This window comes from Narcine bancroftii, chromosome 11, assembly GCF_036971445.1.
Source record: "Narcine bancroftii isolate sNarBan1 chromosome 11, sNarBan1.hap1, whole genome shotgun sequence".
NCBI classification, from domain to species: domain Eukaryota; kingdom Metazoa; phylum Chordata; class Chondrichthyes; order Torpediniformes; family Narcinidae; genus Narcine; species Narcine bancroftii.
This window is the reverse complement of record NC_091479.1, coordinates 35,692,547-35,836,725: the sequence shown is the minus strand read 5'-3', so window position 1 is coordinate 35,836,725 and position 144,179 is coordinate 35,692,547. Positions and strand designations below refer to the sequence as shown.

Below are 144,179 nucleotides of genomic sequence, written 5' to 3'. Positions count from 1 at the left end.
CAGCTCCATGACACTCTGGTGAAAGAAGTTCTTCCCAATCCCAGTTTTAGATGGATAACCTCTAATTTTCTTGTCCTGGATTCACCCACCAAGGGAAACATCTTACCCGCATCCACCCTATCTAAACCTTTCAAAATACAAAATGTCTCCATGAGCTTTCTTCTTTAATTTACGATACCCCAATGAATACAACCCAAGAGCTGTCAAACACTCCTTGTGCATTATATTTTGCATTCTGGGAATCATCCTCGTCATACTCCTCTGCACCCTCTCCAACAACATCACATCCTTTCTCAGATAGGCAGCCCAAAACTGCACACAGTACTCGAAATGAGGTCTCACCAGTGCCCCATAGAGCCTCATCAACACCTCTTTACTCTTGTACACTATTCCACTTGAAATGAATGCCAACATAGCATTCGCTTTCTTCATGACCAATTTTACCTGCTCATTAATTTTTAGGTTTCCTTGCACAAGGAGAGCCAGGTCCCTTTGCACATCCAAGGTCTGAATTTTCATCCCATCCAAATAGTATGCTTCCTGTTTATTTCCACTGCCAAAATGTACAACTGTACATTTCTCGGTGTTAAATCTCATCTGCCATCATTTTGCCCAGTTTCCTAATCTGTTTATATCCTTCTGCAACTTTACGGTTTCTACACTTCCTACTCTGTCCCCTATCTTGGTGACCTCTGCAAATTTGGCTACAAAACCATTTTAACCACTATCCAAATCTTTATTTTTCCTTGGAATATATCTATCCTGCAATCCTTTTATTACTGCCACATGCCATTCTTGAATCGATCATCACTGAACCTTAACATGTTTATTGTGATAAACATCTTCTAATAAATGTTCTGGGTTTAATTTTTAAAAATCTTGTTGTGGTTCCTCTTTGGAAGCTGAATTCACAAAATTTTCCAAATATCTTTTCAGCAATAATTCTATGGTACAGAGGATTACTCATCATTCCCCGAGGTTAAAAGTTGCATTTTGTTTTTCTTGTCTCAACTGGACATTGTACAAGGTGAAGGCTGATTACAATGGATTCAGTAATGATGGCCTTCAAATTTTGGAAGATTGAGAGGGGATCTTATAGAGACAGATAAAATTCTGGCAGGACTGGACAGAATGGATGCAGATGGGATGTTTCCAAAGATGGGAAAATCCAGAACCCGGGGCCATGGTTTGAGGATAATAGGCAAACCATTTAGGACCGAGATGAGGAGGAATTTCTTTACCCAGAGGGTGGTGAATCTGTGGAATTCATTGCCACAGAGGGCAGTAGAGGCAGGTTCATTAAATATATTTAAGAGGGAATTAGATCTTTTTCTTCAGTATAAGGGTATTAAAGGTTACGGAGAGAAGGCGGGGACGGGGTACTGAACTTTAAGATCAGCCATGATCTCGTTGAATGGCGGAGCAAGCTCGAAGGGTCGAATGACCTACTCCTGCTCCTATCTTCCATGTTTCTATGATAAACTGCTGTTTCTACAGGGAATTAACTCATGGAAATGTTCTAAATACATTCATTGTAGATAGACCTCTGTGAAAAGTTTACTGCCCATCGGCAACAATCCTTGAAAAGAGATGAATCATCACCCAACAGAGCAGCCCAGGAATAGGACATTTGGTGAACAATGTCTGTGGTGACCATGATGCTCATTTAAATTAATCCCATCTGTCAGCACATGGTCCATACACATCACCCATTCCCTCTTGTTCATGTGCCCAACCAAAACCCTCTTAAATCGTGGTGATTTCACCACTATCCTGGCAGTGTGGGCCATACCCCCACCGCACTGTGCAAAAACCTGCCTCACTTTTCTCCTTTTCCCCCTCTCATGTTCAATATAGGCATCGTAGTATTTTTACATCTCCCACGGGGGCGGGGGAAGAAGAAATCTACCTTCTCCAGGACTACAAAAATTGGATAAATTTCAACCAGGCCATCACTCAGCTTCCAATGCTCCAGAGAAAACTATCCAAATTTGTCCAATCACTCCTCAGAGCCAATGCTCTATACCAAGCAACCCCCTGATAAACTCCTTTTGTCATGCAGCAACTAGAATTGCAGAAAACACTCAAAATGTGGCCTAACCACATTTATACTTCATGCCCTGCTCAATGAAGAATAATTTCTTTAACGCTCTACACTTGTGTTGCCACTTTCAAGGAGCTCGTGCTTGCACCCCAAGATCCCTCATTGCAACACTACTACAAGTCCTCTCATAGTGCAAGGCACTTGTCCCGATTAAACTCCATCTGCCATTACTCTGCCCACTTTTATAAGTCATCTGGTTTGGAAGGGAAAATACAAGGGGAACTGGGTGAATTAACAGGAGAGAGATAAAAATATGGGGGGGGGTGTGGGCAGGTTACATGAACTTGGAAAATTCCATATTCATACCATCGATTCAAAAATGCAATAAGAGATGGTTCCTCTGGAATTGACCTCACCCAGACAATGGAGGAGGCAGAAGACAAAGGTCAGAGTGGGAATGGAATGGAACTTAAAACAGCTTGCGACCATGAGCCAAGATGGCCATTGTGATCCAAGTGGAGGCACTCAGCCAATCTGTCATTTACTCTGGATTGGTTTCCTGCCACAGAGTGCAAGGACATGGTTGGAGGAGGTGATTGTGAAACATTACCCTGCATGAGAATCCCTGGATGGTGGTAACTGATGTAGATTGCAGGAGAAAATGCCCGAGGACTGGGAGGAATTAGGAATCTGTAATTATTTGAAAGATCTTACTGTAAGATTCATCACCAATGAGTAGGAAAGCAGCTTCACTCTATTCTCCCTCTCAGAAAGATTTAGTTGATAAAAAAAACAATCTTTCAGCACAGCCAGGGGCAAAAGGGCTCTTAATTTAGTCTTGCAATCAACAGACTTTGAAGATACCCACCATAAAAGACTCATAATTCAATTCTAGATTCACTTCTGGTGGATGTATGAGAGCCAGTGGCTTGCTTAATCAGATTAGCCTTATTCTGAGTTTCCATTTTGACTTTCACACCATCAAATACAAGCCCCAGTTTTTGATCCCCAAGTATTTTCTATCCTTACCCACTTTGCAACCACACCTACCTGAAATTGGAACAAAAAACAGCTAATTTTAACATGTATAAATCATATACAAAATAATTTACCCACATTTTCACATCACTGTAGCCACTGAGGGATAACTTGTGCCCATCAGGAAACTTCACCAGCCACTAAAGGGTGATATTTACCTTGGTATTAATGACTCTGTTCCAGTGTTACTTTCAGACATAAACAATATTTCTTTTCTTACTGACCAGACCTAGAAAGCATTGTGTAAAAATGTGAAAATATCAAGTCAACCAGGAGATATAAACTTCTGACTGCAATGTTGTTGTGCAAATTTGCTACATTACTGAAGTCTCACAGAGCTTACTGTCAGTTTACCTGATAAAACTTGTGTTTGATGTTTTATTAACTTCACATTTCGGGCCACAAATGTGACATTGGCGACGAGGATGGGATCCGAACCCACGTGTGCACAGCACAAAGGATTACCTGTTACATTATACTCAGACAATAGTCCACAATTCATTTCAGAGACATTTGCGGAATACATGAGGACCACAGGTATCCACCATCATAAAGTAACTCCGAAATGGCCACAAGCCAACGGAGAAGTAGAGAGACAAAATCAGTCGATTGAAAAACGATTGAGGATTGCACACGCAGAAGGACAAAATTGGCGAGAAGCATTGCTATCTTATGTGGCTGTCTATCGAGCAACGCCTCATGCAACCACTGGAAAAAGTCCTGCAGAAGCATTTTTTGGGAGAAAAATCCGCACAAAATTGCCAGAAATAAAGGAAATCCGAGATGACCAGGAGATGAGGGACCACGATGCTGAAAAGAACGGTGCAGCAAAGCTGTACACAGATTCGAAACGTGGAGCCAAGTACTCAGACATCATGCCAGGAGATAATGTTCTAGTGAGGCATGAAACTGGTGGTAAACTAGACACACCTTATTACCATCAACCCAATACTGTCGTATCCAGAAGTGGCAGTATGGTGATAGTCAATTCTCCGACTGGAGTCCAGTATAAGAGAAATGTATCAGGTGTAAAAATGTACCAGTCCAAAGATACATCGAGCGAAGAGGTTGAAAGGCCAATACGAGATGCTGAAACTGAGAGACCTGATGATGTTCCAGAGGCAGTTACCAGCACTCCTGATGAAGTGACTAGAGCGCCAGAAACACCCGAAGCCGTGGCGAGCAGTATTTCCGACGCTGAGAGTGAACAACCGAGAAGCGACGACAATATCGCAGGCAGGCCGAAACGAAACCGGAAAGTGCCCAAACGATACGAAGACTTTGTGCCATAGTTTTAATTAGAACTTTGGGACAGTATTTTAATCTTATATCATAAAGTGCATGTATGAGTGCTGTAGGAAGTAAATTTTATGTAGTTGAGTTATAGTATTACCATTAGTTACGATGTTTGTATGTTTCCGAGGGATATTGGTAAGTGAAGGTAAAGTTTATTTCTGATTAAAGGAGGGATGTCATGATAATGAATATGTATGAGATGTACCGGACGTCACGTGGTATGAGAGGGAGATAAGAGCACAAACAGGAGAACAAAGGAAACAGGAAGATAAAGACACTGAGAAGTTTACCTGATAAAACTTGTTTTTGATGTTTTATTAACTTCACATTTTGGGCCACAAATGTGATACTTACAACAGATATTCAAAATCAAGCAATAACAGAAATAACAGAATATTACAGCACGGTACAAGCTCTTTGGCCCACGATGTTGTGTTGATCTTGATATTTCTAACAAAAAAATAATACCCTGTAGCGGCTACTGCGGTAGATGCTACTAAATAAAGGCAAACACATACAAAGGTCGTCAACTCAAGACTGGTTTATTGCAGACATACACAGACCTTTTATTCCCTGCCTGTCAATAAGAAAATTAGTGAACACCTTCCGGTCCACAGGACCAGCAGGTTAAAGCTAGGAGCCATTAGTGCCCCGTGCCTTTAGGCAGGGGCTTCATCTGATCCACTCACTGTACTTTGGTGCCCAGCACTGTTAGCCCGCGACGTGTCAGGTAAGTCTGTGAACTGATGGTGGTAGTTTGTAATATCGCGCTGTGCTTCCGCTACAACCCTGTTTTTATTTCACCTATGTATGCCTGTCTAAGAGTCTCTTAAATGGTCCTTACATGATATTGTAATAGATAAATATATTTGAAGAATTTGGTAATATTAGGGATTTTGGTAAGATTTAGAGTAGGTTGCATACATACACACACATACATTTTAAAACATCTTATTTGAAAGACTGAAGAAATATTGAAGATCTCTGGAGAATGTTATGCACATTCATAAGTAGGTGTTAATCGAACTGATGTCATAAAATGAATGACCATTGTCTGGAAATGGAGCCAGGATGGCTACAAGTACCTTTCTTCAGGCTGCTTCCAGGAAAGTCACTTCTCGGTTTTGTTTATCTACCACTAGGTTAAGCAGAAGAAAGAATTCCTGTTGTTTGGAATAAGAGTAATGGAACTCTGTAGTAGCTTGCAGAAAGACGTTACCATCTGGAAAACCCTAACGGGGCAAGGTTCATCAGTGAGACACTGAGGTGACTAATGGTGGTACCTCAGTTGTGGAAATCCTGGAACAACAAATCTCTCTCGAAAAACCCTACAAGAACTATCCTGAGCGGTAAACATTTACCTTTTGAGCACCAAATCCTGGTGAAATGTATACACATTCCATTCTGTGCACAGCAGAATTGCCTGCATCCAGAGAACTTGGAAGAAGGAGAAGTGAGATTGAACTGTGAACCAAAGAACTTTTCTTAAATTTAAACACATTACAAACATGTGCACTTAGAATTAAAAGGGGGTTAATTGGGATTTGTTAAGTATAGAGTTAAGTTAAAGTTTGATTCTATTTTCATGATTAAATTTGATTAAAAATAACTTCTGTTTAAAAAAACCACTTGTCTTGGTGAATGTCTCTTGCTGCTGGGTTTTGGGATCCTTTGGGCTCTTAACAATATCTGTTTGGATAATGATATTGGGCCTGTTCAAAGTAGGAAATGGCTTCTACCAGCAGGAATTTCTATTTGATAAAAAAAATATTGATAGGTGGCTGGCCACATACGTTTCCTAAAAATTAATACCCTCTCCCTCCCTAAACCACATTCAGCCCTGTGACATCTTTCTACGTTGCATTACTGGGAACACCAAGGACCTGACCCATTTCCCATCTCTCCTTGCAATGCCAATATGGCAGCTGCCATAAGAATTAAAATCACATTTTAATTCAGCAAGTAACATGAAGGTTATCCTGACATCCTGCTTAAAAGGAAGGGTCAAAAACCTTCCTAATTTTGTCACTTCATTTTTATTTCGATTCCCATGGGGCATGAGCAAAAAATGTCCCATCCATTGGCTAACCAAATTATGAGTAAAATCATGATCCCTGTTCATAAAAACCCATTACTTTCAATGTTACACAGATATACTAGGAATAATTCTGTAATAAAAGTGAATAAACATTGAAAGAATTTTCCCCTTATCAATGCTGAGATTGTAGCGCACCAGGTGACCGGGCAAGCATAAAAGGCCAAATCACTGCAACACTTGGACAGTCCAAGATGGCACAGAGTCCCCTTTACCACTGAGAAGGAGCCTGGGCCTAGCACCATGTGCGGGCTGAGATGCCCTTGACTTCCGCGTAGCGACCAGCCAGCTGGAAAGTGATGCCACAATACAATGACGTCACTGCTGGAAGTCAGGGGCACGTCACCAGAAGTGGGTGGGCCAGTGAGCACACGTGGGGAATTTAAACCAGTAAAGCCAGTCTTTGTTTTACACTCACCTTGTGGGGACGTCTCTTTATCTGGTTGCGCTGCTGCAGCGGATGCTACAAATCGATAACTTCTTACTTGCTGCAACCAAACAGGTCTGCAAGATACACCAACCGAAATAGAAAACATGACCAGAAATCCCAGAGATCATAAATTCAAAAGGATTGGTGAAATATTGACTCTGTATTGTTAACACCAAAGTCCCTATATTTTTAAGGCATTCGGACTAGTAACTGAGAAACATTGCATTTTAAACACATGGTATGTCAACTTTAAAAAAATAACATCTAAGTTTATGAAGAATGTGATACTACAAAAGGAAAAACGGATGGAATCAGACACATTCTATGAGCATTGGGAAGCAAAGAAAAATGGATTGGTTTTCCATCCCTTCCGAAGCGACCCAATGACACCGACAGGTCCTCCCCGACTTGCGACCGTAGTGGAGTCCAAAGGTCCCACAATGGTCGCTTCGGGGTGGGGGAGGGTCCACGATAGTCGCAAGTCGAGGTTTTGACCCCGTGCGAAGAGCCCTGAAGCCTTAGAGCCTATTTTTAAAATAAAATGATTTGACAAAGGAGAACAGAGACACAGGGCACAAAAGACCCAAAATGTCCGGATTGACTTTGTGACTCAGGATCCATTGGATGGGGGCAGCCATCTTAATTTCTGTGCGCATGCTCCAGTCATCACTTGGCGCTTGCGCAAATGCTTCGTTGCCCTCAATCGGCACATGCGTATCTGCAACATATTCGCGAACTCACCACGCATGCGCCAACCAGACTTGCCAATCACCCGCCCCCGACACCTCCCGCCGCAAGTAACCCCCGCGGCCTCCAGCCTCGCCCTGTCGGCGCCATCAGGCCTCGCACCGACGCCTGAGCTCCACCCAAACACACCGCCGGTACCGGCCGCTCCCGGGTTGGTCCCACCGGGCTGCTGGTCGCCCGTTTTCCCTGGACCGCGCGGCTGAGGATCCCGGCGCCGCCGCCAATTTCTTCCCGTTGGGCAAGCGGGGACGCGACGGACCCTGAGCAGACGATGCCGCCGCAAACGTCCCGCCTCCTCACAGCACGAGCCAATCAGCCCACGAAGCCGCCTGTCAATCCAACCCGAGTTCAGTGTCCAATCAAATAGCGGCCTCACCGAATCAGCCCATTGGCTCACGCAACTGAAGCAACCAATCAGCGAGCGATCGAACACACAGCGCACCCAATCAGCATCGCAAGACAGAAGACAGGCAGTCGAAGGAGCAGGAGACCCTTCGGCCCTTCCATTTCCAGCTACCCCAACAACTCAATCAAATCCTTAGATTTCATTGGATCACTTTGTCTTGGCTCCAAGATTCCTCTGATCTCAAGAAATACATTGTACCCCAAATACAAGGGAGACTATTTATTCTCAATCTTTCCTCCAAATTTATTACCGCTTCCAATTTAATGTCTGTTAATTTTTTCAAAGTATCTGCATCTAAGTTAAATGCATATGATTCCTCTACGAATGTGTCCACCAATAAACTCATCACAAGTCCATGGATCCCAATTTCAAATGAACCTTCAATAGGGTAGAGAATTCCAAGGATATTTCATTTTCATTTAAGACATTTCTTAAAGTCTAAGCAGCCGATCGGTTATTGGGAAATTGTGACACTTGGTGTTCGGCTCCTTTGCATTATCGTCTCTTGATCCCTGCTGCTGTGTCCTCTCATAATGTTGTAAGGTCATCTCCCTTTTTTTCCAATTTCAAAGAGATCCATATTCAAACTTTCCTCCTATCACCCGGTTAAAACATCCCAGAAACAAATTTGACAATATGTGTGCACTTCTCATTCTTCATATCAGGAAACTGGACACGTGAGTCCCGATGTGAAATTGGAGTGTTCGCGCTACTGTGAAAGGTGGAAAGGAGGATACACACTCAAGCAATCAAAGTTAAAGATGCTTCAATACACTGGCAGCTCTACTTCTATTCTCTCCCCGCTGCTGTCGACAGGAGTGATGTCACATCCGCGACGGCCTCCGATTGGTCAGTATTCCTGTCCTTGTTGATTCCTTCCGTGCGGGTTGTCCCCTGGGATGAAAGTTGTTGGTCCCCGTGGACTCTGTGTGGTCACCACGTATGTCAGCCATCTTGTGTATAGGGTGGATTCCCAGTTAGCATGATCCCCCACCTCCCCAGAACCACTGTTCGCTGCTTTCAGTCGCCTATATCTGTGTCGTGGGAGCTGAGTAGAGGCCAGATTGCTAATGTCCAGATGGAGGGGGGATGAGGTGGTTTATGGGGGGATTTCTTTATTCTTTCTTTTATATATACCACATATATTTGTATTTCATTTGTATTATTATTAATTGTGTTAATTTTTTGTGTATTTAATTTATAAATAATATATTTTTTAAATGATCAGAGGTCATTCCACGGGACCTAAAGTGGCCTAGAGCAACACTGGGGACACCCTCCTGCCCCCCCCCCACCCACCCCAAATATCAATGTGATCCACTACGATCATTGACAAAATCATCGAGGACCTCTTCACCCGGCCAACAGCATCATCCAGCTATTCCCGTCGGGAAAGAGATCCAGGAATTTCAGAGCCGGTACCTCCAGGCCCAGGAACAGCCTCTTCCTCCAAGCAGGGAGAACGTGGAATGATTCATGAGCTGCTCATACAAATACTCCTCAACTCTGCTATTTATTCAACAATATGGAGTTATTTTTCTGGACGTGCTCCACATGTATCATTTGTCTGTTGTGTGAGGGATTGGTTATGTGTTTACATGTGTTTACCCCAAGAACGCTGTTTCATCAGGTCGTAGTTGTGTTATCCAATGGTAATAAATTTGACCTTGTACTTTGGAGCAGGTGCAGAAGAGATTTCCTGGATCGGGGAATGTATCTCATGAAGTAAAGTTGACTAAGTAGGGCTTTTCTCTTCCCTAACCCCCCCACCCCACAAAATTGACATTATTCAGAAATTATTTCCAAAGAGGAAATCCGTTGCAAGTCCTTTCTCCTCCTCCTGTTGAATCCAGATATTCCCTTCACTGCACATTGCTGTATACGTCTCTGTTTATCTTCATTGCCACCATTTTCATACCGTGTGGTTACTGCCCCCCTCTGCTGTTGGAGGAGTTCCCCTTGGTCTCAGCCTCTCAGTGCCCAGTAATGGGAGGGTTATGATCCATCCCTATAGTGCCTTCGTGTTGGCAGCGCCAAGTCTCCGTCCATTCCTCATCATGTACTCCTGCAGCCTGGAATGTGCCAGTTGGCAGCGTTCCCTCCCCAACATCTCCGCTTGCTGAAAGACTGACAGGTTTTAACATAGAACACGAGAGCACAGTACAAGCAGTTCACCCCTCGATGTTGTGCCAACTGATGTTTTCCTACCAAAATAAAAATAACTAACCCCTTCCTCCCTCATAACCCTCCATTCTTCTTTCATCCATGTTACTCAGAGCCTCTTAAATGCCCCTAAGATTTCAGCCTTCACCACCACCCCAGTTCTTGGGCTCATCCCATGTCCCTGACCTGGTACGCATACACTGCATCCCCTCCCCTTGTCACCCTCCTGCTCCCCTCACCTTGAGCCAGTAGTAAAGGTGGTTTCTGTTCCAATAGGTGTTGGGGACCTCAACCAGGGAGCAGATCCGAGAGATGAACCCCAAGTGCACCGAATTCAAGTTCTCGCAGATCAAAGTACGTCCGTGGGCCAAGGTGAGTGACCCAATGGTGAACTGGAGCTCCAGGGGTTGTCTCCTTCCTCTGGCTCCATCCCCAATACTGTCCCCTGTCACCCACCAGGCCCATCCCCAAAGCCCCCATCTCCCACCAGGCCCGTCCCCAAACCCCTACACCTGCTGAGATCGTCCCCAAAGCCTCTGTCCCCCACTGGGCCCGTCCCCAATGCTCCACCCATTGCTTGGACTGTTCCCAGAGCTCCTGACTCCCACCAGGGCCTTCACCCAGCCCCTGTCCCCCAACATGCCCAGCCTAAAGTCCCCATCCCATCCCCCCTCACCTATTTGCCTGTGCCCAAAAGCCCATCCCCATCAGGTCTGTCCACTCACCAGACCCATTCCCTCACTGGAACCCTCTCCAATCAATCACCCATCACAACTTCCCCACCCCAGTTCTTGAACCTCCCCCTTCTGCCACCCACAGGCCTTGGAATATGAGCTGTTCCTGGGACCCCCAGACAATGGAGATGTGGGGAGGGCAGTGGTCCATCTCCTTCCCGGTGGCAGCGTCCCATACCTTCACCAAGCTGGGGAATCCCCTGAACCTTTGCACAGGGATATCTGTCCCATCTGAGATAGACCTTTCTCTCCCTCCACCTTGGAGAATGTGGCCCAGTTCAGCTGGCTGCTACAGTACAAGCTGCCCTTCACCTCTTGCCCCAGGACTCCTGCTCCCACTTGTCCTTCAACGAGCTATGTGAACACAGCCAGGAGCTGCCCCCTCCTCATTACCCTGTGGGTGAGTGGGTGGGACATGACGACGGGGTTGTAGGTGGTGGAATTGGGGTAGGAAATTTTGGGTGAGACCTGGGAAAGAGAGCGGTGATCATGCGGCTGTGATCATTCGGCAAAGATGGTGTGAGGCATTGAAGAGTGAGTTAATGGGCAGTCCCCTGCTGGGTCCATCCCCCACCGGGTCCATCTCCAAAATTCTCCTCCACCAGGTCCATCCTCAATATTATCCCTCGCCAGGTCCATCTCCAATCACATCCCTACTGGGTCCAACCCCAATACCGTCCCCTACCGGATCCATCCCCAATCCCAACCCCGCCGGGTCCATCCCCAATCCTGTCCCCGCTGATTCCATCCAAAATCCCGTCTCCAGACGAATCCGTCCCCAATCCCGTCCCCCGCTGCGTCCATCCCCAATCCATTCCCCCACTGCATCCAACCCCAATACCATCCCTCGCCAGATCAGACCCAATACCATCCCCCACTGGATCCATTCCCAATTGCATCCCCACCGGGACCTCCCAACTCCTACCGATTCAGTTCCCAATACAGTTCCCAACTCGGCCTGTCACTAATTATTTTGCCCGACAGGTCATCCCACAAACACAATACCCCACTGGTCCCTCCCCAAAGTCCCTGACCCCCACCAGGTCCATTCCCAAAGCCATTGTCCCCCACTGGCTGGTGTCCAAAGCCCCCGCCTCCCCACTAGACCCATCCTGAAGCCCCAGCCCACCACTGGGCCTGCCCCAAAGGCCCATTCCCCATCATGTCTGACCTCCCACTGGACCGATCCTCTCACTAGGCCCATCTCCAATCGATCATGCATCGGAACTGCCCCACCCCAGTTACTGAACCTCCCCCTTCCCCCACTGACAGGACTTGGAACCTGCTGCTCCAGGGACCCCCAGACGGTGGAGATGTGGGGAGAGCAGTGGTCCCGTCTCCTTGCCGGTGGCAGCATCCCAGACCTTCACTGAGCTGGGGAATTCCCTGACCCTTGGCACTGGGACATCTGTCCCATCTGAGCCAGTCCTCTCTCTCCATCCCCCCACACTGGAAGCTGTGCCCCTGTAGCTGGCTGCTACAGTACACACTACCCTTCACCATTTGCCCCAGGACTCCTGCTCTCACTTGTCCTTCGACAAGCTGTGTGACTACAGCCTGGACCTTCCCCCACCTCATTACCCTTGGCCCTGTGGGTGAGTGGGTGGGACATGACAGGGGGGTTGTAGGTGGTGGAAATGGGGTAAGAAAGTTTGGGTGAGAACCGGGAAAGAGAGCGATGATTATCCGGCCAGGGAGAGGCATTGGGGACAGAGTCACTGGGCAGGGGTCAGAGCCTCAGGGAAACAAGGGCACTGGAATTTGAAGCAATCACAGCTCATGGAAAGTCGGAGGAAGAACCCTGGGAACCATTGAGAGTGGCAAGGTTAGCGTCGCGGTTAAAACAACGCTGTTAAGGGGCCAGCGAGCCGGATTCAAATTTGACACTGTCAGTGGGGAGTTGTACGTTTTTCCCATGTCTGCATGGGTTTCCACCAGTTGCTCCTCATCCTTCCACCATTTAAAACGTACCGGGGATTGTAGGTCATTGGTGTAATTGAGTGGTTGTGGCTCATAGGCTGAAAGGGCCTGTTCCTGGGCTGCAGGTGTCAATCTAAAATCTCCATCTAAAATGATAGTCCAGCCTGTCATGAATTTTTTAAAGATTCAACTCAAATGACTGGTCCAAATGGACAACTCTGAAACAGTCCTTTCGCTCCTTCTTTTCTGCTGGCCAAGCTGCTTGCAAACAAACCATATCCCTCTCAACCTTTTCATTCGATGGACCCATTCAACTGACATTACATTGTCAACCTGTGGGCCTGTGGGAATAAGTTATTTCCCTGCCTGGCAACCTGATTATGTTCCTCCATACTGGTGAAGTTTTGGAAGTCTGGTTGGCGCATGCGCTGTGGATTTGCGACTTGAAGTTGGGTTCGCGCATGTGCGGCTGATACGCACGTGCCGACTGAGGGCCACTCAGCAAAGTCTTTGTGAAAGCGCCAACTAACAAGTCGCGCATGCGCACTGAAATTAAGATGGCTGCCCCCAGCCGATGGACCCTGAGAAACTGAGTCACAAAATCAATCTGCATATTTTGGGTCGTACATTTTGTCTCTGTTCTCTGTTCTCGTTTGATTTTAAAAATAGTCTCTAAGACTTCAGGGCTCCTCGCACAGGGGCAAATCTCTGACTTGCGTCCATTGTGGGACCTTTCGGGTTTCATTACGGTCGCAAGTCGGGGAGGACCTGTCGGCGGTCATTGGGTCGCTTAGGAAGGGATGGAAAACAAATCTGAAGGAGTTTAGAAATAGTTATTATTTTAATTGAAGGAGTTTAGAAACAGTTATTATTTTAATGTTAGGAGTTCTGAAACAGTTATAGAAGGTAGAAAGAAAAAGCAAGAAAAAAGCTAAAATGTTCTTTGTGTAAAATGGCGCATGAAAAACAGCAGAACAGAGTAAACAAGATAACAGAGGAATTTAAGAAATATGCACGTACACACACAAAGAGCTTGTTTAATAGGGGGTGGGGAAAGGAGGTGTGAGTACGGGATAGGAGAAAGTCGGACTCAGTCAAGAGTCAGGCGAATAGGGAAAAGTGCCAAACCAATCCAAGAAGGATAAATGTAGGAAAAATGTAAGGGGAAATGAATTGAAAAATGTATAAAAACAAATAAGCTTCCCGCCCTCGGTGTACTTTCCCGAGGTAGGGGGAGAGTACCCAACCTTGCAATGTTGTAAATGTAAATAAATGTTCTTTGTTCTCAACTTTTGTCTCGAGCAGATTTTGTGAACGTGAAGCCACTTCTCACAAATCCATTTTTCTTTGCTTCCCAATGCTTATAGAATGTGTCTGATTCCATCCGTTTTTCCTGTTGTTGTATCACATTCTTCATAAAGTTAGATGTTATTTTTTAAAGTAGTGTCACTTGAACAATAATGATCCAATCCTTCTGATCCTGATGTACCAAGTGTTTAAAATGCAATGTTTCTCAGTTACTTGTCCAAATGCCTTAAAAATATAGGGACTTTGGTGTTAACAATACAGAGTCAATATTTCACTAATCCTTTTGAATTTATGATCTCTGGGATTTCTCGTCAAGTTTTCTATTTAGGTTGGTGTATCTTGCAGACCTGTTTGGTTGCAGCAAGTAAGAAGTTATCGCCTTGTAGCATCCGCTGTGGCAGCGCTACCACATACTGTTTTAAATTCCCCACGTGTGCTCGCTGGCCAACCCACTTCTGGTGACGTACTCCCTGACTTCCATCTTTACGTCATTGTGTCGTGGAGTCACTCTCCAGCTGGCTGCCGCTATGTGGAAGTGTAGGGCTCCTCAGCCCATACATGGTGCTAGGAGTGGGCTCCTTCTCGGCAGTGAAGGGGAGTCTGTGCCATCTTGGATTATCCAAGTGTTGCAGCGATTTGGCCTCTTTTTGCTCACCTGGTCTCTTGACGCACCATAATCTCAGCATTTATAAGGGGGAAATTCTTTCAATGTTTCATTCACTTTTATTACAGAATTCTTCCTAGATTATCTGTGTAACATTGAATGTTATGGGTTTTCATGAACAGGGATCATGATTTTACTCATAATTTGGTGAGCAAATGGATGGGACATTTTTACTTATGCCCCATGGGAATCGAAATAAAAATGAAGTGACAAAATTTGGAAGGTTTGTTGACCCTTGTTTTTAAGCAGGATGTCAGGATAACCTTCATGTTACTTGCTGAATTAAAATGTGATTTGTCAGTTCTTAATGGCAGCTGCCATATTGGCATTGCAAGGAGAGATGGGAAATGGGTCAGGTCCTTGGTGGTCCCAGTAATGCAACGTAGAAAGATGTCACGGGGCTGAATGTGGTTTAGGGAGGATGAGGGTATTAATTTTTAGGAAACGTATGTGGCCAGCCACCTATCAATATTTTTTGTCAAACAGAAACTGCTGCTGGTAGAAGCCATTTCCTACTTTGAACAGGCCCAATGTCAATATCCAAGCACATATTGTTAAGAGCCCATAGGATCCCAAAACCCAGCAGCAAGAGACATTCACCAAGACAAGTGGTTTTTAAAACAGAAGTTATTTTTAATCAAATTTAAACATGAAATTAGAATGAAACTTTAAATTAACTCTATACTTAACTAATCCAAATGAACCCCCTTCTAATTCTAAGCGCACATGTTTGTAATGTGTATAAATTTAAGAAAAGTTCTTTGGTTCAAGGTTCAATCTCACTTCTCCTTCTTCCAAGTTCTCTGGATGCCCAGCCTCCCCCTCGCCCTACAACTCCCCCTTCACCCTCCCACTTACCCCTGCCTGGCCCCGCCCCCTCCCCTCATTCACCGCCCCCGCCCCCTCCCCTCATTCACCTGCCCCGCCCCCTCCGGGCTCCCGCCCCTCCCATCCCCCTCCCTCTCCCTCATCCCCATCCCCTCCCCGCCCCCTTCACCGACCCCTCGGCTCCACCCAAACACCCCGCTGGTACCGGCCACTCCTGGGTGGGGCCCGGCGGGCTGCGGGTCGCCCACTTGCGCGGCTGAGGAAGGTCCCGGCGCTGCCGCCAACTTCATCCCATTCGCGCCCGCGGCGACGCGACCGACCCCGAGCAGACGACGCCGCCACCAACGTCCCGCCTCCTCACAGCAAGAGCCAATCAGCCCGCGAAACCGCCCATCAATCCAACCCGAATTTAGCGTCCAATCCCATAGCGGCCTCACCCAATCAACCCATTGGCTCGCGCAACTGAAGCAACCAATCAGCGAGCGAGCGAACACACAGGTGAACCCAATCAGCATCGCAAGACAGAAATCAAAGGCAGTAGAAGGAGCAGGAGACCTTTCGGCCCTTCCACTTACAACTACCCCAACAACTCAATCTAATCCTTGGGAAACACAGGATCACTTTGTCTTGGCTCCAGGATTCCTCTGATCTCAAGAAATACATTGTACCCCAACTGCAAGGGAGACTATTTATTATCAAACTTTCCTTTATATTTATTACCGCTTCCAATTTAATGGAGGACACAAGTGGTTGTGTCAGCCAGCTGGACCGCCTCGGGGAACCTCAAGGAGCAGGCAATCTTGGTGAGAAGGTAACTCATCCCGCGGGAGGCCGGTAGTGACCCTACAATGTCATTGTAGATGTGGCTGAACCTATGTGGTGCTGGCTCGAATGTCTGGCATGGTGCCTTCACGTATGTCTGTATTTTGGTCATCTGGCAGAGTGTGCAGGCCTTGGCCCACTGACAACCTGTTTTTGAAGGCTCAGCAAGACCAACCGATTGACCACCATTTTGACAGTACTGATGGCTGGGTGCGTCAGATTGTGCACCTCATCATAAAACTGCCATCTCAATGCTGTCGGCACGATGAGGTGGGGTTTGCCATTGGAATGTCGCAGAGGAGCGTCTACTTGCCAGGATCGATGTTAACATCCTCCAGCCTGAGCCTGGACACTGCTCTCTTGCTTGCAAGGATCTCAGGGTCATCCTGCTGTCCCCTGCCGAGGGCTAAGTAGTCTATTCACTGGGATAGGGCCTGGATAGACTTGATTGCGGGGATGGGGCAGTGCGTCACCCATGATGTGTTGAATGTCGGTAGTGAACTCTGACTCATATGAGAGGAGTCGCTGCTGCTTGGCCGACCACAGGTCCAACACTTTATGGAAGGCAAAAGTTAATGGCTTCTGGTCCATGAAGACACTGAATTGTCTACCTTCCAAAAATACCTTAAGTGCCTGACTGCCAGGTACAGCACCAATTGCTCTCAGTCAAAGACGCTGTATTTGAGTTCAGGTGGCCAGAGATGTCTGCTAAAGAAGGACAGGGGCTGCCATTCCCCTTTGATGAATTGCTCCAGTGCACCCCCTACTGCTGTGCAGGAAGCATCTACTGTGAGAGTGGTGGGTGTCTCTGGCCTGGCGTGTACCACAAGGGTTGTGTTGGCCAGTGCGTCCTTGGCCTTCTGGAACGCCTCCAAATCCTCATTGTCCCAGGTAATGTCTTTACCTTTCTCCGCATGATGTGGGCCACGGGGGGGCGTGGCAAGATGGTGTAAGGATCAGACGTGCCTTCCAGTCCTCTCCTGACTCTATCTTAATGTTTTGTCTAGAAATGCCCGTTTAAATTCTTTAAAAGTTTAGATAACTTCCGTGATGTTAATTTAACTTATGATGGTAAAATTGGTGGAAAAGAGCAAAAAAAAACGACAACAGATTATCAAAAAACTACATTTTCCAAAAGTTCAAGTTTTGGAGCCTACCTACAGGAAAGACATCGAGACTCAGCCTGAAATGGATCCCAGGAGAAAGGTACAGCTTTCGGATGTAGAGTTCAATATTACATCGGTAGAGCCCTCTAAAGTGGGCGCCAAACAGCCTTTAGAACAAAGAGTTACTCAGGTTCGCACATGTGCAGTACCATCTGACGGCAATGTTATGAATGAACCACTTGTAGTAACATCAGTTGAAGTACCAGCTGGGGAAAGGCATTTGTCAACTGTAGCGGTGGCACTGCAAACTGCACCTTTTGAGATAAAAGAACCTATACAACTTGATGGACTGGGGAAAACCCCGGCCAGCGTCCTCCAGTCATTGCTGGAGAGGCTGTGGCTGGGGTTTCCACACGCAGCTATACTACAAGGAAGGCAACCAGAATGAAGGAAGCAAAAGAAGACCCTTTGGTTATGCAGAAGAAGCAGGAATCTGTTGAGCCAGAATCTCTTCCAATTGAAAAGATTCTTGTGAATCTTGAATCTAAATGATCTTATACAATGCAGGGATTATCCAAGATTATGACTGAACTTGGTACTAGGTTTAATACTCTGTGGTGAAAATACATTCTCAACAGATGGCTGAGTTTGGAGCTTTTAAGCTTGAAGTGAGAGATAAATTTAATTCGTGTGAAGAAGATATAGACGAAATACGAGATCATGTTTCAGATGTGACCAAAATGGTCAAAGACTTACAAACTCAAAATAAAAATTTGGTGAAAAAGATTGATTATTTGGAAAACCAATCCAGACGGAACAATATAAAGATTATTGGTTTGCCGGAAGGAATGGAGGGACCACACCCAAGAAAATTTTTTACTGAATGGATTCTGCAGGTGCTGGGTCAAGAACATTTCCTGGAAGGTATAATACTGGAACGTGCTCACAGAGGCTTGCGTAGAAGACCTATTTCAGGTCAAAGTCCAAGACCTGTTTTGGTTCGTTGCTTGAATTATTACGACAAGAAATAATTTTACGAGTGGCTATTAGAAATGCACAACAGAGAAAATCACCCTTGATGATTCAAAATAATCGAGTTTTCTTCTATGCGGATTTGAGTCAAGAAGTTATGTTCCAATGACGGGAATTCAATTCTGCTAAAGAGTTGTTGTGGAAGAAAGGTTATAAGGCAACCTTTAGATATCCAGCTGTTTTGAAGGTTTTTCAAGATGGTTGCCAACCAAAATTCTTTGATTCTCCAAAGGAAGCTATAGCATTTGCTCAAGAGCTGCCAATTACTCGGTTTCAACAGAGACGTAGTCCGCCGCGATCTCTAAGGAGACAAGAGATGGAAGAAAAGAGCCGTGCTACAAGAAGGAATGGTTGTAATGGTGACTCGGCAGTTGGAGCTGAATAAAAGAAGAGTTGTTCTTTTTTTAAAATTTTTTTTAAAATATTAAATAATGATGATGTTAGTTTAAGATGAAGTGAGAGTTGGGGGAGAGAACTGGATGGGCACTATTTCCTGAAAGTCATCTGCTACGTGTGAGTTATCTCACACCCATTTTTTTGGGAGTTACCGCATTGCGCGGTTTAGACGGGAGGGGGTATTTTTAACCTCCTACCTGTTTTTTTTTCCTTTTTTTGTATTATTAGATTAAAGAGTTAAGGGTTTTCTTTTGTGTTTATAAAAAAAAGCATAAGAAAGTATTTGATTGTTTAAAAAACTAAAAATTCATGTGGTTTTTTTTGTAAAGTTTATTCAGTAGATAAGGAATATTTGAAATTTAAATGTGAATGGGATGGATAAGTTTTTTTTAAATATTTTTTCTTTAACTTTAAGGTGAAAGGAGTGGTAATTCTGGTGTATATTATTTTGCTATTTTAGTTATAGAACGAAGGGAATAATGGTGAAAGTTATAAATTGAATTGTACAATTCTTAATGAGGCTTGAATTTTGTTTTTGGCTTATGCTCCATTTGTTGAAGATATAGATTTCGTTGCAGATGTATTTTTATATTTGGATATCTGAATTTTAACGTAATGATTGGGGATATTTAAATGTGGTTTTGGAGCTTTTATTGGGTAATTATTCAAGGTTAAAAGGGAAAAATGGTGGAAGAGTACCAAATTTGAATTGTACAATGTTTGATGAGGTTGGAATTTTGTTTTAAGATGGCAGTTTATGTGACTAATATGATGATAGATGTGAAGTTAGTTGATATTTGGTGATGGTTTATCTCTATTGAGAAAGTTTTATTTTTCATCTTTTTTTTTCTCATGCTACAATTTTTTTTAAAGAATTGATTATTGTTTCAGAATTTTTGATAGACAATGTTACTGATTTTACTAATTTTTTATATTAAGTTTGTTAATTATATGTTTCATCTTAACTCTGTTAAATATATGCATTTAAGTTTGATTTAAATATGTTTTTTAAGTCTGATATCTTAGTATTAATTACTTTTCTTTTTGTTAGTATTTTAATTGGTTATGTTTTTGTTTTTTTTGTAAGTGGGTTTTTTTCTCACATATATTATTAACTTTATTAATTCTTCACTCTTTATTTTGGGGGGAAGGGGGGGTTGGACTAATTTGAGTTGGGTTATTAATGTGTAATAATTATTGGGGAGGGTATAGTTTATTTAGATTACTGATACTGTATTGTAATTTTATTATTTTGTTCTTAATTTTTAAATATAATTCTATATGTTATTCATGTTATAAAATCTTAAATAAAGTTTAAAAACAAAAAAATGATGTCGGCCACAACCGGTATGAATCAGTGATAAAAATTAATCGTACCAGTGAATTCTTGCAGCCCCTTCATTATGTGGGGTTTGAGGAAGCACTTAACAAACTCTACCTTTTCAAGCAGGGTTTAGTTCCGTGCCTGTTGATTTGACCCCCAAGGAAGTCGAACGTTTCCAACCTGAACTAGCACTTAGCAAGGTTTATATCGTAAGTCCAAATTCCCGCAGCCAGGCGCACAGTCACATTAGACGGTCTCTGTTTAGCTTCATTGCCACCACTTTGACATCTTGTGGTTACTGCCACCCTCTGCTGTTGGAGAATATCCTCCTTGATCTCAGCCCCTCAATGTAACTAAGAACCCCTAAAATGTCCCTAATGTTTTGGCCTTCATCACTACTCCTGGCAAGGCATTCTTGACACCCACAACTCTGGGTAAAAGAAAATACCCCTGATATCTCCCCTAAATCTTCCTCCCTTTGCTTTAGACAGATGTCTTCTAGTGTTTGCTACTCCCATCTGGGTTTCAGGCAAACTGAAGGGCATCTTTCACCGAGTTTCTGGTTTTCCAGCAGTTCTGGATGTCTATCTCTGGATGCTCTCCTCCGTGGACCACCCCGCAGTATCCCATCTAGTCCTGGAGTCTCTGTGTCAGCAATGCTCTGCTGACCACTGCCTGATGGCTTTGTGGTCAAATGTGTTTGTCTATGAAACCGTTCCCAGGAAGGTAAAGGGGCAAAGTCCTGCTGACTGGAACATTGTGCAGCACCAGGGCCAGGCCAATCTTTCGCAACACCTGAGCCAGGTAGAACCTCAGCACAGAGCAGCATTTGGTGCCCTTGCACTTTGGTTACAAGCACAGCCACACACAATTATGGTCATGCTGGTTACACCCTTGTCCCCATTGATTGATGATGTACACGGTCCTTCTCCAGACTCTATCCATTTTGGACCCCCACATGAATAGGAAATTTGTTTTGGGAATTGACAGGGTGGTGGTGTGGGGATGGGCCAAACCTGGCCCACGTCCAGCAGGACCGAAAGTTCCTTGCACATTGCACCTGATAATCAGGTTTTACCCGAATGACAGAGATGGGTATCTGTGTGGTTCTCCCTGTCTCCTGGACCTGGGGGTCTTTGTACTGCTCCCCATCTCCTTAAGTTGGTGCTTTGTTCTCCACCACCCCCACAAGAAATCCAAGACCCCTGGATGGAGGGCAGAGGCGCAGAGAGATCAGTGAGAACACGGGTAGTTTCAACAGGGTGGGGTCCATCCAGGCGCCTGATAACAGGAGGAACCAAGTGGGAAGGAGGATGCAGGGCATTCGATAGCAGGACATTGCAAGAGAGTGGATTCCTCGAACTCTTCAGGGGAGAAGGCGCTGGTCGATCCATCGGTTTAGGTGGGGCAGGGTATAGACATGGCAGCTGACTGGAATTGTCAGCAGGTTACTGAGACGAGGGGAAGGAGGGTGCAGTAGTGTTCTGAGAGTGCTGAGGGAGAGGCAACATGGGTGCCACCTCAAGGCAACGGTCCCCTGATTGATTGCAGGGATGGGCTCTGTAAATAGACTCATAGATATCCAACACAGAGCATCTTTGTCGCCCTGCCATCAGGAAGGAGATATGGAGGAATAAAAGCAGAGCAGCCAGGGAGGGAAATAGCATCTTCCCACAGGCCATGAGATTAACAAGGCAACATGAGCTGGATGGGAGCTAAGAATGAAAAGGGTGAGAGGAATATGGACTGATTACAACAGCTCAGCTAGCAGGAGAGAGGGGCTGAAGGGCCTGTTTATGTTTTCTCTATCTGGACCAGCTTTTGAGTTCAAGCTTTAAAAAACCCAATCATTTTTAAATTTATTATCAATGGTACAGAATGAATCAAGAGACAAGATGTCTGTCCAGCAGCAAGCGTCGAAGGCACTTCCTGAAACGGAGGCTCTGAAACCACAGGGAGGTTCTGGACGGAAAGAGGCCCAGCTTCTTCTGGAAGGAGGAGAGGAGAGGCAGGGGAAATGTGGGGGAAGGGAAGGGGAGGGGAGGGGCTAGGGATGCCGTCCACCGTTCACCTCCCCTTTCCTCTACCCCGTTCCCCTCCCCTTTCCACTGCCCGTTCCCCTCCCACATCCCCTCCCCCTTCCAGTCCCCAGTTCCCGTCCCCCGCTCGCCTCCCCCATTCCCCTACCCCTTCCCTTCCTCCTACTCCTAACCCTAACCCCTAACAAAATCCTAAACCTAACCTTAACACTACCGATACCCCCTACCACCACTCCACGTCCCCTAACTCTACCCTCACCCCATCCACTAACCCTAACTTTATTCCTACGCCTATGCCACCCCCTAACCCCAACCCTAATGCTACCCACCATCCCCTAACCCCAAACCTCACTCCCCCTCTACCCCCCTGCTCCTACCCCCTTCCCCTATACCTAACACAAGCCCACTTCCCCGAACTATAGACCTAACCATAAACCAAGATATAGCCCTACCCCATGTCTCCTAACACTAACCCTAACTCTACCCAACTTCCCCAACCCTAAACTAAACCCTATCCCTATCCCTTACAACCTACCTCCTTCCCCTAACCCTACCTCCTACCCCTTCCCCATACCCGCACCCCCTACAACTATCCCCTTCCCCTAACCATACCTCCTACACCTTCCCCATACCCACCCCCTACAACTACCCCCTACCCTATCCCTTACAACCTACCCCCTTCCCCTAACCCTACCCCTTCCCCATACCCGCACCCCCTACCACTATCCCTACCCTATCCCTTACAACCTACCCCCTAACCCTACCTCCTACCCCTTCCCCATCCCCGCACCCCCTACCACTACCCCCTACCCTACCCCTTACCACAACCCCTACCCTTACCCCCTTCCACTACCCCCTTTCTCCTACCCCCTTCCCCTCCCCCTCCTTCCCCTAGGTTAGGGGTAGGAAGGGGAAAGGGAAGGGGGAGGGGAAGGGGAGGAGGAGAAAGGGAGGGGAAGGGGGAGGGTTAGGGGAGGGGATGGGGGAGGGGAAGGGGAGGGGGAATGGGGAAGGGAAGGGCGGAGGGGAAGAGGGAGGTGAAGAGTGGAGGGCTGGGGTTAGGGCATAGGTGTGAGGGCAGGGGAAGGGGAAGATGAGCGGGTGGGGTTTGGGATGGAGGAGGGGTAGAGGAGAAGAGGGGAAGTGGGTGAAGGGACATGGAAGAGGCAGGGAATGGGGTTGGCAGGGCCAGAGGGATACGACGGGGATGGGTTCAGGCCATCATGATGTTGTCCGTCCTCTGTTCAGCTGGGATGCGAGGTTCTTCTGGACTCGTGTCTTGTCTCTGAGATCGCTCCTTCTCCTGGGAAGAGAAATACGAGTGAAAGAGATACTGTCTCTGAGGCCTGAACACAATGACTTTGGAGGGTCCCAACACTTCCCCCATCATCCCCCCTACCCCTGAACCCTCCCCTCCCTCACACCAGTACTCCATTTTTCTTGAATTCCTGTCCATATTAAAATCCTTTTCATGCCTTTTTTGGACAAGCCTCCGCTACTACCCCGACAATGCATTCCAGCCACCCACTACATTCTGTGTGAATAAAATGTACGCCTTATGTCTTGCCTAAATTTCCCTCAGCTCACCTTATTTAGACGTCCTCTGGTATTCTCGCCCCAGGAATGCACACAATATTCCAAGAGTGGTCTGACGAGAATTTTATACATCTGCAACGATACCTCTCGGTTTTTGAACTCAATCCCCTGACTCCTGAAGGCCAGCACACAATACACCATCTTAAACTCCCTCTCAATTTGCACAGCAACCTTGAGTGATATATGGAGCAGGATCTAAATATTTCTCTGTCCTGCACACTGTTCATAATCCTGCCATTAACCAAGTGCTCTGCCCACACATTCTTGTAATCCGCATTCAATGAAGATATTGGTCTATATGAAGCTACTTTTAATGGGGCTCCAACCTTCTTTGGAATAACTGTTATTCGTGCCCTTGAAAATTGCTCTGGAAATAAACCTGGACCAGTTGCTTATTTAAGTACATCTGATTTACAGGATTGAACTCCATCTGTCACTTCTCTGCAAACTGGATGACCTATGACAACCTTCTACACTGTCTACAACATCTCTACCTCTGTGTGATCCCCTGACGTACCCACCCTTCCACTCCCATCATCATTCATAAAAATCACAAAGAGCAGGGGTCCCAGAGCAGATCCCTTTGGAGAGCCACTAGTCATTGTTCCATCTACTACTACCATCTGTTTTCTGCAGACAAGGCAATTCTGAATCCACACAGCCAAGGCTCCATGGATCCCATGCCTCCAGACATTCTGAATGAGGCCTCCGTGGGGATCTTGTCAAGCACCTTACTAAAATCCTCGTGCAGCACATACAGACCTTGACCTTCATCTATCTCCTTTGACACCTCCTCTAAAAACTCAATTTGACTCGTGAAGCAGGACCTGCTCCTCACAAAACTATCCATGAGTTTGCCCAGCATGTTTGGGCATTGCCCTCGGCCCCAGAATCTGCAGACTTCCTGGCCAGTCCCTCCCTTACCCCTTCCCAGAGCTTCCGCATCCATTAGAACATCAAGCATTGCTGCCCAGTACAGGCCCTTTGGCCCATAAAGGCTGTACTGACCTTTGTAAATGTTCTCCACAACCTTGACCTGTACCACACCCATAGGAACATAGGAAGTGGGAACAGGAATAGGACAAAAATGGCCTATCAAGCCTGCTCCGCCATTCAATACGATCATGGCTGATCTAATTTATGACCAAACTCGACCTACCCTGCCTTCTCGCCATATCCCCAAATTCCTCTATCATGTAAAAATTCTGTTCCCTTACATCCACATGCTCGTCTCAGAGACTTTTATATGTACGTATTCTACCAACCGCTACCACTTTCTCCGGTGACGCATTCAAAGCTCTCACAACTGTCTGCATAAAAAAAATCTCCCCTCCCCTGAAGCGGATGCTCTCTGAGATTTGCACCTGACACTTTAGGAAAGGTTTCTGGCTGTTCATTCCATCTAAGGCCCCCACAATCATATTTAGAATAAGTTATTAAGCTGTGGAAGGGGCAAGTTGGGAGAGGGAGGAGGGGAGAGAGCTGGTGGGGGAGGGGTGAGAGCTGGTGGGGAGGGGACAAGGCCGTGTTGTGGAGAGGGATCAGGACCGCGTTGAGGTGGTGAACGGACAGACATGGGTGGATCTACCTGCCGAAATAAAGGAGCAATAAGAAGGCCATCTCGGGATCTACCAGCATCTTCTGGGGCTTGATGTCTCAATGGAAAACCCCCTGAGGATGGAAGTAGGCCATGCTCTGCTACAGCTGGTACATGAACATCTGGCAACACAACGATATAACATGACCCACTCTGCCTCCACACTGGCCGGGTCTATATCCTGAGGGTAAGGGGAGGTGGGTGAAGGGCCCCTCCCTGCCAATCAACATCCATCCTCATCATCCTCTCCACCCCTCTCCCCTCACTACCCTTTCTCTCCTCACCAATACCCATTGAGACCCTCATGCACCCTTCATCGATATCCAGACCCCAGCGAGACTCAGCCAGTAAACTCCTTCATATCCTCCAACCCCACCATCCAAGCTTGCCCCAGTGGACAACTTGACCACCCAGACCCACAACCACCTTGATGTAGATCATGGGAATGGGCTGCTTGGCCTTGTTGAAGTGCTGGACCATGCAGTGAACCGTCTTGGGAACATAGTCCAGACCCAGATTCAAATAAACCTGCTCTTCCTCTTGGACACAATACAAACATGTCAGCTGGATTTACCCTCCAAAACCCCGTGCCTCTCCCAACAGGAGTGCCAGCCCCTCCTGCTCTCTGTAGGCCTGATGCCCCCACTGCTCAACACAACATGGCATGAATCCAACGGCTCAGCGAGCAGAGCGTCAACAGGCCGTAGTGGACCCGTCCGCTGCCCCATCATTCGGCTTCTGGTGAGACTGCACAAAATGTGCAGCTCTGACCGCCCTCCCTCGTGAGGCAAGGATTCACCGGGGGAGAAAAACCATTGACGTTTCGAGATGAGAAATGTTTGCAGCCGGGTGTTGGCTGGGGTCGAACATGTGGAGGCTGAGTTGTTGGGACGATTCAGAGCAGGCGTTGATTTGGAAGCGCACCAAAAGGTGCCAAAAGTGAGTTATGGGGGAAAGTACATTCGTGAAATGAATTGGGGAAACAGACTGGAGGGGCTGAGTGGCCGAATTTGGCGACCTTGTCTTGTGGTCTTGGCTGCTGCTGTCTGGAGTTGAAATGGCAAGAGGTCATGAGTTAATGGGTGAGGAGCAGGGCAGCCAACGTCAAAGAGTCAGCACTGGTCAGAGGGGCAGGATGGAGGCAACAGAGAGGCTGCAGCGAGACAGATCGATTGAAGGAATGGGGAAGGTAGCAGCAAATGATATGCATCAGAGTGAGGGTGGGGTGGGTGCAGGTGGATCTTACCTTGACTACAGAGGAGAAGTTGAGAAGAGGGACAATGATGGTGTGATCCAACTTTCGCACGATCTGCAGTTTGCGGTTCTATGGCGAGAGAAGAACATCAGCAAGGCTGGGCGATGGGTCGGGGCCCTGAGGGGCAACTTGTCCAAGTTGAGGGGGGAGGCGGGGAGGAGATTTGTCAAGAGGTCAGAGGTGGGGAACTCCAAGGGAGGCCGAAGTGGGGGACTTTTCGAGAGTCAGTGGGGGGGACTTTTCGTGTAGCTGGAGTGGGGACTTGTCAGGGGGTTCAATGAAGTATCATTTCAGTTTTTATGATTGTTTTCCCAGCTTCTACTAAACAATGAATTTGCAGAAAATCTTTGATATTTGCCAGGTGTGTGTGTGTGTGTGTGTGTGTGTGTGTGTGTGTGTGTGTGTGTGTGTGTGTGTGTGTGTGTGTGTGTGTGTGTGTGTGTGTGTGTGTGTGAGTGTGTGTGTGTGTGTGGGGTGGGGGGTTGTGTGTGGGGAGGGGGGCTGCTGTTGTGGGTTTGTGTGACTTTCTCTGTTTCCAAACCCCATGGCTGCTTTGGTCTCTGTCAGATGCTCCTCTTTCCACCCACCCTTCAAAAATGTGTTTGGGGTGTTTGTCAATTGGGTGTAATTGTGTGAAACGGGCTCATGTGTCGCAAGGGCCTGTGAACGTGCTGTAGGCCCTAAATTTAAATATCAGGGTTTTTCATTTCCACACAACTGCTCCTCCCCCTCACCTTGAATCTCTTGTCTTGCAAGATCTTCTTGATGGCAATCAGCTCTCCGGAGTCCACCAGCCTTGCCTGGTACACCACACCGAAAGATCCATTGTCGATGATTTTAACATCTGTGCAGGACACCACCTTGGGGACGTTGGGTCCATGACACGGTGTGGCCACCTCTGTTGTGACCTTATTGCCATGTCCTCTGGGGCAGAAGCAGCAGCATTTACACACCCAGAGGGTACACAACAGGTCATTTATCCCAACCCAGCCTTGCTGTACAAGTTAGTCTCTACCCCTCCCTCTAACTCCCTTCTAAGGGTCACCTAAATGTCAGAATTGATCCTCTGGTGGTTCGTTCCAGCCTCTAAGTAGAAATATTGCCATCCCAGGTCCCTCTTTGATCACTCTCCTCAGACTGAGGCCAGTTCCGCAGACGTTCACTTTGTCTACAACCCTCCCTCCATGAGAGGATCGGGACATCCTTGACCTTCAGCACATCCCGGGGAGATGAACCACTCTGAACCCCACCACGGGTTTAGCAGAAGCCCTCCACATTCCCAGAAGCTCAGCAACACCGTGATCTTCCATGATGCAAGCGAGATCTCATCGCCTGAGGGAGCAGGTGGTGCGGAGAGAGCCTCACTCTTCACCGGTCAACTCTGCTAGGTCCGCCGCAGCAGAAACACTTTCTAGCACCTTGATCAAGGTCCACTGGGGGAAAGAATCCTATCCCGGTTGGGGGGGTGTGGGGGTGTATGCAAGGGTGGAAGGGATCTTGTAACCACGGTGGGGGGGGGGGGTGGCGGGTGGAGGAGCGGTCCTGTCTCTCAGTGGACAGATCCCATTCCAGGTGGAGGGGGAGCTCTGTCCCATTTCTGTTGAAAGGTCTGCCTTCCATCCCCCTCGCAACTTCTCTTCTCCCTCAGACACCTCACACTCTCCCCTGCACCAAATCCTCTACCACACTCTCATCCCCCACCCAACACCACCCCCATGGTTTCCCCAGTGCTTTCCGTCCCCTCGCACCCCATCCCCCCAGCTCAACCCTATGTCCCCTATCTCTGATCCAATCTCCCTTGATATTAGCCTGTGGTGCTACCCCGTTCCTTTGTTCTCCCCTCCTGTCCTACAGACCCCATCCCTTTATCCCCTCACATGCCATTGTTCTCCCCTCCACAGTCCCCTCCAGCTGCCTCATAAAGTGCCCTGCACTCAGGATGGGGAGAGGGGATTAAATGTAGCCTCCATTCTCTCCGCCCACACTGGGTAAAGGATGGTGCCAGAGGAGTCTCTGTCCCAGTAGGGGAGCATGTAACAGGCTCTTTATCTCACCCAAGGGTGCAGGGTGCTTCCAAACACAACCCTGTTGATCAGAGGGTCCCTGGGATGAGACAGTGTCCTACTCCGACACGTGGGCCAGAATCCCCTTCCAGGAGAGACATCTTTCTTTTGTTGCTGTGCCATGGCACGACTCAGCTATGGCTGCCCCATGCAGTGACATCATCACCCCCTCTGTGTCATCATCTCCCCCCTCTGTGACACCTCCCCTCTCTGTGACACCCCTAGTGTAATGGGCAGGGACATCCAACCATTTAAATCCTCCTCAATTTCCCCAAGCAAGGGGAGAATAATTCAGCTGGTCTAAATTACTCGTTGTTATCTATTCTAACTCCTAGATATTTGATCCCATTTTGCCGCCACATTTGTTGACTATTTTCTTGACATTGGCTCTAATCCCCCTTCCTAAGTGACATGATTTTGCACATATCCCAAAAGAACTTATACCCAGAGATGTCCCCATAGTCCTCCAGGGTGGAGCACCTGAGTGTGGGCAATGAGTGTGTTGGGTCTGTCAGATATATCAGAACAACTTCTGCAAATAAATTGATTTCATGCTCTTCCTGGCCTGTTCTGAAACCTTTAATGCCTGAATCCTGGCAAATGGCCTCGGCTAATCGCTCCATGGCCAGTACAAACTCACTCACTGGGAGTGTGGGGGGGAGTCAGACCTTGATCGGCATGCCTGTTGGCTTCCTCTGTCCCTCTCATCTCGACATCAGTGGCTCAGGTTGGGGGAGTCTGCGCTGCCTCCTGCAGTGCACAGCAGCGCTGCTGGACCACCTTTATCTCCTTATTTTCCTGGGCCCTCTCCAAATCTTTCCTTTCTATGATCTCACATTGGTTTCTCAGGAGAAACACTGGCAGCCAAAAGGCACCCTCTGATTCCCCTTAGATTTTGGGAACCCCGACTTCTTGAAGTGGGACCACACGTGGTGACCTATTTTCTCAAGATGTGGATCCAGGAGCTTGGACAAGTCTACCAGTTTGCCGTGGTCCGCCAGCATGCTTGCCAAGCTCCCGAACCCTGCACTCTCGTCAGTCCACCCGCAGATCTTGTTCTCCCTGCCTGCACTCGATTTCCTGCCCCAATTCCAAAGCATCTCCACTGCAGCTGTGTTCAGTCGGAACTCGAAGGACCCTGCTCACTGCACCAATTATTATGTGTGTGAAACTGATTCGAGGGGTCCCAAGGGTGGCGAATTTGAACACAGTTGTCTTTTATTGACATGTAGTGAAGTCGCATGAGGAGTAAAAGACACACACAGACACAAACTCGCCGGATTAATCGATACACTTGCAACCACTCGTGGATAGAAGACTTGACAATCAACTTGTCACATATGATACCTTGAACAGGTCATTCATTCACTCATTGATCTTGGATGCCTGTGGGTGGTAGGGGATATGCAGGTGGCCCCAAATACTTGGCATCACCACCCATTGCTGGTCGGACGTTATCCGATAGGGTATTCCACATATGGAGCACGCTAAAATGGTGCTTGGTCGGCCCGCTGGCAGGACATCTGAGTATGTGCTGACCATCGTGAGAACATATCACTTTTTATTTTGGCAGGGGAGAGGCCTGATATGGTCAATTTATCAGACTTGGTCAGCTCCCGAACCCCAGCGAATGCGGCCCTTGGTTTTAATTGCTGACAAATAGGGCATTTGGCCATCACAGTTCTTGCAACATCATGAGACCCCCAGATCCTCTGTCCATCATAGTGCCCCCATATGCCCACATTTATGATGCACCAATGCTGCCAAGGCTCCGGGGTCTCTCTGCTTGGGGAAAAAAGTGGCAGAGCATATTTGAGCAGCTCAGTCCACAGTGGCATCGCGTCAGCTTCAGCGGTTTTCCTGGAGGTGTGTCCATCCACGTGGTGGACCCTGACTATTCTTTTGTTGTTCCACCTCTCAGAAGATCTGCCAGTGCTGTTGTCCTCAGAGCAGGCAGCCATGGATCTGCCTCCCTGTCTCCTGACGCCGACCCATCCACACTGACGTGCTGTTTGGCACAGCCCAGAAATCCTGTTGCACTGATCGGAAAAGAGGCTCCTGGGCCCGCCTGGTTGTCCCTTTTCGGATCAGTGCCACAGCTGCCAGCTTGGACAGTTGGCTCTCCCCTCCACCTCACCCTCTTGTGTCAGTACTTTATCTGTGGTGGGCTGGAGCGCTCCCACCTTACACCACTGTTTTTCGCACCTCCACCAGCCGGAGCCGTCAGTAAACCAAGCTTTTTCCCTGCTGTCCAGCATCGAGGATGTTGAACGGTTTGCCCCAGGCCATGGTGCCAAGCTCTTCTCGGGGTCATTCAGGTGGGAGGCTGTCACTTTCGGGCAGGACATGATTTGTTCTTGCAAGTGGCTCAGCCCTTCGATCCCGGCCTCTGTGCGGTCTGCCATGTACCACTTCTTCGGTCCGCTGTGAGTGGCATCCGCAGATTTAACCCATCATATGCTGGGGAGGTGTGGCTGGAGTGTGACTGTCTCTGCTGCCATCTGGTTCTCTGTGGTGAGCAGGCGAGCATCTGACACTCAGATGGGGAGTCGCGGGAGGCAGCTTCCAGGAGGGAATTGAACAAGAAGCTGTGTGGGACTCGGCGACCTTGCCTCTTTTGCTTGACGCTCCACTTGGCCATTGTCTTCATGGCAGAGACAAGTCATTCAAAGGGTCTTCCAGTTTTGAGGGGTTGGGGATACTTGTGGTCAGTGGCAGTGGTGTTCAACAGCGTGTTTTGCCATTAAAGAAGCCATTTGTTGTTCAGGTCATCAATGAAGCGGAGAGTTTTTTTTTCTGGGCAACATTGTACAGTAGATGGAGGGGCAGGGTGAGATGGGGAATATGTTGGCACCAGTAACCCAAAAGACCCACAAACCTTTGTGCCTCAACTTGTTGGTGGGCACCGCAATGAGGATTTTGCTTTGAGCAACCATTGATATTTCTCTGCTGCCTGGATTCTCAGGAAAATGACTGTTGGACTAGGACCCTGGACCTTTTCCAGGTGGTGCCTCCCTGGTGCCAGTGTCTGGGGTGTTGCTGCTGGTGTTCAAGACATCCTAAAGTGGGCCAGAGGTTGTGGTATATGGAGATACCAATGACATAAGGAGGAAGAGGGAAGAGTTCCTGAAAAGTGGGTCCAGGGCGTTTGGTGAGAGCTGAAAAGAAATAGCATGAAGGGAGTCATGTTGGGATGACTGTCTGGGCCATGCGACAGTGAGAGCAGGAACAGAATGAGGTGGAGGATAAAGGCGTGGCCTGAAGGTGCGGGTAAAGAGCTCCTTGAGGGCATCCTATTTGCCTTGCTCGGGAGGCTGATGTCGGAAGTCGATGAGCCTTGCTGCCATGTCCTGATGAGCAAGAACATCATGGAGGAGTAATGGATGTCATCAGCGGTGATCTCTTGGAGGTGGAACTGGTCCTTGGCCTGTTTGAACCCCACGTGTTGCTGCGACATCCAGAACGTTGACAGCTTCAACCAAACCATCTGAAGCGCCGCCTGGACCGTGATCTTCACATCCAATTGAAGGGCTGGGTCCTGCTGAGGTCACCACGGTAGCAGGCGCGCTCCCGCGAAGTCTGGAAAGAATGACATGCACCCAAGAAGTGGAAGTGGAAGATAAGTTGCTTGAACAGGCAGCTCCAGCCTCTGGTTGGAAGGCGATCCTCCCGTTGCTCATTGATTCCCAAGATGTGGGTCATCCCCTGGGATGAAGGGCATTGGCCCCAACGGGGTCTGCGCTGTCAGCGTGTTTGTCGGCTCTCTAGTGTAGTGACTCGTGTCTCGGTTAACAGGCCACTCCAACTCGATATGTCAGAAGAATATGGAGCCCATATTTACCAAGGGTGGGTGTGGATATTTACATGAAACCCTGACACTCCCTTTCACCTGAAGGCCTCCGTTTATTCAATGAAACTTTAAAGTAACAGACACTTCTGTTGAGGCGAGAAGGGGAGAGGTTAGGATATTGGGGATGAAGGTGGGAGGTGGTTTCTTTATTCTTTCTTTTATAGATGCCACACATTAGATGAGCATTATTATTAATTGTGTGAATTTGTTGTGGTTTTAAGTATATAAATATTTTTTTTTAATTATCGGCAGGACCACGAGTGGCAGATAGGATCATGGGGACTCTCACCCCCCAACCCACCCACCCCAAATATCAATGGTATAAACCGGGTTCATTGTCAACATCGTCGAGGATCCCTTCCACCTGCCCACAGCATTTGGCAGCTCTTCTCGTCGGGAAAGGGGTCGAGGAATATCGGAGCCAGTAGCACCAGGCCCAGAAACAGATTCTTCCTGCGAGCAGTGAGAATGGAGAATGATGGATGACCGGCTCAGACAAAGACTCCAAGACTCTGCTATTGATTCAACAGAATTTATTTCTTTTTTGGGAGGGACTGCACGTGTATCATTTGTCTCTCTGTGCGTAGGTCCGGTTGTGTTTGCAGAGGTTTCCACCATGAACACAGTTTCCTCGGGTTAAATTTGAACGGGTATAGAGGAGCTTTCCTGGATTGGAGAATGTATCTCATGAAACAAAGTTGACTGAGTTCGGGCTTTTCTCTTTTTCACCCCAAAATTAACTTTATTCTAAAATTATTGACCAAGAGGACAACTGTTCCATGTCTTTTCTCATCCTCGTGTTGCATGTCTCTATTCCCTTCACTGCACATGTTCTCTGTTTAACATCATTCCACCACTTTGACACCTTGTGGTTACTCCCTGCACTCTGTGGTTGAAGGGGTTCCCCTTAGTCTCCGCCCCTCAAGACCCGGAGGATTAGAGTCCTTCCCCACAGCACCCTCGTGTTGGCTGCGCCAAGCCTCAGTGCATCTCTCAGCAACCTGGAATAGGCCGGTGGGCAGCGTTCCCTCACCCACATCTCCATGTGCTAAAAGACCAGCAGGTTAACGTTGAACAGTTATGCCCTTCGGACCTCGATGTTGTGCTGACCTATCAATTCCAAGCAAAATAAAAACTAGACCCTTCCTCCTTCATAACCCTCCATTCTTGCAATGGAGGGAGTGCAGAGGGGATTCACCAGGCTGATACCTGGAATGGCAGGAATGATTTATGAGGAAAGATTGCGCAAATTGGGATTGTTCTCACTGGAGTTTAGAAGATTGAGAGGGAATCTCATAGAGACATATAAAATTCTGGCAGGGCTGGACAGAATGGATGGAGATGGGATGTTTCCAATGGTGGGAAAATCCAGAACCCAGGGCCATGGTTTGAGGATAATAAGCAAACCATTTAGGACCGAGATGATGAGGAATTTCTTTACCCAGAGGGTGGTGAATCTGTGGAATTCATTGCCACAGAGGGCAGTAGAGGCAGGTTCATTAAATATATTTAAGAGGGAATTATATCTATTTCTTCAGTATAAGGATATTAAAGGTTACGGAGAGAAGGCGGGGACGGGGTACTGAACTTTAAGATCAGCCATGATCTCGTTGAATGGCAGAGCAGGCTCGAAGGGTCGAATGACCTACTCCTGCTCCTATCTTCTATGTTTCCTTCATTCATGTGTCCAAGAAGCCCTTAAATGCCGCTAATATTTAAGCCTTCATCACCACTCCTGGCAAAACATTCCTGGCACCCACAACTCTGTGTAAAAACAAGTACCCCTGATATTGCCCCTAAACCTTCCTCCCTTTGCTTTGGGCTTCTAGTGTTTGCTTCTCTTATCTGGGTTTCAGGCAGACCAAAGGGCATCTTTCACTGAGTTTCTGGTCTTCCAGCAGTTCTGGATGTCTGTCTCTCGATGCTCTGCTCAGGGTACCACCCCGCAGTATCTCATCAAGTCCTAGTCTCTGTGTCAGCAGGAATTCCATGCTGACCACTGCCTGATGGCCCTGTGGTCAATAGTGTTTGTCTATGCAACCATTCCCATGAAGGTGATGGGGCAAAGTCCTGCTGACTAGGACATTGTGTGGCATCAGGGCCAGACCAATCTTTCGCAACACCTGAGCCAGGTAGAACTTCAGCACATAGCGGCTTTTGGTGCCCTTGCACTTTGTTTCCAAGCACAGCCAAACACAATAGCCATGCTGGTTAGGGTTATGCCCCCACTGATTGACGACGTACATGGTCCTCCAGACTCTATACATTTTTGACCCCCACATGAATAGGAAATGTGTTTTGGGAATTGACAGGGTGGAGGTGTGGGGATGGGCCACACCTGCCTCACGTGCAGCAGTACCCGAGAGCTCCTTGCACCTGATGACCAGGTTCTACCGGATTGATAGAGTTGGGCATCTCTGTGGTTCTCCATGTCTCCTGGAACTGGGGGTCTCCTTACTGCTCCCCATCTCCTTGAGTTGGTACTTTGTTCTCCACCATCACCACAAGACAACCAAGACCCCTGGATGGAGGGCAGTGGTGCAGAGAGATCAGTGAGAATATGGGTAGTTTCAACAGGGTGGGTTCCATTCTGATGCCTGATAACAGGAGGAAACCAACGGGGAAGGAGGATGCAGGGCATTCGATAGCAGATGGGGCAGGGTGTAGACCCGGCAGCTGACTGGAATTGTCAGGGGGATACTGAGACCTGGGAGAGGAGGGGAAGGAAGGTGCAGTTGTGTTCTGACGAGAGAGTGCTGAGGGAGAGGCAACATGGGTGGAACCTCAAGGCAAGGGACCCCTGAATTTTTTGCAGGGATGAGCTCTGTAAATAGACTCATAGATATCCAGCAAAGAGCATCTTTGTCCCCCTGCCATCAGGAAGGCGATATGGAGGAATAAAAGCAGAGAAGCCAGGGAGGGAAATAGCTTCTTCCCACAGACCGTGAGATTGACAAGGCAACATGAGCTGGATGGGAGCTAAGAATGAAAAGGTGGAGAGGAATATGGACTGATTACAACAGCACAGCCAGCAGGAGAGTGGGGCCGAAGGGCCTGTTTCTGTGTTGTCTATCTGGACGAGCCTTTTGAGTTCAAGCTTTAAAAGACCAAACCATTTTTAAATTTAATATCAACGGTATAGAATGAATCAAGATACAAGATGTCTGTCCAACGGCAAGCGTCGAAGGCACTTCCTGAAACGGAGGCTCTGAAATTACAGGGAGGTTCTGGCTGGTATGAGGCCCGGCTTCCTCTGGAAGGAGGAGAGGAGGCAGGGATAATGTGGGGGTAGGCGTGGGGAGGGGAGGGGGTAGCGATGCCTTCCTCCATTCACCTCCCATTTCCTCTACACCGTACCCCTCCTCATTTCCATGCCCATTCCCCTCCCCCATCACTTCCCCATTTCCCGTGCCCTGCTCGCCTCCCCCGCTCCCCTCCCCAACCTAACCCTAACCCCTAACAAACTCTATCCTTAACGTTAACACTACCGATACCTTTAAACACTACACCACGTCCCCAACCCTAACTCTTATTTCCACTCTGTCCCCTAACTCTATCCCTACGCTGTCCCCTAAACCCAACCCTAATCCTACCCACCTTCCCCAAACCCCAACTCACACCCCACCTCTACCTCCTACTCCTACCCCCTTCCCCTAAACCTAAAACAAGCCCACTTCCCCAAACTCTAAACCTAACCCTAAACCTCGACCTAACCCGAGCCCACATCTCCTAACTCTAAACCTAACTGTACCTCTACCCGTCCATGACCCATATCTTAATTCTACCCACCTTCCCCAACCCTAACCTAAACCCTACCCCTATCCTCTACACCTACCCCCTTCCCCTAATCCTACCCCATACCTGCAACCCCTTCCACTACCCCATTACCTACCCCTACCCTCTCACTACCTCCTTTCTCCTACCCCCTTCCCCTATCCCTCCTTCCTCTAAGTTAGGGGTAGGAAGGGGAGGGGAAGGGAAGGAGGGGAAGGGGAGGAGGGGAAGGGTAGGAGGTGAAGGGGAGGGGCAAAGGAGAGGGAAAGGGGAGGTGAAGGGAGGAGGGCTGAGTTTAGGGCATAGGTGTGAGGGTAGGTGAAAGGGAAGGTGAGTGGGAGGGGGTTGGAATGGAGGAGAGGTAGGGGAGAAATGGGTGGGGGAAATGGGTGAAGGTATATGGAAAAAGTGGGGAATGGAGTTGGCAGGGCCAGAGGGAGAAGGGGAGGGGTTCAGGCCATCATGATGTTGTCCGTCCTCTGTTCAGCTGGGATGCAATGTTCTTCTGGACTCGTGTCTTGTCTCTGAGATCGCTCCTTCTCCTGGGAAGAGAAATACGAGTGATAGAGATGCCGTCTCCGAGGCCTGATCACGATGACTTTGGATGGCCCCAACTCTTCCCCCATCAACCCCCTCCCTACCTCTGCACACTAGGGCCTTTCCCTTCCTCTGCTTTACCTGAGGAAGTGTGTTATGGAGAAAACCACAATCTATATCTGCAGATCTCAGAGTACCGTGTCTCCATCAGGCAACACCCTGGTTCACCACGACATGGCAGCAAGATGCTGGACAAATCATGGATGGATCAGTCGAGTCCCTTCAGCTGACCCATCTGAACCTACCCCATAACAATATTACTCTTCCCTCCCTCCACCAGTACCTTCTGTTTTTCTTTTATTCCTGTCCCGAAATTAAAATCTTTTTCATGACTTTTTTGGACCAGCCTCCACTACTACCCCTGGCAATGCATTCCAGCCACCCACTACATTCTGTGTCAACAAAATATCCCCCTCACATCTTGTCTAAAGTTCCCTCATCTCACCTTATTTAGACGTCCACTGGTATTCTCGCCCCAGGAATGCACACAATATTCCAAGTGTGGTTTGACTAGAATTTTATACATCTGCAACGTTACTTCTCAGTTCTTGAACTCAATCCCTGACTCCTGAAGGCTAGCACACAATACAGCATCTTAAACTCCCTCTCAATTTGCACAGCAACCTTGAGCGATTTATGGAGCCGGATCTAAACATTTCTCTGTCCTGCACACTGTTCTTAATCCTGCCATTAACCAAGTGCTCTGTGCTCATGATCTTGTAATCCGCATTCAATAAAGATATTGGTCTATATGAAGCTACTTTTAATGGGTCTCCAACCTTCTTTGGAAAAACTGTTATTCATGCCCTTGAAAATGACTCTGGAAATAAACCTGTACCAGTTGCTTGTTTAAGTACATCTGTATTTACAGGATTGAACTCCATCTGTCACTTCTCTGCAAACTGGATGACCTCTGACAACCTTCTGCACTGTCTACAACATCTCTACCTCTGTGTCATCCCCTGACGTACCCACCCTTCCACTCCCATCATCATTCATAAAAATCACAAAGAGCAGGGGTCCCAGAGCAGATCCCTTTGGAGAGCCACTAGTCATTGTTCCATCTACTACTACCCTCTGTTTACTGCAGACAAGCGAATTCTGAATCCACACAGCCAAGGCTCCATGGATCCCATGCCTCCCGACGTTCTGAATGAGGCTACCGTGACGACCTTGTCAAGCACCTTACTAAAATCCACGTGCAGCACATACAGACCTTGACCTTCATCTATTTCCTTTGACACCTCCTCGAAATACTCAATTTGACTCGTGATGCAGGACCTGCTCCTCACAAAACTATCCATGAGTTTCCCCAGCATGTTTGTGCATTGCCCTCGGCCCCAGCATCTGCAGACTTCCTGGCCAGTCCCTCCCTTACCCCTTCCCAGAGCTTCCGCATCCATTACAACATTAAGCATTGCTGCCCAGTACTGCCCAGTACAGACCTTTGTAAACATTCTCCACAACCAACTAACCCTTACCCGTACCACACCCATAACTATGGGTGGATTAAATATCCAATTAACTTCTTTCTGAAGTAATGTATCATGAATTTGATGTTGATTCCAATTTTGAATAACTTTTCATAATTCTCGTTCAGCTCCTTTAAAGTTAGATCCATTATCAGAACATAATTCTTTTACTTGACCACGTCTAGGAATAAAACGCCAAAGAACATTAATAAAAGAGTCTGTATCAAGCAATGACGCTACTTCAATATGAATTGCTCTCATAGTCAAACAAGTGAAAATAACTCCATATCGTTTTTCAACACTTCGTCCTCACTTTACTTGCAAAGGACCAAAATAATCAACTTCCACAGATGTAAATGGGAATTCATCAGGTGAAACTCTGTCCTGTGGTAAATCTGCCATTTGTTGTTGTCCAGGTTTTCATTCTCTCTGTTAGTCACAAAGAGATGAAACCTCATGATTTCATTATTAATATATTTAAGCACTGATGTTCTATCAGTCCAAAACACAGGATCTGCTAACTCCATCTGTAATTCTCTTCTTAACATAGCGTCCATTTTGCTCGCCATAATAGCAGCAGTCAATTCCATTCAAGGTCTGGTGACTGACTTTAATGGAGCCACTCTGTCTTTTCCCATTACAAATCCACCATCTACTCACACTTGGTTATTTCACAGGACTCAGTAACTGACAGGATCAAAACCACCTTCACTTACATCAGAAAAATGGTGTAACTGAGCAAATGTGGCCACTCCAAAGTCTGTTGACTTCAAAACTTCCAAGTATTTGAAGACGCTCAATCTAATTTTTCCAATCTTGTGCAATGGATTCTGGATTAGTTTCATCCCATCCAAATTTTCTTCTGCACAAAACTGGTATTTGGCCGGGCTGATCATTAGGCTGAATTCAGCCAGTCGGGAGAAGAGGCTGTGCAGGTGAGACTTGTGTTGTGCCCAGTCTCTGCTGGCGACAAGAATGTCATCCAGATAAATGAACACAAAATTCAAATCCCTGCGCACCGTATCCATGAGGTGCATTATGTCTGGGCGGTGTTCTTGAGCCTGAAAGGCATGCATAAAAATTCGAACAAACCGAACGGTGTGATGATGGCCGTTTTGGGGATGTCCTCGGGGTGCAATGGGATTTGATGATACACGCACACCAGATTGACCTTGGAGAATACTCTCATATCATGCAGATTGGCCATAAAGTCCTGAATGTGAGGGATGGGGTAACGGTCAGATACTGTCATATCATTAAGCCGTCGATAATCTCCGCAGGGGTGCCAGCCATCGGAGGCTTTTGGGACCAGGTGGAGCGGTGAGCCCCAGGACTGTCAGAGCGACGAATGATCCCCAGTTCCTGCAGATGCGAGAACTCCTCTTTCGTTATCTGGAGCTTATCTGGCGGGTTTAACAGTAATGTACGATAAATTGTATCAGACACTATGACCCCAGGTTCACAGTTGGGAGAATATTTAACGGAGATGTACAATCGACGACCTTGGCAGATACTGAGACACTGTGTTCACAGTACTGAGAAGGTTTAACAGAGAAGTATGGTAGAATAAAGCAGAATCTGTGACTCCAGGTTTACAGTAGTAAGAAGGTTTTAAAATGATGTATAATAAACTGAGGCAGATACTGTGAAATCTGGTTCACTGTGGGTGGAGGTTAATGGTGATGGACAGGAGACTACGTAGATACATTGATACTGGGCTCAGAGTGGGGAAAAAAAGCTTTATTGGTGTTGTATGGGAAACTGAGGCAGTTACTGTGACACCGGGTTCATAGTGGGGAAAATGTTGAACAGAGTTGTACGATAACCTTTGGCAAATAAAGTGACACCAGCTTCATATTGGGGAGAATTTTTAATGATGATGTACACTAAACTGTGGCAGATACAGTACCACCAGGCTCACATTGAGGAGAAGGTTTACTGGTGATGTGCGGTAGAGTGGCAGGCTCTGTAACACCGAGTTCACAGTAGTGAGAAGGTATAATAGTGATGTACGATAAACTGTGGCAGATACAGTAAAACCGGTCTCCCAATGGGGAGAAGGTTTAATGATGATGTGTGGTAAACTTAGGCTGATACTTTAACACGAAGTTAACAGGGGGAGAAGGTTTAATGTTGATGAACGGTAGATTGAGGCAGAAACTGAGAGACAGCATTCACAGTAATGTGAAGGTTTAACAGTGATTTACTATAAACTGTGTCAGATACTGTGACAAGATGGTGCAGAGGGTAGACGTGTGGTTCCACCCTTCCCCAGTTAGACTATTAAATGCTCGATTTTAAAAGTTGTAATAGTGATTAAAAATACTGTTTATAGACTTTGGAATTGTGGAGGATCAAAATAGCTACAAATGTGAAAAAATCGAAAACTCAGTTCCAGAAGAAATTACCTTACAAAAGTGTTGAAGAATTATGGCCGAGTTCAACTTGAAGCAACGGAGTCGTTGACTGGCGTCTCCAAGCCTCAGAGGATTCCTGCCCGGCGAAGTATTTCGTCGGCACCACTTGCGCTATCGCAAGATGGCACCAGCTCAGCGATGAGTTCAGCGGTTTTGACTCGTGCACTCATGAACACAGGCGTGAGGGCGGGCCAGCTGAGCGAGGACAGGCACATAAGCGTTCAGCATTGCCTGGTGGTCAGGAGAGGTACAGTGTAGCATCAGAAGACGCACTGCGTAGTTGGTGGCCCTACTGGGCATGCACAGTGTGTTGAGGGTCCACAAACCTTTGGAGAAGGTGTGGGCTGTGGGGGAGCCTGATCGACGGTGAACTGACGAGGTCGGCACACTGTTGTCGGGTGTCCAGACCCACAGCAGCACCGGAAGAGGACCTATTGCTATGGAGGAAGAAGATGCTCAATTTCATTAGAATTTCAAGAACTGGGGACTGCGGCAAAAGAAGGTCAGCCTCAAATGGAGGTGATGGATCCTGGACTGGATTCTGTGTTTCCAATTCGGGAACGGATTGCTCAGCTCATGGAAGATATGGCAAATATATCAATGCAGATGACTCATCAGATGACTCAAGGATTTTCAGAAATGAAAACTAAAATGAACACTGTGTGTGAAGAAATAACTTTTATGAAGCAAGATATTAATGTAGTTAAGAGTGATGTTACGAGATGGACACGATCAGTGGATACTGTGCAAGATCATTTTAAAAAGATTGAGGAGGCTTTCTTGAATGCAAGAGTCAAATGGAGCATAATAGAGAAAAAATGGAAATAGTGGAAGATCCTTTTGTAGATTGGGGGATTCAGAAGAAGGGATTATTGAAGAAATTTGGCTCATTAGAAAACCAATGTCGTAGAAATAATGTTAAGATAGTAGGTCTTCCGGAAGATATGCAAGGTTCGGATCCGATGTAGGTTTTGAAGAAATGGATCCCAGAAGTGTAGGGCAGGTAATTTATTCCAGATGGACTGGAATTAGATCGAGCAAACAGAGCGTTAAGGAAGAAACCGTTTCCAGGCCAACTACCACGAGCAGTTTTGATTCGCTCTTTTAAATATCAAGACAGAGAGATGATCCTCCGATTGGTGGTGCAGAAAACACGGCAAAATCAGGATCCACTGATGGTTCAAAATAATAGGGTTTTTTTTAATGCAGATCTGAGTCAAGAAATTATCAGAAGAGACCGAGAATTTAATTCAGCCTAAGAAGTATTGTGGCGAAAGGGATATAAATTTGCTTTTCGTTATGCGGCAGTATTGAAAGATTTTTATGGGAATTTTCAATCTCAGTTTTTTGAGAATGACCACGATGCTTTAATATTTGCTAATTCATTGCCAGATGTATGAGGAAGTGGGCGATCGTCACCATTGTCACCAAAGGGAAAGGTCAATGGGAATGGAAATGGGAAGATTGGAAAATATGGAAAGAATGGGAAAAAAGTTGAATTGACACAAAGTCTTCTCGATATTGAAGATCCGGAACAATCAGTGGGACTGGAATCACTGGGTTGAATGTTTTTGTTTCAGTACTTTGTGAAAGTCTGACTGGGGGTGGGTGACAATGAGTCCTTTAGTCACATGCCACTTGTGGACTTTACCACACCCAGATTTTTAGGGGGCTACTACTCTTGAGTAACTTGTTTTGGGATTGATGTTTCTCTTTTTTTTGGAATTTTTAAAATAGGTGGGGATTAGAATACTGTGAGACTTAGAAGGGGTGCATTATTTTATAGTAGGATTCACATTTGTGAGGTTTAACAGTGATATACTATGAACTGTGTCAGATACTGTGACACCAGGTTCACAGGGGGAGAAAGTTTAACAGTGATTTACAGTATGTTGAGGTAGATAATTTGACACCAGGAGTAAAGTGGGGACCAGGTTTAATGGTGATGTACTGTAGACTGAAGCAGATACTGTGACACCAGGCTCATTGTATTGTTCATTTATCTTAATTACAACATCTTATTTATATGCTCCATTTTTTTGTGGCAACTTCCAAACATTAGATAAACTTCTATTCTAATCAGATTTTGTTCATTTAAATAGGACACCACTAAAAGCCCAAATCGTTTGATCTCTTAAGTATTGCTGCTCAAATTAATTTCTTTACCTGGGTTTGGGTTCAACGGCACTTCAGTTTGCTTCATTAATTTTTCAGCCCCTCGTTTTGTGCTTTCTGCTTTGCTCAGCTGATTCGCCAAATGGGCATCCAACTCTGTCTTCTCAGCTTGACCCAACATCTCCTCTGTAAACTTAAGCAAACCAAGAAGACTAACGTTAAAATTTTCACCTTGGCATTTTCAAAAACAAAAATGACGCTGTGACTTGCAGTTTCACATCATCATCCCACTTGCTAAACTTGCAAGCAACTGCACCGCATCCTACAGCTGGAAAATTGCAAGAGAACTGCTTGGTTAAAGCAAAGATTCCACCCAGTCACCCCATTAAAGGCCTCCAAGTTAACAACAGATAGCAACCTGAAAGTTAAATAGAAAGATCTGTATCAGGAAGATTAACGGGCTTTAAAAAAAAATAATTTCCACTATTGAAAGAAAACTCCTCAGGGAACACCAGGCTCTTGTTGAACAATTCCTGTTGTATTCCTCAAAATAGTTTGAATCTTGATTTCAAGCAGAGTCATTTGGTGAGATTGTTGGTCCAGAACAAACCCTGCCCACACACTCCCTTAAATACCTGCAAAGTCGTGGCTCAGCTCTGCTCCATGCTTAAGCTATCAAGCTTTTCTGAAGAGAAAACGGACTTCAGATGCTGGTACGTTGAGTCACAAAAACACTAATGCTTGCCTGAACAACACACCTCTATCTGAAAACCAACAAGAACCTTCCCGAGTGGTAAATATCAACAAGACATAATATCATGTAACTGTTGTGTTTGTGTCGTTGGAGAATTGCCTTTCCATTCAATCAGAATTCGAGTTTTGGGTGCTGTATTTGAGAAAAGATGTGCTTGTGTTGGAGAAGGTCAGAGATCATTTACTGGAATGATATCAGGAATGAAAGGGTTAGTGTATGAGGAACAATTGTCGACTCTTTGACTGTACTAGTTGGAGTACAGAAGGATAAGGGGGACCTCAGAGGCATTTCAAATGCTAGATGGACTGGGCAGAGTACATATGGCAAAGATTATTTCCGATGGTAGGGGATTCTAGGACACGAGAGCATAATTTCAGGATAAAAGGGTGTCAATTTAAAACAAATGTGGAACAAATTGATTGTGTCAGTGGGTCGTGAAACCCACGTGACATCATTGGGTGTATTTAAGGCAGAGATTGACAAGGAATCAAGGGTTATTGGGAGAAAGTTGAGGAGTGGGGGTGAGTGGAAGAATGGTGGAACAGACTCGAAGGGCCTACTTCTGCTCCTATATCTTGTGATCTATATCCTGCTGGAGACCTAGTCAACCCTCCTCTTGCATCCCATTCTTAGAAAACATGCTGCATCGTGGTTTTATGTGACGTGAACCCATTTCCGATTGAATCCCATGTTACAAGTAACCCAATGCAAATTCTGCATTGAGAGGACTGCAGCTTCCTCATTTTAAAAATTGTTATGGAGCAGCTCAAATGAGATTTCTTGCTTCTTTTTTTGAAAGGGTTAAAATAGAATCAAATAAAATAGGAGAGGGAAAAGCAAAAGAATTTATGTACAAGTGGGAATCAAAATTAATGGTTGGTGATAAAGATACACAATTGTTGAAACATTTGATTAATATATGGAATAAAATAAATGATGAAATTGGTGTAAGTGGATGTACATCACCCAGAATGGCTTTGATTCAAAATCCTCGTATCTTTTTTAAAGGATCATCAATTGCTGGATAGCTGGTTTCGTAAGGGGATTATAAATGTTGAAGATTGTTATGAAAGGGGTCAATTAATGTCATTTGAGCAATTGAGAAATAAATATCGTATACCTCATCACAATCTTTTTGCTATTTCCAACTTAGAGCATATTTGAAGGATAAGTTAGGACCAACTATGTTGTACTGAAATAGAAATTCCTTATAAGAGGAATTGTTAAAAACAATTATTTGATGATGTCCTCTTTATTACAAGTAGGAACTTTAAAATGAGGAGTTCATAAGTTGAGACAAAGGTGGGAAATGGATCTGAATATTGTAATTGATTGGCAAATATGGGCAGATCCATATAAGGATCTCAATGTAATGTACAAATTAGTTCAGTATAATTGTTTTGACATCAGTCATGTTGCAGATGTCAGAAAGGATTTTATCTGAAAGCTGCCCCTGGAGTCAGGTGACTCAGGCTGTTGGATTTGAAAAGCTCTACAGGAAGATGATTTGGCAATAGAGATCATGTGATCCAGGGGAGATGTATTAATTCACTTCAACTCAGCAGTCTGGAACTATTGACCAGAGTTCCACACTGCAGCAGTGAGGAAGGAATTCACAACTAGTTTTTCTTCTACAGTTACTTCTTACACCAGTGAAATTGAATAGAATAAAATCAGAATTATCAGATCAATGTTTTAGGTGTGTTGAAGATGTTGCAACTTTCTTGCATTCAACTTATCTTTGTCCTAATGCAAGATCTTTTTGAGGAGAATGACAATATTAATGGAACAAGTTATAGGATATGTTTTTCCGCAGAATCTGATCTTAATTTTATTAGGAAATATTGAAGGAACAAGGCCCAAATTAAATCTATTAATATATCAATTGAAATTTGTTAAATTAACGTTAGCGGTGATGAGGACATGTATTGCACTTACTTGGAAATAAGATATACATATATTTTTAGGGATGCCAAGATGACATGCAAATATTCAAGGTTGTATTCCTTTGGAAAAAGATTACAAATAGCTTGAGAAATATATATTCTATGAATTTGCAAATTTGGCACCTGAATATTCAAATATAAGGCTTCAATTTGTAATAATGCCATTTCCATCCATCTAGACATGTGAGATTCTCCTCTTAGTTAATTTGTAACTAAGAAGTCTCCTGTTGGTGACTTCAAGAGAGGAACCCACGCAGGCTGCGGGCTTCTGGACATAGCAGTCAAGGAACTCACACCAGGCTGTGGAATGCTAGAGACTGGGTCTAAACTGGCTAAAAGGGTGTCAGGTATCAGTCCTGGGATACGAGTGAGTGCTAAATGGTTCCTAATTATGTCAGAGGTTCAAAACTGGAGCTCACATTGCCAATGACTTGGATGGTCTGTGAGCATTGAAAGAGAATCCACAGAACCTCAGTGACTTGTCCCAGGGTTCAGGGTGGCAGGGGATGGTGGGTGCAAGAGGTATTTCAGTCAACTTCTGCCAGAGGTGAATCTGTTTGTCTTACAGCAGGAAAAAAGCAATTTTGTGTGATATGACACTTTTTAATTACATGACAGTAAATTGTCTCCTGAAATAGAGAGAGAGGTTCAAGTTTCAAACTATTACAAATTCTACTCACCAGATTATACCTCTTCCCACTTTTTATTTTTGCAAGGACACCGTTGATTTTATCACAACTCCTCTGCTGCGTCTGTCCTGTGACAGATTATATATTTTATATTGTATATAGAGATGTTTTTGAAAGAGATGGATTGGAGGAGTCGTTTAGGTCACAAACAAACACATACACTTCACAATACAGCTCTTATTTAAAATGCAAGAGCTTGGCTGAGAGTGAGTCATTCAGGCACCAAGAGCCTTTTCAAAGACAAAACAAGGAGACTGTTTTACTAAAGAATTTCAAAAGCAGGTGTAAATTGATTATTGCTTTTAAAGAAACAGATGAATGGACTCAGAAGTTTGGGTCTGGTGCAGTAATCTGACTGGTTCCAGTTTGCTGTTCTAAGAAGTTCATGTGGTTTTGCAAGCAGAGAGGAGAGACCAAATAGGCTTTTTCTAAGAGAGAGAGAGAGAGAGAGAGAGAGAGAGAGAGAGAGAGAGAGAGAGAGAGAGAGAGAGAGAGAGAGATGGCAAGCTGGCATCTTGTTTTGAAGACGGGGTGTTAGTTCTCAGTTCAGCATGTTGAAAAACTTTGTTGTCCATATGAAGAAATAGCTGGATAGAAATGATGTTTCACTTGAAAAAAGGGAAACAAAAGGAACTCTATGGTGACCTGCAGAAGAGGTTATCATTTGGAAAACCCTGATGGGTCAAGTTTCTTTGGCAAGACACCAAAGTGGCTGATCAGAGGAAATCAGTTTATGTGTGTCCAATGAGCAAGCAATCCCTCTCTGAAACCAATAAGAGCCTTACTGGAGGGTACACATTTACTTTTAAGCACCAGAGCTTGGTGCAAATTCATAAATGTTGAATTCTGTGCACAGTATAAGAATTGATAGACACCGGTGAACTTGGAGTTGTGTCAAAGAACTTTATGCACATTAAATACACCTGCACTTAAAATTAGATGGTGGTAATGGAAGACTGTTAATAGTGATAAGTTAAAGTTTGATCCTGATTTTTTTTTTGTTTAAAGAAAATTAAAAACGATGTTTGTTTAAGAATCAATGGCGTGATTGTTCAAAATCAGCCTGTAACCGAAAGTATTCTTGGACTGAATAGACATCTGGGCCAAATGACTATTTAAAGACAATCTGTACATGATTGTACATCCTAAGGTACAATATAACCAGTTAGAGCACAGAACAGGCCAGTTCGGCCCAATTAGTGCCATAACAAATTCCCACCCTCCTACTCCCACTGACCAATACCCAGTCCATACCCCTCCAGTCCTCTCCTCTCCATGTAACTATCCAGTCTATACTTAAATGTAACCAATGATCCTGCCTCAACTACGTCTGCCGGAAGCTCATTCCACATCCCTACCACCCTTTGCGTAAAGAAATTTCCCCTCATGTTCCCTTTATAATTTTACCCCTTCAATCTTAAACCATGCCCTCCAGTTTGAATCTCCCCCACTCTTAATTGAAAAAGCCTATCCACATCTACTCTGTCTGTCCCTTTTAAAATCTTAAAACACCTCTATCAAGTCCCCTCTCAATCTTCTACGCTCCAGAGAAAAAAGCCCCAGTCTGCACAACCTTTCCCTGTAACTCAAACCTTGAAATCCTGTCAACATTCTTGTGAACCTTCTCTGCACTCTCTCTATTTTGTTTATATCTTTCCTATAATTTGGTGACCAAAACTGTACACAGAACTCCAAATTTGGCCTCACCAATGCCTTGTACAATTTCATCATAACCTCCCTGCTCTTGAATTCAATACTCCGATTTATGAAGGCCAATATTCCAAATGCCTTCTTCACCACTCTATCTACCTGAGTATCAGCCTTGAGGGAACTATTTACCATCACTCCTACATCCCTTTGTTGTTCTGCACATCTCAATAGTCTACCATTTAATGCATATGACCTATTTAGATTTGCGCTTTTTCTATCCACTAAAGATTGTTAAAGAGCAAGAATAGACAATACAATCACATAAAATTCCCATCCATACAGCAAACGTATTAATACACAAAACAATCACATCTCCTTATTGGTCAGGAAGGGCCTACATTTCCCAAGGAGACTGAGGAGGTCAAGGCCAACGGTTCTCATCCTGAGATTTTACAGGAGCGCAGTTGAGTCTCCTTTCTGGCTGCACCATTGGATGGTCTAGTTGCTGTAAAGCATCAGACAGGAATGATGCAGAGTTGTGAGGATCACTGGGATCTCCCTTTTTCTGTAGATGACATTTACTGGGAGTGTTGTTCAAATCGGGCTCAAGCAATAGTACAAAGACCATTTTCACCACGTCCATCATCAAAATCAGGACTTACAGGCTGGGGAATAGCTTCTTCCCACAGGCTGTGAGATGGATGAAAAGTATCCTCTAAGTGCAATAATCCTCCAAATATTTATATATGTAGCGGCTACTTCGACAGAGCTATTACAGCAACACACACACACACACACATACCAGGTTAGTCAACACAAGACTGCTTTATTCAGTCTTTACAGGCTTCTTCTATTTACAGCATGTCCTGTGCTCCATGGGTCAAGGTGGGACATCATTATGTGTTTGCTGCAGATCCACGGGCCCTGTGAGCGTCCCGCACCTTCTGGCAGGAGAAATCACAGACCAACGTGCTGTTCCTTGGCACGCAGCGCCACGTGCATGTGGTCAATTAAATGGATGAGTTCCCAGCTGTCTGCCTTACGATTTCATGTGCCCGCCAAAGAAACTTGCCCACTCGGCCCGCTACACAGCTGCTACACCCCCCAGAACCGTCGCCAGAAAGCTGCATGCACCTTAGGTGGACACGCTAATCGTCTGGGCTGGAGGCACTGAATGGGTGAAGCGGGATCCACATGGGCAGGCTTGTGTCTGTCCAAACTAAACAGCTGCGAATGTCCCCCAATGTCCAAAGTATACTCAAACCCATCCTTCTTCACCACGCAGAAAAGGTCCTCATACGGTCGTTGTAACAGCATTCCTGGGTCCTGTCTGCGCACAAAAACAAAATCAGCGTCCAGGAGTGGTGGGGCACATTCTGTTAAGGGGATCCAAGCCAGTGGGTAGGAAAAGCTTTGCTGATCGTGATACCATGTCGAAGCTGCTGAAGGATGTTCAGATCAGAATTGGTTGTGAAATCAATGTCCCATGAAACTGTAAGGACCAGACCATAAAGCATCTCTGCGGAAAATGCAGACATATCTTACTTTGGAGCTGTGTGCACTCCCAAAAGAATGCATGGCAACTCATCAACCTAACTGGGACCAGTGAGTCGGGCCTTAAAAGTGGACTTCAGTTGCCAGTGGGAATGAGGGTGAATTGTGTTCTGCGGACTGAATTAATGTGGGAAAACCAAATCCAGTTGACGATGAATGCTCTGGCCCTTGTCTCAGTGTCACTGGATGGCAACGGGACGGCCTCTGGTCAGCACGTGAAATGTTCTACAACTGTTAGAATGTATCTCATGTTTTGAGATTCTGGCAATGGTCCAAGCAGGTCCACATGCACGTGTTCCAACTGCCTGCTTACTGTCGGGAAATGTTGAAGAGGTACCTTAGTGTGGCACTGAATCTTGGCAGTCTGGCAGGAGGTACATATGCAAACCCATTGCTCGACACCTTTTCTCAGTCCATGCTATACATATTTATTTGACATGAGCTTGACAGATGTTCTGATGGATGGATGAGATAAGCTGTGTCTCTGGTCAATAAGATGTTTCTTCCAAGATGCAGGAAACATTGGTCCAATATCTTATCCTGAGATATGATCTGCTGGCATTCAGAAATCATATCATAGACTAGAGTATAGCTGGAAGAGATGCAGCAACTGTTTAACGCATTGGTGAGGCCAGGTTTGGAGAATTGTTTTCAGTTCTGGTCTCCAAATATAGGAATAAAATAGGTAACGTGGAGAGGGTGCAGAAAAGATTTACAAAAATGTTACGTGTCTTACAACATCTAGAGTACAGAGAAAGATTAAGGAGACAGCGACTTTATTCATTCAAACGTAGACGGATGAAGGGGGTTATGATAGAGGTATTCAAATTATGAAAGGAATAGATAGACTAGACGAGAGTAGACTCTTTCCCCTGAGGGCAGGGGAGGTTGGAACAAGAGGGCATGAGTTCAAGGTAAGGGTGCAAAACTTTAGGAGGAATGTTAGAGGATGTTTCTTCACTCAGAGAGTGGTGGCAGAATGGAATGATCTTCCAGAAGAGATAATTGCGGCAGGGTCCTTTCTGTCATTTAAGAGAAGGTTGGATGTGTACATTGATATGAGGGTGTTGGAGGGATAAGGCCAGAGTGTTGGAGGGGAAAACTAGTGGAGTTGTTCATGTGAACTGGCACAGACTTGAAGGGCCAATATGACCTGTTTCTGTGCTGTAAACTGTCATATGGTTATATGTGCTGGGCTCCACGGGACAAGGTGGGACATCATTAAGAGTTTGCAGCCAGCGGGTTTGAATTAAGCCCCGTGATTATCCCACGCATTCCGGCAGGAGACTCCAAAAATCGAAAAGATGTATTAACTATTTCCATGAACCCTCCACTTTTACATCTATTTTTCTAAATCCACCCCATAATCTAGACATCTTTACTTAACACAAACCACATTTCTTTTCCCATTCAAAGCACTCAGTAATACACCAAGGCAGTAAAATAAAAGCTCAATGCTGGAAATACTCAGCAGGTTATCTACTTGAAAAATAATCGGAGTTAAAACCTTCAGGTCGATAACCTTTCACTGGGATTCAGAAAGATGATCAAATAAACCTGATTCTCTTTGCTGAGAAAAAGAAGAGAGGGAAATAACAAATTGATTACATGGGATGAAAAGCCCGAGCAGCAGAAATGGCAGTGATGCTGGATGAGTGGAGTCCACTCATTGATCAACACATCTGTCTGGATGGAGGGGTAAAGGATAAACAAGACAAACACGATGCTGTCACTGTGAGGTACAATACCACAGCTGCAGAGAATCTGAAATGAAGGAATGGTGAAAATACTTGTTTTTGGATCAATGTGACAAAATTTGACCTGACAAAAGAAAACAAAATTCCTTTGCTCTGCCAGAACTCTCTAGATCAAGGGGCACAATAAAATAGTCCAGAAGCCAACATTATGAAATTGAACAGCCAAGTTACGCAAATCGGCAGCAAGAGATAAAACACTGTTACATAATTCCATGAAAGTGGTGTCACAGGACGACCGGGTTCTAAAGACAGCTTTTGTCATCTTGGCCTTCATTAATTAACATATTGAAAATAAGAGTTGGGAAGTTATGATGAGGTTGGATAAGATGATGGTGAGGCCCACTTAGGAGTATTGTGTGCAGTTCTGGTCACCTAGCTACAGGAAGGGTATTAGTAAGATTGAAAGAGTGCAGAGAAGATTTACTAGGAAGCTGCCAGATCTTCAGGAGTTGAGCTACAGGGAAAGGTTGAACAGGTTGGGACTTTATTCCTTGGAGTGTTGAAAAAAGAGTAAGAGATTGCTTAAAGTGGAATATGAATGGGAAAAAAGGCTGAGAAAGACTGCAGTGGACCCAATTGTGAAGGAAATATTTTGCTTGAGAAAAATTGTCATTGGTCTATTTCCTCTTGAGTTATGAAACCACGCACAGAACAAGTCAATGAGGTACAATTAAAACAAAGGTTTTCAAACTTTTTCTTTCCAATCGCATTCCACCTTAAGTAATCCCTTACTAACAGAGCACTTCTGGCACAGGGATTAAGTGGAATATGATCCGGGGGGTGGGGGTGGGGGTGTGGAGGAGGAGTTTGAAAATCACTGCTCCAGATGAAAAGGTTTCTCCATCTCCTTTTTAAGCAGACATCCTTTTATTCTGAGGTTGTGCCCACTGGTCCTAAACTCTCGCACGACTGGCAAAATCCTCTCTCTATCCAGCCCTTTCACTAGTCATCAGATTTCAATGAGGTCGTGCCTCATCCTTCTAAACTAGGGCGAGTATAGGCACAGAACCATCAAATGCTCCTCAAACTTTATTCCTCTCATCCCCAGGATCATTCTTGTAAACCACCTTTGGACCATCACATCCTCTCTTAGAAATGGGGCCTAAAATTGCTCACAACACTTACGAGATCAGGACAACCAGAAGGTGGTCACGGGAGGGAAGACAGCTGCAGGAGTGTCTAGAGTCCGTGGATTGGATGGTGTTCAAGGAGTCAGCTGAGGGGATGTTGTGGGGGGGGGGGTCGTGGCAAGATGGCGTTGATAAAAGACGTGAGAAGACACCTCTCCCTGACTGAACTGTTCAATACTCGAACTATCGTGACTTTTTTGACTTTATCAATGTTTTGAACAGTAATTTACTACAATAGGATTCTGAAAATGAAGAAAGGTAAAAAGCAGTGTTGGGCACGACCAGTTGGCCCAATAATCACAGAGACAAAGACTGAGGGGAACGATAGGCTTTATTACACACAAGACTGCAGGCCCGGGTCCAAGTGAGGGATTTGAAAGGAAGGAAGAGGTGGCTTGACCTTTATGGCCTGGGTCACAGGGGAGGACTCTAGGAGAGGATGACATCAGGAGGGGGGGGAAGCCCATGCCTGTTGTGGTCAGTACATACAATACCATATCATAACAAGCAACTTAGAAAAAAACTAGGTTGTCAACCTGTGAAAAGTACAGAAGAAGCAAGGCCGACCTTCCAGAAGGAACCTCGAGACCAGTTAGAAATGAATCTGAAGCCTCAACGTGCAAGTCAGGACCAGCTGGAAGAAACATCTACATCCTCTGCACATCTGGAGATGAAAGATAGCACCGAGATCTTTGGCCGATCCAGGAGGAGCAAAAGTGTGGAATTCGACACGAGCCAGGCTTGACTAAGGAGAGTTGGGCGTGAGTGCCAAAATGCAAGCATGAGTTACCAGGAAGGGGACTGTCTGTATGCAGCGGCGCATCTGAAGATGTTCTCACTTGAAAGAATTTCTGGATCCGATCCATAGTCCGGCTGCCAGGTAGGAGGTGGAAGAGAAGAGGTGGAGGAGGACAACTCAGAAGTTCAAGAAGAAGAAGAGCAAGATTTACTACTTGCTGCAGTTGGACTCAATGAAGGGAGGCCTAAGGCTTTAAGAACATCTCCTTCTCCAATGAAAGCTGTTGTTTCACCAGATACCTTCCCCAGACTTCAAGGCACATGTAACAGGGATGGAAGTCAACCTAATGTCTACAGAACTGATCCAACAAAATGAAAAGATGATGTCTTCTGTGAACTAAGGTTGTGAAACTTTAAATGATCAATTTGCTGTTATGGAGGAAATAAATGGCTGGTATGTGTGAAGAAATTACATCTATTCAAGTTGATATTAATAAGAGTTTAACAGCAGTGGACACTGGACAAGATCAATTTAAGAAGATAGAAGACATTTTTATTGACTGTAAGGACCGTGTGGACCATTATGCGGAGAGAATGGATCATATTGACAATTTGTTTACAGGCTGAGATGTCCAGAAGAGAGATTTGTTAAAAAACATTGATTCGTTGGAAAATCAAAGTTCTCGTAATAATATGAAGATAGTTTGTCTGCCGGAAGATATTGATGATTCAGATCCTGTAAAATTATTTCTGGATCCACATGGGCAGGCTTGCATCTGTCCACACTAAACAGCTGTGAATGCCCCCCCAATGTCCAAAGTATACACAACCCCATCCTTCTTCAACACAAGGAAAGGGCTCTCATACGGTCATTGTAATGGCGCTCCTGGGACCTATCTGTGCACAAAAACATAATCAGTGTCCAGGAGTTTTGGGGGCACATTCTATTTAGGGGAACCAGGCCAGTGGGTAGGAAAAGATTTGCTGATCACAACACCATGTCGAAGCTGCTGAAGGACGTTCAGATCAGAGTTGGTGTGAAATGAATGTCCCATGAAACTGTAAGGACCGTACCATAAACCATCTCTGCGGACAATGCAGACATCTTCATTTGGAGCCGTGCACACTCCCAATAGAACCCATGGCAATTCATCGACTATATTGTGTCCGGTGAGTAGGGCCTTCAGTTGCCGATGGAAACGTTCCACAAGTCCGTTGGACTGTGGGTGAATTGTGGTGCGTGGTCTGATGCAATGTGGGTTGGGAAACCAAAACTAGCCATCCAATTAATGATGAATGCTATAGCCCTTGTCTCAGTGTCACAAGATGGAAACGAGATGGCTTCTGGCCAGCGTGTGAAACGTTCTACGACTGTTAGAATGTATCTCATGTTTTGAGATTTTGGCAATGGTCCGAGCAGATCCTCATGCACATGTTCCAACCACGTGTGTACCACTGGGAAAGGTTGAAGAAGTGCCTTAGTGTGCCGTTGAATTTTGGCAGTCTGGCATGAGGTACATGTGCAGACCAACTGCGCGACGCCTCGTGTACTGGTTTTCTGCCAGGGGATTAGCAACAAATTCTCTTCTACGCCATGCTTTAGCAGCATCCAATGCACCTACTATGTACCAGAATTTCATGTCCTCTGCCATTATGACACAAGACAAAACTAAGTTTCATCCTTGGTTGATGGGTCTGGAAAGGAGGCAAGTGAAGTCCTAACATCGATTGGGAAACACAGTCAGTGAGAGGTCAGCATGGCTTAGAGTTTAGACAACGTGTTCAGGACTGCTTTTTGCAGCAGTATGTGGAGATGCCCACGAGATGGGGGGCAGTGTTTGATCTGTGGTTAGGGAATGAAATGGGGCAGGTGGCGGAGGTGAGCATTGGGAAGAACTTCAGATCCAGTGATCATGGGTTAATTAGATTTAGCTTAATTATGGAAAGGGATAGGTCATGTCTGAACTCAAAGGTCTTCGAGTGGGGGAAGGCCAGATTTGAAGAAATGAGAAGAGATTTGCAAAGAGTTGTGTGGGCTGATCTTTTAGCTGGAAATGATGAACAGGAAAATTGGAGGGTATTTAAAGGTGAGATTTTGAGAGTACAGGATCATTTTGTTCCAGATCGGCTGAAATGTAAGATTATAAGTTCAAGGGAGCTGTGGATTTCTAGAAAAATTATGAATGATTCGGGATAAGAGGGAGGCCCATGCTCAATATAAGAAACAAAAGATTGATGAGATTTATGATCCTTACTTATATTGAAGAAAGAACCTCAAGAGGGAAATTAGAAAGGGAAAAAGAAGGTATGAAGTATCCATAGCTAATAAGGTGAAAGTGAGTCCTTCGGGCTTTTACAGATACGAGAACAGTACAAAGAGGGTTAAGGATAGAGTCCGTCCACTGGAAAATGGGAACGGTGGACTATGTGTAAGTGAGAAGCTGTATGAGATGGGGGAGATATTGAACAATTTTTTTTCTTTTCTGTATTCACGAGCAAAAGGGACACTGGACTATGTGAGATAAATGAGGTGAATGGCTTAGTTATGGAAAGGATAGGGATTAGTAAAGAGAGGGATTTGGAGCTTCTAGGGTCAATAGAGTTGGATGTCTCCTGGTCCTGATGGGATTTTCCCCAGGACATTAAGGGAGGTCAGGGAGCAAATAGCCGGGCTCTGACAGTGATGTTTCAAACATCACTGGAGAAGGGTGTGGTGTCGCGGGATTGGAGGGTTGCAAATGTTGTTCCACTGTTTAAAAAAAGCAGAAGGTGCAGGCCAAGTATTTATCGGCCAGTAAGTTTTACTTTGGTGGTGGCAAAAGTTATGGAGGGTATTCTCAGAGATAGTATGTACAAATATCTAGATAGGCAGGGAATGATCAGGGGCATCCAGAATGGGTTTATGAAGAGAAAATCATTTTAATGAATCTTGTTGAATGTTTTGAAGAGGTGACAAGGCAAGTGGCTGAAGGTAGGGTGGCTGACGATATCTATTTGAATTTTAGTAAGGCTTTTGATAAGGTTCCGCATGTAAAGTTAGTTAGGAAGGTTCAGTGACTAGGGATTAATAGATAATGAGATGGGTTCAGAGGTGGCTGTAAAACAGACAGCAGAGAGTCATGGTGGACAACTGTCTGTGAGGATAGAAGCCTGTGACGAGCGGTGTGACTCAGGGATTGGTGCTGGGTCCCCTGATGTTTATCATTTATTTTCATGATTTGGATGAGGGGGTGGTTAACTGGGTAATCAAATATGCAGACGATACAAAATTAGGGGGACTGGTGGAATGTGAGGAAGGTTTTCTTGGATTACAGGATTTGGTTTGTTTGGAAAAGTGGACTGAAAGATGGCAGATGGAATTTAATGTTGACAAGTATGAGGTGCTGCATTCCGGAAAAAATAATGTTAATATGACATATGAAGTTCAGGGATGGGCATCGAGGAAGGCAGAGGAACAGAGGGATCTTGAGTTATGGTACAGATTTCCTTGAAAGTGGTTTCCCATGTAGACACGGTAGTTAAGAAGGCATGTGACATGCTGGCCTTCATAAATCATAGCATAGACTAGAGTATAGCTGTTTAAGGCATTGGTGAGGCCATGTGCAGAGAAAATTTACAAAAATGTTGCCTGACTTACAACATCTAGGGTACAGAGGAAGATGAAGGAGACAGCGACTTTATTCATTGGAACGTGGACAATTGAAGGGGGTTATGATAGAGGTATTTAAAATTATGAAGGTAATAGATAGGCAAGACATGAGTAGACTCTTTCCACAGAGGGCAGGGGAGGCTGGAACAAGAGGGCATGAGTTAAGGGTAAGGGGGTAAAACTTCAGGAGAAATGTTAGAGGATGTTTCTTCACTCAGAGTGTGGTGGCAGAATGGAATGATCTTCCAGAAGAGATAGTTGCGGCAGGGTCCTTTCTGTCATTGAAGAGAATGTTGGATGTGTACATGGATATGAGGGGGTTGGAGGATATGGGCAGAGTGTGGGAAGGGGCTGGGGAATGGTTAGGGAGTGGAGTGGTTCATGTGAAATGGCATGCACTTGGCTGTTATGGCTTGTTTCTGTGCTGTAAATTGTCATATGGTTATATGTGCCGGACTCCACGAGACAAGGTGGGACATAATGAAGTGTTTGCTACCGGCAAGTTTAAAAAAAGTCCCGTGAGTATCCCACACTTTCCGGCAGGAGTCTCCACAGATCAACGTGCCATTCCTCGGCACGCTGCACCAAGCACAGTCCATTAAATGGGTGAGTACACAGCTGTCTGTCTTATGTTTTCGTGCGCCCACTAAACAACTCTTATTCTGACTTGTCTCACTGACGAGCATCCAGTCCAGAGACCTCCATCCCCCTCGTATCCCTGAACTTGTCCAAATTCTTCAATGCTAACATTGAGCTCATATTTCCTCATGCAGCTGGCAGCTTGTTCCACTCTCCCACCACCTTGTGTGGAGAAGTTCCCCCTCATGTTTCAACTAAACTTTTCCCCTTTCATCCTTGGCCCACGTATTAAGGACTTTTCCAAGAGGCGGAGTCTGAAGAAAACAACCTCTATCCTCAAGGACCCTCACCACCCAGGCCAAGCTTTCTTCACCCTGCTATCACCAGGGAAACAGGTCCAGGAGCCTGAAGACGAACACCCAATGGTACAAACACAGCTTCTCTCCCTCTGCCATCAGATTTCTGAATGGACAAGGAACCACAGTCACTCTCTCACTTACTCTTCATTTTGCACAAATAGATTTCTTTTTTAAAAATGTAATTTATAGCAATATTTGCACCTATATTGTTGCCACAAAATGACAAATATTGTGACATGTTCATCATAATAAATTTTTAATTCTGAACACTGCGCGTACATCAGAAAACAATCATAGCTCAAAAAACAATTTTAAAAGATGAATTAACTATTTCCATGCTCCCTTCCCTTTTATGTCTATTTTTCTAAATTCACTCCATAATCAAGACATCTCCACTTAACCCAACCCACATTTCTTCTACTATTTAAAGCACTCAGTAATACACCAAGGCAGTAAAATAAAAATTCAATGCTGGAAATACTCGGCAAGCCATCTACTGGAAAAATAATCGGCTTTAAAACCTTCAGGTTGATAACCTTTCACTGGGATTCAAGAAGATGATCAGACAAACCTGATTCTCTTTTTGAGAAAAAGAAGAGGAGAGATAACAAACTGAATAAGTGGGATGAAAAGCCCAACAGCAGAATTGGCTGATGGATGAGTGAAGTCGACTCGTTGATCAACACATCTGTCTGGATGGAGGGATAAAGGATAAACAAGACAAACATGATGCCATCACTGTGAGGTTCAATACGACAGCTGCAGAGAATCTGAAATGAAGGAATGGTGAAAATACTTGTTTTTGGATCAATGTGACAAAATTTGACCTGACAAAAGAAAACAAAATTCCTTTGCTCTGCCAGAACTCTCTAGATCAAGGGACACAATAAAATAATCCAAAAGCCAACGATATGAAATTGAACAGCAAGTTATAGAAATTGGTAGCAAGAGATAAAACACAGTTACATAATTCCATGAAAGTGGTGTCACAGGACGACAGGGTTCTAAAGACAGCTTTTGTCATCTTGGCCTTCATTAATTAACATATTGAAAATAAGAGTTGGGAAGTTATGATGAGGTTGGATAAGATGATGGTGAGGCCCACTTAGGAGTATTGTGTGCAGTTCTGGTCACCTAGCTACAGGAAGGGTATTAGTAAGATTGATAGAGTGCAGAGAAGATTTACTTGGACGCTGCCAGGTCTTCAGGAGTTGAGCTACAGGGAAAGGTTGAACAGGTTGGGACTTTATTCCTTGGAGTGTCGAAAAATGAGTAAGAGATTGCTTAAAGTGGAATATGAATGGGAAAAAAGGCTGAGAAAGACTGCAGTCAACCCAATTGTGAAGGAAAGATTTTGCTTGAGATAAATTGTCATTGGCCCATTTCCTCTGGAGTTATGAAACCACGCACAGAACAAGTCAATGACGTACAATTAAAACAGTGGTTTTCAAACTTTGTTTCCCCAATCACATAGCTCTTTAAGTAATTCCTTACTAACAGAGCACTTCTGGCAAAGGGATTAAGTGGAATTTGATCCAGGGGGTGGGGGTGTGGAGGAGGAGTTTGAAAATCACTGCTCTAGATGAAAAGATTTCTCCATCTCCGTTTTAAGCAGAAATCCTTTTATTATGAGGTTGTACCCACTGGTCCTAAACTCTCCCAGTACTGGCAAAATCCTCTCTATCCAGCCCTTTCACTATTCATCAGATTTCAATGAGGTCCTGCCTCATCCTTATAAACTCGGGCGAGTCCAGGCCCAGAACCATCAAATGCTCCTCAAACATTATTCCTCTCATCCCCAGGATCATTCTTGTAAAACAAGTCTGGGCCATCACATCCTCTCTTAGAAATGGGGCCTAACATTGCTCACAACACTTACTAGATCAGGACAACCAGAAGGTGGTCACGGGAGGGAAGACAGCTGCAGGTCTGCCTAGAGTCCATGGATTGGATGGTGTTCAAGGAGTTAGCTGAGGGGGGGTCTCGTGGCAAGATGGCGTAGGAAAAAGAAGTTCGAAGACACCTCTCCCTGACTGAACTGTTCAATACTCGAACTGTAATGTCTCGTTTGACTTTATCAATGTTTTGAACAATAATTTTCTACTGTAGAATTCTGGAAATGAAGAAAGAAAAAAAACAGTGTTGGGCACGATCAGTTGCCCCAATTATCACAGAGACAAAGACTGAGGGGAACGATAGGCTTTATTACACACAAGACTGCAGGCCCGGGTCCAAGTGAGGGAAGTGAAGGCCTGGATCACAGGGGAGGAGTCGAGGGAGGAATCCAGGAGAGGATGTCATCAGGAGGGGGGTTGCCAGCCCGTGCCTGTACTGGTCAGTACATACAATACCATTTCATTACAAGCAACTTAGAAAAAACCTAGGTTGTCAACCTGTGAAAAGTGCAGAAGAAGCAAGGCCGACCTTCCAGAAGGAACCTCAGGACACGTTAGACATGGATCCGAAGCCTCAACGTGCAAGTCGGGAGCAACTGGAAGAAATGTTTGCATCCTCTGCACATCCGGAGATGAAAGATGGCGCCAAGATTTTTGGCCGGGCCAGGAGGAGCGCTAGTAAGGAATTCGACACGAGCCGGGCTTGACTAAGGAGAGTGGGGGGTGAATGCCCGAATGTGAGCTCTAGATACCGGGAAGGGGACTGCCTGTATGCAGCGGAGCATCTGGAGATGTTCTCACTTGCAGGAAATTCTGGATCCGATCTACAGTCCGGCTGCCAGGTATGATGTGGAAGAGAAGAGGTGGAGGAGGACAACTCAGAGGTTCAAGAAGAAGAAGAGCAAGATTTACTACTTGCTGCAGTTGGACTCACTGAAGGAAGGCCTGAGGCTTGAAGAACATCTCCTTCTCCAATGAAAGCTGTTGTTTAACCAGATACCTTCCCCAGACTTCAAGGCCCCTCTACAGTACTGATCCAACAAAATGAAAATGTCTTCTGTGAACTAAGGTTTTGAAACTTTAAATGATCAATTTGCTGGTATGAAGGAAAAAAAATGGCTGGTATGTGTGAAGAAATTACATCTATTGAAGTTGATATTAATAAGAGTTTAACAGCAGTGGACACTGGACAAGATCAATTTAAGAGGATAGAAGAAGTTTTTAATGACTGTAAGGACCGTGTGGACCATTATGCAGAGAGAATGGATCATATTGAGGATTTATTTACAGGCTGGGATGTCCAGAAGAGAGATTTGTTACAAAACATTGATTCGTTGGAAAATCAAAGTTCTCGTAATAATATTAAGATAGTTGGTATGCTGGAAGATATTGAAGATTCAGATCCTGTAAAATTATTTTTGGAAATGGATTCCAGAGATGTTGGGAGTCGAGTTTTTTTTAGATCGGGTTCAGAGGGCGTTAAGGAGAAAATCTTTTCCGGGTCAAATGCAAAGAGCGGTTCTTTTAAGATGTTTGCGATATCAGGATAGAGAAATGATTTTGCGGCTTGCGGTTCAGAAAGCTCGCCTTGATCAAAGGCCTACGATGGTTCAAGGAAATAGGGTTTTATTTTATGCTGATTTAAGTCAGGAGATTATTAAGTGATGGAAAGAGTTTAATCTGGTCAAAGCAGTGCTGTGGAAGAAAGGGTATAAGTTTACTTTCGGTATCCGACGATATTTAAGGTGATTTATGGGCCAGATCAGTCTCAATGTTTTGAGAGTCCTTATGGTGCATTAACTTTTGTGAATTCCTTACCTGATTTGAAGGAATCGATGGGGAAAATGCCTGAGGTTAAGATTGGGAAGGGAACGGGGAAAAGAATTGGAATCAGAATCGGTAAGTGATGTTGAAGATGAAGCTCAAGCTCAATGTGGGTGTTATCACTGGGATGACTGATGGGTTTTAATGTTCGGTTGGGGGGTGGTGGTTGACTCTACTACTTCTAAAGTCATCTGCCACTTGTGGAATTAACTGCACCTGGTTCACAGAGGGGGGTCCGACTCTTGAACTCTTATGTTTTTATAGTGTTTTCTTATTGTTTCAAAGGTGGTGGGGTGTTGGGATTTTTTTATATATATAGTTGTAATTGCTGTGTGAAGTGTCAATCTCAGGAGGAAATTAAGTTACAGCTCATTTAAATTTTGTGATCTTTAATGTTAAACGACTTAATAATCCGATTGAAAGGAAGGAAATATTAAAGAAAATGAAGGTTGATCTTGCTTTTTTGCAACAAACTCATATGGCTGAGAAAGAACATGAAATTGAAAAGAGATTGGGTCGGACATGTTTTTCATCTCCATTTAATTCGAAAGCTCGAGGTGAGTTGCTACTTTGGTTCATAAGAAGATACCGTTTCAGTTGGAATCATTCTCTGCCAAATCATTTTCTCGAAGACAATCAAGATAACTGACCTGTTCATGGAGCACTGTGCCTGGACTCAGATTCACAAACTCATCTGGCAAGGTCAGCATACAGCCATAGACAAGCTCTACCACTAAACATCCAAGATCTGCCCTAACAGCAGTAGGCACGCAAAGGAGAACCATGGCCAAACGTTCGCTACATGGAGATGCATCACCACCTGCTTTCGATTGTCAATGACAACCCTCAAAGAAGCTGTTCACCTGAAATGCTCAGCGATAATTCAGGTCGTGCCAAGAGGATCAGTGAGAGCTCAAACCGATACCGACTCGAACTGAGACCCTCGATCTGTTGTAATAGTGCCCAGAACACCAAAAGATGGAATCCACAAAAGCACAGGCATTTGTCTCTGCAGAGATGCCAATGTTAGGAATTTCATCCTGCCACCTGGTAGTCCAGTCCTCACACGTGAGCAGATTTGTACATTGCCGAGATGGCGGAAGTGGACATTGCAAGCGACAAGGTGCATGTGCTGGAAATGGGAATCCAAAACAACAAAATCCCCCAGCTTGAATTTTATGTGCCTGGAGACTTTAGGGTGTTGACCCAGCAAGCGAGTCCTTGCCGATAGTCCAACATTCTGTTTAACATAAAGCCAGGTAAAATGTTCCCTTACCAGTTTGATTGATGCTCTTCTACCAGGAAGAGATAGATTGTGAAGAGATAGATTGTGAAGAGAAAATCTCCTGCCTCATAGCCACCACACAAACGGCGGAGTCCTTCCTGTTGGGGCAAAAACATCACAGACCAACTTTTCACCCGATTCATCCAGCATCACATCTTGAAGATGGAGACCAGAGTTGATGTGGTTTCACCGGATGAAATCGGGATCAGTGTGCCATGCATGAGCCATGGCACTGAAATCGATGGCAGTACTTGTATGTAATGTCATGCCTGGATAGGGCACCAGCCACAGCTTTCACTTTTCCTCAGATGTGCTGTGTGTCTGATGAAAATTGTAGGATGAAGTCCAAGTGCTGAATCTCTCTGGGCAAGTAGAGATGTGTGCTTCTACTTGCAGTATGCAGAAGAGGCTGGTGGTCTGTACAAATGGTCAAAGAATGACCTTCCAATAAAAAGCTGAAATATCGAATTGGAAATTGGGATTCATGAGAGAATTACAAAGAAATTTATTTCAAAATTGTATCTTCTATATCAAGAGGAATCTCCAAACCCAGAATTGAATAAATCAAAAGAAAGATGGGAATTGGATTTGGGAACTGAAATTGACTCTTTTTGCTTGTCTGACATTTGTTGGGACAGTAATTAATGTTTTTGATTGATTAGTTAATTACAAATTTATTCATCAATTATATTTAATGCAACATCAATTAATTTATTCCTAATTTTTCAAATTCATGTTTTAGATGTGGCACAGAAATTGGTACATTTATACATTGTCTCTGGAGATGTCTGAAGGTGACATCATTTTGGAAAGATGTGGCCAAATTTTTGGAACAAATTATAAAAATGTTTATCATTAACACCTGAGCTTTTACTTTTGGGAAATGTATATGATTTGGAAGCCGAATTCAAGTTCTTAAAAAAACAACATTAATTATTTTTATAAGTTGCATTGGAAATGCCCTGGAGATGTATAGCAATTCCATGGAAATCTGAATTCCATCTTAAAATTGATTGTGGGGAAATGTAAAATTGTATTCCCTTAGCAAAGGTGACTTATAATATGAGAACTGGGTATGATACATAATTCAAAATATGGAAACCATATTTAGATATGGGTTTGGATATCTAATGTATTCAATTCTCCACCCCACCACCACTTTTCACTAATCTTAATGGTTGAACCTTATCACGTTGGTTTAATTCTAATATTTTATTAATATTCTGCCTTTTGTTTTGGGAGGGAATAGTTATCACAGGGGCTTTGCGCCTAGATCTGTATTTTTTTTCTTTTATACTTTTTCTCACTTTTATTCACAGTACAACATTTATTTTTTTATTCTATTTTGATAATTGTAAGTATCATTTGGATACGATTCAATTATATTGAACTGTTTACAAAATTATAAATATATTTTTTTTAACTGAAATGTTTCACTGCGAGATAGATAGCTAAGAGTTCTTGTCCAAATGTACTATACTTTGCCTGAGCTGGTGACCGCTTGGCTGAAAAAAAAATGCCAGAGGTTCCAATTGCCCACAGACTCGTTGTTCGAACACTGCTCCCCACACCATTGACAGATACATCTGTGGTAAGAGAGCAAGGCCTTGGGCATTTGATGTACAAGCTTAGTAGCATTTGTAAGAACTGTGTTCACATCATGGAAAGCTAACACAGCATCGTCTCCCAAAGTTAATGTCTTTTTGAAGCAGACATCATATCCTTTGAGTCGTTCAGCAAGAGGTAATAGAGATGCTGCGGTATTCACCAGGGAACAACAATAAAAATTCCTCGTACCTAAAAACCATCACAACTGGCCAAACGTTACTAACGGGGGGTGGAAATTATCAAATTGCATGCACTTTCCATTCATCAGGCAAAATACCATGTTGCATAACTCTAGGTCCCAAATATACAAGATTAGCAGCTCCAGAAACACTTTCCAAGGATTGATCACAATGCCACATTCCTCAAGCCTCGAAAACAATGAGATAAGGTGGCTCTTGTGCTCCTTTTCATCCACACTTACAACCAGAATCTCCTGGATGAACTTAAGTACTAAAAAATCCAAGGCCAGTGTGTTCGTAGTCCATGAACCGCTGGAATGTCTGAGCTACATTCCATAGACCGAATGGTATTCTCAGAAACTCAAGCATGCCGAACGGGAGCATCACTGCTATCTTTGTGACATCCAAAGACTCAAATGGAATCTAATAGTAAGCATGTACTAGATCTATTTTGACAAATGCATATTTGCCGTGGAGGTTGGCTGAGAAGTCTTGTAAATTTGAAATATTGTATCAGTCAGGCACAGTGGAATTGTTCAGGTAGCGCTGCTGCAGCGGACGCTACAAATCGATAACTTCTTATTGCTGCAACCAAACAGGCCTGCAAGATACACCAACCTAAATAGAAAACATGACCAGAAATCCCAGAGATCATAAATTCAAAAGGATTGGTGAAATTTTGACTCTGTATTGTTAACACCAAAGACCCTATATTTTTCAAGTCATTCGGACAAGTAACTGAGAAACATTACATTTTAGACACATGGTACGTCAGGATCAGAAGGATTGGAGCATTATTGTTCAAGTGACACAACTTTAAAAAATAACATCTAACTTGATGAAGAATGTGATTCTACAACAGGAAAAACGGATGGAATCAGACACATTCTATGAGCATTGGGAAGCAAAGAAAAATAGATTGGTTTTTCATCCTTTCCTTAGCGACCCAATGACCCCGACAGGTCCTCCCCGACCTGCGACCGTAGTGGAGTCCAAATGATCATCAGATTCCACAATGGTCGCAAGTCGGGATTTTTACCGCGTGCGAGGAGCCCTGAAGTCTTAGAGCCTATTTTTAAAATCAAATGATTTGACAAACGAGAACAGACACAGGACACGAAAGACCCAAAATGTGCGGATTGACTCAACGCTTCGGGGTCCATCGGCTGGGGGCAGCCATCTTAATTTCTGTGCGCATGCGCTTGCGCAAACGGTTCGCTTAGTTGCCTTGTCGGCACATCCAAATCAGCCGCACATGCGCGAAGTCACCACGCATGCGCCAACCAGACTTGCTACGCTCCTGCCCCCGCCCCCTCCCTCTGCAAGTGACCTCGCGGACTCCGGCCTCGCCCTGTCGGCGCCATCAGGCCTCGCACCGACGCCTTGGCTCTACTCAAACACCTCGCCGGTACCGGCCACTCCCAGGTGGGGCCCAGCGGGCTGCTGGTCGCCCGTTTTCCCTGGACCGCGCGGCTGAGGATGATCCCGGCGCCGTCGCCAACTTCTTCTCTTTAGCGCCCGCGGCGAGGCGATGGATCCCGAGCAGACGACGACGACGCCAACGTCCCGCCTCCCCACTGCACGAGCCAATCAGCCCACGAACCTGCCCATCAATCCAACCCGACTTCAGCGTCCAATCAGATAGCAGCCCCACCGAATCAACACATTGGCTGGCGCAACTGAAGCAACCAATCAGTGAGCGAGCGAACACACAGGTGCACCCAATCAGTTTCGCAAGACAGAAGACAGGCAGTCGAAGGAGCAGGAGCCCCTTCAGCCCATCCATTTACAACTACCCCAACAACAATCAAAACCTTAGATTTCATAAGATCACTTTGTCCTGGCTCCAGGATTCCTCTGATCTGAAGAAATACAAGGGAGACTATTTATTCTCAATCTTTCCTTCAAATTTATTACCACTTCCAATTTAATATCTGTAACTTTTTTCAAAGTATCTGCATCTCAGTTCGATGCATCAGATCCCTCTACGAATGTGTATGACAGTAAACTCATCACATGTCCATGGATCCCAATTTCAAATGAACCTTCAACAGGGTAGAGAATTCTAAGGATATTACATTTTCATTGAAGACATTTCTTAAAGTCCAAGCAGCTGATCAGTTATTGGGAAATTGTGACACGTGGTGTTCAGCTCCTTTGCATTATCCTCTCTCGATCCGTGCTGCTGTGTCCCCTCATAATGTTGTAAGGCCAACTTCCTTTTTTCCAATGAGAAAGAGATCCATGTTCAAACTTTCCTTCTATCACCCGGTTAAAACATCCCAGAAACAAATCTGATAATATTTGTGCACTTCTCATTCTTCAGATAAGGAAACTGGACACATGACTCCCGATGTAAGATGAGCAAGACCATTCGATGTGAAATTGGAGTCTGCGCGCTACTGTGAAGGGTGGAAAGAAGGACACACACTCAAGAAATCAAAGTTAAAGACTCCTTTATTACACTGGCAGCTCTACTTCTATTCTCTCCCTGCTGGTGTCGACTGGAATTATGTCATATCAGCGCCGGCCTCCAATTAGTCAGTATTACTGTCCTTGTTGATTACTGTTGTGCGGGTTGTCCCCTGGGTCGAAAGTTGTTGGTCCCTGTTGACTCTGCGTGGTCATCAGGTTCGTCAGTCATCTTGTGCACAGGGGGGATCCCAGTTAGCATGATCCCCCACCTCCCCAGAACCAGTGATTGGAGCGCTGTTCGCTGCTTTTGGTCGCCTATATCTGCGTCGTGGGAGCTGAGTGGAGACCAATTTGCTGGCTTGAGGTGGTCGATGGTGAAAGTCTCTTGCTTCGCACCAATATCCAGCACACTTACCGTGAAGTGTGGAATGAACGATACACACCCAAGAAGTCGAAGTCGAAGACTGGTTTGTTGAACTGGCAGCTCTGCTTATATACTCTCCCACTGCTGAGGACAGGTCTTTTGAGACGGCAGAGCCAGCCTCGGATTGGTGGGTGTTCCTGCCATTGCTCATTGCTTCCCGCCGTGCAGGATGTCACCTGGGACGAAGGTTGTTGGTTCTCGAGGGATCTGCTCAGTCACCGTGTTTGTGATCTGCAACAACCATATATTGTGGAAGAATATGGAGCCCATATTTACAAAGGGTGGGTGTGAATATTTAAATGAAACTCTGACATTCCCTTTCTCCTTAAGGCCTCAGTTTATGAAAAGGAACATTAAAGTAATCGGCGCTCCTGTTTGGGGGGTCCCTTGTCCTCATTTTTCTTCTTTTTTCTTTTGGCACGGGGATAAAGGGGGTTGGGGTGGTTTATGGGGGGTGGATTTCTTTATTCTTTCTTTTAACATGTATTTATATTTGATTTGTATTATTATTAATTGTGTGAATTCTTTGTGGATTTATAAATAATTTTTTTAAATGATCAGAGGTCATTCCACTGGACCTAAAGAGGCCTAGAGCAACACTGGGGACACCCTCCTGCCCCCCCACCACCCCAAATATCAATATGATCCACTATGATCATTGACAAAATCATCGAGGACCCCTTCACCCGGCCAACAGCATCATCCAGCTATTCCTGTTGGGAAAGAGATCCAGGAATTTTAGAGCCGGTACCACCAGCCCCAGGAACAGTTGCTTCCTCCAAACAGGGAGAACGTGGAACGATTGATGAGCTGCTCATACAAATACTCCTCCACTGTGCTATTTATTCAACAATAGTGAGTTATTTTTCTGGACATGCTCCACATGTATCATTTGTCTGTTGGTGTGAGGGCTTGGTTGTGTGTTTACATGTGTTTACCCCAAGAACGCTGTTTCATCAGGTCGTTCTTGTGCTATCCAAGGGTAATAAATTTGACCTTGTACTTTGGAGTGGGTGCAGAAGAGATTTCCTGCATCAGAGAAAGTATCTCAAGAAGTAAAGTTGACTGAGTAGGGCTTTTCTCATCCCACTACCACCACCCCCCCCCACTCCACCACTCAGCAAAATTGACTTTATTCACAAATTATTTCCAAAGAGGAAGGCTGTTCCAAGTCTTTTCTCCTCCTCCTGTTGTATCCAGATATTCCCTTCACTGCACATTGCTGCATACGTCTCTGTTTACCTTCATTGCCACCACTTTGATACCGTGTGGTTAGTGCCCCCCTCTGCTGTTAGAGGAGTTCCCCTTGGTCTCAGCCTCTCAATGCCCGGTAATGAGAGGGTTATGATCCATCCCCATAGTGCCTTCGTTTTGGCTGTGCCAAGCCTCCAGCCATCCCTCAGCATGTACTCCTGCAGCCTGGAATGTGCCAGTCGGCAGCGTTCCATCCCCAACATCTCCGCTTACTGAAAGACCGACAGGACAGGTTTAACATAGAACACGAGAGCACAGTATAAGCATTTCGGCCCTCGATGTTGTGCCAACCGATATATTCCAACCAAAATAAAAATAACTAACCTCTTCCTCCCTCATAACCCTCCATTCTTCTTTCATCCATGTGACTCAGAGACTCTTAAATGCCCCGAAGGTTTCAGCCTTCACCACCACCCCAGTTCTTGGGCTCGTCCTATGTCCCTGACCTGGTAGGCATACACTGTATCCCCTCCCCTTGTCACCCTCCTGGTGCCCCCACCCCAAGCCAGAGGTGAAGGTGGTTTCTCAGCCAGGGAGCACATCCAGGAGATGAACCTCAATTACATCGAATTCAGGTTCCCGCAGATCAAAGCAGGTCCGTGGGCCAAGGTGAGTGATCCGATGGTGAACTGGAGATCCAGGGGTGGTCTCCGTCCTGTGGGTCCATCCCCAATACTGTCCCCTGTCACCCACCAGGCCCATCTCCAAAGCCCCCATCTCCCACCAGGCCCATCCCCAAACCCCTCCCCCTGCTGAGATTGTCCTCAAAACCCTGTTCACCACCGGTCCTGTCAATAAAGTCCCTATCCCCCACCGGTCACGTCCCCAAAGCCTCTGTCCCCCACTGGGCCTGTCCCCAATGCTCCGTCCATTGCTTGGACTGTCCCCAGTGCTCCTGTCTCCCACCAGGACCTTAAACAAGCCACTATCCCCCAACATGCCCAGCCCATCCCCGCACCCCCACCCCAATTGGCCTGCAACCAAAGGCCCATACCCCATCAGGTCTGTCCTCCCACCAGACCGGTTCCCTCACTGGGACCCTCTCCAATCGATCACCCATCACAACTACCCCACCCCAGTTCTTGAACCTCCCCCTTCCCCAACGACAGGCCTTGGAATCTGACCTGCTCCTGGGACACCCAGACAGTGGAGATGTGGGGAGGGCAGTGGTCCATCTCCTTCCTGGTGGCAGCATTCCATACCTTCACCAAATTGGGGAATCCCCTGACCCTTGGCACTGGGTCAATTGACCCATCTGAGCCAGGCCTCTCTCTCCCCCCACCGTGGAGAATCTGGCCCAGTTCAGTTGTCTGCTACAGTACACACTGCTCTTCACCTCTTGCCTCAGGACTCCTGCTCCCACTTGTCCTTCAATGAGCTGTGTGACCACAGCCAGGAGCTGCCCCCTCCTCATTACCCTTGGCCCTGTGGGTGAGTGGGTGGGTCATGACGAGGGGATTGTAGGTCATGGAATTGGGGTAAGAAAGTTTGGGTGAAACCTGGGAAAGAGAGCGGTGATCAGCCGGCTGTGATCATCCGGTAAAGATTGTGTCAGGCATTGAAGACAGAGTCAATGCAGTCCCCTGCCGGGTCCATCCCCCACTGGGTCCATCTCCAAAACTCTCCTCCACCAGGTCGATCCTCAATATTATCCCTCGCCGCGACCATCCCCAATGACGTCTGCACTGGGTCCAACCCCAATACCTTCCCTCGCCGGATCTGTCCCAAATACTGATCCCTGCCGGGTCCATCCCCAATCCTGTCCCCGCTGGGTCCATCCAAAATCCCGTCACCCGACAAGTCCGTCCCCAATCCATTCTCCCGCTGCATCCATCCCTAATCTCTTCCCCCACTGGGTCAAACCCCAATACCGTCCACCGCCAGATCAGTCCCCAATACCATCCCCCATTGTATCCGTTCCCAATCGCATCACCACCGAGTCCATAGAAAATCCAATCTCCCCCCGAGTCCGTCCACAATACCATTCCCAACTTGGTCTGTCACTTATTCTTTTGTCCAACAGGTCCTCCCACAAACGCCTCTGACCCCCGCCAGGTCCATTCCCAAAGCCATTGTCCCTCACTGGCTGGTCCCCAAAGCCCCTGCCTCCCCACAAGACTTGTTGTGAAGCCCCAGCCCTCCCCTGGGCCTGTCCCAAAGGCCCATTCCCCATCATGTCTGTCCTTCCACTGCACCAATACTCTCACTTGGCCCACCTCAAATCGATCACGCATCAGAACTGCCTCACCCCAGTTTCTGCACCTCCCCCTTCCCCCACCGACAGGCCTTGGAACCTGTGCTGCTCCTGGGACCCCAAGATGGTAGAGATGTGGAGAGGGCAGTGGTCCAATCTCCTTGCCGGTGGCAGCATCCCAGACCTTCAGTGAGCTGTGGAGTTCCCTGACCCTTTGCACCGGGACATCTGTCCCATCTGAGCCAGTCCTCTCTCTCTCTCCACACCCTGGAGACTGTGCCCCTGTACAGGTGGCTGCTACAGTACACACTGCTCTTCACCTCTTGCCTTAGTACTCCTGCTCTCACTTGTCCTTCAACAAGCTATGTGACTACAGCCTGGACCTGCCCCCACCTCGTTACACTTGGTCCTGGGGTTAAGTGGGTGGAACATGACAAGGGAGTTGTAGGTGGTGGAATTGGGGTGAGAAAGTTTGGGTGAGAGCCAGGAAAGAGAGTGATGATCATCCGGCCAGTGAGAGGCATTGGGGACAGAGTCACTGGGGAGGGGTCAGAGCCTCAGGGAAACAAGGGCCCTGGAATTGGAAGCAATCACAGCTCATGGAAAGTCAGAGGAAGAACCCTGGGAATCATTGAGAGTGGCGAGGTTAGTGTCGCGGTTAGAACAATGCTGTTAAGGGGCCAGTGAGCCAAGTTCAAATTTGACACGTCTCTGGGGAGTTGTACGTTCTTCCTGTGTTTGCGTGCATTTCCACCAGTTGCTCCTGGTCCTTCCACCATTTAAAACGTACCGGGGGTTGTAGGTCATTGGTGTAATTGAGTGGTTGAGGCTCAGAGGCTGAAAGGGCCTGTTCCCGGGCTGCATGTGTCAATCTAAAATCTCCATCTAAAATGATAGTCCATCCTGTCATGAATTTTTTAAAGATTCAATTCAAAAGACTGGTCCAGATAGACAACTCCGAAACAGTCCTTTCAGCCAGTCTTTTCTGATGGCCAAGCTTCTTCCAAACAGTCCATATCCCTCTCAACCTTTTCATTCCACGGACCCATTCAACTCGCATTGCATTGTCAATCTCACGGCCTGTCTGGCAGCCTGATTTTGTTCCTCCATATCTCCTTCCTGATGGTACAGGGTCAAAGATGCTGTGTGCTGGATGTCTGCGGTTCTATTTACAGGCCCCATCCCTGGACAATCAGAGGACCCTTGTCTCAAAGTCCCATCCATGTGGCCCCTCACTCATCAATCCCTCATTGGAACACAACTACCCCCTCCTTACCTACCTCTACCAGCCCTTAGTATCCTCATGACAGTTCCAGGCAACTGTGATGTTGACCCTTGATGAGTTGCGCCAGCTCTAATTTGGACCCTGGCCTCACCTAAAATATTGGAATAACCAGCGCCTTCTACCCTCGAGAGCCCAAGGGAATCCGCACCCTCAGCAGTGTCCTGCTGGTCCACCATCGAATGCCCTCCATCCCCCTTCCACGGGTTCCCTGCTGTTATCATGCTCCTGTATGGACCCCACCCTGGCAAAACTACCCATATTTTCACTGATCCCTCTGTACCTCAACATTCCGTCCAGGGGTCAGGGTTGTATTGTGGGACTTGTGGAGAACAAAGCACCAATATCAGGAGACACGGAGCAGTGTAGAGACCCCCAGCTCTGTGAGATGGGGAACATTGCAGAGACTCCCAACTCCAGGAGACAGGGACTAGCACAGAGACCCCCAGTTCTGGGAGAATGGCTGAGTTTTACACGTCTGGAAGTGGCTGGGCCCAGAAGTATACAATGCTATTTTCCAGGGTAAACTGGAACAAACGCGAGGCAATGCACTTTGGTAAATCAGTCCGCTGTCCTCTTCACAGTCAGATCTGACTACATGAAGGTGTCGGGAAACTGGCTTGGAGGGGCCGAGGCATGCAACAAGAATTGGTCAGAGCCGATTGTAAAGGTCCACCAGAAACTGGGTCTGTGGGAATGACATTCCCTCTCAGTACTGGGGAAGAACCTGGTCATCAGGTGCAAGGTGCTCTCGGTACTGCTGCGTGTGATGCGTGGCCCATCCCACACACCTCAGCCCTGGCTATTACCAGAGCAGTTTCCCTCTTCATGTGGGGATCCAAAATGGATGGAGTGGGAAGGAGGTCCATGTACGTCACCAGACTATGGTGTTACGAGCCCAAAGGATCCCAAAACCCAGCAGCAATAGACATTCACCAGGACAAGTAGTTATATAAAGATGTTGTTTTTAATTATCTTTGAACATGAAAACAGAATCAAACTTTAACTTATCTCTATTAACTTAACTAACCTTAATCCCCTTCTAATTTAAGCACATGTGTATTATGTGTGTGTAAATTTAAGAAAAATTATTTGGTTCACTGTTCAATCTCACTTCTCATTCTTCCAAGTTCATTGGTTGGAGGCAATTCTGTTTTTTGAATAGGTGACAAGAAAACTGGATGAAGGTAGGACGGTTGACGAGATCTATTTAAATTTTAGTAAATCTTTTGATAACGTACTGCATGTAAGGTTAGTTAGGAAGGTTAATCACTAGGGATTAATAGATAGTGAGATGAGTTCAGAGTTGGCTGGGAGATAGACAGCAGAGAGTCATGGTGGACAACTATATGTCAGGATGGAAGCCTGTGACTAGCGGTGTGCCTCAGGGATCAGTGTTGGGTCCCCTGTTGTTTATCATTTATATTCATAATTTGGATGATGGTGTGGTTAACTGGGAAAGCAAATATACAGACGATACAAAAATAGGGCGAATGGTGGATGGTGAGGAAGATTTTCTTGGATTACAGGATTTGGTTTGTTTTAAAAAGTGGACTGAAAGATGGTAGATGGAATTTAATGTTGACAAGTTTGAGGTGCTGCATTCCGGAAAAAATAACCAAAATAGGACCTATGCAGCTAAGGGGAGGGCGTCGAGGAATGCAGAGGAACAGGGATCTTGGAGTTATGGTACAGAGTTCACTGAAGGTGGATTCCCAGGTAGACAGGGTGGTTAAGAAGACATATGGTCTGCTGGCCTTCATAAATCATAGTGTAGAGTGCAGGAGCTGGGAGTTGATGCTGCAGCTGTTAAAGGCATTGGTAAGGCCAGGTTTGGAGTACTGTAAGCTCACACCAAGACACAAGAGCAACTTGTCCGTGAACCACTCTTTGCAGACGATGCCGCTTTAGTTGCCCATTCAGAGCCAGCTCTTCAGCACTTGACGTCCTGTTTTGCAGAAACTGCCAAAATGTTTGGCCTGAAAGTCAGCCTGAAGAAAACTGATGTCCTCCATTAGCCAGCTCCCCACCATGACTACCAGCCCCCCCACATCTCCATCGGCTACACAAAACTCAAAACGGTCAACCAGTTTACCTATCTCGGCTGCACCATTTCATCGGATGCAAGGATAGACAACGAGATAGACAACAGACTCGCCAAGGCAAATAGCGTCTTTGGAAGACTACACAAAAGAGTCTGGAAAAACAACCAACTGAAAAACCTCACAAAGATTAGCGTATACAGAGCCGATGTCATACCCACACTCTTGTTCGGCTCCGAATCATGGGTCCTCTACCGGCATCACCTACGGCTCCTAGAACGCTTCCATCATCGTTGTCTCTGCTCCATCCTCAACATAATTGGAGCAACTTCATCTCCAACATCGAAGTACTCGAGATGGCAGAGGCCGACAGCATCGAATCCAAGCTGCTGAAGATCCAACTGTGCTGGGTAGGTCACGTCTCCAGAAAGGAGGACCATCGCCTCCCCAATATCGTGTTATATGGCGAGCTCTCCACTGGCCACCGAGACAGAGGTGCACCAAAGAAGAGGTACAGGGACTGCCTAAAGAAATCTCTTGGTGCCTGCCACATTGACCACCGCCAGTGGGCTGATATCGCCTCAAATCGTGGATCTTGGCACCTCACAGATCGGTGGGCAGCAACCTCCTTTGAAGAAGACCACAGAGCCCACCTCACTGACAAAACCCAAAACCCAACCCCAACCAACCAATTTTCCCTCGCAACCGCTGCAACCATGTCTGCCTGTCCTGCATCGGACTTGTCAGCACAAATGAGCCTGCAGCTGACGTGGACATTACCCCTTCATAAATCTTCCTCCGCGAAGCCAAGCCAAAGAAAGAGTGCAGGAGCTGGGAGGTGATGCTGCAGCTGTTAAAGGCATTGGTGAGGCCAGGTTTGGAGTACTGTGCTCAGTTCCAGTCTCCGAACTATAGGAAGGATATAGATAAGGTGGAGAGTGTGCAGAGAAGATTTCCATGAATGTTGCCTGGTTTACAGCATCTGGATTACAGGGAGAGATTAAGGAGACTGGGACTTTATTCATTGGAATGTCGATGACTGAGAGGGGACTTGATGGAGGTATTTAAAATTGTGAAAGGAATAGATAGACTAGATATAAACAGACTCATTCCCCTGAGGATAGGGAAGGTTGGAACAAGAGGCCATGAGTTAAGGGTAAGAGGGCAAAACATTAGGAGAAATATTAGAGGATGCTTCTTCACTCAGAGAATGGTGGCAGAATGGGATGTTCTTCCGAATGAGATAGTTGCAGCAGGGTCCATTCTGTCATTTACGAGAAGGTTGGATGTGTACATGGAGGTGAGGGGGTTGGTGGGATATTGGCGGAGAGTGGGAGGATTGAGCTAGTGGAGTTGTTCTCGTGAACCGGTGCGAACTCGAAAGGCTGACATGGCCTGTTTCTGCTCTGTAAATGGTTATGTGGTTACATGGTGACACAGTTTTGCATTTCAATGTCCCATCCCTCGTTACAGAACTCTCTGCTCTCCACGTTAGTGCGACACATTGCTTCACTGCTGCTATTGCTAGACTCAGAAAGTTTGTTTGATATTTATCCAACTTCAGTTTTGTATCTGCTTCATAAAGTTGACCAAGCACAAATATTCTTGCGTCTTTTTAATTTTTTATCTTCATAATTTGTCCTAAAAATATACTGAAATCCTTCCAAACCGAATGGAAAAAAAAAATCCCGATCTCCTGATTACATTGAAAATATTTCTCGGAATAATTGGAGATAAGTCCATTTAATTTATATGGAGTATAGCATAATTGATGTAGACAATTGTACTTTTATGACTGACATAAATCATATTTGTAACACTGTTGACACAATCTTGACCCTATTTCTTTTTGAATTTGTATATTTCAATCTTTTTTCCACCTTTGTTTCGATTTATATAAATCCTTTTCCCCATATTATATTTGATGTCTATAAAATCTCCTTCCCACAAATTTAATATTCTATTCCCTCTGTTCATAGGCAATAACACATTTTTACTCACTGGTGCTTTTCTTGAGATCCCTACCTTTTTTCCATAAACCTACATTAATTTCTTGCCACATTCTGATCGGATCTATCTGTCTTTTTTTCTAGTAATTTGACTCTCCATTTACTGATAAAATACTTTCCTTTCCCTCCTCCATTGTTGTCGGGTTCGTATGGGTCCCAAAGGTTAAGAATCAGACCAAAGCAGAGGTACAAAGCACACTTTTATTTCGGGGATGGAAACATGACAACAGGGTTGATATGTTAGGCAAACCTCTATACACAGAGTACGCAGGGAGTAAATATACACTTCTAATTAGGAGGGAGAAACCGACAGAGCTTGTGGGAAATTACATAAACGTACACATTCAACATTCAGGATCAAGGTGATACTGTGACCTCCCACCCCTTGACCGATATGGACACGGCTCTTCCTAGCTGACATCGAGACTCACCCCAACCCTGTGTGGAAGGTGCTACTTCCTAGCCACGATGAGTTGAAAGAGGCAGAACAAAGGGGGACATGGTTCTTTATAGTTCTGTGGGACCGTGCTGGGAGGGCCAATCACTCGGGGAAGGCTGGGCCCCGTTAACTGCTGTGGCCAATGCTCGAGGCCAAGTGCATGGGCTCGGCAGGGGTCAGTCGAGGTGATTCACCTGGGCCAATTGGGTGAAGGTCAGGGCTGAGTCTGGCCAGGCTGCCTGGACTGCAGCTCCTTGTGGTTTAGGTGGGTCAATTGGGTGAAGGTCAGGGCTGAGTCTAGCCGGGCAGCCTGGACTGCAGCTCCTGGTGATTTAGGTGGGCCAATCGCAAGGGTCACCTTGATGGCTTGGAGTGAGTCTTTGACCTGGATTGACAGGTAGTATGTCCACCGAACAGGAGTACAGCAGCGCCACCAGGTGGTGGACACTGCCTCTCCATGACAATCCTCCCCTTCGGAAGACATACTGATTGCCAATAAAATGCGACAGGTAATAAGAAGGTCTAACGGGGCAATGCAAAGATGCATATAAATTGATGATCACATCATGGAATAACTATACCAATGATAACAAAAATAAGAGCAATCCCCCAGTGAATGATAGTCACCCAAATGCCCCTCGTGGAGCCAAATGGCCCCCAGGGTCCCCATAAGGTGGTGATGCTGGTGGATGTGGTCCCTGGATTTTTGAATTTTGGTCACCGAGTCCCGAATGTGGTCAGCCAGGTGGGTGATGTTAGAGGATTCCTTGGGAATGTAGGTGCATCCCTCCTGGCCAATGACAGCACAGCCGCCAGCAGGTAGTCCAGGGACATCTGATTTGGCATTGCCACTATACATCTCTCCTTCAGCTCCACAACTGTTCAGGTCAGGGTGTCCTTTGTTTGGTGCAGGGACACTGCCGTGTCGTTGGCCAACATCTTCAGGAGGCTGGCCATCCGGGACATTTCATTGGAGAGCCATGCGGTGCCATATTTGGGGATCATCCAGAACAGTTCACCTGCCTTAAAGGCCCTCTTGTTGCAGTGGTCGCCAAAGGCTGGGTGCTCCCCTAGGTCATCGAGAGAGTGGATGTAGGGCACCTCGAATGTGGGGAAATGGCAGCACTACCAGGTGGTAGGAAGCTAGAGGTAGGCACTGTGGCCACCTACCCAGTGGGTGCCATTCAAGGTCCAGGGGCCCCCCAGCTTGGTGACATCAGTGGAGGTGGTCAGTGCGGAGCCCGGGTACCCTCTTTTTTTTTAAACTTTATTTAAGATTTTATAACATGAATAAAATAGAAAGTGACAGTAAAAGATTAAACATAAGATAATAAAAATTACAATACTACATCAGCAGACTAAATAAACTAAACCCCCCCCCCAAATTAGTACACAACATTAATGACCTAGCTTAAAGTTAGTCTAACCCCCCCAAAATAAAGAGTGAAAGAGTGAAGAGTTAATAAAATGCACAATAATTATATTTAAAAAAACCCTTACACAAAAAAAGATAAAACATAACAAATAAAGATACTAACATCAAAAAAAAGAAAAAAATTATCAATACTAAAATATCAAACTTAAAAACATATTTAAATCAAACTTAAATGCATATATTTAACAAACGGAGTCCACTTCAACCTATAAAAAGACATCCTATCCTGAACTGAAAAAGATATCCTTTCCATAGTCAAACAGAACTTCATCTCCAAATACCACCTATCTAAAGTTAATATATTTCTATCTTTCCAAGTAAGAGCTAAACATTTCTTGGCCACAGCTAAAGCTAAATAGATAAAAGAAATCTGATAATCTTATAGGCCCAAATCAATTAATGATTGCATATTCCCTAATAAAAATATACCAGGATCTAATACAAGACAAATATTATATAAACTATTATAGAATAGCCTTCCAAAACTGTTGCAATCGATCACAAAACCAAACAGTATGCAAAATAGTATTAGCCGTCTGGTCACAACAAAAACAGCAATCCGACTTACTAAGACCAAACTTTTTTAGTTTTTCCAGTGTTAAATATAACTGATGTATAAAATTGTAATTCATCATCGCTAATCTAGCATTAACCAATTTCCTAATACTATTCTGACAAATTTCCATCCAAGCTTCTTCAGCTATTATAAAACCTAAATCTTTTTCCCATTTCAACTTATCCTTAACTCAATCTTTTTTACTATCAATTTCTTGTAAAATAGTGGAAGTGTTCTGACCATCGGTTGAGGATGGAGATCTTGTCGCTGAGGAGGACTTTGCCGTCTGAGCTGCGCAGCGGGCTTTGGACTTGGGGTGAGGGGCCGTACACAGCCTTTAGAGCCTCGTAGAAACCCCTGAAGTCGCCAATGTCCGCGCTGAGCTGTGTTCGTTTGGCGAGGCTAGTCCACCACTCATTTTGGATCTCCCGGAGTTTGCGCTGAAGATGGCTGCATGCGCGACGGAAGGCTTGTTTCTTCTCAGGACAGGACGGCTTTGTAAGGTGAGCCTGGTGGGCAGCTCGCTTCTTTGCCAGCAGCTCCTGGATTTCCTGGCTGTTTTCGTCAAACCAGTCCTTGTTTTTCCTGGAGGAGAAGCCCAGTACCTCTTCAGTGGATTGCAGTATGGTAGTCTTCAACTGATCCCAGAGGGTTTCAGGAGACGGGTCCGTGAGGCGGGTTGCAACGTCGAGCTTTGCTTTGAGGTTTGCCTGGAAGTTTCCTCTCACTTCGTCTGACTGCAGGTTTCCAACATTGAACCTCTTTCTGGGGGCTTTATTGTTTCTGGGCTTTGGCTTGAAGTGAAGGTTGAGCTTGCAGCGAACCATCCGGTGGTCAGTGTGGCATTCCACGCTAGGCATGACCCTGGTGTGGAGCACATCTTGTTTGTCACTTTCTCGCACCAGGATGTAGTCCAGGAGGTGCCAGTGTTTGGATCGGGGATGCATCCAGGTGGTCTTAAGGCCGTCCCTCTGCTGAAAAAGGGTGTTTGTAATGACAAGCCGCTGTTCTGCGCAGAGCTCCAACAGGAGGCGCCCATTGTCGTTGCACTTGCCGACGCCATGCTTGCCCAGGATTCCTGGCCAAGTTTCTGAGTCTTTGCCGACACGAGCGTTGAAGTCGCCCAGGATGACAACCTTGTCGGCTGTAGGGGTACGTTGGATGAGGTTGCGCAGGTCGGTGTAGAACTTGTTCTTTTCTGCTGGTTCCGCCTGGAGGGTTGGAGCATAGACACTGATGAGGGTGATGTGACGCTTGTTTTGAAGTGGGAGTCGCATGGACATGATTCGGTCCGAGTGGCCTGTCGGAAGGTTTTCGAGTTTGGAGGCAATGAAGCTCTTGACCATGAAGCCTACACCAGATAGGCGTCGTTCATCCGAAGGCTTTCCAGACCAGTAGAGTGTGTAGCCCGCGCCGCGTTCTTGGAGGCTGCCTACATCTGCCAGGCGGACTTCACTGAGAGCGGCTATGTCGATGTCAAGTCTGAGGAGTTCATGTGCAATGAGGGCAGACCGACGTTCAGGTCGGTGGCTGTCAGCCTTGTCTAGCATGGTTCTGATGTTCCAGCATGCTAGCTTGAGTTTGTGAGCATCTTTTGAGGGGGAGGACGTGGAGGGGGAGGACGTGGAGGGGGAGGACGTGGAGGGGGAGGACGTGGACCTGTCCTCGGGCCTGCGCAAAGGAGCTTTTAGGTGGAGTGCAGTGCGCGCAGTACTGGCCCCACCCTTTACACCCATGGTTCGTGTGCCGTGGCCAAGCAAGCTGGGACGTGGCAGCGAGGTCCTTGGGTCGTAGGTTTTATAAGAGGCATCAATAAATCCTTAAATTGTCTATAGATCTTGGGTGGGAACCCATCCTCCCCCTGAGACTTTTAGCCTGCAGAGTGTTCAGAGCCTTCTCAATTTCTTCTCTTGTGAAAGGAGTGTCTAACTCTGTTCTCACCACTAATTTTAGAAGCTCGATGTTCGCTAGAAACTCGACCATCTCCTTATCATCTCCTAAGATGGAAGCTGCAGTGCTATGGTGAATAGGGTTGTGGTTATCAATAGTCCCTTTTACACTTGTGCCCCGATACGGGCAGGAGCAAGGGGGAGACGGCGGCCCCGGCCTCGGTCGTGTGAGGCAGGCGGAGGCCCCGATACGGGCAGAGAGTTGGAGGCGGCGGCCCCAGTCCAGGCACAGGGAGAGCAGCAGCGGCCCCGGCCCCGGTCCGGGCGAAGGGTAGATGGCGGCGGCCCCGATACGGGCATGAGCAAGGGGGAGACGGCGGCCCCGGCCTCGGTCGTGTGAGGCAGGCGGAGGCCCCGATACGGGCAGAGAGTTGGAGGCGGCGGCCCAGTCCAGGCACAGGGAGAGCAGCAGCGGCCCCGGCCCCGGTCCGGGCGAAGGGTAAACGGCGGCGGCCCCGATACGGGCAGGAGCAAGGGGGAGACGGCGGCCCCGGCCTCGGTCGAGTGAGGCAGGCGGAGGCCCCAGTCCGGACAGGGAGTGGGAGGCGGCGGCCCCAGTCCGGGCACAGGGAGAGCAGCAGCGGCCCCGGCCCCGGTCCGGGCGAAGGGTAGACGGCGGCAGCCCCGATCCGGGCAGGAGCAAGGGGGAGACGGCGGCCCCGGCCTCGGTCGTGTGAGGCAGGCGGAGGCCCCGATACGGGCAGAGAGTTGGAGGCGGCGGCCCCAGTCCAGGCACAGGGAGAGCAGCAGCGGCCTCGGCCCCGGTCCGGGCAGTATGGACCGACCTAGGAGGGGAGGCAGGCCCCTCCAGCCCGGGTAAGAAACCTGTAAAATACAATACAAATCAGATATATATCCCTTTTGTGGTATTGAAAGTACATATTCCTCATATGTCGATCACATATCTGTTTTACAAAAGATCTTAACTGATAATACACACAAATACACAGTTTCCACTAATACCGAATTTCCTTTGTAATTCATCAAAAGAACAAAAACATCCCTCAGAAAAACAATTGAATAAATTTTTTATTCCCTTCCTTTCCCATTGTTTCAAAGTAATTTTGGAGACTCTAAAAGGAACAAGTTGATTGTTTTATAATGGCAATCATCCAGACCATTTATTTTGAGCCTCAATTTATTAAATTTACTTGTCCATAAATTTAATAAATGCTTCAATATTGGGACATCATAAGTTCATAATAAATTTTTATTCCATCGAAACAAAAACTCATGAGAAAATTTTTCTAAATTAACTGTCATTTCTATCTTTGCCCAACTGGGCGGATCATCCATATTCATTAATGCACTAAGAAATTTAAATTGAGCTGCTTCTTAATAATGTTGAAAATTCGGTAATCTTAAACCTCCAAATTGAAAATCCCACATCAGCTTTCTCATCGCTATCCTCGGAAATTTTCCCTTCCATAAAAAGTCTCTAATTGCTTTATATAGATCCTTAAAAAAACTTTTATTTAAAAAATAAGGAATTGATTGAAACAAATATTGTATTCAGGGAAAGATATTCATTTTTATAGTATTAATCCTCCCTAATAGACCCAAAGGCAAATCCTTCCACCTAGTCAAATCTAATTTAATCCTTTTTATTAAAGGAAGATAATTAATTGAATATAAATCTTGAAATTCCGTATTAACATTAATTCCTAAATATTTAATTTGTGTAGTCCACTTCAAATTTGTAATACTTTTATACATTGAATAATCATTTTTACAAATTGTTAAAATTTCACTTTTGGTCCAATTTACTTTATAACCAGATAATTGACCATAAATTTCTAAACATTCTTGAATTGCTGGTAAAGAAATACCCGAATCCACCAAATATAATAAAACATCATCAGCAAATAGATTAATCTTATATTCCTCATTCAAAACTCTCATGCCTTTAACATTTTCATTTTGATGTATTAATTGTGCCAAAGGCTCAATAACTACAGCAAATAAAGCAGGTGACAATGGGCATCCTTGTCTAGTGGACCTTGTTAAATTAAAAGATTCTGAAATCTGCCCATTGACAGCAATTCTGGCCTTCGGACTATTATATAAAGCCTTTATCAATCCAATAAATGAAGAACCAAAACAAAATTTCTCAAGTACTTTAAACAAAAACTTCCATTCCACTCTATCAAAAGCCTTTTCTGCATCCAGCGAAACCACTATTGGATAATTCATCTGAGATTTAGATTTATTTATCAAAGTTATTAAACGCAAAATATTATCTGATGCATATCTATTTTTTATAAATCCCGTTTGATCACTATGTATTATTTTAGGCAAATATTGAGCTAATCGATTAGCCATAGTTTTTGCTACAATTTTATAATCTACATTTAACAAATATATTGGTCTATAAGAAGAAACCTATAAAGGATCTTTATCTTTTTTTGGTATAACTGTAATTATTGCATTGGAACAAGACTCAGGTAATCGAAAAGTGTCATAAATTTGTTGTAAAACATCCTTATATATAGGAAATATATCAGCATAAAAAGTTTTATAAAACTCTATAGAAAACCCATCTTCACCAGTGCCTTTCCATTTGGCATATCTCTTATCGCCGTTTCTATTTCCTTTTCTGTAAAGGATTTATCTAACTCCTGTCTATCTTCTTGATTCAATTGTGGCAATTTTATATTTTTCAAAAAAGAATCTATAGCATCCTCAGTTACATCTTTACATTCCGAAGTATATAGTTTTTTATAAAAATTACAAAATTCCTCATTAATTTCCTTTTGACTAAAAGTAATACCCGATTTCTTTCTAATTACTGGTATAATTCTAGATAATTGTTCCTTTTTTAACTGCCATGACAGAACTTTATGAGCTTTCTCACCCCATTCATAAAATTTATGTTTAGTTCGGTTCATTAAACATTCAAACCGATAAGTTTGTAATTCATTATATTTAAATTTTAAATTAGTTAACTGATTCTTTTGCGTTTCAGTAGCATTTTTTTTGAAATTCTTTTTCAGTAACAGTTATCTTTTTCTCTAAATCTTCAATCTCTTTAATTCTCTCTTTCTTTACTTTAGAAGCATAACTAATAATTTGACCTCGTAAAAAAGCTTTCATTGCATCCCATAAAACAAATTGACTAGAAACAGAATTAGTATTATTACTAATAAAAACCTCAATTTGTTGTTTTAAATAACTAATAAATTCCGTTTTTTGCAGTAACATAGTATTGAATCTCCATCTTGGAGCTCTCTGAACATCCTGTCAACTCTGATATTCTAATAATAATAATGAATGGTCCGAAACCAGTCTTGCCTTATAATCCACAGATGTAACCCTATCCTGCAAATGTGCTGAAATTAAAAAATAATCAATTCTAGAAAAAGAATTATGTCGTGACGAATAAAAAGAAAAATCTTTCTCTGTAGGATTAAATCTTCGCCAAATATCAACTAAATTCAAATCTGACATCATATTAGTTACTTGAACTGCCATCTTCGATTTCTTAATTACTCTTGGATACTTGTCCAATAAAGGCTCCAACACCACATTCAAATCTCCCCCAGTCATCACATTAGAATTTGATTGTCCAAGTAATAAAGACATATCGACAACAAAAGCTGTATCCTCAACATTCGGAGCATAAATATCAAGCAAAGTCCAAGTTTCATTAAAAATTGTACAGTTCAATTTTAATAATCTTCCACCATTTTTCTGTTCATTTTGTAAATGAAATGGTAAATTCTTGTGCACCAAAATTGCCACTCCTTTTGCTTTTCAATTAAATGAAGAATAAAAAACTTGTCCAACCCATTCACGTTTGAGTTTCAAATGTTCCTTATCTGTCAAATAAGTTTCCTGTAAAAAAGCCACGTCAACTTTTTTTTTTAAGTAAGCAAGTACTTTCTTACGCTTAATGGGATTATTTAAACCCTGGACATTAAAAGAAGCAAACTTCAATTTAGACATTCCTTACAACAACTCAACACAAGAAAAAAAAGAAAAAAAAAGATAAGAAACCCCCAAAAGAAAAAAAACCCTTCCTCTTATTCCCTCTTAAAACTACAATCAAAAACAAATAATAAAAAAGAAAAAAAACATTTTATTTTAAAAAAAGTAATTAAAAAAAACTTCACTCCTTAACCCAAAAATTAAGAAAAAAAAACAAGCAGGAGGTTACTACTACCCCCTCCTGTTTAAACTGCACAATGCGGTAACTCTCACAAAACACTGGGTGTGAGATAACTCACCAGTAGCTGACAACTTCTGGAAAATAGTGCCCACCCAGTTCCCTCTCCCAACTCCCATTTCATATTAAACTATCATTAATGACTAAGATCTTCCAAAAAAAATTTTTAAAAAGATGTATTTTTTTTAATCAATTTTGTCACTTCGACCACCATTGTTTCCATTTCTTCTTGGAATCTGATTCCCATCTTGTATCTCCACTCTCTTTGGAGACCGAGGAGGACTACATCGTTCTTGAAATTGCGTGATCGGTAAAGATTGAGCAAAGTCCATAGCTTCTTTAGGATTATCAAAAAACTTTGGCTGATATCCATCCTGAAAAATCTTCAATACCACAGGGTACCTAAAAGTTGCCTTGTATCCTTTTTTCCACAACAACTCTTTCACAGTATTAAATTCACGTCGTTGAAACATAATTTCTTGACTCAAATCCGGATTTAAAAAAAACACGATTATTCTGGACCATCAAAGGAGATCTATTTTGCTGAGCGTTTCTAATAGCCACACGTAAAATTATCTCTCTATCACAATAATTTAAACAACGGACCAGAACAGGTCTCGGATTCTGTCCTGAAAAAGGTTTCCTTCTTAAAGCTCTGTGAGCACATTCCAATATTAAACCTTCTGGGAACTTATCTTGCCCTAACACTCGTGGAATCCATTTGGTAAAGAATTTTCTTAGATCTGGCCCTTCTATATCTTCTGGCAAACCAACAATTTTTACATTGTTCCATCTAGATTGGTTTTCCAAATAATCAACTTTTTTTGCTAGATTTTTATTCTGAATCTGCAATGTTTCAATTATTTTGTTTACATCTTGCAGTTGGTCTTGTACATCAACTAAACCTTGATCACACATATCAAGTCTTTCAGTGGTTTCAAGTTTAAATGCTCCATAGTTGAGTATTGATATTCACCAATTCATTAAGCTTAGAATAGACCTGGGTCATAGAGCTACCGAGCTGTTTCATTGAAGAATACATCTTAAATTCAAGATTCTTAACAATCATATCAGCAAAAGTAGATTCAGACATGGTAGGATCCTGCTGTTTCTGAGAAACCAAAGGATCTTCTGTCCCTTCCCTTGGTTTAGCAGCCTTTCTTGCAGTATGGCTCCGTGTAGAAACTCCTGCCACAGCCCCCTCAGCAATATCAGGAGGCTGATAATCAGGGTTATCCTTATCCTTAAGCCATATGTCATCAAAAGCCTCCATTATATCCATACCTGGGGAAAATGTCATGACTGGTGGTGCATTTCGCAGCGCCACCGCTATATCAATCGGAGGTCGGCTCTTTAACTCTCCAGCTGGTGGCGCCCCAGCTGATTCAGCTGTCAAAGTCTCGGTGACAGCGCTCACAGCGGGCGTTGTTTGAAATACACGCACCCGACCAGCCCTTTGTTCTAAAGGCTGCCGAGTCCTACCGGTACAGAGCGGAGCTCCAGTGCCGAATCCTGCACTTCTTCTCCTGGATCCATTCCACGCTGAGTCCTGGCTTCTTGTAAACAGGTAGGCTCAGATAATTTCGGGAAATGTAATTTTTTAACAATCTGTTGGTGTTTTCTTTTAGTTTTTTTAACAAATGTACCATTAGATATTAATTCAACATATCTTACTATTTTTAAACTTTTTAAAGAATTTTAACAGGCACTTAGAAACAAAACAATAAATCAGAGTCAGGAGAGGAGTGGAAGGCACGTCTGTTCCTTATGCCATCTTGCCATGCCCCCCGGTTGGCAGGATATTTGTATTTACCAGCGTCATCTTGAAGATACAATAGGCCAGTTGGTACTTGCGCCAGCTGCCAAGGCCCCAACTGGCAGCCGTTTTTTAAATTTCCTGCCTTTTTTCTTTAATAGATAAATGGCGGGACACATCTATGTGCTTTTTTCCCCATTGGCGATGGTAAAAACACCATTTTCACTGCCTGTCAGTGCATTCATCCTTCTTTAACTGAACTGCAGATATAGGAGGCTTGTAGGACACGGGAGATGGATCTACTGATCAAAGCGGCTGTTTGTGAGCAGATGCTTGCATTGCAGTATGATCGAGCCTGTCAGCCTCCCACGCTACATCATGGGGATGGCAGAAATCCATGTTAACGATTGGTATTGCGACACGACCCGGGAGTTTGGACAGGAATAGAGTCTCAAAAAGTAAACAATGAGAATGGCCATCTGCTAATACGAGCATCTCATTCATTAGATCAGATGGATCCCTGTCACTCAGGCCCTCCATATTTAAAAGCTCATGTCTAGTCAATTCCAGGAGAAATAGGCAGAACCTGGTTTAACTGCAGCCGTGGTGGCATCAGCTGCTGTCGTTGTGTCTATGATCACTGGAGATTCAAGCTTCGGCTGAATCTTGCATTCGGGGCTCACCATTTCTGGCAGCAACTTCAGTACAGCTACTAAAGTCATATACATACCCACGTTAGTCAACACAAGACTGCTTTATTCAAACTTTACAGACTTCTTTTATATTCCGCATTACTAGTTAGGGAAGATATTACAGCGGTGCTCAGGCAAGAGACTGGAGGTCTCATCGAGGAGGCAGTGTGGGTAAAACTAAAAAATAAGAAGGGTGAGGTGACTATTATAGGGGTACATTATAGTCTGGCAAATGGGAAGGGAGAACGAGAAGAGCAAATGTGCAAGGAATTAGCTGACATCTGCAGTAGGAATAGCGTGGTGTTGGTTGGGGATTTCAACTTTCCTAACATCGATTGGGAAACACAGTCAGTGAGAGGGCAGGATGGCTTACAGTTTATACAATGTGTTCAGGACTGCTTTTTGCAGCAGTATGTGGAGATGCCCACTACAGGGGGGGCAATGTTCGATCTGTGGTTAGGGAATGAAATGGGATGGTTAACTGGGTAAGCAAATATGCAGATGGTATGAAAATAGGGGGAGTGGTGGATGGTGAGGAAGGTTTTCTTAGATTACAGGATTTGGTTTGTTTGGAAAAGTGGACTGAAAGATGGCAGAAGGTCTCATTTGTCATAGGAAGGATATAGATAGGTGGAGAGAGTGCAGAGAAGATTTACAAAAATGTTTCTTGGCTTACAACATCTAGAATCCAGAGAAAGATAAAGGAGACTGGAAGGCTCATTGAGGGAGGCAGTGTGGGTAAAATGAAAAAATAAGGATGAGGGTACTATTATTGGGGTATATTACAGGCTGCCAAATGAGACATGGTGAGACATAATTAACAGTTTGCTATCGATCCATGGAACCAGCAGGTTTAAATTAAGCCCTGTGAATGTCCTGCACCTACCCGCAGAAGACAACACAGATCAACGTGCCATTCCTCGGCATGCAGCACCGTGCACGTGTGGTCCATTAAATGGGTGAGTGCCCAGTGGTCTGTTTTATGGTACTGCGCGACGTCGGAGAACTGTGTCACCGACGATTCACAACGTGGGCTGTGTGCCCGCTTGGCCCTCAACATATATTTATTTAGATTATTCATTTGGTCATTACGTGCTGCATATTGTGTGCTTTTGTGCAGGTACCATGGTAGTTTTGTCGGGGTGTAGATGTACGACCCAGTGCATCACTCCATGGATTCACAGAATATTACAGCACCGATACAGGCCCTTCAGCTTTTCTAGTCTGAGCCAAACTCTTATTCTGCCGTGTCCCACTGACCAGCAACCAGTCCATCACCCTCCATCTCCCTCGTATCCCTGAACTTGTCCAAACACTTCATTGCTAACATTGAGCTCACATTTCCTCATGCAGCTGGCAGCTTGTTCCACTTTCCAACCACCTTGTGTGTAGAAGCTCCCCCTCATGTTTCCACTAAACTTTTCCCCTTTCATCCTTCGCCCATGTATTAAGGATTTCTCCAAGAGGCAGAGTCTCAAGAAAACAACCTCTATCCTCAAGGACCCTCACCACCCAGACCAGGCCTTCTTCACACTGTGATAACCAGGGAAACAGGTCCAGGAGCATGAAGACGAACACCCAATGGTACAAACACAGCTTCTCCCCCTCTGCCATCAGATTTTTGAATGGACAAGGAACCACAGTCACTCCCTCACTTACGCTTCATTTTGCACAAATGGATTTCTTTTTTTAAATGTAATTTAGAACAATATTTCTACCTATATTGTTGCCACAAAACGACAAATTTTCTGACATGTTCATCACAATAAATTTTTAATTCTGAACACTGCACGTACATCAGAAAACAATCATAGCTCAAAAAACAATTTCAACAGATGAATTAACTATTTCCATGCAACCTCCCCTTTTTTGTATATTTTTCTAAATCCACTCCATGATCGAGACTTCTCCACATAAACCCAACCCACATTTCTTCTCCCATTCAAGCACTCAGTAATACACCAAGAAAGTAAAATAAAATCTCAATGCTGGAAATACTCAGCAGGTCATCTACTGGAAAAATAATCAGAGTTAAAACCTTCAGGTCGATAACCTTTCACTGGGATTCAGAAAGATGATCAAACAAACATGATTCGCTTTGCTGAGAAAAAGAAGAGGGGAAATAACAAACTGAATATGTGGGATGAAAAGCCCAAGCAGCAGAATTGGCTGCTGGATGAGTGAAGTCGACTCGTTGATCAGCACATCTGTCTGGATGGAGGGATAAAGGATAAACAAGACAAACATGATGTCGTCACTGTGAGGTTCAATACGACAGCTGCAGAGATTCTGAAATGAAGGAATGATGAAAATACTTGTTTTTGGATCAATGTGACAAAATTTGACCTGACAAAAGAAAACAAAATTGTTTTGCCCTGCCAGAACTCTCTAGATCAGGGGTGTCAAACTCAAATTCACAGAGGGCCAAAATTAAAAACTTGGACTAAGTCGAGGGCCGAACTAAATATTTATTGAAAATTTTCAACAACATCTGCATGTTTTCTCTTCTTTCAACATATGTAATGCTGTGTCTATTTTGGCCTGCATCAGGACTCAGCATTTCCGGCTCACTCCTCAGGCTCTAGGCCTCTATTCACCCTCGACCCACCATCCCTCTACCTGACCAGTCCTTTACCCAACCTCTACTCACCCCTCACTCCACTCGCACTGCCTCTACCTATCCCATCCTATACACGTCCCTCTACTGCCTTTCCCCTCAACCTGTTCCTCCCTCTACCCGTCTCTCACCATCTAATCACCCCTCCCCTACTCGCCCTGCCCCTCTTCTTTTACCTCTTCCCTATCCACCCCTCCTTCTACTCATCCCTCCCTCTAACTGCCCCTCGCACCACCATAACCTCCCCTGCCCATTACTCCTCACCTATACCCTCTGCCCACCCCTGCTTACCCACCCACTCAGGCCCAGTGCGCTGCCGACCAGCCTTTGCGGACAGCCACCATCTCTCTCTTCATGTGCAGGGCCGAATCAGCCGTCCCTGGGGTCCGCGCGGGTGCAAGCGCTGAAGGCCGTGGCGACCGGGAGAAGTGCGCTCGTGCTGTGGAAGGGCCGTCTGGTGCCAGTTGCGCGGGGCTCGCGCTGCCCGGGGGCCGTGCGCAGCCTGCCATGCCCGTCGCGCCGACAGGAAATCACAGGCACTCGCCAATCCGCCGCACCGCTCGACAGGTGGGAGAAGTGACTGGTTGTGCGGGGAGCGTTCCAACCGGCTTGCCGGCTGATGACATTGACAGATTTCTCGTGTTACAATTTCTCGTGTTACAATGGGGAAGGATGTGCAATGAAGGGGGAGGATGGTGGGGGTGACATTACCAAAAAACAGCATCGGTGGGCCACCTCTAATACATTTTTGAAATGATCTTGCGGGCCAAATATAATTATATCGCAGGCCAAATTTGGCCCGCGTGCCAGAGTTTGACATGTGTGCTCTAGATCAAGGGCACAATAAAGTAGTCCAGAAGCCAACATTATGAAATTGAACAGAGAAGTTATACCAATCTTCAGCAAGAGATAAAACACAGTTACATGATTCCATGAAAGTGGTGTCACAGGAAGACAGGGTTCTAAAGACAGCTTTTGTCATCTTGGCCTTCATTAATTAACATATTGAAAATAAGAGTTGGGAAGTTATGGTGAGGTTGGATAAGATGATAGTGAGGCCAAATTTGGAGTATTGTGTGCAGTTCTGGTCACCTAGCTACAGGAAGGGTATTAGTAAGATTGAAAGAGTGCAGAGAACATTTACTAAGACGCTGCGAGGTCTTCAGGAGTTGAGCTGCAGGGAAAGGTTGAACAGGCTGGGACTTTATTCCTTGGAGTGTCGAAAAATGAGTAAGAGATTGCTTAAAGTGGCATATGAATGGGAAAAAAGGCTGAGAAAGACTGCAGTCGACCCAATTGTGAAGGAAATATTTTGCTTGAGAAAAATTGTCACTGGCCCATTTCCTCTGGAGTTATGAAACCACGCACAGTACAAGTCAATGAGATACACTTAAAACAGTGGTTTTCTAACTTTCTTTCCACTCCCCGCCCACTTTAAGTAATCCCTTACTAACAGAGCACTTCTGGCATAGGGATTAAGTAGAATATAATCCAGGGGGTGGGGGTGGGGGTGGGGTGGAGTAGGAGTTTGAAAATCACTGCTCTAGATGAAAAGGTTTCTCCATCTCAGTTTTAAGCAGACATCCTTTTATTCTGAGGTTGTGCCCACTGATCCTAAACTCTCCCACTACTGGCAACATCCTCTCTCTCCAGCCCTTTCACTAGTGTAAGGTAAAACATCATGAGATGGGAAAGTGTAAGGAGTTACCCTGTGCAGGGCTGTAACAAGATGTGAATGCATCCTTGTACTTACAAGATAAGAGAGACATTGATGGATTGAGAGGCAGGAAGCTAGCAGGGAAAGGATAGCAACAGTTTTAGTCATTGGACAAGTAATGATATGATGATGTTCTAAGCACGTATCCAAGGGTATAAAAAAATCACCATTTTGCTGATAACGGCAGAATGCATTCTCCGACTAACATTGTTAGTTGCAAGTGTTACAATCCGGTAATAAAGAACAAAGAACCCTGATTTCGACTCAGTCTGGTGTTTGTCTCACTCATTCATGAACAAAGCAGACCTAACACTAGTCATCAGATTTCAATGAGGTCCTGCCTCACCATTCTAAACTTGGGCGAGTACAGGCCCAGAACCATCAAATGCTCCTCAAACATTATTCCTCTCACCCCAGGATCATTCTTGTAAACCACCTCTGGGCCATCACATCCTTTCTTAGAAATGGGGCCTAAAATTGCTCATAACACTTATTAGATCAGGACAACCAGAAGGTGGTCACGGGAGGGGAAGCCAGCTGCAGGACTGCCTCGAGACCCTGGATTGGATTGTGTTCAAGAACTCACCTGAGGAACTGAATGACTGCACCAGGACCATAGCGAACTTTATCAAAACAGCTGTGGACAAGGGTGTCCCCACCAAATTGTTCAGGGAGTTTTCTCAACCAGAAATCCTGGATGAACAACAATATCCAGAAATTGCTGAGAGCCAAATCACAGTTTGGAGATACAGATACACAAGGAGCCAATATGAACCATGGAAAGCCATCTCTCAGGTGGTGGAGATTCAGCACTAGAATGGAAACAACAAAGGATACCCATCAGCTGTGACAGGGGCCTAAATGACATAAAGTGCTGCATAAACAAATCTGGTGCAGTGGGAGGGAGGCAGCAAAGCCTCACTCCACATGAACTCAATGCCTTCTACACCTGATATGACCACTAGTACAGGGAAGAACCATTGCAAATCCCCCCTCCCCCACTACATCTCTTGATGATCTGCTGCTGTCAGTAACCAAAGATGACAATATGGGCTGCCTTCAGGAGAGTGAATCAAAGGAAAGGATCAAGCCTGGATGGAGAACCCAGCAGAGGACTGATAACCTGTGTTGACCAACTGGCCATGGATATCTTCAACATCTCACTCCGACAGGGTGTGGCACCCACCTGTTTCAAATAGGCATCAAACATACCAGTTCCAAAGAGAGGGATAACCTGCCTAAATGATGATTAACGAGTGACACAAGTTGGGAGAGGGAGGAGGGGAGAGAGCTGGTGGGGGAGGGGTGAGAGCTAGTGGGGAGGGGACAAGGCCGTGTTGGGGAGAGGGATCAGGACTGCGTTGAGGTGGTGAACGGGCAGACACGGGTAGATCTACCTGCCGAAATAAAGGAGCAATAAGAAGGCCATCTCGGGATCTACCAGCATCTTCTGGGGCTTGATGCCTCAATGGAAAACCCCCTGAGGATGGAAGTAGGCCATGCTCTGCTACAGCTGGTACATGAACATCTGGCAACACAATGATATAACATGACCCACTCTGCCTCCACACTGGCCGGGTCTGGATCCTGAGGGTAAGGGGAGGTGGGTTAAGGGCCCCTCCCTGCCAATCAACATCCATCCTCATCATCCTCTCCACCCCACTCCCCTCACTACCCTTTCTCTCCTCACCAATACCCATTGAGACCCTCATGCACCATTCATCGATATACAATCCCCAGCGAGACTCAGCCAGTAAACTCCTTCATATCCTCCAACCCCACCATCCAAGCTTGCCCCAGTGGACAACTTGACCACCCAGACCCACAACCACCTTGATGTAGATCATGGGAATGGGCTGCTTGGCCTTGTTGAAGAGCTGGGCCACGCATTGAACCGTCTCGGGAACATAGTCCAGACCCAGATTCAAATAAACCTCCTCTTTCTCTTGGACACAATACAAACATGTCAGCTGGATTTACCCTCCAACACCCCGTGCCTCTCCCAACTGGAGTGCCAGCCCCTCCTGCTCTCTGTTGGCCTGATGCCCCCACTGCTCAACACAACATGGCATGAATCCAAGGGCTCAGCGAGCAGAGCGTCAACAGGCCGTAGTGGACCCGTCCGCTGCCCCATCATTCGGCTTCTGGTGAGACTGCACAAAATGTGCAGCTCTGACCGCCCTCCCTCTTGAGGAAAGGATTCACCGGGAGAGAAAACCATTGACGTTTTGAGATGAGAAATGTTTGCAGCCGGGTGTTGGCTGGGGTCGAACGTGTGGAGGCTGAGTTGTTGGGACGATTCAGAGCAGGCGTTGATTTGGAAGGGCACCAAAAGGTTCTGGGGAAGTGAGTTATGGGGGAAAATACATTCATGAAATGAATTGGGGAAACAGACTGGAGGGGCTGAGTGGCCGAATTTAGCGACTTTGTCTTGTGGTCTTGGTTGCTGCTGTCTGGAGTTGAAATGGCAAGAGGTCATGAGTTAATGGGTGAGGACCAGGGCAGCCAGTGTCAAAGAGTCGGCACTGGTCAGAGGGGCAGGATGGAGGCAACAGAGAGGCTGCAGCGAGACAGATCGATTGAAGGAATGGGGAAGGTAGCAGCAAATGATATGCATCAGAGTGAGGGTGGGGTGGGTGCAGGTGGATCTTACCTTGACTACATTGGAGTAGAAGTTGAGAAGAGGGACGATGATGCTGTGATCCAACTTTTGCACGATCTGCAGTTTGCGGTTCTATGGCGAGAGAGGAACATCAGCAAGGCTGGGCAATGGGTCGGGGCCCTGAGGGGCGACTTGTCCAAGTTGAGGGGGGAGGCGGGGAGGAGATTCGTCAAGAGGTCAGAGGTGGGGAACTCCAAGGGAGACCGAAGTGGGGGACTTTTCGAGAGTCAGTGGGGGGGACTTTTCGTGTCGCTGGAGCGGGGATTCGTCAGGGGGTTCAATGAAGTATCACTTCAGATTTTATGATTGTTTTCCCAGCTTCTACTAAACAATTAATTTGCAGAAAATCTCTGATATTTGCCAGGTGTGTGTGTGTGTGTGTGTGTGTGTGTGTGTGTGTGTGTGTGTGTGTGTGTGTGTGTGTGTGTGTGTGTGTGTGTGTGTGGGGTGGGGGGTTGTGTGTGGGGAGTTGGGGTGCTGTTGTGGATTTGTGTGACTTTCTCTATTTCCAAACCCCATGGCTGCTTTGGTCTCTGTCAGATGCTCCTCTTTCCACCCACCCTTCAAAAATGTGTTTGGGGTGTTTGTCAATTGGGTGTAATTGTGTGAAACGGGCTCATGTGTCGCAAGGGCCTGTGAACGTGCTGGAGGCCCTAAAGTTAAATATCAGGTTTTTCCATTTCCACACAACTGCTCTTCCCCTCACCTTAAATCTCTTGTCCTGCAAGATCTTCTTGATGGCAATCAGCTCTCTGGAGTCCACCAGCCTTGCCTGGTACACCACACCGAAAGATCCACTGTCGATGATTTTATCATCTGTGCAGGACACCACCTTGGGGACGTTGGGTCCATGACCCGGTGTGGCCACCTCTGTTGTGACCTTATTGCCATGTCCTCTGGGGCAGAAGCAGCAGCATTTACACACCCAGAGGGTACACAACAGGTCATTTATCCCAACCCAGCCTTGCTGTCCAAGTTAGTCTCTACCCCTCCCTCTAACTCCCTTCCAAGGGTCACCTAAATGTCAGAATTGATCCTCTGGTGGTTTGTTCCAGCCTCTCCCTCTTTGATCACTCTCCTCAGACTGAGGCCAGTTCCGCAGCCGTTCACTTTGTCTACAACCCTCCCTCCATGGGAGGATCGGGTCATCCTTGACCTTCAGCACGTCCCGGGGAGATGAACCACTCTGAACCCTACCTCAGGTTTAGCAGAAGCCCTCCACATTCCCAGAAGCTCAGCAACACCGTGATCTTCCATGATGCAAGCGAGACCTCGTTGCCTGAGGGAGAAGGTGGTGCGGAGAGAGCCCCACACTTTACCGCTCAACTCTGCTTGGTCCGCCGCAGCAGAAACACTTTCTAGCACCTTGATCCATGTCCACTGGGGGAAAGAATCCTATCCCGGTTGGGGGGATGTGGGGGTGTATGCAAGGGTGGAAGGGATCTTGTAACCCGGGGGTGGGCGGGTGGAGGAGCGGTCCTGTCTCTCAGTGGAGAGTTCCCATTCCAGGTGGAGGGCGAGCTCTGTCCCATATCTGTTGAAAGGTCTACCTTCCATCCCCCTCGCAACTTCTCTTCTCCCTCAGACACCTCACACTCTCCCCTGCCCCGATTCCTCTACCACTCTCTCATCCCCCACCCAACACCACCCCCATGGTTTCCCCAGTGCCTTCCGTCCCCTCGCACCCCATCCTCCCAGCTCAACCCGATGTCCCCTACCTCTGATCCAATCTCCCTTGACATTAGCCTGTGGTGGAACCCCGTTCCTTCGTTCTCCCCTCCACTCCTACAGACCCTACCCCTGTATTCCCTCACATGCCATTGTTCTCCCCTCCCCAGTCTCCCCAGCTGCCTCATAAAGTGCCCTGCACTCAGGATGGGGAGAGGGGAAATTAAATGCAGCCTCCATTCTCTCCGCCCACACTGGGTGAAGGATGGTGCCAGAGGAGGCTCTGTCCCAGTCGGGGAGCCTGTAACAGGCTCTTTATCTCACCCATGGGTGCAGGGTGCTTCCAAACACAACCCTGTTGATCAGAGGGTCCCTGGGATGAGACTGTGTCCTACTCCGACATGGGGGCCAGAATCCCCTTCCAGGAGAGGCATCTTTCTCTTGTTGCTGTGCCATGACACGACTCAGCTATGGCTGCCCCATGCAGTGACATCATCGCCCCCTCCGTGTCATCATCTCCCCCCTCTGTGACACCTCCCCTCTCTGTGACACCACTAGTGTAATGGGCAGGGACATCCAACCATTTAAATCCTCCTCAATTTCCCCAAGCAAGGGGAGAATAATTCAGCTGGTCTAAATTACTCGTTGTTATCTATTCTAACTCCTAGATATTTGATCCCATTTTGCCGCCACATTTGTTGACTATTTTCTTGACATTGGCTCTAATCCCCCTTCCTAAGTGACATGATTTTGCACATATCCCAAAAGAACTTATACCCAGAGATCTCCCCATTGTCCTCCAGGGTGGAGCACAACTTGGGCAATGAGTGTGTCGGGTCTGTCAGATATATCAGAACAACTTTGCAAATAAATTGATTTCATGCTCTTCCTGGCCTGTTCTGAAACCTTTAATGCCTGAAACCTGGCAAATGGCCTCGGCTAATCGCTCCATGGCCAGTACAAACTCACTCACTGTGGGTGTGGGGGGGAGGGGGGGGTATCTGACCTTGATCGGCATGCCTGTTGGCTACCTCTGTCCCTCTCATCTCGACATCAGTGGCTCAGGTTGGGGGAGTCTGTACTGCCTCCTGCAGTGGAAAGCAGCGCTGCTGGGACACCTTTATCTCCTTATTTTCCTGGGCCCTCTCCAAATCTTTCCTTTCTATGATCTCACATTGGTTTCTCAGGAGAAACACTGGCAGTCAAAAGGCACCCTCTGATTCCCCTTAGATTTTGGGAACCCCGACTTCTTGAAGTGGGACAACACGTGGTGACCTATTTTCTCAAGATGTGGATCCAGGAGCTTGGACCAGTCTACCAGTTTGCCGTGGTCCGCCAGCATGCTTGCCAAGCTCCCCAACCCTGCACTCTCGTCAGTCCACCCGCAGATCTTCTTCTCCCTGCATGCACTATAGTTCCTGTCCTGATTCAAAAGCATCTCCACTGCAGCTGTGTTCAGTCGGAACTCGAAGGACCCTGCTCACTGCACCAATTATTATGTGTGTGAAACTGATTCGAGGGGTCCCAAGGGTGGTGAATTTGAACACAGTTGTCTTTTATTGACACATGTAGTGAAGTTGCATGAGGAGTAAAAGACACACACAGACACAAACTCGCCAGATTAATCGATACACTTGCAACCACTCATGGATAGAAGACTTGACAATCAACTTGTCACATACGATGCCTTGAACAGGTCATTCATTCACTCATTGATCTTGGATGCCTGTGGGTGGTAGGGCATATGCAGGTGGCCCCAAATACTTGGCATCACCACCCATTGCTGGTGGACGTTACCCGATAGGGTATTCCACATATGGAGCACGCTTAAACGGTGCTTGGTCGGCCCGCTGGCAGGACATCCGAGTATGTGCTGACCATCGTGAGAACATATCACTTTTTATTTTGGCAGGGGAGAGGCCTGATATGGTCAATTTATCAGACTTGGCCAGCTCCCAAACCCCGGCGAATGTGGCCCTTGGTTTTAATTGCTGACAAAGAGGGCATTTGGCCATCACAGTTCTTGCAACATCATGAGACCCCCAGATCCTCTGTTCATCATAGTGCCCCAATATGCCCACATTTATGATGCACCAATGCTGCCAAGGCTCCAGGGTCACTCTGCTTGGGGAAAATAGTGGCAGAGCATATTTGAGAAGCTCAGTCCACCGTGGCATCGCATCAGCTTCAGCAGTTTCCCTGGAGGTGTGTCCATCCACGTGGTGGACCCTGATTATTCTTTTGTTGTTCCACCTCTCAGAATATTTGCCAGTGCTGTTGTCCTCAGAGCAGGCAGCCATGGATCTGCCTCCCTGTCTCCTGCCGTCGACCCTTCAACACTGACGTGCTATTTGGAACAGCCCAGAAATCCTGTGGCACTAATCGGAAAAGAGGCTCCTGGGCCTGCCTGGTTGTCCCTTTTCGTATCGGTGCAACAGCTGCCAGCTTGGACAGTTGGCTCTCCCCTCCACCACACCCTCTTGTGTCAGTACTTAATCTGTGGTGGGCTGGAGCGCTGCCACCTTACACCGCTGTTTTTCGCACCTCCACCAGCCGGAGCCGTCAGTAAACCAAGCTTTTTCCTGCTGTCCAGCATCGAGGATGTTGAATGGTTTGGCCCAGGCCATGGTGCCAAGCTCTTCTCGGGGCCATTCAGGTGGTAGGCTGTCACTTTCGGGCAGGACATGATCTGTTCTTGCAAGTGGCTCAGCCCTTCGGGCCCGGCCTCTCTGCGGTCTGCCATGTACCACTTCTTCGGTCCGCTGTGAGTGGCATCCGCAGATTTAACCCATCACATGTTGGGGAGGTGTGGCTGGAGTGTGACTGTCTCTGCTGCCATCTGGTTTTCTGTGGTGAGCAGGCGAGCATCTGACACTCAGATGGGGAGTCGCGGGAGGCAGCTTCCAGGAGGGAATTGAACCAGAAGCTGTGTGGGATTCAGCGACCTTGCCTCTTTTGCTCGAGGCTCCACTAGGCCATTGTCTTCATTGCAGAGACAAGTCAATCAAAGGGTCTTCCAGTTTTGAGGGGTTGGGGGGTGCTTGTGGTCAGTGGCAGTGGTGTTCAACAGCGTGTTTTACCATTTAAGAAGCCATTTGTTGTTCAGGTCGTCAATGAAGCAGAGAGTTTTTTTTTCTGGGCAACATTGTACAGTAGATGGAGGGACAGGGTGAGATGGGGAATATGTTGGCACCAGTAACCCAAAAGACCCACAAAACTTTGTGCCTCAACTTGTTGGTGGGCACCGCAATGAGGATTTTGCTTTGAGCAACCATTGATATTTCTCTGCTGCCTGGATGCTCAGGAAAATGACTGTTGGACTAGGACCCTGGACCTTTTCCAGGTGGTGCCTCCCTGGTGCCAGTGTCTGGAGTGTTGCTGCTGGTGTCCAAGACATCCTAAAGTGGGCCAGAGGTTGCGGTACATGGAAATACCAATGACATAGGGAGGAAGAGGGAAGAGTTCCTGAAAAGTGGGTCCAGGGCGTTTGGTGAGAGCTGAAAAGAAATAGCACGAAGGGAGTCATGTTGGTATGACTGTCTGGGCCATGTGACAGTGAGAGCAGGAACAGAATGAGGCGGAGGATGAAGGCGTGGCCTGAAGGTGCGGGTAAAGAGCTCCTTGAGGGCATCCTATTTGCCTTGCTCGGGAGGCTGATGTCAGAAGTCGATGAGCCTTGCTGCCATGTCCTGATGAGCAAGAACATCATGGAGGAGTAATGGATGTCATCAGCGGTGATCTCTTGGAGGTGGAACTGGTCCTTGGCCTGTTTGAACCCCACGTGTGGCTACGACATCCAGAACATTGACAGCTTCAACCAAACCATCTGAAGAGCCGCCTGGACCGTGATCTTCACGTCCAACTGAAGGGCTGGGTCCTGCTGAGGTCACCACTGTAGCAGACACTTCTGTTGAAGAGAGAAGTGGGAGGGGGTAGGATATTGGGGATGGGGGTGGGGGGTGGTTTCTTTATTCGTTCTTTTATAGATGCCACACATTACATGAGCATTATTATTAATTGTGTGAATTTGTTGTGGTTTTAAGTTTATAAATATTTTTTTTTAAATGATCGGCATGACCACGAGTGGCAGATAGGATCATGGGGACTCTCTTCCCCCAACCCACCCACCCCAAATATCAATGGGATAAACCGGGTTCATTGTCAATGTCGTCGAGGATCCCTTCCACCTGCCCACAGCATTTGGCAGCTCTTCTCATCAGGAAAGAGGTCGAGGAATATCGGAGCCAGTAGCACCAGGCCCAGAAACAGATTCTTCCTGCGAGCAGTGAGAATGGAGAATGATGGATGACCGGCTCAGACAAAGACTCCATGACTCTGCTATTGATTCAACAGAATTTATTTCTTTTTTGGGAGGGACTGCACGTGTATCATTTGTCTCTCTGTGCATAGGTCCCGTTGTGTGTTTGCAGAGGTTTCCACCATGAATACAGTTTCCTCGGGTTAAATTTGAACGGGTACAGAGGAGCTTTCCTGGATAGGAGAATGTATCTCATAAAACAAAGGTGACTGAGTTCGGGCTTTTCTCTTTTTCACACCAAAATTAACTTTATTCTAAAATTATTGACCAAGAGGACAACTGTTCCATGTCTTTTCTCATCCTCGTGTTGCATGCCGATATTCCCTTCACTGCACATGTTCTCTGTTTAACATCATTCCACCACTTTGACACCTTGTGGTTACTCCCTGCACTCTGTGGTTGAAGGGGTTCCCCTTAGTCTCCGCCCCTCAAGACCCGGAGGATTAGAGTCCTTACCCACAGCTCCCTCGTGTTGGCTGCACCAAGCCTCAGTGCATCTCTCAGCAACCTGGAATAGGCCGGTGGGCAGCGTTCCCTCACCCACATCTCCATGTGCTAAAAGACCAGCAGGTTAACGTCGAACAGTTATGCCCTTCGGACCTAGATGTTGCGCTGTCTTATAAATTCCAAGCAAAATAAACACTTGACCCTTCCTCCTTCATAACCCTCCATTCTTGCAATGGAGGGAGTGCAGAGGCAATTCACCAGGGTGATACCTGGAATGGCAGGAATGACTTATGAGGAAAGATTGCGCAAATTGGGATTGTACTCGCTGGAGTTTAGAAGATTGAGAGGGGATCTCATAGAGACATATAAAATTCTGGCAGTACTGGACAGAATGGATGCAGATGGGATGTTTCCAAGGATGGGAAAATCCAGAACCCGGGGCCATGGTTTGAGGATAATAGGCAAACCATTTAGGATGGAGATGAGGAGGAATTTCTTTACCCGCTAATATTTCAGCCTTCATCACCACTCCTTGCAGGGCATTCCTAGCACCCACAACTCTGTGTAAAAACAAGTACCCCTTATATTGCCCCTAAACCTTCCTCCCTTTGCTTTGGGCTTCTAGTGTTTGCTTCTCTTATCTGGGTTTCAGGCAGACCAAAGGGCATCTTTCACTGAGATTCTGGTCTTCCAGCAGTTCTGGATGTCTGTCTCTGGATGCTCTGCTCAGGGGACCAGCCCGCAGTATCTCATCAAGTCCTAGTCTCTGTGTCAGCAGGAATTCCATACTGACCACTGCCTGATGGCCCTGTGGTCAATAGTGTTTGTCTATGCAACATTCCCATGAAGGTGATGGGGCAAAGTCCTGCTGACTAGGACATTGTGTGGCATCAGGGCCAGACCAATCTTTCGCAACACCTGAGCCAGGTAGAACCTCAGCACATAGCGGCTTTTGGTGACCTTGCACTTTGTTTCCAAGCACAGCCATACACAATAGCCATGCTGGTTAGGGTTATGCCCCCATTGATTGATGACATACATGGTCCTCCAGACTCTATCCATTTTGGACCCCCACATGAATAGGAAATGTGTTTTGGGAATTGACAGGGTGGAGGTGTGGGGATGGGCCACAGCTGCCTCACGTGCAGCAGTACCAAGAGCTCCTTGCACCTGATGACCGGGTTCTACCGGATTGACAGAGTTGGGCATCTCTGTGGTTCTCCCTGTCTCCTGGAACTGGGGGTCTCCTTACAGCTCCCCATCTCCTTGAGTTGGTACTTTGTTCTCCACCATCACCACAAGACAACCAAGACCCCTGGATGGTGGGCAGAGGCGCAGAGAGATCAGTGAGAATACGGGTAGTTTCAACAAGGTTCATCCTGATGCCTGATAACAGGAGGAAACCAATGGGGAAGGAGGATGCAGGGCATTCGATAGCAGGTGGGGCAGGGTGTAGGCATGGCAGCTGACTGGAATTGTCAGGGGGATACTGAGACCTGGCAGAAGAGGGTGCAATTGTGTTCTGATGAGAGAGTGCTGAGGGAGAGGCAACATGGGTGGAACCTCAAGGCAAGGGACCCCTGAATTTTTCGCAGGGATGGGCTCTGTAAATAGACTCCCAGATATCCAGCAAAGAGCATCTTTGTCCCCCTGCCATCAGGAAGGAGATATGGAGGAATAAAAGCAGAGAAGCCAGGGAGGGAAATAGCTTCTTCCCACAGGCCGTGAGATTGACAAGGCAACATGAGCTTGATGGGAGCTAAGAATGAAAAGGTGGAGAGGAATATGGACTGATTACAACAGCACAGCCAGCAGGAGAGTGGGGCCGAAGGGCCTGTTTCTGTGTTGTCTATCTGGACCAGCCTTTTGAGTTCAAGCTTTAAAAGACCAAACCATTTTTAAATTTAATATCAACGGTATAGAATGAATCAAGAGACAAGATGACTGTCCAGCGGCAAGCGTCGAAGGCACTTCCTGAAACAGAGGCTCTGAAACTACAGGGAGGTTCTGGCCGGAATGAGGTCCGGCTTCCTCTGGAAGGAGGAGAGGAGGCAGGGATAATGTGGGGGAAGGGGTGCCTTCCTACATTCACCTCCCATTTCCTCTACACCGTACCCCTCTTCATTTCCCTGCCCATTCCCCTCCCTCATCACCTCCCCATTTCCTGTGCCGCGCTCGCCGCCCACGCTCCCCTCCCCAACCTAACCCTAACCCCTAACAAACCTTAACCTTAACGTTAACACTACCGATACCCTTAAACACTACACCACGTCCCCAACCCTAACTCTTATTTCCACCCTGTCCTCTAACCCTATCCCTACGCTGTCCCCTAAACCCAACCCTAATCTTACCCACATTCCCCTAACCCCAACTCACACACCACCTCTACGTCCTACTCCTACCCCCTTCCCCTAAACTTAACAAAAGCCCACTTCCCCGAACTCTAAACCTAACCCTAAACCTCAACCTAACCCGAGCCCACATCTCCTAACCCTAAACCTAACTGTACCTCTACCCGTCCCTGACCCTTATCTTAATTCTACCCACCTTCCCCAACCCTAAGCTAAACCCTACCCCTATCCTCTAAACCTACCCCCTTCCCCTAACCCTACCCCATACCTGCAACCCCTACCACTACCCCATTACCTACCCCTACACTCTCACTACCCCCCTTTCTCCTATCCCCTTCCCCTATCCCTCCTTCCCCTAAGTTAGGGGTAGGAAGGGAAGGGGAGGGGAAGGGGAGGAGGGGAAGGGTAGGAGGCGAAGGGTAGGAGGCGAAGGGTAGGAGGCGAAGGGTAGGAGGCGAAGGGGAGGGGGAAAGGAGAGGGGAAGGGCAGGTGAAGGGAGGAGGGCTAAGTTTAGGGCATAGGTGTGATTGTAGGTGAAGGGGAAGTTTAGTGGGAGGGGATTGGAATGGAGGAGAGGTAGGGGATAAATGGGAGGGGAAGTGGGTGAAGGGATATGGAAGAGGTGTGGAATGGAGTTGGCAGGGCCAGAGGGAGAAGGGGAGGGGTTCAGGCCATCATGATGTTGTCCGTCCTCTGTTCAGCTGGGATGCAATGTTCTTCTGGACTCGTGTCTTGTCTCTGAGATCTCTCCTTCTCCTGGGAAGAGAAATACGAGTGATAGAGATGCCGTCTCCGAGGCCTGATCACAATGACTTTGGAGGGCCCCAACTCTTCCCCCATCACCCCCCTCCCTACCCCTGCACACTAGGACCTTTCCCATTCCTCTGCTTTACCTGAGGAAGTGTGTTTTGGAGAAAAGCACGATCTATCTCTGCAGAGCTCAGAGTACCGTGTCTCCATCAGGCAACACCCTGGTTCACCATGACATGGCAGCAAGATTCTGGACAAATCATGGATGGATCAGTCGAGTCCCTTGACCTGACCCATCTGAACATACCCCACAACAATATTACTCTTCCCTCCCTCTCACCAGTACCTTCCATTTTTTCTTTTATTCCTGTCCCTATATTAAAATCTTTTTCATGCCTTTTTTTGATGAGCCTCCAGTACCACCCATGGCAATGTATTCCAGCCACCCACTACATTCTGTGTGAATAAAATATCCCCCTCACATCTTGTCTAAAGTTCCCTCATCTCACCTTATTTAGACGTCCACTGGTATTCTCGCCCCAGGAATGCACACAATATTCCAAGTGTGGTCTGACGAGAATTTTGTACATCTGCAGCGTTACCTCTCAGTTCTTGAACTCAATCCCCTGACTCCTGAAGGCCAGCACACAATACACCATCTTAAACCCCCTCTCAATTTGCACAGCAACCTTGAGCGATTTATGGCGCAGGATCTAAATATATCTCAGTCCTGCACACTGTTCATAATCCTGCCATTAACCAAGTGCTCTGCCCTCACGTTCTTGTAATCCACATTCAATAAAGATATTGGTCTATATGAAGCTAATTTTAATGGGTCTCCAACCTTCTTTGGAATAACTTTTATTCGTGCCCTTGAAAATGACCCTGGAAATTAACCTGTACCAGTTGCTTGTTTAAGTACATCTGTATTTACAGGATTCAACTCAATCTGTCACTTCTCTGCAAACTGGATGCCCTATGACAACCTTCTACACTGTCTACCCACCCATCCACTCCCATCATCATTCATAAATATCACAAAGAGCAGGGGTCCCAGACCAGATCCATTTGGAGAGCCACTAGTCATTGTTCCATCTACTACTACCATCTGTTTACTGCAGACAAGCCAATTCTGAATCCACACAGCCAAGGCTCCATGGATCCCATGACTCCCGATGTTCTGAATGAGGCCACCGTGACGACCTTGTCAAGCACCTTACTAAAATCCACGTGCTGCACATACAGACCTTGACCTTCATCTATTTCCTTTGACACCTTCTCGAAATACTCAATTTGACTCGTGATGCAGGGCCTGCTCCTCACAAAACTATCCATGAGTTTCCCCAGCATGTTTGTGCATTGCCCTCGGATCCAGCATTTGCAGACTTCCTAGCCAGTCCCTCCCTTACCCCTTCCCAGAGCTTCCGCATCCATTACAACATTAAGCATTGCTGCCCAGTACTGCCCAGTACAGACCTTTGTAAACGTTCTCCACAACCAACTAACCCTTACCCGTACCACACCCATAACTATGGGTGGATTAAATATCCAATTAACTTCTTTCTGAATTTGGTGTTGATTCCAATTTTGAATAACTTTTCATAATTCTCGTTCAGCTCCTTTAAAGTTAGATCCATTATCAGAACATAATTCTTTTACTTGACCACGTCTAGGAATAAAACGCCAAAGAACATTAATAAAAGAGTCTGTATCAAGCAATGACGCTACTTCAATATGAATTGCTCTCATAGTCAAACAAGTGAAAATAACTCCATATCGTTTTTCAACACTTCGTCCTCACTTTTCTTGCGAAGGACCAAAATAATCAACTTCCACGGATGTAAATGGGAATTCATCAGGTGAAACTCTGTCCTGTGGTAAATCTGCCATTTGTTGTTGTCCAGGTTTTCATTCTCTCTGTTAGTCACAAAGAGATGAAACCTCATGATTTCATTATTAATATATTTAAGCACTGATGTTCTATCAGTCCAAAACACAGGATCTGCTAACTCCATCTGTAATTCTCTTCTTAACATAGCGTCCATTTTGCTCACCATAATAGCAGCAGTCAATTCCATTCAAGGTCTGGTGACTGACTTTAATCGAGCCACTCTGGCTTTTCCCAATACAAATCCACCATCTACTCGCACTTGGGTTATTTCACAGGACTCAGTAACTGACAGGATCAAAACCACCTTCACTTACATCAGAAAAATGGTGTAACTGAGCAAATGTGGCCACTCCAAAGTCTGTTGACGTCAAAACTTCCAAGTATCTGAAGACGCTCAATCTAATTTTTCCAATCTTGTGCAATGGATTCTGGATTAGTTTCATCACATCCAAATTTTCTTCTGCACAAAACTGGTATTTGGCCGGGCTGATCATTAGGCTGAATTCGGCCAGTCGGGAGAAGAGGGTGTGCAGGTGAGACTTGTGTTGTGCCCAGTCTCTGCTGGCGACAAGAATGTCATCCAGATAAATGAACACGAAATTCAAATCCCTGCGCACCGTATCCATGAGGTGCTGGAAGGTCTGGGCAGGTTCTTGAGCCTGAAAGGCATGCATAAAAATTCGAACAAGACGAAGGGGGTGATGTTGGCCATTTTGGGGATGTCGTCGGGGTGCAATGGGATTTGATGATACACGCACACCAGATCGATCTTGGAGAATACTCTCACACCATGCAGATTGGCCATAAAGTCCTGAATGTGAGGGATGGGGCAATGGTCAGGTACTGCCGTGTCATTAAGCCGTCGATAATCTCCGCACGGGCGCCAGCTATCGGAGGCTTTTGGGACCAGGTGGAGCGGCGAGGCCCAAGGACTGTCGGAGCGACGAATGATCCCCAGTTCCTGCAGATGCGAGAACTCCTCTTTCGCTATCTGGAGCTTATCCAGCGGGTTTAACAGTAATGTACGATAAACTGTGACACCAGGTTCACAGTTGGGAGAATATTTAACGGTGATATACAGTAGACTTTGGCAGATACTGTGACACCAAGTTTTCAGTAGTGAGAAGGTTTAACAGTAATACATGATAAGCTGTGGCAGATACTATGATACCAGGTACACAGTTGGAAGAAGGTTTTACGGTGATGTAATATTAACTGTGGCAGATAAAGTGACACCAGGTTCACATTGGGGAGAAGTTTATGGTGATGTACAGAAGACTGACGCAGATATGGTGACACCGCATTCACAACAAGGAGAAGGTATATCAGTGATGTACAATAAACTGTGGAATATACTGTGACTCCAAGTTTACATCGGGGAGAAGGTTGAACTCTGATGTATGATAAATGGTGGGAAAAACAGTGAAAAATGGGTCAACGTGGGGAGAATGTTTAACGGTGATGTACAGTCGACTTTGGCAAATACTGTGACACTGTGTTCACAGTACTGAGAAGGTTTAACAGAGATGTATGGTAGAATAAGGCAGATTCTGTGACTCCAGGTTTACAGTGGTGAGAAAGTTTAAAAATGATGTACAATAACTGTGGCAGATACTGTGAAACCTGGTTCACAGTGGGGAGGAGGTTAATGGTGATGTACAGGAGACTACGTAGATACGTTGATACTGCGCTCAGAGTGGGAAAAATTGCTTTATTGGTGTTGTATGGGAAACTGAGACAGTTACTGTACACCGGGTTCATAGTGGGGAAAATGTTTAACACAGCTGTACAATAACCCTTGGCGAATACAGTGACACCAGCTTCATATTGGGGAGAATTTTTAATGATGATGTACACTAAACTGTGGCAGATACAGTAACACCAGGCTCACATTGAGGAGAAGGTTTACTGGTGATGTACGGTAGACTGGCAGGCTCTGTAACACCGAGTTCACAGTAGTGAGAAGATATAATAGTGATGTACGATAAACTGTGGCAGATACAGTAAAACTGGTCTCACAATGGGGAGAAGGTTTAATGGTGATGTGTGGTAAACTTAGGCTGATACTTTAACACCAAGTTAACAGGGGGAGAAGGTTTAACGTTGATGAACGGTAGAGTGAGGCAGAAGCTGAGAGACAGCATTCACAGTAATATGAAGCTTTAACAGTGATTTACTATAAACTGTGTCAGATACTGTGACAAGATGGCGCAGAGGGTAGACATGTGGTTCCACCCTTCCCCAGTTAGACTATTAAATGCTTGATTTTAAAAGTTGTAAAAGTGATTAAAAATACTGTTTATAGACTTTGGAATAGTGGAGAATCGAAATGGTGTCCAGACCTGCAGCAGCACCGGAAGAGGACCTATTGCTATGGAGGAAGAAGATGCTCAACTTCATTAGAATTTGAAGAACTGGGGACTGAGGCAAAAGACGGTCAGCCTCAAAGGGAGGTGATGGATCCTGGACTGGATTCTGTGTTTCCAATTCTGGAAGGGATTGCTCAGCTCATGGAAGATATGTCAAATATGTCAATGCAGATGACTCATCAGATGACTCAAGGATTTTCAGAAATGAAAACTAAAATGAACACTGTGTGTGAAGAAATAACTTTTCTGAAGCAAGATATTAATGTAGTTAAGAGTGATGTTACGAGATGGACACGATCAGTGGATACTGTGCAAGATCATTTTAAAAAGATTGAGGAGGCTTTCTTGAATGCAAGAGTCAAGTGGAGCGTAATAGAGAAAAAATGGAAATAGTGGAAGATCCTTTTGTAGATTGGGGGATTCAGAAGAAGGAATTATTGAAGAAGTTTGACTCATTAGAAAACCAATGTCGTAGAAATAATGTTAAGATAGTAGGTCTTCCGGAAGATATGGAAGGTTCGGATTCGCTGAAGGTTTTGAAGAAATGGATCCCAGAAGTGTAGGGCAGGTAATTCATTCCAGATGGACTGGAATTAGATTGAGCGAACAGAGTGTTAAGGAAGAAACCGTTTCCAGGCGAATTACCACAAGCAGTTTTGATTTGCTGTTTTAAATATCAAGACAGAGAGGTGATCCTCCGATTGGTGGTGCAGAAAACACGGCAAAATCAGGCTCCACTGATGGTTCAAAATAATAGGGTTTTTTTAATGCAGTTCTGAGTCAAGAAATTATCAGAAGAGACCGAGAATTTAATTCAGCCTAAGAAGTATTGTGGCGCCAGATGTTCGAGGAAATGGGCGATCGTCACCTATGTCACCGAAGGGAAGGGTCAATGGGAATGGAAATGGGAAGATTGGAAAATATGGAAAGAATGGAAAAAAGTTGAATTGACGCAAAGTCTTCTCGATATTGAAGATCCGGAACAATCATTGGGACTGGAATCACTGGGTTGAATGTTTTTGTTTCAGTACTTTGTGAAAGTCTGACTGGGGGTGGGTGACACTGAGTCCTTTAGTCACCTGCCACTTGTGGACTTCACCACACCCAGATTTTTAGGGGGCTACTACTCTTGAGTAGCTTGTTTAGGGATTGATTTTTCTCTTTTTTTTGGAATTTTTAAAATAGGTGGGATTTGAATACAGCGAGACTTAGAAGGGGAGCATTATTTTATAGTAGGATTCACATTTGTGAGAAGGTTTAACAGTGATATACTATGAACTGTGTCAGATACTGTGGCACCAGGTTCACAGGGGGAGAACGTTTAACAGTGATGTAGGGTATGTTGAGGTAGATAATTTGACACCAGGAGTAAAGTGGGGATCAGGTTTAACGGTGATGTACTGTAGACTGAGGCAGATACTGTGACACCAGGTTCACATGGGAATAAGGTTTAATGGTGATGTACGGTATGTTGATGTAGATCATGTGATACCAGGTGCACAATGGGGATAATGTTTAACGGTGATGTATGGTAGACTGAGGCAGATACAGTGACACCAGGTTCAGAGTGGGGAGGAGGTTTAATGGTGATATACGGTATGTTGAGGTAGATAATGTGACACCAGGTGCACAGTGGGGATAAGGTTCAACGATGATGTACGGTAGACTGAGACAGTTACTGTGATGCTGGGTTCACAGCAGTGAAAAGGTTTAACAGTGATGTACAATAAACTGTGTCAGATACAGTGACACCCGTTCACAGATGTGTAAATGTTAAACGATGATGTATGGTAGACTGATAAGAGATACTGAGACAATGGGTTCACAACATTAACACGGTTTAACAGTCATGTACAATAAACTGTGTGAGATACTGCGACACCAGGTTCAGAGTGGGGAGACGTTTTAACGGTAAAGTACAGTAGACGTTGGAATATACTATGACGCTGAGTTCAGGGCAGTAAGAAGGCTTAATGGTGATGTGCTTTAAACTGAGGCAGATACTTTAACACCAGGTTCACAGGAGGAAAAGGCTTAATGTTTATGAAAGGTAGACTGAGGCAGAAAATGTGAGATGGATTCCACAGTAGTAAGAAGGTTTAACAGTGATTTACTATAAACTGTGTCAGATACTGTGACACTATGTTCATATTGGGGAGAACGTTTAACAGTGATGTATGGTAAATTGAGATGGATACCGTGACATCGGGTGCACAGTGGGGAGGAGGCTTATCAGTGATATACGATAGACTGAGATCAATACTGTGACACCAAGTTCACAGTTGTGAGAAGGTTTAACGGTGATGTACGGTAGACTGAGGCAGATACTGTGACACCAGGTTCACATTGGGGAGAAGGTTTAATGGTGATATACTGTAAACTGAGATACATACCGTGACACCAGGTTCACAGTGGGGAGAAGGTTTAACGGTGATGGACGGTAGACTGAGGCAGATTCTATTACACCAGGTTCACAGCGGGGGAGAAGGTTTAACGGTGATATACTGTAAATTGAGATATATACCGTGACACCAGGTTCACAGTGGGGAGAATGTTTAACGGTGATGGACGGTACACTGAGGCAGATTCTATTACACAAGGTTCACAGGGGGGAGAAAGTTTAATGTTGATGTACGATAGACTGAGGCAGAAACTTTGAGACAGGATTCACATTCGTGAGAAGGTTTAACATTGATGTACAATTAACAATGTCATATACTTTGACATCAGGTTCATATTGGGGAGAAGGTTTAACGGTGATGTACAGTAGAGGGAGGCAGATACTGTGACACCAGGCTCATTGAATTGTTCATTTATCTTAATTACAACAACACCTAATTTATATGCTACATTTTTTTGTGGCAACTTCCAAACATTCCATAAACTTCTATTCTAATCAGATTTTGTTCATTTAAATAGGTCACCACTAAAAGCCTAAATCGTTTGGTCTCTTAAGTACGCTGCACAAAATTAAATTATTTACCTGGGTTTGTTTCAACGGCACTTCAGTCTGCTTCATTATTTTTTCAGCCCCTCATTTTGTGCTTTCTGCTTTGCCCAGCCGATACGCCAAATGGGCATCCAACTCTGTCTTCTCAGCTTCACCCAACGTTTCCTCTGTAAACTTGAGCAAACCAAGAAGACTAAAGTTAAAATTTTCACATTGGCATTTTCAAACACAAAAATGACGCTGTGAGTTGCAATTTCACATCAAAATCCCACTTGCTATACTTGCAAGCAACTGAATCGCATCCAACAGCTGGAAAATTGCAAGAGAACTGCTTGGTTAAAGCAAAGACTCCACCAAGTCACCCCATTAAAGGTCTCCAAGTTAACAACAGATAGCAACCTGAAAGTTAAATACAAACATCTGTATCAGGAATATTAACGGGCTTTAAAAAAAAAAATCACTTCCACTATTGAAAGAAAACTCCTCAAGGAACATCAGGCTCTTGTTGAACAATTCCTGTTGTATTGCTCAAAATGGTTTGAATCTTGATTTCAAGCAGAGTCATTTGGTGAGATTGTTGGTCCAGAACAAACGCTGACCACACACTCCCTTAAATACCTGCAAAGACTTGGTTCAGCTCTGCTCCATGCTAAAGCTATCAAGCTTTTCTGAAGAGATAACAAACTTCAGATGCTGGTACATTGAGTCACAAAAACACTAATGCTTCCCTGAACAACACAACAAGAACCTTCCCGATTGGTAAATATCAACAAGACATAATATCATTTAACTGTTGTGTTTGTGTCGTTGGAGAATTCCCTTTCCATTCAATCAGAATTAGAGTTTTGGGTGCTGTATTTGAGAAAAGATGTGTTGGTGTTGGAGAAGGTCAGAGATGATTTACTGGAATGATATCAGGAATGAAAGGGTTAGTGTATGAGGAACAATTGTCGACTCTTCGACTGTACTAGTTGGAGTACAGAAGGATAAAGGGGTCCTCAGAGGTATTTCAAATGCTGGAAGGCCTGGACAGAATACATATGGGAAATATGTTTCCCATGATAGGGTATTCTAGGACAGGAGAGCATAATTTCAGGATAAAAGGGTGTCAATTTAAAACAAATGTGGAAAAATTGATTTTGTCAATGGGTCGTGAAACCCACGTGAGGTCATTGGGTGTATTTAAGGCAGAGATTAACAGGTATTTGATACGTCAAGGAATTAAGGGTAATGGGGAGAGAGCTGGGCAGTGTGGCTGAGTGGAAGAATGGTGGAACAGACTCGACGGGCCTACTTCTGCTCCTATATCTTGTGATCTTTCTCCAGCTGGAGACCTCGTCAACCCTCCTCATGTATTCCATTCTTAGAAAACATTCTGCATCGTGGTTTTATGTCACGTGAACCCATTTCTGATTGAATCCCATGTTACAAATAACCCAATGCAAATTCTGCATTGAGAGGACTGCAGCTTCCTCTTTTTAAAAATTGTTATGGAGCAGCTCAAATGAGATTTCTTGCTTCTTTTTTTGAAAGGGTTAAAATAGAATCAAATAAAATAGGAGAGGGAAAAGCAGAAGAATTTATGTACAAGTGGGAATCAAAATTAATGGTTGGTGATAAAGATACACAATTGTTGAAACACTTGATTAATATATGGAATAAAATAAATGATGTAATTGGTGTAAGTGGATGTACATCACCCAGAATGGCTTTGATTCAAAATCCTCGTATCCTCGTATCTTCAGGATCATCAATTGCTGGATAGCTGGTTTCGTAAGGGGATTATAAATGTTGAAGATTGTTATGAAAGGGGTCAATTAATGTCATTTGAGCAACTGAGAAATAAATATCGTATAACTCATCGCAATCTTTTTTGCTATTTCCAACTAAGAGCATATTTTTTTTTAAATTTTTTTATAATCTTTTATTTTTCACACCATAAACCACATTAACCATGATACACATTTTTTCCTTTTCACACATATACAATGTCATTTTCTCCCCCCCCCTCCCTCCTCCCCATCCACCCTCCCCACCTCCCCCCTCCCGTCCATTTAAGGTATAAAATCTAGGATACATTAAACCAGTCAGACAATGTTGTCATTCAATAAATATACACCAGAAATTCCACTGAGTCCATTCTTTTCATTTCCTTTTCCTTCCGTTAACTTAGGTAGTGATTGTCCCCGGTAGGTTTTCGCTATTGTGTTTAATATAAGGCTCCCATATTTGTTCGAATATTTCAATATTATTTCTTAAACTATATGTTACTTAGGAGAAAGATCTCTGGATTCTTTGGTATATTGTTTTCTGTTATTTTATTTAATATCTGATTGAGATCTTCCCAAAATTTTTCAACTTTTTCACATGTCCAGATTGCATGAATTGTTGTTCCCATTTCTTTTTTTACATCGAAAACATCTGTCAGATACTGTTGGGTCCCATTTATTTAACTTTTGAGGTGTAATGTATAGCCTGTGTATCCAGTTATATTGTATCATACGTAACCTCATATTTATTGTATTTCTCATCATTCCAGAGCATAACTTCGCCCATGTTTCCTTTTTTTATCTTTATATTTAAATCCTGTTCCCATTTTTGTTTAGTTTTACCATTTGTTTCCTCATTCCCCTTTTCTTGCAGTTTAATATACATATTTGTTATAAATCTTTTGATTATCATTGTATCTGTAATCACATATTCAAAGTTACTTCCCTCTGGCAAACTCAAACTGCTTCCTAATTTATCCTTCAAGTAGGATCTCAATTGGTAATATGCCAGTGCTGTATCTTGAGTTATATTGTATTTATCTTTCATTTGTTCAAAGGATAATAATCTATTTCCTGAAAAACAATTTTCTATTCTTTTTTCTCCTATTCTCTAAAGGAAAGGTTATCTATTGTAAAAGGGAGTAACTTGTTTTGTGTCAATATTAGTTTTGGTAATTGATAATTTGTTTTATTTCTTTCTACATGAATCTTCTTCCAAATATTGAGTAGATGATGTAATACTGGAGAACTTCTATGTTGTACCAATTTTTCATCCCATTTATATAATATGTGTTCAGGTGTCTTTTCCTCTATTTTATCTAATTCTAATCTAGTCCAATCTGGCTTTTCCCTTGTTTGATAAAAATCTGATAGGTATCTTAATTGTGCGGCTCTACAATAATTTTTAAAGTTTGGCAGTTGTAAGCCTCCTTGTTTATACCATTCTATTAATTTATCTAGTGCTATCCTCGGTTTCCCCCCTTTCCATAAAAATTTCCTTATTATTTTCTTTAACTCCTTGAAGAATTTCTCTGTCAGTTGTATTGGCAATGCCTGAAATAGGTATAATATCCTTGGAAAAATGTTCATTTTAATACAGATTATCCTTCCTATTAGTGTTAATGGTAAATCTTTCCAATGCTCTAAATCATCCTGTAATTTTTTCATTAGTGGATAATAATTGAGTTTATATAGTTGGCCGAGATTTTTGTTTATTTGTACACCTAGGTATCTTATTGCTTGCATTTGCCACCTAAATGGTGATTCTTTTTTAAATTTTGAGAAATCCGCATCATTCATAGGCATTCCTTATAAAGAGGAATTGTTAAAAAAATTATTTGATGATGTCCTCTTTATTACAAGTAGGAACTTTTAAATGAGAAGTTCAAAAGTTGAGACAAAGGTGGGAAATGGATCTGAATATTGTAATTGGTTGGCAAATATGGGGAGATCCATATCAGGATCTCAATGCAAGACATAAATTAGTTCAGTATAATTGTTTCTACATCAGTCATGTAGCAGATGTCAGCAAGGATTTTCTCTGAAAGCTGCACCTGGAGTCAGGTGACTCAGGCTATTGGATTTGAAAACCTCCTCAGGAAACTGATTTTGCAATAGAAACATAGAAGATAGGAGCAGGAGTAGGTCATTCGACCCTTTGAGCCTGCTCCGCCATTCAACGAGATCATGGCTGATCTTAAAGTTCAATACCCCGTCCCCGCCTTCTCTCCGTAACCTTTAATACCCTTATACTGAAGAAATAGATCTAATTCCCTCTTAAATATATTTAATGAACCTGCCTCTACTGCCCTCTGTGGCAATGAATTCCACAGATTCACCACCCTCTGGGTAAAGAAATTCCTCCTCATCTCGGTCCTAAATGGTTTGCCTATTATCCTCAAACCATGGCCCCGGGTTCTGGATTTTCCCACAATTGGAAACATCCCATCTGCATCCATTCTGTCCAGTCCTGCCAGAATTTTATATGTCTCTATGAGATCCCCTCTCAATCTTCTAAACTCCAGCGAGTACAATCCCAATTTGCGCAATCTTTCCTCATAAGTCATTCCTGCCATTCCAGGTATCAGCCTGGTGAATCGCCTCTGAACTCCCTCCATTGCAAGAACATCCAAAACTGCACACAATACTCCAGGTGTGTTCTCACCAAGGCCCTGTACAGCTGCAGTAAGGTATCCTTGTTCCTATCCACAAACCCTCTTGATATGAAGGCCACATACTATTTGCCTTTTTAACCGCCTGCTGTACCTGCATGCTCGCCTTCAGAGACTGGCGTACAAGTACCCCTCGGTCTCTCTGCACTTCCCCATCTCTTAATCTATTGCCATTCAAATAGTAATCTGCCCTCCAGTTTGTATTACCAAAATGGATAACCTCACATTTATCCACATTGTAGTGCATTTGCCATGTATCTGCCCAGTCCCTCAATTTATCCAAATCACACTGGAGCTTCCTGAATCCCACTTCCGTGCACACAACCCCTCCTAGCTTAGTGTCATCTGCAAATTTGGAGATATTACATCAAATCCCCTCATCCAGATCATTAATGTAAATTGTGAACAGCAGGGGTCCCAGTACAGATCCCTGTGGCACCCCACTGGTCACCGCCTGCCACTCAGAAAATGAGCCATTTATCCCAACTCTCTGTCTTCTACCTGCCAGCCAGTTCTCAATCCACATCAATACTTTGCCCCCAATCCCATGAGCCTTGATTTTGTAAGCCAGTCGTTTATGCGGGACCTTATCGAAGGCCTTTTGGAAGTCCAGGTACACCACATCCACTGGCTCTCCCCCATCTATATTACCTGTCACTATCTCAAAGAATTCCAATAGATTTGTCAAGCACGATTTACCTTTTGTAAATCCATGTCGACTCTATCTGATCCCTTCTCTGCTAGTCATATGCTCCGCTATTACATACTTAATAATGGATTCCATCATTTTGCCCACTACTGATGTAAGGCTCACCGGCCTAAAATTCCCTGCTTTTTCTCTACCCCCCTTTTTAAATAGTGGGGTAACATTAGCTACCCTCCAATCCATGGGTACTGATCCTGAGTCTATCGAGTTCTGGAAAATAATTCTTAAAGCATCTGCTATCTGAATGGCCACTTCCTTGAGTACCCTACGATGTAGATTATCAGGTCCTTGGGATTTATCTGCCTTCAATCCCATCAATTTCCCCAAGACCATGTCCTTAGAGATACTGATTTCTTTCAGTTCCTCCCTTGCATTAGTCTCTATGTTTTCCAACATCCTTGGGAGGTTATTTGTATCCTCTCTTGTGAAAACAGAATGAAAGTAAGAATTTAATTGGTCTGCCATTTCCTTACACCCCATTATATATTCCCCCAATTCTGACTGCAAGGGACCTACTCTAAATTTCACCAATCTTTTTCTCTTGACATATTTATAAAAGCTTTTGCAGTCGGTTTTTATATTTGCCGCAAGCTTACTTTCATAATTTATTTTTGCTCTCTTGATCACGTGATCCAGGGGAGTTGTATTAATTCACTTCAATGCAGCATTTTGGATCTATTGACCAAAGTTCCACACTGCAGCAGTGAGGAAGGAATTCACAACTAGTTTTTCTTCTACAGTTACTTCTTACACCAGTGAAATTGAATAGAATAAAATCAGAATTATCACATCAATGTTTTAGGTGTGGTGAAGATATCGCAACTTTCTTGCATTCAACTTATCTTTGTCCTAATGCAAGATCTTTTTGGGGAGAATTACAATATTTATGGAACAAGTTATAGGAGATGTTTTTCCACAGAATCTGACCTTAATTTTATTAAGAAATATGGAAGGAACAAGGACCAAATTAAATCTATTAATATATCAATTGAAATTTGTTAAATTAACGTTAGCGGTGATGAGGACATGTAGTGAACTTACTTGGAAATCCCATATATTTTTAGGGATGCCAAGATGACAAGCAAAAATTCAAAGTTGTATTCCTTTGGAAAAAATTACATTTCGCTGAGAAATATATACTCTATGCTTTTGCAAATTTGGCACCTGAATATTCAAATATCAGGCTTCAATTTGTAATAATGCCCTTTCCATCCCTCTAGACATGTGAGATTCTCCTCTTAGTTAATTTTTATTCATTTAGATTTGTTAGATTTCTTCGCCACCGTGAACTCTGGGGAAGCGGACGACTAGGGCAGGGCACCAGAAAACAGAAAGACAACACCCCACCAACATCTCAGAAGCAGAGGATTCAATCCACGGGTCAGTGACTTAGGCAGCAGACCAGTGGGGGGTTCTGCAGCTGAAAGACCCACATAGGTGGCAGGCTGTTGGTGACTTGAGGAGAGGAACCCACGCAGGCTGTGGGCTTCTGGACAAAGCAGTCAAGGAACTCACACCAGGCTGTGGATTGCTGGAGACTGGGTCAAAACTGGCTAAAAGGGTGTCAGGTATCAGACCTGGGATACGAGTGAGTGCTAAATGGTTCCTAATTATGTCAGAGGTTCAAAACTGGAGCATACATCTGTGAGCATTAAAAAAGAATCCACAGACCCTCAGTGACTTGGCCCAGGGTTTGGGGTGGTGGGGTGGGGGGAGCACTCAGACTTTCTCTGACTGCAAGAAGCATTTCAGGAAATTTCTGCCAGAGGTAAGTCTGTCTGCTTAAGAGCAAGAAAAAAGCAATTTTGTGTGACATGACACTTTTTAATTACATGACAGTAAATTGTCTCCTGAAATAGAGAGAGGTTCAAGTTTCAAACTATTACAAACTCCACTCAACAGATTATACCTCTTCCCACTTTTTGTTTTTGCAAGGACACCATTGATTTTATCACAGCTCTTCTGCTGCATCTGTCCTGTGACAGATTATGTATTTTACATTGTATATAGAGATGTTTTTGAAAGAGATGGATTGGAGGAGTCATTTAGGTCACAAACAAACACATGCACTGCACAAAACAGCTCTTATTTAAAATACAAGAGCTTTGTTGAGAGTGAGTCATTCAGGTGCCGAGAGTCTTTACAAAGACAAAACAAGGAGACTGTTTTGCTAAAGAATTTCAAAAGCAGGCGTAAATGGATTATTGTTTTAAAGCAACAGATTAATGGACTCAGAAGTTTGGGTCCAGTGCAGTCATCTGGCTGATACCAGTTTGCTATTCTAAGAAGGTCATGTGGTTTTGCAAGCAGAGAAGAGAGACCAAATAGGCTTTTTCTAAGAGAGAGAGAGAGAGAGAGAGAGAGAGAGAGAGAGATGGCAAGCCAGCATCTTGTTTTTAAGACGGGTCATGAGTTCTCAGTTCAGCCTGTTGAAAAACAGGAAATGGCTGGCTAGAAATGATGTTTCACTTGAAATAAGGGAAACAAAAGGAAATCAATGGTGACCTGCAGAAGAGGTTATCATTTGGAAAACCCTTATGTGTCAAGGTTCTTTGGCAAGACACCAAAGTGGCTGATCAGAGGGAATCAGTTTATGTGTGTCCAATGAGCAGGAAATCCCTCTCTGAAACCAACAAGAGCTTTCCTGGAGGGTAAACATTTACTTTTAAGCACCAGAGCTTGGTGAAAATTCATAAATGGTGAATTCTATGCACAGTATAAGAATTGATAGACACCGGTGAACTTGGAGTTGTGTCAAAGAACTTTATGCCCATTAAATACACTAGCACTTCGAATTAGAAGGGGGTAATGGAAGGCTGTTAATAGTGATAAGTTAAAGTTTGATCCTGTTTTTTTTTAAAAAAGAAAATTAAAAGCAATGTTTGTTTAAGTATGAATGGTGTTATTGCTTAAAATCTGCCTGTGATGGAAAGTATTCTTGGACTGAATAGACATCTGGGCCAAATGGCTATTTAAAGACAATCTGTACATGATTGTACATCCTAAAGTACAATGACTACTTCTATCCACTAAAGATTGTTAAAGAGCAAGAATAGACAATACAATCACATAAAATTCCCATCCATACAGCACACGTATTAATGCACAGAACGATCACAACTCCTTATCAGTCAGGAAGGGCCTACACTTCCCAAGGAGCCTGAGAAAGTCAAGGCTAATGGCTCTCATCCTGAGATTTTACAGGAGCGCAGTTGAGTCTCGACCTTTGGATGGTCTAGTTGCTGGAAAGCATCAGACAGCAATGATGCAGAGTAGTGAGGATCACTGGGGTCTCCCTTTTTCTGTAGATGACATTTACTGGGAGTGTTGTTCAAATTGGGCTCAAGGAATAGTACAAAGACCATTTTGATCTAGTGAACAGCATGTTTAACCACGTCCATCATCAAAATCAGGAAAATAGCATCTTCCCACAGGCTGTGAGATGGATGAAAAGTATCCTGTAAGTGTGATCATCCTCCCAAATATTTATATATGTAGCGGATACTTCGATAGAGCTACTAAGGCAACACGTCCCGGGCTCCATGGGTCAAGGTGGGACATCATTTGTGAGTTTGCTGCAGATCCACGGGACCACAGGTTTAAATTAAGCCCTGTGAGTGTCCTGCACCTTCCGGCAGGGGAAATCACAGATCAACGTGCCATTCCTCGACACGCAGGACCATGTGCATGCAGTCAATTAAATGGATGAGTTCCCAGCTGTCTGCCTTATGATTTCATGTGCCCGCCATAGAACCTGGCTCTCTCGGCCCGCTACATAGTTGATACACACCCCACCCCCCACCAGAACCGTCGCCAGAAAGTAAAACACCAGTTGCATGCACTTTAGGTGGACACCCTCATCGTCTCGGCTGGGGGCAATGAAAGGGTGAAGCGGGATCCAAATGGGCAGAGGTTTTGTCTGTCCCAACTAAACAGCTGCAAATGTCCCCCAATGTCTAAAGTATACGCAAACCCATTCTTCTTTACCACGTGGAAAAGGCCCTCATATGGTCATTGTAACAGCACTCCTGGGTCCTGTCTGTGCACAAAAACAAAATCAGCATCCAGGAGTGGTGGGGTACATTCTGTTAAGGGGATCCAAGCCAGTGGGTAGGAAAAGCTTTGCTGATCGTGATACCATGTCGAAGCTGTGGAAGGAAGTTCAGATCAGAGTTGGTTGTGAAATGAATGCCCCATGAAACTGTAAGGACCGTACAATAAACGATCTCTGCGGACAATGCAGACATATCTTACTTTGGAGCTGTGCGCACTCCCAAAAGAATGCATGGCAACTCATCAACCTAATTGGGACCAGTGAGTCGGGCCTTAAAAGTGGACTTAAGTTGCTGGTGGGAACGTGGGTGAATTGTGTTCCGCGGATTGAATTAATGTGGAAAAACCAAATCTAGCCATCCAGTTGACGATGAATGCTCTGGCCCTTGTCTCAGTGTCACTGGATGGCAACGGGACGGCCTCTGACCAGCACGTGAAATGTTCTACAACTGTTAGAATGTATCTCATGTTTTGAGATTCTGGCAATGGTCCAAGTAGGTCTACATGCACGTGTTCCAACTGTCTGCATACCGTCGGGAAATGTTGAAGAGGTGCCTTAGTGTGGCACTGAATTTTGGCAGTCTGGCAGGAGGTACAGGTGCAAACACATTGCACAACGCCTTTTCTCAGTCCATGCTATACATATTTATTTGACATGCACTTGACAAATGTTCTGATGGACGGATGAGATCAGCTGTGTATCTGGTCAATAAGGTGTTTCCTCCAAGATGCAGGAAACATTGGTCTAATGTAGCCCAAAGACATGTCACAAAGTAAGGTTGGCCACCCAGTTGTGCTGCCCTCTGCTGTATGTCCAGGTTAGTAATGGCCGTACTGTATGCCTGAACATCGGGGTCCATTGCCTGGATACTGGCTAATTCAGAAATATCAATGTCACCCTGAATATGATATATAGTCGGTCTGGACAGCATATTCGTGATGACATTGTTTTTACCAGATGTTATCCAAGTAGATCTAAGGGAACTCTAAATCTCTGCCCAAAGTGTCTATAACCCGCTGGCAGGTTTGAACAGCATTCTTCAACTCAAGTGGCATCCTAAGACATTCAAAAAGCCCAGAAGGGGTAATAATCACCATTTTAGGGATGTCTTCCTTATGGATGGGATCTGATGGTATCCTATGACAAGATCAACCTTGGAGAAAGCACAGAAATTGTGCAGATGGGAGGCAAAATCTTGCATATGAGGGACGTTAAGACAGTGGGTCTTATCCTGAGATATGGTCTGCTGGCCTTCATAAATCATAGCATAGACTAGAGTATAGCTGGAAAGTGATGCTGCAACGGTTTAAGGCATTGGTGAGGCCAGGTTTGGAGAATTGTTTTCAGTTCTGGTCTCCAAATATAGAAATGAAATAGATAACGTGGTGAGGGTGCAGAAAAGATTTACAAAAATGTTACGTGGCTTACAACATCTCGAGTACAGAGAAAGATTAAGGAGACAGTGACTTTATTCATTGGAGCGTAGATGGATGAAGGGGGTTATGATAGAGGTAGTCAAAATTATGAAAGGAATAGATAGACTAGACGTGAGTCGACTCTTTCCCCTGAGGGCAGGGGAGGTTGGAACAAGAGGGCATGAGTTCAAGGTAAGGGTGCAAAACTGTAGGAGGAATGTTAGAGGATGTTTCTTCACTCAGAGTGGTGGCAGAATGGAATGATCTTCCAGAAGAGATAATTGCGGCAGGGTCCTTTCTGTCATTTAAGAGAAGGTTGGATGTGTCGATGGATATGAGGGGGTTGGAGGGATATGGCCAGAGTGTTGGAGAGGAAAACTAGTGGAGTTGTTCATGTGAACTGGCACAGACTAGAAGGGCCAATATGACCTGTTTCCGTGCTGTAAACAGTCATATGGTTATATGCGCTGGGCTCCACAGGACAAGGTGGGACCTCATTAAGAGTTTGCTGCCGGCAGGTTTGAATTAAGCCCAGTGAGTATCCCAAGCTTTCCGGCAGGAGACTCAAAAATTCGAAAAGATGAATTAACTATTTCCATGAACCCTCCACTTTTACGTCTATTTTTCTAAATCTACTCCATAATCTTTGTAAGGTGAGCCTGGTGGGCAGCTCGCTTCTTTGCCAGCAGCTCCTGGATTTCCTGGCTGTTTTCGTCAAACCAGTCCTTGTTTTTCCTGGAGGAGAAGCCCAGTACCTCTTCAGTGGATTGCAGTATGGTAGTCTTCAACTGATCCCAGAGGGTTTCAGGGGACGGGTCCGTGAGGCGGGTTGCATCGTCGAGCTTTGCTTTGAGGTTTGCCTGGAAGTTTCCTCTCGCTTCGTCTGACTGCAGGTTTCCAACATTGAACCTCTTTCTGGGGGCTTTATTGTTCCTGGGCTTTGGTTTGAAGTGAAGTGGTTTGAAGACAAAGCCGTCCTGTCCAGAGAAGAAACAAGCCTTCCGTCGCGCATGCAGCCATCTTTAGCGCAAACTCCGGGAGATCCAAAATGAGTGGTGGACTAGCCTCGCCAAATGAACCCAGCTCAGCGCGGACATTGGCGACTTCAGGGGTTTCTACGAGGCTCTAAAGGCTGTGTACGGCCCCTCACCCCAAGTCCAAAGCCCGCTGCGCAGCTCAGACGGCAAAGTCCTCCTCAGCGACAAGATCTCCATCCTCAACCGATGGTCAGAACACTTCCAATCTCTTTTCAGTGCCAACCGCTCAGTCCAAGATTCCGCCCTGCTCCAGCTCCCTCAACAGCCCCTAAGGCTAGAGCTGGATGAGGTTCCCACCCTGGATGAGACATACAAGGCAATCGAACAACTGAAAAGTGGCAAAGCAGCAGGTATGGATGGAATCCCCCCAGAAGTCTGGAAGGCTGGCGGCAAAACTCTGCATGCCAAACTGCATGAGTTTTTCAAACTTTGTTGGGAACAAGGTAAACTGCCTCAGGATCTTCGTGATGCCACCATCATCACCCTGTACAAAAACAAAGGCGAGAAATCAGACTGCTCAAACTACAGGGGAATCACGTTGCTCTCCATTGCAGGCAAAATCTTCGCTAGGATTCTACTAAATAGATTAATACCTAGTGTCGCCGAGAATATTCTCCCAGAATCACAGTGCGGCTTTCGCGCAAACAGAGGAACTACTGACATGGTCTTTGCCCTCAGACAGCTCCAAGAAAAATGCAGAGAACAAAACAAAGGACTCTACATCACCTTTGTTGACCTCACCAAAGCCTTCGACACCGTGAGCAGGAAAGGGCTTTGGCAAATACTAGAGCGCATCGGATGTCCCCCAAAGTTCCTCAACATGATTATCCAACTGCACGAAAACCAACAAGGTCGGGTCAGATACAGCAATGAGCTCTCTGAACCCTTCTCCATTAACAATGGCGTGAAGCAAGGCTGTGTTCTGGCACCAACCCTCTTTTCAATCTTCTTCAGCATGATGCTGAACCAAGCCATGAAAGACCCCAACAATGAAGACGCTGTTTACATCCGGTACCGCACGGATGGCAGTCTCTTCAATCTGAGGCGCCTGCAAGCTCACACCAAGACACAAGAGAAACTTGTCCGTGAACTACTCTTTGCAGACGATGCCGCTTTAGTTGCCCATTCAGAGCCAGCTCTTCAGCGCTTGACGTCCTGCTTTGCGGAAACTGCCAAAATGTTTGGCCTGGAAGTCAGCCTGAAGAAAACTGAGGTCCTCCATCAGCCAGCTCCCCACCATGATTACCAGCACCCCCACATCTCCATCGGGCACACAAAACTCAAAACGGTCAACCAGTTTACCTATCTCGGCTGCACCATTTCATCAGATGCAAGGATCGACAATGAGATAGACAACAGACTCGCCAAGGCAAATAGCGCCTTTGGAAGACTACACAAAAGAGTCTGGAAAAACAACCAACTGAAAAACCTCACAAAGATAAGCGTATACAGAGCCGTTGTCATACCCACACTCCTGTTCGGCTCCGAATCATGGGTCCTCTACCGGCACCACCTACGGCTCCTAGAACGCTTCCACCAGCGTTGTCTCCGCTCCATCCTCAACATCCATTGGAGCGGTTACATCCCTAACGTCGAAGTACTCGAGATGGCAGAGGTCGACAGCATCGAGTCCACGCTGCTGAAGATCCAGCTGCGCTGGATGGGTCACGTCTCCAGAATGGAGGACCATCGCCTTCCCAAGATCGTGTTATATGGCGAGCTCTCCACTGGCCACCGTGACAGAGGTGCACCAAAGAAAAGGTACAAGGACTGCCTAAAGAAATCTCTTGGTGCCTGCCACATTGACCACCGCCAGTGGGCTGATATCGCCTCAAACCGTGCATCTTGGCGCATCACAGTTTGGCGGGCAGCAACCTCCTTTGAAGAAGACCGCAGAGCCTACCTCACTGACAAAAGGCAAAGGAGGAAAAACCCAACACCCATCCCCAACCAACCAATTTTCCCCTGCAACCGCTGCAATCGTGTCTGCCTGTCCCGCATCGGACTTGTCAGCCACAAACGAGTCTGCAGCTGACGTGGACTTTTTACCCCCTCCATAAATCTTCGTCCGCGAAGCCAAGCCAAAGAAGACTCCATAATCTAGAAATCTTTACTTAACCCAACCCACATTTCTTCTCCCATTCAAAGCACTCAGCAATATACCAAGGCAGTAAAATAAAAACTCAATACTGGAAATACTCAGCAGGTCATCTACTGGAAAAATAATTGGAGTTAAAACCTTCAGGTCGATAACCTTTCACTGGGATTCAGAAAGAAGATCAAATTAACCTGATTCTCTTTGCTGAGAAAAAAGAAGAGGGGAAATAACAAATTCAATATGTGGGATGAAATGCCCGAGCAGCAGAAATGGCAGTGGTGCTGGATGAGTGGAGTCGACTCGCTGATCAGCACATCTGTCTGGATGGAGGGGTAAAGGATAAACAAGACAAACGTGATGCCGTCACTGTGACGGACCCAATTGTGAAGGAAAAATTTTGCTTGAGAAAAATTGTCATTGGTCCATTTCCTCTAGAGTTATGAAACCACACGCAGAATAAGTCAATGACGTACAATTAAAACAGTGGTTTTCAAACTTTTTCTTTCCAATCACATTCCACCTTAAGTAATTCCTTACTAACAGAGCTCTTCTGGCACAAGGATTAAGTGGAATATGATCCAGGGGGTGGGGGTGTGGAGGAGGAGTTTGAAAATCACTGCTCGAGATGAAAATGATTCTCCATCTCCGTTTTAAGCAGACATCCTTTTATTCTGAGGTTGTTCCCACTGGTCCTACACTCTCCCAGTACTGGCAAAATTCTCTCTATCCAGCCCTTTCACTATTCATCAGATTTCAATAAGGTCCTGCCTCATCCTTCTAAACTCGGGCGAGTACAGGCCCAGAGCCATCAAATTATTCCTCTCATCCCCAGGGTCATTCTTGTAAACCACCTCTGGGCCATCACATCCTCTCTTAGAAATGAGGCCTAAAATTGCTCACAACACTTACGAGATCAGGACAACCAAAAGGTGGTCACGTGAGGGAAGACAGCTGCAGGGCTGCCTAGAGTTCATGGATTGGATGGTGTTCAAGGAGTCAGCTGAGGGGAGGTTGGGAGGGGGGGGGGGTCGTGGATACTTTAGGGCATTAACCCAGCAAGCAAGTCCTTGCCCATAATCCAACATTCTGTTTTAAACGAACCCAGGTAAGATGTTCCTTAACCAGTTTGATTGATGCTCTTCCACCAGGAAGAGATAGATTGTGAAGGGAAAATCTCCTGCCTCATAGCTGCCCACACAAATAGCCTAGTCCTTCCTGTTGGGGGAAAAAAATCAGACCAACATTTCAGCCGATTCATCCAGGGTCACATCTTGAAGATGGAGACCAGAGTTGATCTGGTTACACCGGATGAAATCGGGATCAGTGCACCGTACATGAGCCATGGCATTGAAATTGATGTCAGTAGTTGTATGTAATGTCGCACCTGGATTGGGCACCAATTCGCTTTCTCTCAGCTGTCACGTGTGTCTGATGAAAATTGAAGGATGAAGTGCAAGTGCTGAATCTCCCTCGGCAAGTAGAGATACAGTATGCATAAGAGGCTGGTGGTCTGTACACATGGTCAAAGGATGACCTTCCAATAAAAAAGCTGAAATATTGGATTGGAAATTGGGATTCATGAGGGAATTACAAAGAAACATTTCCAAATTGTATCTTCTACTTCAAGAGGAATCTCCAAATCCAGACTTGAATAAATCAAAAGAAAGATGGGAATTGGATTTGGGAACTGAAATTGACCCTTTTTGCTGGTCTGACATTTGTTGGGACAGTAATTAATGTTTTTGATAGATTAGTTAATAATAACTTATTCATCAATTATATTTAATGGCACATCAATTAATTTATTCCTAATTTTTCAAATTCATGTTTTAGATCTGAATCCCATCTTAAAATTGATTGTGGGGAAATGCAAAATTGTATTCCCTTAGCAAAGGTGACTTATAATATTAGAACTGGGTATGATACCTACTTCAAAATATGGAAACCATATTTAGATATGGGTTTGGATATCTAATGTATTCACTTCTCCACCCCACCACCACTTTTCTTTCATCTTAATGGTTGAACCTTATCATGTTGGTTTAATTCTACTATTTTATTAATATCCTGCCTTTCCTTTTGGGAGGGAATAGTAATCACAGGAGCTTGGCACCTAGATCTGTATTTTTTTCTTTTATACTTTTTTTCTCTTCTCACTTTTATGTACAGTACAACATTTATTTTTTTTATTCTATTTTGATCATTGAACGTATCATTTGGATACGATTCTATTATTATATTGAACTGTATACAAAACGATAAATATATATTTTTTAAAACAGAAACGTTTCACTGCGAGATAGATATCTAAGAGTTCTTGCCCAAATGTACTATACTTTGCCTGAGCCGGTGACCGCTTGGCTGAAAAAAAACACCAAAGGTTCCAATTGCCCACAGACTAGTTGTTCGAACACTGCTCCCACAGCACTGACAGATGCATCTGTTGTAAGAGTGCAAGGCCTTGGGCATTTGATGTACAAGCTTAGTGACATTTGCAAGAACAGTGTTAACATCATGGAAAGCATATACAAAGTTAAGGTCTTTTTGAAGCAGACATCAGATCCTTTGAGTCGTTCAGCAAGAGGTAATAGAGATGCTGTGGCATTCACCAGGGAACAGCAATAAAAATTCCTCATACCTAAAAACCATCACAATTGGCCAACCTTAATGGGGGGTGGAAATTCTCAAAATTCACGCACTTCTCATTCATCAGGCAAAATACCATGTTGCATAACTCTAGGTCCCAAAAATACAAGATCCAAAGCACCAGAAAGACTTTCCTGGGATTGATCACGATGCCACATTCCTCAAGCCTCGGAAACAATGAGATAAGGTGGCTCTTGTACTCCTCTTCATCCACACTTACAACCAGAATTTCCTCGATCAACATAAGCACCAAACAAACCCAAGGCCAGTGAGTTCGTGGTCCATGAAGCACTGGAATGTCTGAGCTGCATTCCATAGACCGAATGGTATTCTCAGAAACTCAAACAGGCCGAACGGGAGCAGCACAGCTGTCTTCGTGACATCCGAAGACTCAAATGGAATCTAATAGTAAGCATGTACTAGATCTATTTTAGCAAATGCATATTTGCCGTGGAGGTTTGCTGAGAAGTCTTGTAAATTTGAAATATTGTATCAGTCAGGCACGGTGGAATTGTTCAGGCGACAATAATCTCTGCAAGGTCGCCAATCCCTAGTATTTTTCAGAACCATATGCAACCGTGAAGCCCAGCAGCTGTCAGATCTGTGGACTACGCCCAACTCTTGCCAATCCAATCTTGCGATTTTAAGATAATCTGGGGGCATTACGACCTGCGTCTCAGACCCTGCCTTTATATGGTGGCTTATTGCATGTCTGTACACCGTTACGATGGGGTCACGAGGCGAGGAAAACACTTGAGCAAGGCTTGGAAAGGGCAGGAATCAGGTTGAAGGCTTGTCAGGCAGCAGATGGCATTGGAAGGACAACAAATGCAGCTCACTTGCATTCAAGAGCTGCAATCCACACAACAACGTTTTTTCAAATACATCACGGAAAAATGTGACAAGAAATCCACTCCCAAAATGGAATTTTCCACATTTACAACTGAAAAACCACCCAAAAAGATTGCAAGACAGAAATGAAGCACGAGTAACCTGTGGCCATGTTTGAAAAAGAGAATCATTTGTAGCTGAAAGAACACATGACATATTAGAAAGACTATGTTCCTCATGGGTTGGAGGGACAGGCACCGCTCCAAAGTGACAGATAGTTTTGGAGTTTTACAAAGAGATGTCAAACTAATAACCTACTCTAACAACTGCCAAGAATTTTTCCATTTTTCTCAGTTGCCTTCAATAAACTCTCTCAAATGAGAAGAAGGTCTCAAGACAAAGGACAGAACCAGGCCACAAGTCCCCTCGAGTCTGCTCCATAAACCGACACGAAATCACTTTGCACTCCTTCCAATTTCCGGACTTTTCCCATATCCCTTAATGCCCTTACTAATGAGATACTTGTCTATTTCTTGTTTAAATATGCCCAGTGATCTGGCATCCACTGCTGTATGAGGCAATAAGTTCCACAGCTCCATGACACTCTGGCGAAAGAAGTTCCTCCCAATCTCTGTTTTGGATGGATAACCTCTAATTTGCTTGTCCTCGACTCACCCACCAAGGGAAACATCTTACCCGCGTCCACCCTATCTAAACCTTTCAAAATACAAAATGTCTCCATGAGCTTTCTTTTTTAATTTCCGATACCCCAATGACTACAATCCAAGAGCTGTCAAACACTCCTCGTACATTATATTTTGTATTCTGGGAATCATCCTCATCATTCTCCTCTGCACCCTCTCCAACAACATCACATCCTTTCTCAGATAGGGGGCCCAAAACTGCACCCAGTACTCAAAAGGAGGTCTCACCAGTGCCCCATAGAGCCTCATTAACATCTCTTTTCCCTTGTACACTATTCATCTTGAAATGAATGCCAACATAGCATTCGCTTTCTTCATTACCAATTTCACCTGGTCATTAACTTTTAGTTTTCCTTGCACAAGGACACCCAGGTCCCTTTGCACATCCAAGGTCTGAATTTTCATCCCATCCAAATAGTATGCTTCCTGTTTATTTCCACTGCCAAAATGTACAACTGTACATTTCTCGGTGTTAAATCTCACCTGCCATCATTTTGCCCAGTTTCTTAATCTGTCAATATCCTTCTGCAACTTTACGGTTTCTACGTTTCCTACTCTGTCCCCTATCTTGGTGACCTCCGCAAATTTGGCCACAAAACCATTTAAACCACAATTCAAATCATTATTTTATTTTTCCTTGGAATATATCTATCCTGCATTCCTTTTATGACTGCCACATGCCAATCCAGAATTGATCATGACTGAACCTGAACATGTTTATTGTGATAAACATCTTCTAATAAATGTTCTGGGTTTAATTTTTAAAAATCTCGTTGTGGCTCCTCTTCATCAACTGTTTGGAAGCTGAATTCACAAAATTTTCCAAATATTTTTTCAGCAATAATTCTGTGGTACAGAGGATTACTCATCTTTCCTTGAGGTTAAAAGTTGCATTTTGATTTTCTTGTCTCAACTGAACATTGTACAAGGTGAAGGCTGATAAAAATGGATTCAGTAATGATGGCCTTTAACTTTACATTATTGCTGTGGCTACACAGCTTGAATGATAAACTGGTGTTTCTACAGGGAATTAACTCATGGAAATGTTCTAAATACATTCATTGGAGATAGACCTTTGTGAAAAGTTTATTGCCCATCGGCAACAATCCTTGAAAAGAGATGAATCATCACCCAACAGAGCATAATCCCATCTGTCAGCACATGGTCCATACACATCACCCATTATTCCCTCTTGTTCATGTGCCCAACCAAATGCCTCTTAAATCTTGGTGATTTCACCACTATCCTGGCAGCGTGGGCCAGAACCCCACCGCACTGTGCAAAAACCTGCCTCACTTCTCTCCTTTTCCCCTCTCATGTTCAATATAGGCATCGTAGTATTTTTACATCTCCCACAGGGGAGGGGGAAGAAGAAATCTACCTTCTCCAGGACTACAATAATTGGATAAATTTCAACCAGGTCATCACTCAGCTTCCAATGTTCCAGAGAAAACTATCCAAATTTGTCCAACCTCTCCCCAGAACCAATGCTCTATCCCAAGCAACCCCCTGATAAACTCTTTTTGTCATGCAGCAACTAGAAATACAGAAAACACTTGAAATGTGGTCTAACCACGTTTATACTTCATGCCCTGCTCAATGAAGAATACTTTCTTTAAAACCCTACACTTTTGTTGCCACTTTCAAGGAGCTCGCGCTTGCACCCCAAGATCCCTCATTGCAACACTACTACAACTCTTCTCAAAGTGCAAGACACTTGTCCAGATTAAACTCCATCTGCCATTTCTCTGCCCACATTTATAAGTCATCTGGTTTGGAAGGGAAAATATGAGGGGAACTGAGTGGATCAACAGGAGAGAGAAAACCTGGGGGGGTGTGGGCTGGTTACATGAACTTGGACAATTCCATATTCATACCATCGATTCACAAATTCAATAAGAGATGGTTCCTTTGTATTTGACCTCACCCAGACAATGGAGGAGGCAGAAGACAAAGGTCAGTGTGGGAATGGAATGGAACTTAAAACATCTTGTGACCATGAGCCAAGATGGCCATTGTGATCCAAGTGGAGGCGCTCAGCCAATCTGTCGTTTACTCTGGATTGGGTTTCTTGCCACAGAGGGCACGGACATGGTTGGAGGAGGTGAATTTGAAACTTACCCTTCATGAGAATCCCTGGATGGTGGTAAATGATGTAGATTGCAGGAGAAAATGCCCGAGGACTGGGAGGAATTAGGAATCTATAATTATTTCAAAGATCTTACTGCAAGATTCATCACCAACGAGGAGGAAGGCAGCTTCAGTCTATTCTCCATCTCAGAAAGATTTATGTAATAAACAAAACAATCTTTCAGTATAGCCAGAGGCAAAAGGGCTCTTAATTTAGTCTTACAATCAACAGACTTTGAAGTTACCCACCGTAAATGACTCAAAATTCAATTCTAGATTCACTTCTGGTGGAAGTATAAGAGCCAGTGGCTTGCTAAATCAGATGAGCCCTATTCTGAGTTTCCATTTTGACTTTCCCACCATCAAATGCAAGCCCCCGTTTTTTATCCCCAAGTATTTTCTAACCTTACCCACTTTGCAACCACACCTACCTGAAATTGGAACAAACAACAGCTAATTTTAACATGTATAAATCATATACAAAATAATTTACCCACATTTTCACATCACTGTCGCCACTGAGTGATAACTTGTGCCCGTCAGGAAACTGCACCAGCCACTAAAGGGTGCTATTTACCTTGGTGTTACTGACTCTTTTCCAGTGTTACTTTCAGACATAATGACATATTCAACATGCACAATATTTCTTTTCTGACTGACCAGAACTATCAGGCATTGTGTAAAAAAGAGAAAAGCTCGTCAACCAGGAGATACAAACACCTGACTGCAATGTTGCAGTGCACATTTGCTACATTATTGAAGTCTCACAGTGATTACAACAGATATTCAAAGTCAAGCAATAACAGAAATAACAGAATATTACAGCACGGTACAAGCCCTTTGGCCCACGATGTTGTGTTTATCTTGATATTTCTATGAAAAATATAATACCCTGTAGCAGCTACTGCGGTAGATGCTACTAAATAAAGGCAAACACATACAAAGGTAGTCAACTCAAGACTGGTTTATTGCAGACATACACAGACCTTTTATTCTTTGCCTGTCAATGAGAATATTAGTGAACACCTTCCGGTCCACAGGACCAGCTGGTTAAAGCTACGAGCCATTAGTGCCCCGTGCCTTTAGGCAGGGGCTTCATCTGATCCACTCACTGTACTTTGGTACCCAGCACTGTTTGCCCGCGACGTGTCAGGTAAGTCTGTGAACTGATGGTGGTGGTTTGTAATACTGCGCCGTGCATCCGCTCCAACCCTGTTTTTCTTTCACCCATATATGCCTGTCTAAGAGTCTCTTAAATGCTCCTTACATGATATTGTAATGGATAAATATATTTGGAGAATTTGGTAATATTTGGGATTTTGGTAAGATTTAGAGTAGGTTACATACATATACACACATACATTTTAAAACATCTTATTTGAAAGACTGAAGAAATATTGAAGATCTCTGGAGAATGTTATGCACATTCACAAGTAGGTGTTAATCGAACTGATGTCATAAAATGAATGACCATTGTTTGGAAATGGAGCCAGGATGGCTACAAGTACCTTTCGGCAGGCTGCTTACAGGAAAGTCACTCCTAGGTTTTGTTTATCTAACACTAGGTTAAGCAGAAGAAAGAACTCCTGTTGTTTGGAATAAGAGGAATGGAACTCTGTTGTAGCTTGCAGAAAGAAGTAACCATCTGGAAAACCCTAACGGGGCAAAGTTCATCAGTGAGACATTGAGGTGACTAATGGTGGTACCTCAGTTGTGGAAATCCTGGAACAACACATCTCTCTCTAAAAACCCTACAAGAACTACCCTGAGCGGTAAACATTTACCTTTCGAGCACCAAATCCTGGTGAAATTTATACACATTCCATTCTGTGCACAGTGGAATTGCCTGCATCCAGAGAACTTGGAAGAAAGAGAAGTAAGATTGAACTGTGAACCAAATCACTTTTGTTAAATTTAAACACATTACAAATATGTGCACTTAGAATTAAAAAGGGGTTAATTTGGGTTTGTTAAGTATAGAGTTAGGTTAAAGTTTAATTCTATTTTCATGATTAAATTTGATTAAAAATAACTTCTGTTTTAAAAACCACTTGTCTTGGTGAATGTCTCTCGCTGCTGGGTTTTGGGATCCTTTGGGCTCTTAACAATATCTGCTTGGATAAAGACATTGGGCCTGTTCAAAGTAGGAAATGGCTTCTACCAGCAGGAATTTCTAATTGATAAAAAAATATTGATAGGTGGCTGGCCACATACTTTTCCTAAAAATTAATACCCTCTCCCTCCCTAAACCACATTCAGCCCCGTGACATCTTTCTACGTTGCATTACTGGGACCACCAAGGACCTGACCCATTTCCCATCTCTCCTTGCAATGCCAATATGGCAGCTGCCATTAAGAACTGACAAATCACATTTTAATTCAGCAAGCAACATGAAGGTTATCCTGACATCCTGCTTAAAAGGAAGGGTCAACAAACCTTCCTAATTCTGTCACTTCATTTTTATTTTGCTTCCCATGGGGCATGAGCAAAAACTGTCCTATCCATTGGCTCACCAAATTATGAGTAAAATCATGATCCCTGTTCATGAAAACCCATAACTTTCAATGTTACACAGATATACTAGGAAGAATTCTGTAATAAAAGTGAATAAAACATTGAAAGAATTTCCCCCTTATCAACGCTGATATTGTAGCGCACCAGGCAACTGGGCAAGCAAAAAAGGCCAAATCACTGCAACACTCGGACAGTCCAAGATGGCACAGAGTCCCCTTTACCACTGAGAAGGAGCCTGGGCCTTGCACCATGTGCGGGCTGAGATGCCCTTCACTTCCGCGTAGCGGCCAGCCAGCTGGAGAGTGATGCTGGAAGTCAGGGGTACATCACCAGAAGTAGGTGGGCCAGTGAGCACACGTGGGGAATTTAAACCAGAAAAGCCAGTCTTTGTTTTGCACTCACCTTGGTGGGATGTCTCTTTATTTGGTAGCGCTGCCGCAGCGGATGCTACAAATGGATAACTTCTTACTTGCTGCAACCAAACAGGTCTGCAAGATACACCAACCTAAATAGAAAACATGACCAGAAATCCCAGAGATCATAAATTCAAAAGGATTGGTGAAATCTTTACTCTGTATTTTTAACACCAAAGTCCCTATATTTTTAAGGCATTCGATCAAGTAACTGAGAAACATTACATTTTAAACACATGGTACGTCAGGATCAGAAGGATTGGAGCATTATTGTTCAGGTGACACAACTTTAAAAAATAACATCTCGCTTTATGAAGAATGTGATACTACAACAGGAAAAACGGATGGAATCAGACACATTCTATGAGCATTGGGAAGCAAAAAATGGATTGGTTTTCCATCCCTTCCTCAGCGACCCAATGACCCCGACAGGTCCTCCCCGACCTGCGACCATAGTGTAGTCCAAAGGATCAATCAGACCCCACAATGGTCGCAATTCGGCGTTTTGCCCCCGTGCGAGGAGCCCTGAAGTCTTGTAGGAGTTTATAAACAGTAATTATTTTAATTAAAGGAGTTTAGTCCAAAGGTCCCACAATGGTCGCGTCGGGGGGGAGGGTGGGTCCACGATGGTCGCAAGTCGGGGTTTTGCCCCCGTGCGAGGAGCCCTGAAGTCTTAGAGCCTATTTTTAAAATCAAATGATTTGACAAACGAGAACAGTCACTGGATTAACTTTGTGACTCAGGGTTCATTAGCTGGGGGAAGCCATCTTAATTTCTGTGCGCATGCGCCGGTGTTCAGTTGCCGCTAGCGCAAAGGGTTCGTTTCGTCGCCCTCAATCGGCACATGCGTATCTGCAACATATGCGCGAACTCACCACGCATGCGCAAACAAGACTTGCCAATCACCTGACCCCGCCCCTTCCCGCTGCAAGTAACCCCGCGGCCTCCAGCCTCGCCCTGTCGGCGGCATCAGGCCTTGCACCGACGCCTCGTCTCCACCCAAACACCCCGCCGGTACCGGCCACTCCCGGGTGGGGCCCGGCGGGCTGCGGGTCGCCCGCTTTCCCTGGACCGTGTGGCTGAGGAAGGTCCAGGCGCCGCCGCCAACTTCATCCCATTCGCGCCCGCGGCGACGCGACGGACCCCGATCAGACGCCGCCGCCGCCAACGTCCCGCCTCCTCACAGCAAGAGCCAATCAGCCCGCGAACCCGCCCATCAATCCAACCTGACTTCAGCGTCCAATCCAATAGCGGCCTCACCGAATCAACCCATTGGCTCGCGCAACTGAAGCAACCAATCAGCAAGCGAGCGAACACACAGGAGAACCCAATCAGCATCGCAAGACAGAAAACAAAGGCAGTGGAAGGAGCAGGAGACCTTTCGGCCCTTCCACTTACAACTACCCCAACAACTCAATCAAATCCTTGGGAAACACAGGATCACTTTGTCTTGGCTCCAGGATTCCTCTGATCTCAAGAAATACATTGTACCCCAACTGCAAGGGAGACTTTATTCTCAATCTTTCCTTCATATTTATTACCGCTTACAATTTAATGTCTGCTACTTTTTTCAAAGTATCTACATCTAAGTTCAATGCATATGATCCCTCTACGAGTGGGTACGGCAATAAACTCATCACAAGTCCATGGATCCCAATTTCAAATGCACCTTCAAAAGCGGAGAGAATTCCAAGGATATTACATTTTCATTGAAGACATTTCTTAAAGTCTAAGCAGCTGATCGGTTATTGGGAAATTGTGACACTTGGTGTTCGGCTCCTTTGCATTATCCTCTCTCGATCCGTGCTGCTGTGTCCTCTCATAATGTTGTAAGGTCATCTCCCTTTTTACCAACGACCAAGAGATCCACATTCAAACTTTCCTTCTATCACCTGCTTAAAACACCCCAGAAACAAATCTGACGATCTTTGTGCACTTCTCATGCTTCAGGTAAGGAAACTGTACACGTGACTCCCGATGTAAGATAAGCAAGACCATTCGATGTGAAATTGGAGCGTGCACGCTACTGTGATGGGTGGAAAGGCGGACACATGCCCAAAAAATCAAAGTCAAAGACTCCTTTATTACACTCGCAGCTCTGCTTCTATTTTCTCCCTGCTGCTGTCGACTGGAGTGATGTCACATCCATGCCGGCCTCCAATTGTTCGGTGTTCCCTTCTTTGCTGATTCCTGCCGTGCGCGTTGTCCCCTGGTATGAAAGTTGTTGGTCCCCGTGGACTCTGAACAGTTACCACATTCGTTGGCCATCTTGTGTACAGGGTGGCATCCCAGTTAGCATGATGCCCCACCTCCCTCGAACCAGCGCTGTTCGTTGCTTTCGGTCGCCTATATCTGGGTCGTGGGGGCTGAATTTGCTAATGTCCAGATGTGCTGGTTTGAGGTGGTCAATGGTGAAAGTCTCTTCCTTCGCACCGATATCCAGCACACTCACCATGATGTGTGGAATGAATGATACACACCTGTGAAGTCGAAGTCGAATACTGGTTCGTTGAACTGGCAGCTCTGCTTATATACTCTCCTGCTACTGATAAAAGGTCTTTCGAGATGGCAAAGCCAGCCTCGGATTGGTGGGTGTTCTCGCCATTGCTCATTGCTTCCCACTGTGCGGGATGTCACCTGGGACGAAGATGATTGGTTGCCGCAGGATCTGTGTAGTCACCGCGTTTGTCATCCATCTTGTGTACTGGCTTTCGTCCTGGTGAGCAGGCCGCCTCAACCATATATTGTGGAAGAATATGGACCCCATATTTACAAAGGGTGGCTCTAACATTCCCTTTCTCCTTAAGGCCTCAGTTTTTGAAAAGGAACGTTAAAGTAATTGGTTCTCCTGTTGGGGGTCCCTTGTCCTCATTTTTCTTCTTTTTCTTTTAGCAAGGGGATGGAGGGGAGATGGGGTGGTTTAATGGGGGGGGGATTTCTTTATTCTTTCTTTTAACTATGACAAGTGTATTTATATTTTATTTGTGTTATTAGTAATTGTGTGAATTCTTTGTGGATTTATTTATAAATAATATTTTTAAAAAATGATCAGAGGTCAATCCACAGGATGTAAAGTGGCCTAGAGCAACACTGGGGACACCCTCCTGCCCCCCACCACCCGAAATATTAATGTGATCCACTACGATCATTGACAAAATCATCGAGGACCCCTTCATCCGGCCAACAGCATCATCCAGCTATTCCCGTTGGGAAAGAGATCCAGGAATTTCAGAGCCAGTAGCTCCAGGCCCAGGAACAGCCTCTTCCTCCAGGCAGGGAGAACATGGAACGATTGATGAGCTGCTCATACAAATACTCCTCGACTCTGCTATTTATTCAACAATATCGAGTAATTTTTCTGGACGTGCTGCACATGTATCATTTGTCTGTTGTGTGAGGGCTTGGTTGTGTGTTTGCGTATGTTTATCCCAAGAACTCTGTTTTATCAGGTCGTTCTTGTGCTATCCAAGGGTAATAAATTTGATCTTGTACTCTGGAGCGGGTGCAGAATAGATTTTCTGGATCGGAGAATGTATCTCATGAAGCAAAGTTGACTGAGTCGGGCTTTTCTCTTCCCCTCCCCCCAACCCCGCAAAATTGACTTTATTTACAAATTATTTCCAAAGAGGAAGACCATTCCAAGTCTTTTCTCCTCCTCCTGTTGTATCCAGATATTCCCTTCACTACACATTGCTGCATATGTCTCTATTTACCTTCATTGCCACCACTTTGATACCGTGTGGTTACTGCCCCCCTCTGCTGTTGGAGGAGTTCCCCTTGGTCTCAGCCTCTCAGTGCACGGTTATGGAAGGATTATGATCCATCCCCATAGTGCCTTCGTGTTGGCTATGCCAAGCCTCCGTGCATCCCACAGCATGTACCCCTGCAGCCTGGAATGTGCCAGTCGGCAGCGGTCCCTCCCCGACATATCCGCTTGCTGAAAGACTGACAGGACACGTTTAACATAGAACATGAGAGCACAGTACAAGCACTTCAGCCCGCGATGTTGTGCCGACCGATGTATTCATACCAAAATAAAAAGAACTAACCCCTTCCTCCCTCATAACCCTCTATTTTTCTTTCATCCACGTGACTCAGAGCCTCTTAAATGCCCCTAAGGTTTCAGCCTTCACCACCACCCCAGTTCTAGGGCTCGTCCCATGTCCATGACCTGGTACACATACACTATATTCCCTCCCCTTGTCACCCTCCTGCTCCCCCCACCCCGAGCCAGTAGTGAAGGTGTTGCGGACCTCATCCAGGGAGCAGATCCGGGAGATGAACCCAAACTGCAACGAATTCAGCTTCCCGCAGATCAAAGCACGTCCGTGGGCCAAGGTGAGTGACCCGAGGTGAACCAGAGCTCCAGGGGTGGTTTTGTCCTCTGGGTCCTTCCCTAATACTGTCCCCTGTCACCCACTCCAAAGCCCTAATCTCCCACCAGGCCTGTCCCCAAACCCCTCCCCCTGCTGAGATCATCCCCAAAATACTGTCAGGCCTGTCAACAAAGCCCCTATTCCCCACTGGGCCCATCCCCAATGCTCCACCCATTGCTTGGACCGTCTCCAGAGCTCCTGTCTCCCACCAGGGCTTTCAACAAGCCCCTGTTCCACAACATGCCCAGCCAAAAGTCCCTGTCCCCGTCCCCCACGCCAATTCACCTGTATCCAAAGGCCCAACATCAGGTCTGTCCTCCCACCAGACCAGTTCCCTCACTGGGACCCTCTCCAATCGATTACCCATCACAACTACCCCACCAAAGTTCTTTAACCTTCCCCTTCCCCCACCCACAGGCCTTGGTATCTGAGCTGCTCCTAGGACCCCAAGACATTGGAGATGTGGGGAGGGTAGTGGTCCATCTCCTTCCCGTTGACAGTGTCCCATTCCTTCACAAAGCTGGGGAATCCCCTGACCCTTGGCACACAGATATCTATCCCATCTGAGCCAGTCCTCTCTCTCTCTCTCTCCCTCCACCATCCTGGAGAATGTGGCCCAGTTCAGCTAGCTGCTACAGTACACACTGCCCTTCACCTCTTCCCCAGGACTCCTGCTCCCACTTGTCCTTCAACGAGCTGTGTGCCCACAGCCAGGAGCTTCCCCCTCCTAGTTACCCTTGGCCCTGTGGGTGAGTGGGTGGGACATGACAAGGGTTTGTAGGTGGTGGAATTGGGGTAAGAAAGTTTGGGTGAGACCTGGGAAAGAGAACGGTGATCATCCGGCTGGTGTGAGGCATTGAAGACGGAGTCAATGGGCAGTCCCCTGCCGGGTCCATCCCCCAGCATGTCTATCTCTAAAACTGACCCCGCCAGGTCCATCCTCAATATCATCCCCTGCCGGGTCCATCCACAATCCCGTCCCCTGCTGGGTCCAACCCCAAAACCGTCCCCCGCTGAATCTGTCCCCAATACCGTCCCCCAGCGGGTCCATCCCCAATTCTGTGCACGCCGGGTCCATCCAAAATCCCGTCTCCCTCCGAGTCCATCTCCAATCCCACCCCCGCTGGGTCCATCCCCAATCTTGTCCCCCACTGGTCCAACCCCAATACCGTCCCCCACCTGATCCAACCCAATACCATCCCCCACCGGATCCATTCCCAAACGCATCCCCGCCGGGTCCATCAACATCCCATCTCCTGCTGAGTCCATCCCCAATGCCATTCCCAACTTTGTCTGTCACTAATTCTTTTGCCCGACAGGTCCTCCCACAAACCCACTGGTCTCTCCCCAAAGCCCCTGACCCCCACCAGGTCCACTTCCAAAGCCATCGTCCCCCACCGGCTTGTCCCCAAAGCTCCTGCCTCCCCACGAGACCTGTCCTGAAGCCCCAGCCCTCATGTCTGTCATGTCTGTCCTCCCACTGGACCGATCCTCTCGATCACCATTCAGAACTACCCCACCCCAATTCCCGAACCTCCCCCTTCACCCACTGACAGGCCTTGGAACCTGAGCTGCTCCTGGGACCCCCAGATGGTGGAGATGTGGGGAGGGCAGTGGTCCAGTCTCCTTGCCGGTGGCAGTGTCCCAGACCTTCACCGAGCTGGGGAATTCCCTGACCCTTGGCACCGGGACATCTGTCCCATCTGAGCCAGTTCTCTCTCTCCCCCTACCCTGGAGGCTGTGACCCTGTGTAGCTGGCTGCACATTGCCCTTCACCTCTTGCCCCAGGACTCCTGCTCTCACTTGTCCTTCGACAAGCTTTGTGACTACAGGCTGGACCTTCCCCCACCTTGCTACCCTTGGCCCTGTGGGCGAGTGGGTGGGCCATGACGAGGGGGTTGTAGGTGGTGGAATTGGGTAAGAAAATTTGGGTGAGAGCCAGGAGAGACTGGTGATCATCTGGCCAGGGAGTCGCATTAGGGACAGAGTCACTGGGCAGGGGTCAGAGTCTCATGGAAACAAGGGCACTGGAATTGGAAGCAATCACAGCTCATGGAAAGTAGGAGGAAGAACCCTGGGAATAACTGAGAGTGGTGAGGTTAGTGTCGCGGTTAGAAAAACGCTGATAAGGGGCCAGCGAGCCGGGTTCAAATTTGACACTGTCTCTGGGGAGTTGTACATTCCTCCTGTGTCTGCGTGCATTTCCACAAGTTGTTCCTGGTCCTTCCACCATTTAAAACATACCGGGGTTTGTAGGTCATTGGTGTAATTGAGTGGTTGTGGCTCAGAGGCTGAAAGGGCCTGTTCCCGGGCTGCATGTGTCAATCTAAAATCTCCATCTAAAATGATAGTCCTGCCTGTCATGAATTATTTAAGGATTCAACTCAAAAGTGTGGACAAGATAGACAGCTCCGAAACCATCCTTTTGGCCCTTCTTTTCTGATGGCCAAGCTGCTTGCAAACAGTCCATATCCCTCTCATCCTTTTCATTCCACGGACCCATTCAACTCGCATTTCATTGTCAATCTCACGGCCTGTTGGAAGAAGTTATTTCCCTGTCTGGCAGCCTGATTTTGTTCCTCCATATCTCCTTCCTGATGGTAGTGGGTCAAAGATGCTGTGTGCTGGATGTCTGCGGGTCTATTTACAGGCCCCATCCCTGGACAATCAGAGGCCCCTTGTCTCGAAGTCCCATCCATGTGGCCCCTCACTCATCAATCCCTCGTCGGAACACAACTACCCCCTCCTTACCTACCTCTACCAGCCCTTAGTATCCTCATGACAGTTCCAGGCACCTGTTATGTCGACCCTTGATGACCTGTGCCAGCTCTAATTTGGACCCTGGCCTCACCTAAACCATTGGAATAACCTGCGCCTTCTACCCTCGAGAGCCCGAGGGAATCTGCACCCTCAGCAGTGTCCTGCTGGTGCACCATTGAATGCCCTCCATCCCCCTTCCACGGGTTCCCTGCTGTTATCAGGCTCCTGTATGGACCCCACCCTGGCAAAACTAGCCATATTTTCACTGATCCCTCTGTGCCTCTACATTCCGTCCAGGGGTCAGGGTTGTGCTGTGGGACTGGTGGAGAATAAAACAACAATATCAGGAGACAGGGAGCAGTGTAGAGACCCCCAGATCTGCAAGATGGGGACAGTGCAGAGAACCCCAGCTCCAGGAGACAGGGAGCAGCACAGAGACCCCCTAGTTCTGGGAGACCGGCTGAGTTGTACACAAGTCTGGAAGTGGCTGGAGCAGGAAGTATACAAATCTATGTTCCAGGGTAAACTGGAACAAAAGCGAGGAATGCACTTTGGTAAATCAGTCCGCTGTCCTCTTCACAGTCAGATCTGACTACCTGAAGGTGTCGGGGATCTGGCTTGGAGAGGCCGAGGCATGCAACAAAAAAATGGTCAGAGCCGATTGTAAAGGTTCACCAGAATTTGGGTCTGTGGGAATGACATTCCCTCTCAGTAATGGGGAAGAACCTGGTCATCAGGTGCAAGGTGCTCTCGGTACTGCTGCGTGTGATGCAGGCGTGGCCCATCCCACACACCTCTGCCCTGGCTATTACCAGAGCAGTTTCCCTCTTCATGTGGGGGTCCAAAATGGATGGAGTGGGAAGGAGGTCCATGTACGTCACCAGACTGTGGTGTTGTGAGCCCAAAGGATCCCAAAACCCAGCAGCAATAGACATTCACCAGGACGAGTAGTTATATAAAGATAAGTTGTTTTTAATTATCTTTAAACATGAAAACAGAATCAAACTTTAACTTATCTCTATTAACTTAACTAACCTTAATCCCCTTCTAAGTCTAAGTGCATGTGTATGATGTGTGTGTAAATTTAAGAAAAGTTATTTGGTTCACAGTTCAATCTCACTTCTCATTCTTCTAAGTTCAATGGTTGTAGGCAATTCTAATACTGTGCATGGAATTGAACATGTATAAAGTTCATCAGGCTTTGCCACTCAGGAAAGTTCTGTAAGGTTTGCAGAGAGAGATTTGTTGTTCCAGGATTTTCACAACTGAGCTACCACCATTAGTCAGCTCAATGTGTCGCTGATAAAACTTGGCCCATCAGGGTTCTCCAGATGATAACTTCTTTCTTTCAGGCTAGCACTGTGTTCCTTCCTGTTTCATTTATTCCGAGAGTAACATCAGGCAGCTAGCACTTCCAGCGAGCACCTAGGATTAGGTGGATGTTAAACATGTGGCTCAAGGTGTGGAGTCAGAGACTGGGTTTTAATTCTTGGACAACTGGGACCTTTTTTGGGGAAGCTGGGACCTATACCATAATGATGGGTGACATCTTAATCCCAGAGGGACCAGTCTCCTGGCGGGGGCATTTGCTAGGGCTGTCACGAGGGGTTTAAACTAGTATGGTTAGGGACAGGGTTTCAGGTTAGCCAGGACAGTAGGGTGAGGGTTAGTAGGATAAGGAAAGAGACAAGTTTAAATAATTTGAGGGAGGAAAAGCAGGAAGTAGTAAACAGATACTACAGTGAAAATTGTGAGAATGGTGGATAGGAGGATATGCAGAAGGTAGGATGTTGGAGATCCCTGAGTTGTATTTATTTTAAAGCGAGAATTAATGTGGATTGACATGTGGCATTATGATGTGTGGCCATTAGCGAGACATGGTTGAAAGAAGGTTGTGATTGGCAGTTGAATGTTCCACGATTTTGCTGGATTAAGAGGGGGAGGTGGGCATTACATGTCAGGGAGGATATTACAGCAGTGCTGAGGCAAGATAGACTGGAGGGCTCGTCAAGAGAGGCAGTGTGGCTAGAGCTGAAAAATAAGAAGGGTGAGGTTATTATTATGGGTATTATTTAAGGCCTCCAAATGGGGAAAGGGAACCAGGAGAGCAAATGAGCAAGGAAATAGGTGGGATATGCAGGTAAAATAGGGTGATGTTGGTTGGGGATTTCAATTTTCCAAATATTGATTGGGAAATGCAGTCAGTAAAAGGGCAGGATTGCTTAGTATTTATGCATTGTGTTCAGGATTGCTTTTTGCAGCAATATGTTGAGACGCCAACTAGAGTGGGAGCAGTGTTCGATCTGTTGTTTGGGAATGTAATGGGGCAGGTGACGGAGGTGAGCGTTAGGGAGAACTTCGGATCCAGTGATCATTTTGACATACTCTTAAGAACTTGAAGAGGGAAATTAGAAAGACAAAAAGAAGGGATGAGGTGTCCATCGATAATAAGGCAAAAGTGAATCCTCAGGCTTTTTTCAGATATGTAAACAGTAAAAGGAGGGTTAAACATAGAATAGGTCGACTGGATGATGGGACCAGTGAACTGTGTCAGGAACCGTATGAGATGGAGAAATATTGAACAAATTTTTCTCGTCTGTATTCACGAGGGAAACGGACATTGGGCTATACAAGATAAGAGAGGCAAAGGGGTTAGTTATGGATAAGGATTAGATAAGGATTAGTAAAGTGAGAGGTTTGGAGCTTCTTGGGTCAATTCAAGTGGATAAGTCTCCTGGTCCTGATGGGATTTTTCCCAGGACTTTAAGGGAGGTCAGGGAACAAATAGCGGGGGCACTGACAGCGATTTTTCAAAGATCACTGGAGGAGGGTGTGGTGCCGTGGGATTGGAGGGTTGCAAATATAGTTCTGTTGTTCAAAAAAGGCAGTAGGTGGAGTCCAAGTAATTATCGGCCAGTAAGTTTGAATTCTGAGTGGGGAAGATTATGGATGGTATACTTCGAGATAGTATGTACAA

The 144,179-nt window shown here is 45.4% G+C and overlaps 1 protein-coding gene and 2 long non-coding RNA genes across 7 annotated transcripts; all 3 read right to left on the bottom strand.

The window, feature by feature from the left end:
- Positions 1–23,151: 23,151 nt before the first annotated feature.
- Positions 23,152–29,021, bottom strand: LOC138745172 (uncharacterized). Its single transcript, XR_011346092.1, has 4 exons — positions 28,895–29,021; positions 27,575–27,764; positions 26,832–26,909; positions 23,152–23,695 (listed from the first exon to the last, which is right to left on the bottom strand). It is a non-coding gene; the product is annotated as an uncharacterized lncRNA (long non-coding RNA).
- Positions 29,022–80,583: 51,562 nt separating this feature from the next.
- Positions 80,584–96,493, bottom strand: LOC138745725 (formin-2-like). The gene is made up of 5 exons (XM_069902996.1): positions 96,325–96,493; positions 95,039–95,228; positions 94,324–94,404; positions 92,257–92,482; positions 80,584–81,548 (listed from the first exon to the last, which is right to left on the bottom strand). The coding sequence occupies exons 4-5, from the start codon at positions 92,285–92,287 to the stop codon at positions 80,584–80,586; spliced, it is 996 nt and encodes a 331-aa protein (XP_069759097.1). The 5' UTR covers positions 92,288–92,482; positions 94,324–94,404; positions 95,039–95,228; positions 96,325–96,493.
- Positions 96,494–103,414: 6,921 nt separating this feature from the next.
- On the bottom strand, positions 103,415–134,152 carry LOC138745171 (uncharacterized). Of its 5 annotated transcripts, none has more exons than XR_011346089.1 (5): positions 134,056–134,152; positions 132,923–132,998; positions 112,772–112,841; positions 111,110–111,250; positions 103,415–103,872 (listed from the first exon to the last, which is right to left on the bottom strand). It is a non-coding gene; the product is annotated as an uncharacterized lncRNA (long non-coding RNA). The 5 variants fall into 5 exon arrangements; XR_011346087.1 differs by having other exon boundaries at positions 112,777–112,841; XR_011346090.1 differs by lacking the exon at positions 112,772–112,841 and having other exon boundaries at positions 103,416–103,872.
- Positions 134,153–144,179: the final 10,027 nt, after the last annotated feature.

Coding starts and splice junctions, on each gene's coding strand:
- LOC138745725 (XM_069902996.1), bottom strand. CDS start 92,287: ATGGTCCTGGTGCAGTCATTCAGTTCCTCAG. Junction 81,549..92,256: donor GCAGTCATTCAGTTCCTCAG/GTGAGTTCTTGA, acceptor TGTATTTTACAG/GTTTCTTACCCGGGCTGGAG.